General features: G+C 49.6%; 6 protein-coding genes across 15 annotated transcripts in view; 3 read left to right on the forward strand and 3 right to left on the reverse strand.

Annotated features, from left to right (window-relative positions):
- The window catches only part of CCDC87 (coiled-coil domain containing 87), a 3247-nt gene extending 341 nt beyond the window's left edge, over positions 1 to 2906 (reverse strand). Inside the window, exon 1 of the mRNA XM_059069322.2 lies at positions 1 to 2906. This exon is cut by the window's left edge and continues 341 nt beyond it. Within this exon, the coding sequence (XP_058925305.1) occupies positions 303 to 2885 (2583 nt within the window). The 5' untranslated portion in view covers positions 2886 to 2906 and the 3' untranslated portion in view covers positions 1 to 302.
- Positions 2907 to 3138: 232 nt separating this feature from the next.
- Positions 3139 to 14918, forward strand: CCS (copper chaperone for superoxide dismutase). The gene is made up of 8 exons (XM_059069408.2): positions 3139 to 3177; positions 3497 to 3569; positions 9769 to 9906; positions 10113 to 10290; positions 10881 to 10941; positions 14277 to 14354; positions 14426 to 14529; positions 14611 to 14918. Exons 1-8 carry the CDS (start codon positions 3139 to 3141, stop codon positions 14762 to 14764), a joined length of 825 nt encoding a protein of 274 aa, XP_058925391.1. The 3' UTR covers positions 14765 to 14918.
- An 11246-nt stretch (positions 14919 to 26164) lies between these two features.
- RBM14 (RNA binding motif protein 14) lies at positions 26165 to 41843 on the forward strand. Of its 2 annotated transcripts, XM_059069334.2 has the most exons (3): positions 26165 to 26622; positions 31954 to 33418; positions 34195 to 35078. In XM_059069334.2, exons 1-3 carry the CDS (start codon positions 26286 to 26288, stop codon positions 34400 to 34402), a joined length of 2010 nt encoding a protein of 669 aa, XP_058925317.1. In that variant the 5' UTR covers positions 26165 to 26285; the 3' UTR covers positions 34403 to 35078. The 2 variants fall into 2 exon arrangements, with proteins under 2 accessions (XP_058925317.1, XP_058925318.1); XM_059069335.2 differs by lacking the exons at positions 31954 to 33418; positions 34195 to 35078 and adding an exon at positions 41754 to 41843 and having other exon boundaries at positions 26183 to 26622.
- A 28-nt stretch (positions 41844 to 41871) lies between these two features.
- Positions 41872 to 49415, forward strand: RBM4 (RNA binding motif protein 4). 6 transcript variants are annotated; one of them, XR_009336557.2, is made up of 5 exons: positions 41872 to 41956; positions 43062 to 43485; positions 46633 to 47320; positions 47683 to 47747; positions 49003 to 49415. XR_009336557.2 is itself a non-coding variant. In XM_059069384.2 (4 exons), the coding sequence occupies exons 2-3, from the start codon at positions 43074 to 43076 to the stop codon at positions 47310 to 47312; spliced, it is 1092 nt and encodes a 363-aa protein (XP_058925367.1). In that variant the 5' UTR covers positions 41872 to 41956; positions 43062 to 43073; the 3' UTR covers positions 47313 to 47320; positions 49003 to 49415. The 6 variants fall into 6 exon arrangements, 4 of the variants coding, with proteins under 4 accessions (XP_058925367.1, XP_058925370.1, XP_066893740.1 ...); XR_010841308.1 differs by having other exon boundaries at positions 41896 to 42101; XM_059069384.2 differs by lacking the exon at positions 47683 to 47747.
- Positions 49416 to 68032: 18617 nt separating this feature from the next.
- LOC131759853 (RNA-binding protein 4B) lies at positions 68033 to 78136 on the reverse strand. Of its 2 annotated transcripts, none has more exons than XM_059069381.2 (4): positions 77920 to 78136; positions 76830 to 77253; positions 71188 to 71864; positions 68033 to 68640 (listed from the first exon to the last, which is right to left on the reverse strand). In XM_059069381.2, exons 2-3 carry the CDS (start codon positions 77239 to 77241, stop codon positions 71197 to 71199), a joined length of 1080 nt encoding a protein of 359 aa, XP_058925364.1. In that variant the 5' UTR covers positions 77242 to 77253; positions 77920 to 78136; the 3' UTR covers positions 68033 to 68640; positions 71188 to 71196. The 2 variants fall into 2 exon arrangements, with proteins under 2 accessions (XP_058925364.1, XP_066893739.1); XM_067037638.1 differs by lacking the exon at positions 77920 to 78136 and adding an exon at positions 77625 to 77739.
- A 5100-nt stretch (positions 78137 to 83236) lies between these two features.
- SPTBN2 (spectrin beta, non-erythrocytic 2) lies at positions 83237 to 121476 on the reverse strand. Of its 3 annotated transcripts, none has more exons than XM_059069273.2 (37): positions 121214 to 121476; positions 114096 to 114274; positions 109407 to 109558; positions 108801 to 108974; positions 107896 to 107987; positions 107659 to 107739; positions 107251 to 107366; positions 105358 to 105470; positions 105048 to 105235; positions 103696 to 103813; positions 102973 to 103131; positions 102333 to 102635; positions 101035 to 101188; positions 99934 to 100804; positions 97687 to 97824; positions 96590 to 97346; positions 95919 to 96121; positions 95485 to 95575; positions 95096 to 95242; positions 92775 to 93038; positions 91325 to 91549; positions 90944 to 91033; positions 90327 to 90587; positions 90116 to 90246; positions 89682 to 89886; positions 88720 to 89094; positions 87701 to 87945; positions 87467 to 87605; positions 87097 to 87181; positions 86622 to 86818; positions 86146 to 86288; positions 85979 to 86054; positions 85845 to 85895; positions 85407 to 85627; positions 84961 to 85134; positions 84423 to 84465; positions 83237 to 84092 (listed from the first exon to the last, which is right to left on the reverse strand). In XM_059069273.2, the coding sequence occupies exons 2-37, from the start codon at positions 114250 to 114252 to the stop codon at positions 83859 to 83861; spliced, it is 7173 nt and encodes a 2390-aa protein (XP_058925256.1). In that variant the 5' UTR covers positions 114253 to 114274; positions 121214 to 121476; the 3' UTR covers positions 83237 to 83858. The 3 variants fall into 3 exon arrangements, with proteins under 3 accessions (XP_058925256.1, XP_066893742.1, XP_058925254.1); XM_067037641.1 differs by lacking the exon at positions 121214 to 121476 and adding an exon at positions 120546 to 120627; XM_059069271.2 differs by lacking the exons at positions 114096 to 114274; positions 121214 to 121476 and adding an exon at positions 111598 to 111803.
- Positions 121477 to 125825: the final 4349 nt, after the last annotated feature.

Consider the following 125825-nt stretch of genomic DNA (forward strand, 5'->3'; position numbering starts at 1 on the left):
TCCATCTGTCTAACATTTCCCATTACAATTAACTCCAAGGGATGGTCTCAGTTCTTTTGATACATGAGCTTTTGGCTGTGCTGTTTGTGGCTTGACAGAAATGGGACTACTGGACTTGTGGATTCTTCTATGAAAACTTCATGGTCAAAATAAAGTGCTAATTTCAGTCCCCTGGTAGTTGGAAGCACAGTTTTCCTGAACCCCGCACTCCCAGATATTTCTTCTTTCAAAGCAGTCAACAGGTCTGGGTGAGCTGCTGGGTGTATGGGGGTGAGGGAGGGATCTGAGGGCACTTGGCCTGGTCAAAGAGTAATGGGCGTATTCCCAGGGGCTATTAAAGGCTGGCTGCTGAGCTTTCTGGACAGGGCTGACTGATGGGAGGCCCCCTTGGCCTGGACCAGATGGCGGACCCGCCGCCGCTGCTGCAGCCAGTAGAGCATCTCCACTTTGTCACGCTTCATCTTGTCCAGGTAGCGCCGCCCCTTGAAGGTCACTGGCTCGCCAAAGACTAACTCGATCTCCTCCAGGAGGGGAACCAAAGGAGCCTCCACTAGACTGAGCCTCTTATGGAGATGGTTGCGGATCTGATTCTCCTCCAGGAAGCGACTCAGGCCCATGTCGGTCTTGTGGAAGAAGCGGTTAGGGTCGGAGGCTTGTCGCTCAAACCACTCCAGTCTCCCCAGCAATATCTCCCGCAGCTGAATGGGCTGCAAGGCCTGCTCCCAGGCGCTCACCAGTGACGGCAGCTGCCTCAGGCGGGCATTGGAGCTGTACTTGATGGCCATGTCCAGCCTGTCTTTGTCAGGGACCTCAAGCATGGACCACAGCCACTCCAGACGCTTCTGCAGGCTCAGGATTTTGTGAGAGTCTTCCAAGAGGCTGTTGTTCTTAGTTCCCAGCCTGTGCTCCAGCACCGTGTCCCAATCCCACTCTCCTGGCACGAAGTCTGGCTCGTTGTCTTCTAGCAAGGGAGGTGCGTGCTGAATCTTTAGGGACTCTCTGACAGGGGCCACAATCTGCACAGGAACCTCCTCTTCATACATTTGGAAGATGACATGGAGGAAATCTGTCACCTGGGTGGTGAGGTACTTGAAGTAGTCACCCACAGACAAAGTCGTTTTCCACCAGTTCAGCCATGAGGCCTTGTTTGACCACTTCTCCCAGCTTTTATTTGCTTGGAGTGATGTGATGGAAGACATCTTATCAGGGTTGGATTGTAAAGTGTTAGCTCTCAGGGAATAAAGTCCAGCCAGCTTGGTGTTGATGATAGGACACTGTTTTTCTTGACGTAGAAAGGCTGAGAATAGGAAGGCCGACCAGTCTTTATTGGCTACAGGCTCAACCAGGGGCCCCTGGTCAAAAGAGAAGTGGTCATTAGAGACACGGCTCATCAGCTCCTTGTAGACCTCCCTGATGCTACTGGCAAAAGTGCGATCAGTATCCATTTCCTCGATAAGTTTGGGTTCCAGTTCACCAGCCAGGTGGTTGTATAGGACTCCGGCCCCCTCAACGTGGAAGGAATCCAAAAAGTTTCTTGCTGAGACCTGTACAGCAGCTGCCTGGACCACCTGATTTCTTAGCTTCAAAGTAACAGTCACTGGCTGTGGTTCAAATGGAGGGGATCTGGGGGACTGGAGTCTCCACTGCTCTGAGGCTTCCTTCTTCTCAAGGCCCTTCAACATTCTCTGCAGCTCTTCCATGTGATGTGTTGCAGTTGGGCGGTAGGGCAGGGCCCCCAAGAGTGGGGGCAGGCCCGAGTCCAGCGGTGAGCAGTGAGACCACCCCAACTGCATGTTCTTCATCCTCTGCTTCAGGTCCTCAGCCACAGTGTACCCTTCCAGCTCTGGTTTGCTCTCTGCAACCAGGACCAGTGGGGTTAAGGGGCGAGGAGAGGATGCAGGAAGGCCCAACTCATCTGCTAGTTTCCAGCCCTCACGCAGAGAGGGCATGGACTGGCCCCTCTGGAGCTGGGAGGAGAGGGGCAAGTGGGAGGTGGGGGGAGCCTGGCTGGGGGGAGCCACAGAGGACCCAGGCAGTGAGGCAATCTGTGAACTGAAGTTGCTTTCTCTCCTCTTTTGCATGGTGGACAGCCAGCAGAGAGGCGGCTTCTTCTTCTTCAGCTGGGGGATGGACTTCAATTCCTTCACTGGATCCGGTTCAGGCTCACTGAAAAACTCTTGCGGGCGGCTGAGTTGGATGAGATAGTTCAGGCTGAGGTTGAAATACGGCACTTGGGCAAAGCCAGTGCTGTGATGACATGGGATAGGGCAGAGCCTGGAAGCCCCAGTGGGGCCGAGGGGGCGCAGTCTGGGCACGCAGACTTGGACCTGCCCTTCCTTCAGCAGGGCGCGGAAGTCAGAGAGCAGACCACGGTAGACCTCGGGGCCGGTGAGGAAGACTGTGCAGTCCCTGGCGAGGCTGGCGGCCAACCGGGTGAGCGTGGCTGATTCGGTGAAGACAGCTGCGGGGGTCGACATGATCTTCTGAAGGTGCAGGTAGCGTACGAAGAGCTGCTCGCTGCTGAGCAGCACGTAGACCAGGAGCCGCTGCCGCAGCCTCTGATTGTTCAAGTGGCTCAGACCAGGTTCGGTGGGGGGCTCCTGCCAGCTGCACTTTAGCTCGTCCAGGATGACCTCGGTGAAACGGAGTCGTACCTTGCGAGGCGCGCGCGCCTCCAGCCCGCTGTTGGCCAGCCGCTCGGCTACCTGGCGGCAGAGCGACGCCACCGTCAGCCGTGAGACCGGTAGGGGCAGCAGCATCAGGACCTCCTGCGGGAGGCGCTTCTGAGACTCTGTGCGCGTCGTCGTGCGGGGGAAGAGCGACAGCGGACGCAGCAACCGGTGGTAAAACCGCTGGAACTCGGGATCGGGCTTATACGGCTCCATCTTAGACCGGGCGACGCAGGCGGCGCTGGCGGTTACTGAGGCAACGAGGGGCCGGATGGCCCAAGTGCGCCTGCGCAGCCCTTGCCCGCCACAGCGTGGACGTGGGTGGGGGGGGATGCAGAGCCACGCGTGCGCTCGCAGCGGGAGGCGGGGCAAGGAGTGGCTTCCGGGGCTCCGCCTCCCCCGATGCGTCTCAGAGTTGGCGCCACAGGACCTAAACAGTTCGTGTCCTCCGGTGGTGACTGCGTCCGGGATGGCGTCGGACTCCGGGGACCGCGGGACTGCCTGCACGGTGAGGGTCGAGGCCTCGTGTGGGAGCCTCGCAGGGCAGAGCCTCGGCCCCTGGGGTGATCGTTAACTTGAGAATGGGGGAAGGAGCAGACACCTGGGTTGGGGCCTGGGGTCCAGGCTGGAATGTGAGAGTAACAGGGCCCTTGGCGTTAATGTTGAGGGCTGTTGCTCCTGGAATGATCGTGAGTGATAATGAAGAAGGCGCTTGAGGAGGGGTCACGTGGAGCGCTACTCCAGGCCTTTGGGGGTGGTCACAGGGGAGGCAGTGAAACAGGGTCACGCAAGAAGGTTCCCCAGCTCTCATCGGCCCGTCCTTGCAGCTGGAGTTCGCGGTACAGATGACCTGTCAGAGCTGCGTGGACGCGGTGCGCACGTCCCTGCAAGGGATAGCAGGTAAGAACCAGATTAACATTTCTGCGCGGTCAGGAGGCCTTTGGGAGGGGTCAGGCAAATCTCTTAGACCAACCCTACTCCCATTTACAGATGCAGAAACTGAGACCTGGAGAGAGGAAGGAATGTTCTCAGAGTAACACAGAGACTCAGAGGCGGAGTCTAGAGTGCAGGTCTCAGGCCTGCCCTGCCAGATTCTTCTACTGGCTCTAACTGCCTGCCCTTCTGGTGTCTTAAACTTCCAGTGCCTGGAGGGTGAGGAGGTAGGCAGAGTGTAGTCCCCCTCTACAGGGGGTTTTCCCTGGAACGCAGGCAGTTCTTGCTTGAGAAACAAAATAATCTTGACAAAGCAAACAGCAGCCCTAGCCATGTTCCATCCTAGGCGGCCCTGATTCTTTGTTTTTGTTTGGCTGCTTTAGGTCTTCATTGCTGCACTTTCTCTAGTTGCGGTGAGCGGGGGAGGTGCGCGGGCTTATTGCCGTGGCTTTTCTTGTTGCGGAGAACGGGCTGTAGGGCACGGGCTTCAGTAGTTGTGGCTCGTGGGCTCAGTAGTTGTGGTGCAGAGGCTTAGTTGCTCCGTGGCGTGTGGGATCTTCCCGGACCAGGGATTGAACCCATATCCCCGGCTTTGGCAGGCAGATTCTTAACTACTGTGCCATCAGGGAAGTCTGGCCCTGATTCTTAAAAGCCATTTAGCTGGTCTGGAGGTGACCATGCACAATCGGAAAGATCTGAGAGCCACCAGCATGGCATGGGAACTGCCTGCCTTTGATTCTGCTAAATGTTTATCCAGTCATTCAGGTATAGACCAGACACTGGGAGGTTCACAAGTGTTTCAGGCACAGCCTCTGCCCTCAGGTAACATGAGCACACAAGCATTGCGCTGGGAAGAGCAGTTCTTGGAGGAGCTGCCATGTGATGGCTTCTGAAACTGGGACATTGGTGGCACTTGGCTCTGTATAAGGCAGCAGTGTGTCTTCGGGGTATGTGCTCTAGAGTCAGACTGTTTGGGTTAAAATCCCCCCTTTTCCACATAATGGCACTAAGACCTCGTGCATGTTACTTTTTGTGTCTGTTTCTTCAGTGTTTAAATGGGCAAGGTAATGAAAGCTACCCCAGAGGTTCATTGTGAAGAGTAAATTAGTTAATACATGTAAAAGCACTTTAGAAAGGTCTTTGGCATGTAGTGAGAGCCCACTAAATCTTAGGAATTATGAGAGACGGGGCTTATAGGTGGTAAGCTGGTTGGGCAGAGTCATGAGGGGACAATCTTTTTTTTTTTTTGGCCGCGCTGTGCAGCATGTGGGATCTTAGTTCCCCCACCAGGTATCGAACCTGTGCCCCCTGCAGTGGAAGCACAGAGTCTTCATCACTGGACCACCAGGGAAGTCCCTGATCTTTTTTAAGTTGTTCAAACTGGCTTATTTAGGGGTTCCATTTTCACTCCTCAATCGATTTTATGTATTTCTCATATGCTTCTTCACCCATTAGTTCATCTAGTTCTGAGGTATTCCTGAACGTCATCTTGATCAGCCAACCATCTTCATAACATTTGTGGACAAGTCCTGGATTTTCTGCAAGAGCTTCATTCATTTCAGTTACTTCTCCTGATAGAGGAGACTAGAGTTCACTAGCAGCTCTCACACTTTCCAAAGCACCAAACTCCTCCTGTTGGTTCAATTTTGTCCCAACTTCAGGGAGACTACAGTAAACAACACCTCCCAAAGCTTCCTGTGCAAAATTGTTGATTCCCGCTGTTCCAGCACCATTTCCTTTTGTTAGCCATTCATGTTTGCCCGTGAGTTTATGCACGGAGAGCAGAGCAGGGCTGGTGCACAGCAGCCGGGCAGCGCCTGCCCTCAGCCCCCAGAGTGCTTGGTGCTGGCTTCCAGTGCCATGTTTGCAGAGGGGGACAGATCCTAAAGCTGGGTTTGCTTTGACTGTGTGTTTGGGAATGAGGGGTGAGTGTCTGAGAAAACTGAGCCATTCCACTGAGAGTGGAGTGTTCTGACCAAAGTTTTCCAAGGCTGTTGGATTCTACCTACTGTAAAACATTCTTACTGGGAGAGCAGAGAGCTGGACTTCTGTTGGACATAGGGCAGTTTTTAGCCCTCAGCAGGTTTCTTAGAGACCAGATAAAGCCTTCTGGTGACTAAGTTTTCTGGTCTGGGGAACTGGAAGCAGCTTGGCTTTCTCATGGGCTGGCTTTCCAGATGCAGAGAGGGAGACAGAAAGAGTGATTGGTTGATTTGTCCTCTCCAGGAGGCCTGGGCTTTGGGGAAGAAGGCTCTGCTCTCCTCCTAGGGGTAAGTGGGAGGACCTTCCAGCCCAAGGCTCACTTCCTTGAACTCTTATCGCCCACCCTAGAGTCCCCTATGGCCTTATCTTTTCTCCCTCTCTGGCCTCTGAGCTAAACAGGTACTACTGGCCTGGCCACACTCCACAGCAGCCAAACAGAACTGCTGCTCAGCTGGGGAGCCAGCCTTCTTGGTTCAGACTCAGGTCAAGAGTTCGGGAAGTGCAGTCACAAGGAGCTTCCCACTGGGGCCCTCCCACTTTCAGTGCAGAGAAGCAGCTCTTCTTAGGAGACCCCAGAGCAGCAACCTACCTGTGCCAAAGCCAGTCCATCAGAAAGTCTTGTCTGCTGTGTCTAAAACTCTTTTTCTGTACTTTGGGCTTCACACCAAACCAGACCACCTCACCTCTCCACGACCCACGTTAGAACCTAATCTTTGGGCTCTCTGTTGCCCTTTCCAATAGCTTCTCCACATAGAAATCAGAGTGATTTTTTCATTTTTTATTTTCAATTATTTTATTTTATTTTATTTTTTGGCTGCACTGCGTGGCTCGTGGGATCTTAGTTCCCCGACCCACTGGTCGAACCTGCATCCTTGGCAGTGAAAGCCTAACCACTGGACCGCCAGGAAATTGCTAAGAATGATTTTTTAAATCATACATCAGATGTTGTCACTGCTCTGCTTAAAATCCTGTAAAAGTCATAATATTTAAGAGCTTCCCATAGACCAGGCACTGTTCTAAGTGCTCTATGTGAGATAACTGGTTTAGGCGTTCAGTAGCCTGCTGAAGTAGGTCGTGTTGTTATCTCCATTTGCAGATGAAGAAACTGAAAAGAGAACAGAAAGGTTGAGTAAGCTAAGGCCACACATCTAGTTGGTGGCAGACTCAGAATTTCAACTCCAGAGCTCACGCCCTCAACCACTGTACTCTGTGACCTCTCCCAATGGCCTCCCCTTGCATTAAAATTAAATTCCAGATTCTTTCCTGTTGCCTGCAGGGCTTTGTTTCATTGGTCTCCACTTACAACTTTGTATCTTATCATTTTCTTTACTCCAGCTCCAGCCACTTGGGCCTTTCTCTTCCTAGAACACATAGATGTCGTTCCTGCCTCAGGGTCTTTGCCCAAACTGTACCCTCTGCTGGAATGCTCTTCCCTGACTACATTCAGGCCTTTGCTTAAAGGCTCAGAGAGACCTTCCTTCACCAGCCTAAGTGGCTCACCGGCCCCCAGTTGTTCCCCAATACCTGTTTCATTGAGTACACTTTGCACTATCTGAATCTCCCTGTGCATGTGTTTGATATCCATATTCCTGTGCTGGAACACATGCTGCTTTATGGGGCAGAGACATCACTTGACTTGTTCACTGCTGCATCCCTACTGCCCGGAACGGGATGCATCATAGGCACTTAGTGTACATTTGTTAAATGAATGAATAGGCAAGTGAATCCCTCACACTGCATGCTTACTTGAGGTCTGGGAGCCTCAGACAGTCAGTCCTTTGGGGCCCAGTCCTACTTCCTGTGGGCCAGGGGGACCAAGCATCAGCTCTGGAGTTGGACAGGCTGCCTTCTGAGCTTTGCAATCTCGAGCCACTTGTGAAGCCCTCCAGCCTCATTTCTTCACTTGCCAGAGGAGGACGGTATCACTGTCCTGATGTGTGTAAAGCTGAGCACACAGCTCTTGGCATTCCCGAGAGGCTCAGAGTTCCCTGCCGTCCTCCCTACCACCTTGGCTTCCAGAGACGCCTCTGGGTGGACCTGGAGCTCCAAGGCTTCACGCTACGTGGCCCAGGATGAGACTTTGTGTTCAGTGACAGGCAGTTGGGTTATTTGGGGGGTTTTCTTCTGGCAGAATTGCGGAATTGCCTGGTACTTGCCAGGCAGGAGATGGGTGTGTCTGTCTGATTTCTGTTTACAAATTTGGCCCCTCCCCCAACAGTGTCACCGATGGGGCAGGGGATCTGTAGAAGCAAGACCGCGGGACCCTTTGTAACCACAGGCCAAACAGTCCTGCCTCTCGGGTGCCACCTCCTCCCAGTACCATCTCCCCGTTTCGCCTCGAGTTGGAAGGAATCTGAACAGCTGAGGTTCCTTGTGTGTGCCTCAGGGATTGTTATTCTCGTCTCTGCCTGGTGGTTAATCCAGGTGTAGTCTTGATTCTCCTGGACTGGTGCTTTCCCTCCAGGCCCAGCACACATTTGTTGAACGAATATAGGGCGGGGGGTGGCGGTGGGTGGGGGAGGCGGTGGGTTGGGGGAACCAAGGATGAAGGGAACGCAGACAGTCAGTGCAGCCTTCAGTTCACACAGCATTGGCTCAGCAGAGGGACATGCCTCGCTTAACCTATGTCTTCTGGGCTGCCCAGGGCTCCCGGCTCCCATGGGCTCTACCCTGCCAGAGCAACAGACACACTTACTAAGAGCAGAGCAGAAAGGTTGTAAGCTCCACAGGTGAGATCGTCCCTCAGAGTTCCCAGCCGTCCCCCGTGCTCTGGCTCTGGATTCAAGATGTCTCTTAAAAGGTTTATGAGCCCTGAACATCCGAATGAAAGAGAAGCCCCTTCTCATCCTTCTTTGAGTTGGCTCGATGGCCGTCAAAACTGAGCATGTGTCAGAGTTGTCCCGCAGATTGTGTATACACCAGGGTGACTTCAGGGATTTGGAGGGCAGTTGAGACCCTCTGACTTTTGAACCTGACCCTTGTGGACCCCACAGAGCTCCTGCCCACAGAGGATTGTAATCGGTGCAGCATGAGTTACATGGGAGAAGTGGGAACTGCCACAAGAGGATAGAGGAGAGGGCGCCAAGCCAGCTTCTCAGGGTGAGCAGTATTCAGGTGAAGTGCTCGGGCTCTGGAGCTAGGCTGCCTGGGATGAGTTCCAGTCCCACCATTCACTACAACGTGACTTGGAGCAAGTTGCTTAACTTCTCTGTGCCTCAGTTTTCTCATCTGTGAAGTGGGGATAATAGTGCCCAACTCACAGGGTTACTGCATTAATACAGGTAAAGTACGAAAAAGCCCACAGTGCATGTTCAGTACACGTTAGCTTTCAGGATAGTGGTGATAGCGCCCTCCTTTTTATGTGTGCCAGCTTTATTGAACTATTCATATATCATAAAATTCATCCGTTAACGTATACAATTCAGTGGGTTTTAGTATATTCACAGAGTTGTGCAACCATTACCACTATCAATTTTCTATTTCATCACCTCATGAAGAAATTGTACCCTTCGGCTATCACCCTCCTACACCCCTACCCACTAATCTACGTTCTGTCTCTATAGATTTACCTATTCTGGGTATTTCATCCAGAATGACATCATCTAATATGTGCTCTTTGTGACTGGCTTTCACTTAGCGTAATGTTTTTAAGGTTCATCCACATTGTAGCATGTATCAGTGCTTCATTCCTTTTTATGGCTGAATAGTTTTCCATTGTATGGGTACACATTTTGTTTATCCACTCATCGTTTGATGGGCTTTTGGGTTGTTTTCACCTTTTGACTATCATGAGTAATGTGGCTATTGATAGCCCACTTTTATACAAACATTTTTTTTATTGTTTGATTTTTAAAAATTGAAGTATAGTTGATTTACAGTGTTGTGCTGAAACATTTTTAAAAGAAATATCTATGTTTCAAAAGTTATAAATAATGCCTGGCATGAAATAAGAATTCACAACACTCCCGGGGGCAAGATGGCGTTATCCCCACTTTATTCATAAAGAAACAAACTCGGAGAGGTTAAGGGCCTTACGCAGCTAGAAGGCAGCTTCAGAGCTTGCCTCCGACCATAGGAAGGTTGATTAAGATGGGGATGAGGAATGGCCCCCGATTCTCTCTTCCCTGCTCCCAGCACAGGGGTGCCAGCCCTCTGCTGCCCTCTGTCCCCTGTCTTCTCCCAGGTGTCCAGAGTGTGGAGGTGCAGTTGGAGAACCAGATGGTCCTGGTACAGACCACCCTGCCCAGCCAGGAGGTGCAGGCCCTTCTCGAAGGCACTGGGAGGCAGGCGGTACTCAAGGGCATGGGCAGTGGCCTGTTCCGTGAGTAACCTTGGCCTTGGCCTCTCTGGGAGGGAGGTGGCCTGGGTGTGGTACAGATCCAACCATGGCCTTTGGGGGCTTTGGGTTGGCATGGCTTTGGGGACCCCGCGAAGTTATAGGGGGCTCTCTCCACGCCCTTTCCAAGTTGATAAATGGGTGGGGCTAGGTGAGGTGGCAAGCTGGCCCTGGTGTCTAATACGTTACAGAGAATCTGGGGGCAGCAGTGGCCATTCTCGGGGGGCCTGGCCCTGTGCAGGGAGTGGTGCACTTCCTACAGCTGACCCCTGAGCGCTGCCTCATCGAGGGGACCATTGACGGCCTGCAGCCTGGGCTGCACGGACTGCACGTCCATGAGTTCGGAGACCTCACAAGGAACTGCAACAGGTGAGCCCTCTGTTACCTCCCTGTAGCATCCTTATTGCCCCAGCTGTGCACCCACTTAAGTGCAGGGGGCTGTGTTCAGCTTTTTACACACTCTTTCACATTTGGTCCTCACAAGTACCGTGGGAGGCATATACACAAAGGCCCAGTCCACAGATGAGAAAACTGAGGCTCAAAAAGGTTAAATGACTTGTCAAAGACCCTAGAGCATGTAAATGGTAGAGTGGGGATTTGAAACAAAATCTGACCTAGACGCTCCTGCTCATAGCCACCTTAACTGCCTCCGAAATGGAAGGTGACTCCTGGACACGGGAGGGTCAGGTCTCCATGTCATGGTGTTTGTCATGCTGTCATGCCATTAGTTGTTTACTCACCTGTGTCTCGCCTGGAAGCTTATTGAGGGCAGGTCCCATGGCTGATTCTTCTTAGTGCCCTCAACCCAGAGCCTGGCACGGAGTGGGTCCGTGTGTTGAATGAGTGGATGAGTGAATAAGTGAATGAATGAATTAATGAAACACATGTAAAGTAAGAGGATGGATCACCTGGCCTGTGAGCTATTGTTTCACTGCCCACCTGCTATCTTTCCTTCTTAGCTGTGGGGACCACTTTAACCCTGATGGAATGTCTCATGGGGGTCCCCAGGACTCTGACCGGGTAAGTGAAAGCCCAGGATCCTAACCACTAGGCCACCAGGGAACTCCCCCACCAGGTCAGTATTCGTTTTGGGCTGAGAGAGAACGCAAGGTCTCAGAGGCAGGGCAGGCAGCTCTTGGGGCCTGAAAGTATGATTCCTTTTTGTTGGAGTCTTTTTCCCTCACTGTTTTGGTTCCATTTAGAAACATTTATTGAAACTTTCTGTGCTGAAGGCCTGCTCCCTAGGACTCACAGTCTGGTGAGGGAGACACTGAGAGCTCCTTGGTTGCCGTGCGGTGAGATGATCCTTGCAGGAGCCCGCAGGAGGCCCTGGGAGCCCAGAGCAAGCTCCTGATCCAGCCCGAGGGGCACATGCAATGGGAGAAAGCTTCCTGGAGAAGTTGATGGTGTGGAGGTTAAAGGTTTTACCTAAACTAAAACGGCCGTCCCAGAACTTCCCTGTGGTCCAGTGGTTAAGACTCCTCACTTCCCCTGCAGAGGACATGGGTTTGATCCCTCATCGGGGAAGTTCCTCATGCCTCGCTGTGTGGCCAAAAAAACAAAAACAAACAAAAGCCTGTCCCTGACGCTGCAGCTCCTGGCCCTGGAGTTTAATTTTACACCAGAGGATTGTTTCCCCATCGGCAGTGAGTCACGTGCTGCCTTAATGATTCTTGCCTTATCTGAGTACTACTTGTTCTGTTAGTTACTCAATGTTTTGATTTAAATTGATTGATTTTTTTTCCCTTAGGTAAATTTAGTTATTTTTAACATTTTAATCTATCACTGAAGGTTTCAAACAAGTTCTAAAGTGGAGAAACTAGAGTCCCGAACCCCCATGTCCCTGTCACCCAGTTACCAACTCATGGCCAGTCCTGCTTCATCTACACCCCTGGCCCTTCTCCACCATTATTTTGAAGAAAGTCAAGACATCATTCATGTAATTGAGGTAGACTTATTTTTAACAAGAAACTTGATATGGCCACAGAAAATAGGAAACCAGTACTTCTAGCCCCAAGAGGAGGATCATTGTGAAAATAAATCAATGCAGACCTAAAAAGTGTCATTAGACTCCTGCTAGGGACTACAGCCTGCTTTATCTTTGTCAGAGTGATTAGTCAATGTCGGAGAGGCGTTAAAGATGTTTTAACACCAAGCTGAAATTTTGTCCTGGATGTCATGCCAGGAGGACGGCCTCCTCTCTCAGTGATGGGATGTTCCCAAATGCCTTGTCCACACACAGCTAATTCCGTCTCCTCCACCTGCGGTGCTATGTGTTCCCCTCTTCAGGGATTCAGAGGGGATCATGCCTCTGAGCCACACACCAGGCCACTTGCTCCTCCGCCCAGTTCTGGAAACGCCTCCCCCTCCTCTATCTTCCTACCGCAAAAGGCCCCAACACCCGGCACAGCAACAAGTGCCAAGTGTAAGCAGCAGATGTCCCAAAGGAAAACAAGATCAAGCAGAAGTGGCTCTTCTCGCCGCTTGCTCATCAGCCCCATCACACAGCCCCACCCACCCGTGTGCAGGGGAGGGCAAACAAATGAAAACATGGTGTGTGTTTCTTGATTCATGTAAGTGATTTTTGTTTTTTTGGACTTTTTTTTTTTTGCGGTACGCGGGCCTCTCACTGCCTTGGCCTCTCCCGTTGCGGAGCACAGGCTCCGGACGCGTAGGCTCAGCGGCCATGGCTCACAGGCCCAGCCGCTCTGTGGCATGTGGGATCTTCCCGGCCCGGGGCACGAACCCGTGTCCCCTGCATCGGCAGGCGGATTCTCAACCACTGCGCCACCAGGGAAGCCCTGTGTTTTTGGCTTTTGACAGCTCTGTCACATTTCTAATGATCAAAGTTTTTACTCCTCTCTTCCTGCCCCCTGGGCAGTGGGGGAAGCCTTTCTGTTGGGTCCATTGCATAGTGTCATACGTGCGTTCTGTGTGTCAGTTATCTATTGCCGAGAGCCAAATTACTCCAAACTTAGGGTTTGGGGGGGTTTTTCTTGGCCAGGCTGCTCGGCTTGTGCGGATATTAGCTCCCCAATCAGGGATCGAACTCACAGCAGTGAAAGCACCAAGTCCTAACCACTGGACCACCAGCGAACTCCCAACAAGCATTTGTCATCTCACAGTTTCTCTGGCCCCAACACCCGGCACAGCAACAAGTTCCAGCTGTAAGCAGCAGATGTCCCAAAGGAAAACAAGATCAAGCAGAAGTGGCTCTTCTTGCCGTTTGCTCATCAGCCCCATCACACAGTGACATGCTTTGTGACCCTGCTTTGCAGCAAGGCCGTGTGTACCAGCCCATGTTGGCTCAGGCTCTTACTTCTGCCCAAGTGTCAGGTTGGGGGCAGTTTATTTGCACACACAGACGTGGGTCTCTGTGACTCATCAGTAGGGCCTTGTCACCAGGAAACACACTAACTGTCGTGCTAACCCTATGTTTTGTAATCACTAGTCTGTTCCATGTCTGTCTCCTCACCATGCTCTGAACCCCTTGAGGGAGGTTGACCACATATACACCATCACCTCCCACCCTGCCTGGCAGAGGGTGTCTGATGTAGGCAGAGCTCAGTAGCTGTGTTAGGACATTTTAAAATATATATATTTATTTATTTGGCTGCACCGGGCCTTAGTTGTGGCGTGTGGGATCTTTTTAGTTGCAGCCTGCAGGATCTTTTTAGTTGTGGCACGCGGGATCTTTAGTTGCGACATACAAGATCTACTTCCCTGACCAGGGATCAAACCCGGGCCTCCTGCATTGGGAGCATAGAGTCTTAGCCACTGGACCAGCAGGGAAGTCCCAGGACATTCTTATTACCTTCAAGGGAGAAGGTGGGCAGGACCAGGTCTTGGAGGCAGGAGACGCCCTTTGCCCCTGTGTTTCTTCTTTTCCTGGAGGCCGGACATCAGGGAAGGGATGCTGGCTGCCTCTGATGGTGAAGAAGTCAAGCTTGGCCCACTTAAGCCCAGGGGAACTGCAGACTACCAGGGGCTCACAGAGTCATCGGGAGGCTGGAGAAGTGGGCTTGGAAAGAAGCAGGAACCAGGCTAGATTCTGAGGCTTGGATGCAGACTGGGCAGCAGCCTTGTAGGAGAAGCAGCCTGGTCTAGTGACATGACTTCCTAGGGAGGGGGTCACTGGCCATTTTCAGCGTGCTGTCATTGAGCGTGCCCAGGATTTTAGTTCCAGGGAGAGAGAGAGTCCAGTTGCCTTCCTCGTGTCCTGGGCCATCCCTTCATCCTACCAGACTGGACCCATAGGAGGACACTGGTACTTTGAGGAAGGGGAACCAGATACTGGGAAGCCAGAAGTTAGCACCCATGTCCCACGTGCACTTTCCCCCCGGGTCTCATTGCAGCACCGCGGAGACCTGGGGAACATCCATGCTGAAGCTGATGGCCGAGCCGTCTTCAGGATAGAGGATGAGAGGCTGAAGGTGAGGTGGAAAAGAAGGCGGGGACCTTTCCTGACAGGTCCACTGTCTGAGGTCGTTGTCTCCCCTCAAAGGTGTGTGATGTGATTGGCCGAAGCCTGGTCGTCGATGAGGGAGAAGACGACCTGGGCCTGGGTGGCCATCCCTTGTCCAAGATCACAGGGAACTCAGGAGAGAGGTGAGTGCTCTGCCAGCAGCGCCCGTGGGGACCGGGCGGGGCCGGGCAGGTGCTCATCTCAACCCCACCGCTTTTCCTCAGGTTGGCCTGTGGCATCATCGCGCGCTCTGCTGGCCTTTTCCAGAACCCCAAGCAGATCTGCTCCTGCGACGGGCTCACCATCTGGGAGGAGCGAGACCGGCCCATCGCTGGCGACGGGCGAAAGCAGCCCGCCAGTCCCCCTGCGCACCTCTGAGCACAGCCTCAGTCTCGGGTGTGTCACCGTCCTCCCTGCTGAGCACTCCAGAGGGAGGCCCTGCTCACCCAGTCGTAGAAGAGCTAGTGTGGGGGGTGAGTAGGAGTTGCTGTGATCTTCCCTTGGCAAATTAAAGTTTTATTTTCATATGGAACTTGGTGTTCTGTCCATGTCCTGTTGTCTCTCAATGGGCTTGGCACCCACAGCCCCTCTGCCTCTGTCCTCCCTGTCGAGGGCCACCTCTTGGCTTTAGAGGCAAAGAAAACTGGATTCAAAGCCACACAGTTCCTGAGGGCCGTATCCTTCTCCTCGGGGTCAGAGCGAAGGACCATAGCAGACATATTTCTGTTTGTGTCCCCTCCCTTCACTATGGCCAGTTGGAACCAAAATGGACCCCTGACCCACACAGGGCCTTGCTTTCCCAGAGAAATCAAAGTGGATCCCTCTTTAGTTTCTCCCTGGGGTTGGATCTGTAACATGGGAATATGGGAACTGTGGGTGGGCCTCTTCTGCCTGCATTATGGACCAAGTATCAGAAAAAGCCCATCTGCTGAGGAGGAAGAATGAGGCAGATGCACAGGGAGAACCTAAGAGTCGCAGGAGAATGCCAGATGCTCCGGAGTCCACACTCTGGCCCTTTCCTGAGGCCAGCGACCTCCTGACCTGGGAGTCAGGAGACCATCCCCCCACCAATGCATTATCACCCACTTGCTAGAAAAAATTAATGTGACTTGAGTTGATTTCCTTACTTGCAAGTAAAAGACTCTTAATTAATCGAGTAAATAAAGTGTTTGGCACGGGGCCTGGCACAGGGTACGTTAAGGGAGCAGTGCCTGTGATTCTGAGGCCAAATGCGGCCCCTGGAGGCAGACCCAGCCAGGCGCCCCTCTCACAGGGATGGCCGATGTCCAAGGACATCGAATTCCTTGGGGAATTGGGGCCGGGAATTCTGGGGCTCCACACTCATCTGTTGTGCCCCCTGCCCCCACTGGACTGTGTCATGCTTGCTCATCCATGACGAAGCTGCTTTTGTGACATGGTAGGCTGGCAGAGTGCACACTTTGCCCCTTACGCTGCCCTCTTGGAACAAGGTGGGTGGTTTTACAGCCAGCTGGCCTTGGCTTAGATGCACCTGGCTCTGCTCCCATTCCCCAAGCCCTGTCTCTTTCCCTCTCAAGACTGCTGGCTCTGCCTCTAGCCCTGCTCTTTCTCTCCAAACCTGTGCTGGTTGCTTTCCAGCTTCCCTTGGTTCCTGGGGAACCAAGCCCTTTTAAGCCTGGGGCCCAGGCTGTGTTTCTCCACCTCAGAATCATTGCAGGAACTCCTCTTGGACTCTGCTCACAGCCAACTCCTGACCTCCTCTCACCTTCATTCTGGAATTCTAGCTGGATTTAACCCATTTATGGCTAAACTGCTCACCATCCCCTGCCACTCTTTTTCTACTCCTAAGGGATCAGTATCCCCATTAACTTTTCTCTCCTCTAAACTCTTAGCCGTGTGGTTTTCAAACTTCGTTTTAAAATCACAGAACACTATTCAAATACCTTGAAACCCTATCTGTAAAGCAGAAGTGGAACTACAGCCAAAGATGCTTAGCTCTGACTAAGCTTACCAAAAGCCCTAGGGCTTCAGGGAGCACAGGTGGAAAATCTTTGCCAAATTCAGGCATTTTCGTGTTATCTCTCAGCTTCTGCCATGTATTCTTTTTTTTTGCGGTACGCGGACCTCTCACTGTTGTGGCCTCTCCCATTGCGGAGCACAGGCTCCGGACACGCAGGCTCAGCAGCCATGGCTCACGGGCACAGCCTCTCCGCGGCATGTGGGATCTTCCCGGACCGGGGCACGAACCCGTGTCCCCTGCATCGGCAGGCGGATTCTCAACCACTGCGCCACCAGGGAAGCCCAGCCATGTATTCTTACAAGAGAAGAAGGCCCAGGAGGTCCCCCCCAACCCCTGACACCATGGGGCATACGGGATCTTAATTACCCAACGAGTGGCGAACCTGTGTCCCCTGCAGTGGAAGCATGGAGTCTTAACCACTGGACCGCCAGGGAAGTCGGGAAAGAAGTTTAATGATGTTGACCTTGGAGACGAGTGACGCGGCCACAAGCCTAGGGATGGCAGCAGCCACCAGCAGCTAGCTGATAGGGACGGTTTCTCTCTTAGAGTCTCTGGAGTGGCTCTTCTTGCTACTTGCTCGTCAGCCCCATCACACAGCCCCACCCACCCGTGTGCAGGGGAGGGCAAACAAATGAAAACATGGTGTGTGTTTCTTGATTCATGTAAGTGATTTTTGTTTCTTTGGACTTTTTTTTTTTTTTTTTTTTTTTTTGCGGTACGTGGGCAAAAGCCCGCACGCGGCAACGAAGACCCAACACAAAAAGAATAAAGTACTTGGAAAATTATTAAATTTTTATTTTATTTTAAAAATTTATTTATTTATTTTTGGCTGCGTTGGGTCTTCGTTGCTGTACGCGGGCTTTCTCTAATTGCAGCAAACCAGGGCTACTCTTTGTTGCAGTGCCCGGGCTTCTCATCGCGGTGGCTTCTCTTGTTGCAGAGCACGGGCTCTAGGTGCGCAGGCTTCAGTAGTTGTGGCATGTGGGCTCAGTAGCTCTGGCTCACGGGCTCTAGAGCACAGACTAAGTAGCTGTGGCGCATGGGTTCAGTTGCTCTGCGACATGTGGGATCTTCCCAGACCAGGGCTTGAACCCGTGACCCCTGCATTGGCAGGTGGATTCTTAACCACTGCGCCACCAGGGAAGTCCTAAATTTTGATTTTTATCTAAATAACATAGGTACACAACTTAAAAAGTCAAATAGTACTACTATGCTTATAATGAAAAACAGCAATTTCTGTCCCATCTCTTCCCAAATCCACTTTCTAGAGGTAACAGATTTCAACTCCTTTAGCCATTTCTTCTGGAATTTACCTCCATGTTTTTAGACAACATGACTGTATTGCTTTTTTTAAAAAAAATTTCATTTATTTATTTTTGGCTGCATTGGGTCTTCGTCGTTGCATGCTAGCTTTCTCTAGTTACGGTAAGCGAGGGCTACTCTTCGTTGCAGTGCGCGGGCTTCTCTTACTGCGGAGCATGGGCTCTAGGTGCGCAGACTTCAGTAGTTGTGGCACGTGGGCTCAGTAATTGTGGCTTGTGGGATCTAGAGCACAGACTCAGTAGTTGTGGCACAAGGGCTTATTTGCTCTGCGGCATGTGGGATCTTCCTGGACCAGGGATCGAACGTGTCCCCTGCATCGGCAGGCGGATTCTTAACCTGCGCTACCAGGGAAGTCCCGACTGTATTGCTTTTTCTTTTTTAAGGTGTGAAACTGGTCTTTTAAAAAATATTTATTTGGTTGTGCTGGGTTTTATTTGCAGCAGGCGGGCTCCTTAGTTGCGGCATGCAAACTCTTAGTTGCAGCCTGCATGTGTGATCTAGTTCCCTGTCGAGGGATTCAACCCGGGCCCCCTGCATTGGGAGCACGGAGTCCCACCCAACCACTATTTTTTTTTTTGGCTGCGTTGGGTCTTCATTGCTGCACGCTGGCTTTCTCTAGTTGTGGTGAGCGGGGGTTACTCTTGGTTGCCATGCTCAGGCTTCACATTGCGGTGGCTTCTCTTGTCGCGGAGCATGGGCTCTTGGTGTGCTGGCTCAGTAGTTGTAGCATGTGGGCTCAGTAGCTGTGGCACACAAGCTTAGTTGCTCCATGGCATGTGGGATCTTCCTGGCAGGGCTTGAGCCCGTGTCCCCTGCCTTGGCAGGCTGATTCTTAACCCTACGCCACCAGGGAAGTTCCCCTGGTCTTCTTTAAAAATATAAATAATTTTTAAAATTTATTTTTATACAGTTTTTAAAGGTTATACTCTGTCGACTGAAAAAATAAAATAAAAACGCACAACCTGAAAGTTGAGAGTTATGTTTTTCCGGTTTTTTTTTTTGGCCACACCACGAGGCTTGTGGGATCATAGCTCCCCGACCAGGGATCAAAACCATGCCCTCAGCAATGAAAGCGTGGAGTCTTAACCACTGGATCGCCAGGAATTCCTGAGAGTTATATTTTATTCGGCAGACATTCTTAGGACTTCAAGCCCATGAGATAGCATCTTAAATAACTCTGAGAGACTGCTCTAAAGAGAAAGGGGGAAGAGCCAGGATATATAGGAGTTTTTGCAATAGAACCAATGTAGTCAGAACCTCAAAAGATTACTTGATAATAAAAGAAAACCAGATATCTCAAGTTAAGGAATTTACCACTTTTCTATGTATGGGAAGATGCAAGAGTCTGGGCTCACTGAAACGGGGGTAATGTGATGGCTGATGGCTGTGAAATCCTTTGTTTACTGATATGGCAGGCCATAATTTAGTTCTCAACTCCATTTAACGTTATTACAAAATATTGGCTATATTCCCTGTGTTATACACTACATCCTTGTAGCCTGTCTTACACCCAATAGTTTGTACCTCCCACTTCCCCAGCCCTGTACTGCCCCTCCCCCCTCCCCCCTCCCCACTCCCCACTCCCCACTCCCCACTGGTAACCACTAGCTTATTCTCTGTATCTGTGAGTCTGCTTCTTTTTTTGTTATATTCACTAGTTTGTTGTATTTTTTATTTTTATTATTTTATTTATTTATTTATTTATTTGTGGTACGCAGGCCTCTCACTGTTGTGGTCTCTCCCGTTGCGGAGCACAGGCTCCGGACGCACAGGCTCAGTGGCCATGGCTCACGGGCCCAGCCACTCTGCGGCATGTGGGATCTTCCCGGACCAGGGCACGAACCCGTGTGCCCTGCATTGGCAGGCGGATTCTCAACCACTGCACTACCAGGGAAGCCCCTGTTGTATTTTTTAGATTCCACATATAAGTGATAGCATACAGTATTCATCTTTCTCTGACTTATTTCTTAGTATAATGCCCTCCAAATCCATCCATGTTGCTGCAAATGGCAAAATTTTGTTCTTTTTTATGGCTGAATAGTATCCCATTGTAAATATATATCATATCTTCTTTATCCATTCATCTGTTGAGGGACATGTAGGTTGCTTCCATATCTTGGCAATAGCAAATAATGCTGCTGTGAACATTGGGGTGCGTGTATCTTTTCCAAGTAGTGTTTTTGTTTTTTTCCAATATATACCCAGGAGTGGAATTGCTAGGTCATGAGGTAGTTCTATTTTTAATTTTTTGAGAAACCTCCATACTGTTCTTTACAGTGGTGGCACCAATTTATATTCCCACCACCCCTCTGGACCGCCAGGGAATTCCCTGTGTTCTTTCTGATGATATCCATTCTGACAGGTGTGAGGTGATAAATCAAGGTGATTTGATTTGCATTTCCCTGATGATTAGCAAATCAATTTATCACTAATCACCAAGGAAATGTATTGCTTTTTCTTTCTTTTTTTGCGGTACGCGGGCCTCTCACCGCTGCGGAGCACAGGCTCCGGAGGCGCAGGCTCAGTGGCCATGGCTCACGGGCCCAGCCGCTCTGTGCATGTGGGATCCTCCCGGACCGGGGCACGAACCCGCGTCCCCTGCATCAGCAGGCGAACCCCCAACCACTGTGCCACCAGGGAAGCCCTGCTTTTTCTTACTTGCAGTTTTGATACTGTCTGTTGAATTCTATATTAGGATGAATTCTGCTGCAAGTAGCAAGAGTCCTAATAGGGGTCAAAGCAATTAAGACATTTAATTATCTCATAAGATAAGCAGTCTGGAGGTTTGAGGATTCAGAGCTGGTCCAGTGGCTTGGTGATGTCAGGACACTGTGTCACCCTGACCTGTACGTTTCTCTTAGCACCCCCCTCCCATTTTGGTTGCAGGGTGACTGCTACCACAGCCCCAAGCCTCCGCTTTTCACACCCTTACATAGGACAGGGTGGAGAGCAGAAAGGAAGGGGGTAGAAAGGGGAAAAGTTCGGAACAAGATAATATGAGTCCGTGCTGTGGAAATATCTTCATTTGTGTTGTTAAAAAAACAATTTAGGGCTTCCCTGGTGGCGCAGTGGTTGGGAGTCCACCTGACGATGCAGGGAACACGGGTTCGTGCCCCGGTCCAGGAGGATCCCACATGCCGCGGAGCGGCTGGGCCCGTGAGCCATGGCCACGGAGCCTGTGCTCCGCAGCAGGAGAGGCCACAGCAGTGAGAGGCCCGCGTACCAAAAAAAACAAAAAAACAATTCAACAACTCTATTCATTTCCCGTAGCTGCTGTAACAAATTACCAAAAACTGGGTGGCTTAAAAGAGATCATTATTCTCTTACAGTTCTGGAAGCCAGAAGTTGAAAATACTACCAGTACTACTGGGCTGAAATCAAGGTGTCAGCAGGGCCACAGTTTCTCTGGAGGCTCTAGGGAAAAATTCTTGCCATTCCTTGCCTTTTCCAGCTTCTGATGACTGCTGGCATTCCTTGGCTTGCGGCCAATCGCTCCGACTTTCAAGACCAGCATCTTTAAAACTCTCCCTGCTCTGTCTTCCCATCACCTTCTCTTTCTGTGTATTTGTGACAAGTCTCCCTCTGTCTCCCTCTTATGAGGATACAGGTACTTGCATTTAGGGCCTAATCAAGTAATCGAGGATAATCTTCCCATCTCAAGATCCTTAAATTCATCACATCTGCAAAGACCCTTTTTCCAAATATGGTAATACTTACAGGTTCTAGGGATTAGGAGCTGATATCTTTGGCCTACTACAGTCACCAACTAAACCAAAAAATTTATGGTTTGTTAATATAATTAACTGAGATGTCCTTGTAGGTGAAAAATGTGTTTATTATTAGAACCTAATTTATTTTATCTATTTATTATTTTATTTATAAACAATGAAGTATTTTTGATGCAGCCTTAATGGATACTCTTGAGTCTCTGATCTTTTTTTTAAAAAATTAATTAATTTATTTATTGGCTGCATTGGGTCTCCGTTGCTGCGTGTGGGCTTTCTCTAGTTGCAGTGAGCAGGGGCTACTCTTTGTTGCAGTGTGCAGGCTTCTCATTGGAGTGGATTCTCTTGTTGCAGAGCACGGTCTCTAGGCGTGCGGGCTTCAGTAGTTGTGGCGCACGGGCTTAGTTGTTCTGCAGCATGTGGGATCTTCCCGGGCCAGGGCTCAAACCCGTGTCCCCTGCATTGGCAGGCGGATTCTTAATCACTGCGCCACAGGGGAAGTCCCTGAGTCTCTGTCTGATCTTTAAAGCGTTTGGGTCAGCCTGGCCTGGCCTGGCTCATCCTGAAGAATCCTCGGCAGCTCTGACACTATTTGTTGATGAATATTTCTGAGCTTGATCTTCCTGCTAATCCTCATTCTTCACACTTGGCTCTGAAAAATATAGGGCTATTTTTAAAAATCACATGTATCCCCAACGTTGAAGTTTTGCTTTTCCAAAGGATGTCTCTGCAGGATCTAAAGGCCATTTCAAGAAGAGGGCTAAACCTGCACTAGCCAAGATGGCAGCCACTGGCCACATATGGCTACATACTGAACACTTGAAATGTGGCCTGTCCAAATTGAGATGTGCTGTAAGTGTACAATACACAATGTATTTCAAAGACTTAGTTGAAGGAAAAGAATGTAAAATATCTTATCAAGAATTTTTTATGTTGATAATATGAAGAAAGAATATTTGTTTAGAAATATTGGGTTAAATAAGATATATTGTTAAAGTTAATTTTACCTGTTTCTTTTTATTTTATTTATTTTTTAATTTTATTTATTTATTTTTTTGCGGTACGCGGGCCTCTCACTGTTGTGGCCTCTCCCGTTGAGGAGCACAGGTTCCGGACGCGCAGGCTCAGCGGCCATGGCTCCCGGGCCCAGCCGCTCCGCGGCATGTGGAATCTTCCCGGACCGGGGCACGAACCCGTGTCCCCTGCATCGGCAGGCGGATTCTCAACCATTGCACCACCAGGGAAGCCCTCTTTTTATTTTTTAAAGTATATACCAGAAAAATTAAAAGCACATATGGGTTTCACATTATATTTCTATTGCAGTGTTCTGACTCTAAACCCAGGATTTTTTGGAACAAACATGGAACTGCCACCATGAATCCTTTTAAAAGACTATGTGCCCTGGGTGTCCAGAGGCCTGCTGATACCCTGCTCTGAGAATAGTGTCAGCAATTTGGATTTGTGAATCTATCAGAGTGGTATAAAAATGGTGCCCCTCTTTTCCTCCTTATGTGTACGTTTTTAAATTATAAAAGAATTAGATGCTCATTGTTGAAAGTCTAATGATACAGAAAAGCATAAAAAAATTAACCCCCATCTCATCCCATTGAGGTAACCGATATTATTTTTCTTTGCTGAAAAAAATGTATGTGTATTATATTGAGGGTTTTTTCACCTACAGTTTAGAAAGATGTAATGTTATATAATTACATTTTTTCCCTCTTAAATTATGGTCATCCTTCCATGTCAATAGATTCTGACCTATTTTTATTTTTAGAGGTTTTTTTTTTTTTTTTTTTTTTTTTTTTTTTGGCCTTGGGGCATGTGGGATCTTAGTTCCCTGACCAGGGATGGAACCTGTGCCCCCTGAAGTGGAAGTGCAGAGTCTTAACCACTGGACCGCCAGGGAAGTCCCCTGACTTATTTTTAATAGCAACATAATATTCCATCATAAGTCAATATTTCCTTATTTATGGACATTCAGGTTGCTTCCACTGCTTGCTACTACAAACAATGCTACAATAAATAAATTTATACCAATATCCTTATTGATGAGTTTTCTGTAGGCTAGATTTCCAAAGCAGGATTACTATGTTAAAGGCTCACTACATTTGTTTATTTATTTATTATTATTTTGGCTGCGTTGGGTCTTCATTGCTGTGCAGGCTTTCTCTAGTTATGGTGAGTGGGGCCTACTCTTTGTTGTGGTGCATGGGCTTCTCATTGTGCTGGCTTCTCTTGCTGTGGAGCATGGGCTCTAGGTGTGTGGGCTTCAGTAGCTGTGGCTCACGGGCTTAGTTGCTCCATGGCATGTGGGATCTTCCCAGACCAGGGATCGAACTCATTTCCCCTGCATTGGCAGGAGGATTCTTAACCACTGCACTACCAGGGAAATCCCAGCTCACTACATTTAAAGTTTTGATATTGGCAGAATACTTACCAAGAAGGATGTAGAGTTCACACTATATATGTAGTTCATAGATACAACCTGTGAGTATAATTTCCTCACACCCTTACCACCAACACATATAAATCTTTTTAATTTTTTGCACATCTGAGGGACGAAAACGTTCTCATTTTCTCAGGAAATTGCATTTCCCTGACTAGCAATGAAGTTTCTTGTTTATTGGCTATTTGTACTTCTTTTCCTATAAAATTACCAGTTAGCATCCTTGGCATATTTATCTCATCTTTTTTTTCTATCAATTTGTAGGATTTCTTTGTACAGTATAGATATTAACTCTTTAGACTCACAAATTTGTATCTTCAGCCCAGACCTCTGCCCTGAACTCCAGACACATATCTAATTGTCCATTGGTATCTCCACTTGATGACTTAGAGGCATCTCAAACTTACTATGTCCAGGGAACTCCCTGGCAGTCCAGTGGTTAGGACTCCATGCTTTCACTTCTGTGGGCCTGGGTTTGATCCCTGGTCGGGGAGCTAAGATCCCACAAGTGGTGATGCATGGCCCAAAACAAAAACAACCAACCAACCAAAAAACCAACTTATTATGTCCTGGTCATCCACAATGTTCCCTGTCTCAATAAATGGCAACTCCATGTTTCCATTTACCTGGCGTCATCTTTGACTTTTCTCACAACTCACATCCGATCCGCACATTCTGTTGGCTCTACTTTCAAACTACTATATCCAAATCTGAGCACTTCCCCTGAATTATACTGCAGCCACCCTGATCCCATGTCACCATCATCTCTTTCCTGGATTTATTTTTGGCCGCGCTGCATAAGGGATCTTAGTTTCCCAACCAGGGATTGAACCCAAGCCTGCTGCAGGGGAAGTGAAGAGTGCTAACCACTGGACCTCCAGCGAAGTCCCTCTCTCCTGGATTTTTGCCATAGTGATAACTGTTCTGAGCCAATGCCTGTTTTCTCTTTGTCTTTACCCATTTCAATAGCAGCCAGAATGATACTTATAAAACTATGAAAGATAAGTCATATCAGATGAACCCCTCTGCTCTCTAGACTTCCGGTCTCACTAAGAGTGTAAGCCAAAATTACTTCAATGGCCCACAAGGTGCTACACCTCCTCCCCATCCCTATGCTCTATTATTCACTCTGTTGCCCCCTCCAGCCATACTAGATTGTGATTCCTTGGACAGACATGCTCCTGCCCCAGGACTTCCTGACATGTACTTCCACGCTGGAATTATTCCCCCCAGAGGATGGCTTGTCTGCTCCCTCAGTTACTTCAAGTCTTTATCACTACCTAGCAGGCTACATGTTTTACTTGTTATTATCTGTCTCTCCCCACCATAATATAAGCTCCAAGGTCGGGATTTTTGTCACTTTTTGTTCACTGCTTTATCCTTGGTCCCGCCCCACAGGATAGGTTCTCAATAAAATTTGTAGAATGAACTTGTAAGCAAACATTTCCCTGAACTTGTCACATGTTCTTGTTTTTGACATCTTCTGCCATGCAAAATCTTTTTATTTACATACGTACAACCATCAGTTTTGAAGTTTTTCCTCTTTTATTTAAAGGCTCAATTTTTACCCTCTCAAGGACTGTTCTTTTGACTTAATTTCCCATTTTATAAACTTTCTATTGTGGAAAATTTCAAACATACACCAGAGATATATATCTCATTCCTCATTTGGAAAGTCCATAAGAGGGAGAGGCGGGCTCTTATTGATTTTTCAACGTCTCCAGCGTCTGTCAGGACCTCAGCAACCTCAGGGAATGTGTTTCCAAAGAATAAATTAATGGCACGAGGGTTTCTCCAGGGCAGATGCCTCTCAGGGTCCCCTCAGACCACAGGCGGCAGTCGTGGGAGTCGTTTGCTGAAGGAAGGCGTTTGTCCTGTTTTCTCCCGCCAGGTTGAGCCTTCCCATGGACACTCGCTGCCACCTCTAGGCATGGGTTTGGCCTAGGTTGCCAAGATGGGAGGGGCTCTGACTTCCGACTGAACAAAGTTTTTTCTTGGGTCCCGCCAATCCCGGCCCCACCCAGGACAGAGGCCGCCTCACTGACTAGGCCTCTCTGCAGCCACTGCACTCCTCGCACGCGGATCCCCCTCTCCAGCCCTTCTTCCCCCTCCCCCCGGCAGTGGCGGTTGGTCGCGCTCAGTAGTCCCTTTCCCACCCCCTCCGCTAACGAGCGGGCTCCAGGCCCTCTGGGATTGGCTGCGCCTGAGTGCATTTTCCCTCAGCCTCTCTGATTGGCTGAAGGGCACGCGGGATCTGGGCTCCGATTGGCTAGGTCAGAGCGCCTGCGCGGCGGGGTTCTCGGTCGCCAGCCATTCCTGGGGAGGACTGCCGGCGGGTCAGACGTTTCCCCTGTCGCTGGAGGAGAGGTCCAGGCTCTCCGGGAAGGCGGCTGCGGCGGCAAAATGAAGATATTCGTGGGAAACGTCGATGGGGCGGATACGACGCCAGAGGAGCTGGCAGCTCTCTTTGCGCCCTACGGCACGGTCATGAGCTGCGCCGTCATGAAACAGTTCGCCTTCGTGCACATGCGCGAGAACGCGGGCGCGCTGCGCGCCATCGAGGCCCTGCATGGCCACGAGCTGCGGCCGGGGCGCGCGCTCGTGGTGGAGATGTCGCGCCCACGGCCTCTTAACACTTGGAAGATATTCGTGGGCAATGTATCGGCTGCGTGTACGAGCCAGGAATTGCGCAGCCTCTTCGAGCGCCGCGGACGCGTCATCGAGTGTGACGTGGTGAAAGGTAATGTGGAGGCGGGCGTGCGGGCGCGCGGGCGCGCTCGGGCCACTCTGCTTGTTAGCCACGCCCCTTTCCCGGGGGTCGGTCACTGCGCGGTTGGCGGTGGGGGCGGGGGGAAGTCCGCGGGAGTGAGGCCGGAGGTGTTGGGGGCGCGTTGGGTAGAGCCACCCTCCTCCCGTGCGGTCCAGGCGCCATTAACCAAATGGGAGGAAGCGGCTCTGGGTGGGTGCGGCGGCCACTGTGAGCCGAGCTACGGGGCCGGGGACGCGCCTGAGAGACTTGGGAGGGTACCGGGGGCGCGCCTTCCACTGGGCTCCTGGGCCTGGCACCGAGCGGAAATTGGGAAGTGACGGGCACAAGCCGGATCATGGAGCGGGGAAGATTTCGCCACTTCCCCACTTCCTCTCCAGAAGTCTGTCAGAGCAAGGGAAAAGGGAAAAGGTGGGGGCTGAACCCCACCCCCCCCAAGGCCACCGTCGTGTTCCCTCTCGATGAATGCTCCCGAGCGGAAGGTAACGGGGCCCTTGGAAGTTTCTTGGGCTGGGATCTTTTAGTATTGTGTGGCGTGGGTCTACTGATGGGTATAGTTACTCGTGGGTACAGGAGGGGCCCCTTCCTAACCACTTTGGCCTTTCAGTATTGTTAGGTGGGTTAGGCGTGGCAATTCTGTGCTTTCCAACTCCCTCAAACTTTTTTTTTCCTTTGGGATCGATTTTACATCTATAAACTGGAAACCCCGACTTTTCGCATGTGGACGAAGGTTTGTTTTATGAAACGGCCTCTTCTGAGCAGCTAACTGGTCAAGCCGGTGCCCTAGGGCGGTATCCTTTTAGAAACTTGGTGATTTCGCAAGGGGGCACACTCTGAGGGGGACCTGGGGACTTAATAGTCATCTTTGCTTGAGTAGTCTAATTGTCAGGGTAGATCCCTAGTTTGCCTTCGAGAAGAATATATCACCATAATTTAGGCCTGACCTTTTTTGGACTTAGTTGATTTTCTTCATAGTCTGGGTTCTTATTCCTAAGCTCTTTCTCTTTTTTGTTGGCAAGATTTGGACAGCCCTTGTGTATGTGGCCAGTTTCTGTTCCACTTTGGAACAGATCAGAGTTAACTTTGCCTTGCTATCTAAAGGGATGCAACCTGGGAGTGAGTATCTGATCCCTTGCTCCTGGTGTTGGATTCATAGCTGCGCATACCCTGTGTGAGAAGTTTTGAGGGTAGTAAATAAATTTGGGAGCAGGTGCTTATTCATTTCTAGCAAGATACAAAATCTTTTGGGTCATTCCTTGTCCTTTCCGTAACTGGGGGAAGTGTGAGGGTTGCAGTCTCTACCACTAGGAGTAATTCCTTCTTCTGCATTAATACTGCATTTTGTTTTCCTCAACTCAGGCTATGCAAATTCATGAGTATCTGGAATCAGGCTTTACTGCTGGGTGCTCTGATGAGGCAGTCTGTATGGTGCATGAATTTTTGCTTTTATTTAGAGTGAAAGAGAGTGGGAAGGGCATCAGATTGGGCCCCTGGCCAGGAAATGTATATGACTCATATGAGAGTTCTGTGTTTGATTGACCTATTACATTTTTTTGTGTGGTTCTCAGACAGGGTGGCTACTAGATTGGGAGTCTAGAAACTTGCATCTGAGGGGACAGTCTCTATGGTACTCATTGGTCAAGAAGCCTTCTTTGGGTTGGTAGAGAAAGCTAAAAATTTGCCTGAATTTGCTTCGGACTGACACCAAGTGACAGTGGGGGGGTGGAGTGAAGTGTGTAACTGCATGTGGTTTTTAGAACTCCTGTTTTCTTGTGAGAGTTAGAATGAAAGTTTTGCGCATTTTGTCCCTTTGCGAACATTTGATTGGCAGAGACGCACCGACTCCCTTAGGGAGTGGTGGTTAGTTGTTATTTGTAGTTATGCTGATATTTAAGAGAGTGCCTGATAATATTTTGATGTAAGGGACTGTGGTAAAGATTTGAGGATCATATTCTCCACTGATGCCTTTCTATTTGGAGTGAAGGAAAATGAAGTTTTTAAGTTGGGAATGTAGTAGAAGAGACTTATCTCTGGCTCTATAAATAGCTTACTTATTTCTTGGTCTGGGAATGGGCACTTGATTGAGTCATCTTGTGTTGGTTGTCAGGTCTTTGCAAAGCACAGAAGCTTGGCATTGCACAGGACAGCCAGTTCCATATTATTTCACAGGGGGAATAACGTAGTTGCTTGGTTCCAGGAGCTTAGATATGATTTGTAGAGTAAAAATTTCCATAGCAACAGCAGATTGTAACCACTCTCCACAGCTACATTCTGTTGGGTGTTCAAGGATGAAGTCTCAGAGTTGCTGACAGCTTTAGGAACCATTTAGATTTCATGAGAAGTCTGAAAGGCAGAATCGGAAACTGTTTCCTCTCCTTTGTTGTGGGTGGCCATTCTTTCCTCCTACATACAGCTCTGTAGTTTCAAATTAGAATTTTTTACTCTTCTGAGAATAGGGAAACTCATTTTTCTGGATTCTCTTAATTAACTTTGGTACTGGAGGAATTGTGATGTCACCACACCATTAGGATAGCTCTGTAAATCATTGCCTGCTAGTCCCTTTAAATGCGATGGATTTCCTTCAGAGGTCACCTTTTCCTTGAACTACCTCTCCAGGCAGGTGGGTCCCTGGAGTTTTCTAGATCTTTGGTTTTTCTTTATTGTCCTAGGAATAGTTAGGTTTCTGGGCATCTTTGGTAGGGCTAGGTCTGGGTTTAGCTTCTCACTGTGATAAGAGTTAGTTAGCGCTCATCTGATGGAGTCAGCTGGACAACCTATTCGCACTTCCCTCCAGTATCGGCTTAGAAACTCTCTGATATAAATTGGATGTAATTGTATCTGATGGCTTTCTTTTTATCAGCTGTATAGCTTATCTGTGTGGTCAATTGAATTGTACACATGAAATCTCAATTTTCAAGTTTCACAAGTTGGTCTCAATAAAACCCAGCTCAGTAGGGAGTATTGCTCTTGTAAACCCATTGAAAGTTTTTGTTGGGTGTTTTCTCCTAGCTTATTCCAGTCCTAGGAATTTGTGGATAGGTTAACCAGGAATATAGTATGGTTCCTTAATATTCCCTCACAGTGCCTGAAAGTTTTTTTAAAATTCCCTTTAATCTGCCTACACTCTTGCTTTCTGCTTGCCATTGCATTCTCCTGGTGGTAGGGTCAGCCCAGCCTTTGCTTTTAAAGAGATCTGGGACCACCAGCATTGATTTTTAGCTAACTGTACTCAAACTGGAGGTGAGAGATGAGAGGACAGTTCTGGTGCCCTGTGGCTAGGCCGAAAGGAACACTTTTTGCAATTGGTGGATGAAGAATCAGGTTCTGGCCATAGGGATGTGAAGACAGAGTTGTGATAGTTCATTTTGTTCCTTTATCGTCTCTGGCTAGTTCCAAATTTGCATTTACAGATGACATTGTATCGTGTTTTATTAGAGATGAAAGATCATATCTGTAGGGAACTAATAAGCCTGTGGTTATTCCTAGGCTTGAATGATTATCATGATTTTTATCATTATATAGCTATTTATACTTTACAAGGCATTTTTATCATCTCATTAGAATCTTCTAACTCTGAGGTGGGTAGGACAGATTGTCAGATGGAGAAATAAATTGTACGTTCCGTAAGAACTTATAGCAAGTCAGTGAACTGGATCTTCAGCTGAGGCATTTTAGCGCCTAGCCCCAGGATTTCTTTTGCTATACTACACTTCAGACTTCTACCTGTTGATTATTTTTATTCTTATTTGTATGAGAGTCACGTTGGTGGCATTGCGTTACATCGAGGAAAATGGCTTGCTTTATAGAAACATCTAGAGAGGGCATCCCAGTATGGAAGTTTCTAGAAATTAGGACACGTGTTTAGAGGCCATTTAAAAGGATTTCTTATCAAGAATGGAACCTTAGTAATTTCATCTAGGTAATTCATTTCCTAAAGTGATGTGAGAGAGATGGGGTCCTGGTGCTTGGACTTTAAAAGTAGCCATAGGTCCAGATGGGGTTAAGTGCATGGCCTTACTTACCCCCAGCATGACCTTTTTCATTGTTCTTCAGATTCTGCTTGCACCATTGTGGTTTGTGAGTTTGGATGTGAACAAGAATTTCTTCCTATTACTTCCTTTCCTAAAGTTTTCTTGTTCTATATGGTAGATGAGTAGGACTTTGAGATCAACATCCTGTCTTAGAGGCTTTCCTACCACAGCTCATTTAGAACTGAATGAGGACCTGAAGGGTAACCTGCTTAGCAGAGCCTGCTAACTGCGGTAATTGCAGCTTCTTGCTGTGAAGCTGAGAAACCAAATCTTTTCTGTGAACAGAAGCCCAAGGGGTAAGGTATACTTCTGTCTCTTGATGAGTAACCTCTGATGTAATGTAGCCTGGGGGTGTGGGGCGTGTGTGTGTGCCTTGGGCCTGAACTCAGCCAGGAGGCTGTTTCCATTCCCACATCTTACTGGCTTACGTGGGGTCCAGCTCCTCCCCTTCTAAGCTTAAATGTCTAGTCTTAATACACAATCCTGCCTTACACATTGACTTCTCAGGGGTAGACTGGTGTAGTGAAGAGGCATGGAGAGCTGGGATTCTGTTCCTGGGTCTGACACATGGTTTTGCAGCAAGCCGTATAAATTCTGAGTGTGTTTGCCCACCTGTAAAATGGGGATAATGATCCTTTGCTCTGCCTGCCTCCTGGGATTGTTGTGAGGCTCAAATGAGGTCCTGTGCATGGAAGTTCTTTGAAAACTGGGAAGTACTGTGGGAAAAGGGGAGATCATACTGGAGGAATTTCATGGACTGTGCATTGCAGTGTAGCTCTCCTGCCTTAATTGGACCCTGGGCTGAGACATGGGTCATTCCGACATAAGTGGTCATTTCCAGTGTTTGAGAGTTAAGCCTCAAAGGTGAACAGTAGTGTTTGGTAATCTTGGGATAGACAATACTGAATGATTGAGTGATCCAGGAATGCTTTCTGCTTTTTGTCTGCTCGTTTATACTTACAGGAGATGTGAAGATTTTTATCCTGTGTTGCTGTTCATCTTTGCTCTTTCTTCTCTCACCAGGAAGTTGGGTGAGGTGGCAGGGGGAACGGGGAGAATGGGAAGAAAGCCATAGACAAAGCTGCCTGCTTGGGACAGTCAGAAGCTTTGTTATATGGGAGCCACATTTTATGACCTACTCCTGGAGAAGAGGGTTTGGAGGCCTGGAGGTAGCTGGCAACAGCTGGGTGCTGTTGGTGTGTCCAGTTTGGGACCCATCAGGTAGCATGCCCTGCCCCCCTAATTGCTAACCCTCTGTCTGCTGCTTTATCAGACTACGCGTTTGTTCACATGGAGAAGGAAGCAGATGCCAAAGCCGCCATCGCGCAGCTCAACGGCAAAGAAGTGAAGGGCAAGCGCATCAACGTGGAACTCTCAACCAAGGGTCAGAAGAAGGGGCCTGGCCTGGCTATCCAGTCTGGGGACAAGACCAAGAAACCAGGGGCTGGGGATACGGCATTCCCCGGAACTGGTGGCTTCTCTGCCACCTTCGACTACCAGCAGGCTTTTGGCAACAGCACTGGTGGCTTTGATGGGCAAGCCCGTCAGCCCACACCACCCTTCTTTGGTCGCGACCGCAGCCCCCTGCGCCGTTCACCTCCCCGAGCCTCGTATGTGGCTCCTCTGACGGCCCAGCCAGCCACCTACCGGGCCCAGCCCTCAGTGTCACTGGGCGCTGCCTACAGGGCCCAGCCTTCTGCCTCTTTGGGTGTCGGTTATCGGACTCAGCCCATGACAGCCCAGGCAGCCTCTTACCGCGCTCAGCCCTCCGTTTCCCTTGGGGCCCCATACAGGGGCCAGCTGGCTAGCCCTAGCTCCCAGTCTGCCGCAGCTTCCTCGCTTGGTCCATATGGTGGAGCCCAGCCCTCGGCCTCGGCCCTCTCCTCCTATGGGGGTCAGCCAGCTGCGGCTTCTTCGCTCAACTCCTATGGGGCTCAGGGCTCCTCCCTTGCTTCCTATGGTAACCAGCCATCCTCTTATGGGGCGCAGGCTGCCTCTTCCTATGGGGTTCGTGCGGCTGCCTCCTCCTACAACACCCAGGGAGCAGCTTCCTCCCTAGGCTCCTATGGGGCCCAGGCAGCCTCCTATGGGGCCCAGTCTGCAGCCTCTTCACTAGCTTATGGGGCCCAGGCAGCTTCTTACAGTGCCCAGCCTTCGGCCTCTTACAATGCCCAGTCTGCCCCATACGCTGCACAACAGGCTGCTTCCTATTCTTCCCAGCCTGCTGCCTATGTGGCACAACCAGCTACAGCTGCTGCTTATGCTAGCCAGCCAGCTGCGTATGCTGCACAAGCCACTACCCCAATGGCTGGCTCCTATGGGGCCCAGCCAGTTGTTCAGACCCAGCTGAATAGTTATGGGGCTCAAGCATCAATGGGCCTGTCAGGCTCATATGGGGCTCAGTCAGCTGCTGCGGCCACTGGCTCCTATGGTGCTGCAGCTGCCTACGGGGCCCAACCTTCTGCCACCCTGGCAGCTCCTTACCGCACTCAGTCGTCGGCCTCATTGGCTGCTTCCTATGCTGCACAGCAGCATCCTCAGGCTGCTGCCTCCTACCGTGGCCAGCCGGGCAATGCCTACGATGGGGCAGGTCAGCCGTCTGCAGCCTACCTGTCCATGTCCCAGGGGGCCGTTGCCAACGCCAACAGCACCCCGCCGCCCTATGAGCGTACGCGCCTCTCCCCACCCCGGGCCAGCTACGACGATCCGTACAAAAAGGCTGTCGCCATGTCGAAAAGGTACTGTATGCCCCCCCGCCTCTGCCCCCAGCTGGGGCTCAGGGCAAGGGGCTGAGGTTGGCATGGGAGGGAAACTGGAGCCATCGGCCCCTCCCTTGGTCTTCTCTACTCCTGTGGGATGTCCAGAAGCCGATGGGAGTGATATCTGTGAACTTTCCTGGTCACCAGGGTTCAGGTGGAGCATAGTGCTCAGACTGGGGTGGTACCAGCTAGTCAGGCTGGGAAAAGTGTCACCTGTGAAGGCTAGCCCAAGTGCTATTGGAGCTACTGCCTGCAAGATTGTGGCCCATAGTCTTTCCCACTGTCTGAAGGATCCTTAAGCCTGTTACGTGGTTGTCCTGGCCTTTGGTGGGGGTGGGTGTGAAAGAGTAGTCCCTTTGGCAGTCACTGGCTGAAGGCAGGGTGTATGTGGTGCGTCCACTCTTTGGGAAGTTGGGGACCTTGCTTTCGTCCGCCGTTCTGTTGGTAAACAACCAAGGTCTTTCTCTGCAGGGCCCAAGGGTGGGGATAGTTTGTCTGTGGTTTGGGAATGCAGACCAGAATCCACCTTGGCCAGTTCAGAAGGGAGGTCTTCAGTGGTGGGCTTGGTTTCCCACTGTGTTGGACCAGGCTTGATTTCTTGCCCTGGATAGGGTGTTGAGCCTTCTGACAAAATCTTGTTTGTTGGAGACCAATCTGATTACACCCTCCCTATCCCCATTGGCATCTCCCCCGTGCCCACCTGGAGCCCTCCCCTCAATTGTCTCATTCACCAACTGTCTTCTTCTCTCGACTAGGTATGGTTCCGACCGGCGTTTAGCCGAGCTCTCTGATTACCGCCGTTTATCAGAGTCGCAGCTTTCGTTCCGCCGCTCGCCGACAAAGTCCTCGCTGGATTACCGTCGCCTGCCCGATGCCCATTCCGATTACGCACGCTATTCGGGCTCCTATAATGATTACCTGCGGGCAGCTCAGATGCACTCTGGCTACCAGCGCCGCATGTAGGGCCGTCCTGGGACAGGGCTCCACAGGGAGGGAAGGAGAGGAGAGGTGGGGTAGGGTGCAGACCCAGGTTATAACCACTGGCCCATACCTCTCCTGTTTGCGGTTTTTCATCCCCTCTACCATGTGGGCCTTCCCCAGGAGATGATCCTTTTGAGTGTTCGGCAGTAACCTACTTTATTCCTTCGCCTCAGCAGCAAATCTTGCTACTGGCTCTAGATCTGCGGTTCCCCTCTCCCCTGCCTCCCATCTCCCCAGGATGGGAGTTTCTTTTATGTTTTTATTTTTTTCCTGGCTCCCTTTTATTTTTGTGCGCGATATTTAAGGTCGTCTGGATGGGGAAGCAACCTGCAGCTGAGGTCGGCGGCGCCTTTTTCTTTTTAGATGTGAGGGAGGCCAGGAAAGGGTTAGCTTAACCATTTCCTATGCGCCAAGCTGTGCCAGTTGTCCAGGGGGCCCTGACTTTGTCCCTCTATAGACTGTGTTGAGACTGAGTTCCTGTTGGGACAGTTGGTTGGTATATGTCCAGATCCCTACTGACCCCTGATGTTCTAGCTGATGCTGTGCGGCACAGTCCACTTCCCCGTCTCCCCAAGTAGGTGGTGTTAGAAAACCTTAATTTTTTTTTCCCTTTTGTATGGACTACAAATAAAACTTGGGGCGATTTGCAGTTTGGAAACCTGGTTGTCATTGTCTTGATTGCACTCAGTTTCAGAGAAGCCAGTTTGACATCCAGGAAGACATGACAACTAAAGGGAGGGTCGCCAGAGAACCCAGGGCAGATGAGGAAAGGGGTCTGAATGTAGGAATTAGAAGGATTTCCTTGCTGCCAGAGGGATTTAAGCGATCGTCGTTCTGCTAGTCTGCCATCTTTAGGACTGGAGAGTCTGGCCTGGCCCAAGTTGCTTGAGCTTGAGTTAATCACACCAAAATGCAGTAAATTTACTGCCCATTTTCCTCGCCTGTGCTTGGCTATTTTCCTTGACTTGTCTCCAGTTCAGGAAAATCCTGGGCTCCAGCAGGGTGGTTCTGGGGTTTGGCTTCTCAGGTGAGAAGTGGGGAATGGGTGGCTTTGGTGCTTATGAGGCTAGTAGGTCCTTCAGGCAGTGGGCTCCAGTGAGCGCTGGGGCTGGGACCTGGGAAGGAGCCAGTAGTTGGGGTGGGGGGTCATGTCACTGTCTGGTAATGCCCGGTGGTTGGGACAGTTGGAGGCCGGTATGGGGGATTCTGGCTATAGACCTGGTATTTCGCATGTCGAACATTAGCTCGGAGTGTCCTTCCTGCGTCCTGCCAGCCCCTGTCATCGTAGTCACCTGAGACTCAAATTCCCTATCTCCGTTTGTTAGGGTTTCCAGATGTTTTCTTGTTGGGTTTATATTTGAAGGTGTTACGATAGACTCCAAAGACGGGGTGAGGTGCCAGCATAACCAAATAGGGATGCTGGGATAGGCTGAGGAATTGATTGTTTATACTTTCATTCTGGGACTAGGGGTTCAGAGGGCCTGGGCACAAAAAGACAATTCGAGCCGTGGACAAGACAGAGGCTTGGGCTTTATGATGGGTGAATGAAAGACTGGTTGGGTAGGGTGGTGACAGGAAACTGACATTCCTTTGGGAAAGGGGGCTTTATAAATTTGATTTGGGAGTCTGTTGGGGCAAGGTGATTTTGGGGGTGTGTGTCAGGCAAATGGAGTTCAGGTGGGTTCTCTTCTGCTTCCTTCACTGGTTTCTTGTGAACTCCCCGTGACAGAGGAGTTTGCCCCAGGTGCTCTCTTCCCTCTGCCCCGTGGGCAGAAGCTTATGGTCTTTGTTTCACTGTGAGCTCCTATTTGTGGATGCAAACTGGTGGTAATCTCAGGGGTACCGAGGCCACAGTGCTCTTCCTTGCTTTTCTTTCTGCTCACTTCTTTGCCTTCAGGTGCTTTGCTGCTCCTTTTCATTTGTTTGCAGGACTGGGAGGAGGGTGAACTTGATAGGTTTTTTTGTCACTTTTCTGCAGTGAGGGTGGGGTAATCTCAGGGCTAAGCTAACAGGCTTAGCTCTGGTTATTTCCCTGGAAAATCAAGGGTTGGGTAATTGTAGTGCTGTGATTGTGGCCTGCGTATTTGTAATTACTTCTTTCTTTGTCAGTGGCTTTCTGTCATCTTTCTCTCCAGTGAGGGTTCTGCCACTGTCCAATCCCATGGTTCCTATGAAAAATAGCCTAATGTGCTCTCGGGGCCAGCGCTGATATTTCTTTTTTTTTTTTTTCTCCTTTTTTGCGGTACGCGGGCCTCTCACTGTTGTGGCCTCTCCCATTGCAGAGCGCAGGCTCCGGACGTGCAGGCTCAGCGGCCATGGCTCACGGGCCCAGCCGCTCCACGGCATGTGGGATCCTCCCGGACCGGGGCACGAACCCGTGTCCCCTGCATCAGCAGGCGGACTCTCAACCACTGCGCCTCCAGGGAAGCCCTGATATTTCTTTATTGCAGCCCAAGTTCTTCAGAGTGACCTGGCCTAGATGATCACTCTGCTTATTATCTTTAGGTCCTGATGCCCTTGTTGCCTCTGCTGCCAGGCTTCTCATTTAAGCTAGAAGGAGCTAAAGCTAAATCATTTGTCATTTTCCTCTTTCTTACAGATTGTTTTAAAATTCCCTCCCTCTGTAAATTACGCCACCTGTGTTAATCCTATAGCCCACTCTTCATACTTTGCCTTTTGTGGATTTCTGATCTCCAGGGTCCTATAACTTGGAGACGGTTGGGTTGAGTGAATGGGAGGATAGACGTTTAATGTGTGTTTTGGGAGAGGCGGGTGGGAATATGCGCTCCCAGTGTCCTTCAGATCTTTGCTCTTCTGATCTGTCACCTCTGTAACTTGACCTTCATTGGAGAAGCTTTAGATGGTTTATTCGTGGAACAAGACTGTAAAGGCTTCTCCCCTCTTCAGCCTCTTCTGCGGTTTGGACCTTGTTTCAGATTCTGTCTGGGGTAGGCCTGGGGCCCCATCCCTTGTACTGGAGGTAACGGGACTGTCACTGAGTGGTCAGCCTCCATGGGTAGGCTGCCTTTCTAGTCATGCCCATCAGTTAAGCTCTGCCAAAGTCTGTGTGCAGACTGTTGCTTCTGCAGTCATTTTGTCCTGTCAAGCCAAGTAAGTTGACTATAATGTGGGATGACTAATGTCATAATGAAAATTTCCTAGATTTATGGACTAGTATGTAATGTAATAGGAGTTTGGGTAATAAAGAAGATAAGATGGATATGGTAGGTGGAAAATTCTTATTCATCTAAATTCTGTAGGAACCTTTAAAAAGATCATAAAGGGTAGAATCTAGTTTTCCAGGAAGAAAAAGTTATTAATAAATGATTTCAAGTCTAGCTGTAAATCATTAGAAATATTGCGTGTCTGTAGTGCTGGAAAGGTAGCTGAGCCCTTGGGCTGACCTTGGGAAATCGATAGTGTTGGGGGGGGGGGCAGGACCTACCTCAATGAACTAGTTACAGTTAATGAGCAATGCTAGGGAAGTGACAGGTAAGGAAGGAGAGGATGGGGCAGCGCCACTAGAGAAAACTGGAGATGGGATTTGTTTGATTTGAAAACTGACTTGGCACAGAGAATTACTGAGGGTGCTGGCTCTAAAATCAGGCTTCCCGAGTTTGAATCCCGGTTCTGCCACTTACCTGAGTGATCTTGGATGTCAGGAATTCTAAGTTTTTTCATCTGTAAGATAGGGAAAATAGTTAACATCTATTGAACACATGCTAAGCATTGTTAAAAGTGCTTTTCATATATTTCATTTTACCTTTGCAACTCAAATGTATTAGGTACTTTTAAACCTATTTTGGAAATTGAGGCTGTAGGTTAAGTAACTTCTGAAGACCACATGGCTAGAAAGTAGTGGATCAAGGAATTGAACCAGCCATTTTGAACCATCTAGGACTGTTGGAGCAAATAACATGTAGCAAATGTAGAGCCTCATATACAGTCACTGCTCATTAAATGCTAGCCATCTCAGAAATAAGGAGTTAGAACATTCTGGGGAGATTGGGATTGCGTAGGGGAGCACACAGCTGAGCAGAGGACTTTGGGTGTAGGTGTGAGTACAGCACGTATGAGTAACAGTGAAGGAGGGGGATTTCTGTAATGCGTGGTACCTAGGTGTGATGTAGGCCACTGGAACATAACCAGTTTGGGCCACCTCCGGTGTCAGACAACACTGTTGTGTCCTGGGGGTCAGATCCTCCTGGGTATTATGGAGAAGAAAGGTGTGGAGTAGGGGCCCTGCACAGACTTTAAGGGGAGGCTTAGAGTGTGTAGCTGCCAGTGGGATTGGAGGTTTAGGGAGCTTGCTGACTGGCCTAGTGGCTCCCTCTGAACATCCCTGGAGATAACTGGTTTTTAATTCGAGCCCTTATTATACCGGTAACTCATTTCTGGATTAGGAGCCAGAGTTATTAGGTATATAAGTTGTATACATTCCTAACAGTGTGAAAGGGTTTGAAACAAATAGATTGCTCATTCACATTTGAGTGGTCTACACTGACAACAGTGTTTCCCCCTGAATTTGGATTTGTTCCTCATTTCCCTTTCAAGAGTCCAGGCTCCAGCCTCTTTCATCTCTTCAAGATGTGGAGCCAGAACATGTTTATGCTTGGCTCTGACAGAAAGGCTAGATGACTTTGGACAAGTTGCTTTATCTTTTAATTTAGAGGCTTGGTAATCTGATCAGAAGAATCACCAAAGTGGCCATTTTCAGGGTTCCAGACAAGGTGCTTTTAAAACATCCGATTCTCTGTAGTTGGTGTGGTAAGGTAGAGTTTTGGACCAGATATCCTTAATTTAAAAACCTTTAATTTTTAAGTATTTTGGTAAAATACAGTTGGGTAAATGAACATCAGTATGGAGACACTGGAGCGACAGATCTCCCTAACTAAAGCTTCATTTTGCAGCATTTGTCAAACGTAATCCTGGTGATCAGAAGCTGTAGCATGTTACCCCTGGCTTTTGGGCTTTTTATGTTTGAGGGAGATGGAAAGTATACTAGGTGATAAGAGCAAAAGCGCTTGTTTTTAGTACTAAGTGTCCATGTTCTTAAGCTGATACTGACTGCAAATCCAAAGTCATTTCTCTCCTCTTGGTTATCAAGAATTTAACTCTTGCGTTATCTATTTGTTAAGTTAGTCAACAAATATTTGAGTGCTTACCGCGTGCCAGGGGCAATTTTAACACAGGGTAATAGTAGACAACAAGAAAAGGTCCTTGCCCCTGTAGAACAAGTATTTGCTGGGGGCAGGGGGTGGGAGGGAGTCAGAAAATGAATGAACAAATAGGATTTCAAGTGGTGGTAAGTATTTGGAAAAACAACATGGAGTCATGGGATAGAGTTCCAAGGTGTAGCGTTGGAGTGGGGGGCTGTGTTTAGATGGGGTGGCCAGCGAAGGACCTGAAGAAAGAACATTTCAGTCTGAATGAGCGTGGGACAAAGGGGCCAGTGTGCTGGAGCATAGTTGGGGTGGGGTGTGTTAGAGATGGGGGTGGGAGAATTGTTACAGAGATTGGGAGATTCTGGCAACAACCAGATTGGGTAGTGTGAATTGAAACTTTTCCAGTTGCCATGGGTTTTAATTTAAAAAGCAGGGGAGTGATTTAATGTGGTTTACTCAGTTGGATGAGCTTGCAAAATGAAACAAATATAACTGGACCTAGAGGGCTTTCAGAAGATAAACCAAGAATATAATTAGATCAGGGCGTGGGTGTGGGTGGTGGTCTGCAAACTGGCCTGAACTGTGATCCCGAGAAGATTTCTATTCCCAGTTTTTCCCCTTTGGACTTGGAGAGATTCCTAGTTTCATGGAGTAAGCTAATCTCATATGCTTTGGTATTTTGGAAGAAAGTTTTATCTCCAAGGCTATTAGGACAAAAATTTTGGAAGATCAAACAAAGGAGCTGAAAGGATTTCTATACCAGATGTGTTTCCGAACCTGCGCACAAGGAGTTGCGACCACCTCCCGACGCAGGGCCCCTCCAGAGGGCACACTTGCAGCTAACATGCAGTTGGTTTTCTTCATCACTGATCCTTTCGGCCTTTATTCAGAGCCGCAGTGTCAGCATCAGGATCCACAATGAAAACGGACCAAGATTAGTGACCACTACATTTGTAAATGTGATTTTGACATTTTAGATTCCTGCCTTTTCCCACCCTAGAATAAATTCTTGACCCCACCGTTTGATTTCTGAGTCACGTCAGGTTTTAAAATCTATTTCCATAACTTTGACTTCACTTTTCTCTTTATGATCCCCACCCCTTTTGGGGGGGCTGCTTTGAACAGTAGTATGTTCTGCTTTTGTCATCTTCACTCCTGATGATCCCTTTCCTCACTGCTTTTATCATGTTTTAAGTTCTTCCATCCCCCTTTTCAAACTCCCTCTTCAAAAGCTGCCTTGCAAAAGGGTCATTGCTTGTTCAGTGAATTATGGTGTTATGTGAAGAAGCCAAAGGATGATAAAAAAAATGTGATGAGGGAAGCCGGACCCTCTGGAGAATGCTGTTTTGATTGTGTTTTGCTTATAGCTGGTTGTGACTTAGGCTCTTCCCTCTAAGGTCGGTTCTAGGAGTTTAAACCTACAGCTCTAGCTGATGGCGCCCAATAAAATAAAACAAAAAACTTTGCTGCTCTAGTTTTTTCTTAGGGCGGGGTGGGGGTGTATGCGCAAATTCCACGGTCACACAGAAAAGCCTTTTCTTCATCTTGGACCTCGGGAGGCTGGTTCCTCGAAGGAACTTGTCTCTTGGGCGCCTCCTGAGTAATGCAGCCCTCAGCCGAGCCGACGTCGGGCCTTTATACGCTAATTGAAGCTGAGCCCATTAACCATTTTCAGAGTTCCTTTCACCACCTTATGAAAGTAGTTTCAATGTGGGGGTAGCTCACAGGGTGAGCTCACAGGGTGCCAGTGCGGATTCTTTGCCAAAGGAGGAGGTTGGTTTCTTCAGGTGGGAAGCTTTGCTATTTTTCTTACCTGGCTTCTGGGTCTGCGTAAGCTACCGCCCGCAGCACCAAGGCTGCGAGGGGGATGGATGGCGTTTGGGAGATTAGAGGGAGAAGTGTGGAGTAGAAAGCAAAAGGGAGCGCACGTGGAGTGGCGAAATGTGGAAGCTTAACAAAGTTGGCGCCATGAAGCTAAAGACCGCCACGCCGGATCCCTAGCTCGCTCCGCCTAATGGCGGGCGGAACCCCGCCAGCGAAGCCCACGGTGGTAGTTCCTCCCTCACGCCGACCTTCCAATCCAATCAGTGACTTCGGTTTGTCGAGAGAGGTGCTCATTGGCTTTCGTATAAACTCTTTGGAGTTACTGACGTTTCCACCTCTTCCAGGCCTCAGGTAATTGGCGTTCGTGGTAACCAATCAGGAAGAGGATCTACGGGAACGCCTGCCTTTCATTTTATTGAGCGGCCAATCCGGTGGTAGGTTCACCTCCCCCTCTCTACCCAGAGTCACTGCTGCAGCCGCCGCCATTTTAGCGTTTTGTCAGAAGCGTCCGCGCCGCGAGGAAGAGCCCCTGCTGCTTTTTGTGCGGGTGAGAGACTCCGAGTCCCTTCACTGTCTTTTTTTTTTTTTTTGCCCTGTTAAATCTCACGACTTGGGCTTTAGGGGGTATCCTAGGGTGGTCCTGGCCTCCGCACCCGTCACTGAGAGCCGACCTCGGTGCTCGGCGTTGCGCGGTAAGCCTCAATCAGCCCTTCCCCCACGACCTCCCCCGAGAATACCTTGCTTTCTCCCCACCTTGCCCTCTACCCGACTTTGCTCGGCTCAACTGCCTCGAGGCTTTTACCGAGATAACTGCGCTTCCGTTAGACTTAGGAATTACAACCCCGTTTCGAGAATTTTTCAAGCCCAGAGACACTGTCGTTTGGCCGTTGAGGCTCAAGGCCCCTTCTCCGGCCATGCATTTCTCCAATTCTTCAGAAGCTCGTAGGACGGCACCCCGAGAGAGGCGTTCCCCGCTCCAGCACTTCCTGTACTCTACGAACGCTTTGCTCTCCAGCTTAAGTCACGGGTTCACCGCTTCCAGAGGAAACCCTAAAACGTACTATTATAAGGTCCTTTTTTCAGGAAATGGCTAATTCTTCGGTCACGAGAGGAAGAGCCAGTTAATAATTTCAGTCAGTCCGGCCAGCCAAGTAGTTAGACCTTTGTTTTCTGACTGTCTTCATGTTTTTGGCGGCGGAGCCGCCGCGTGGCTTGCGGGACCTTAGTTCTCCGACCAGGGATTGAACCTGGGCCCTCAGTGAAAGCGTGGAGTCCTAACCCGACCTCCAGGGAATTTGCCGTCTATTTAGTAGGTAGACAGCCCGGTACCCCCAGGGCTGCATTTATGCCTTGCTTTCATTCGTGTTCCCGTTTGAAACTATTCAGCTCTTATCAAACCCTTTGTGTCTGCTAAGGATCTGTATCACAGACGCTTTTTCCTTTCTGTAGGTTCTATAGCTGGAATTGTAGCGGGCCTCCGTATTCCCACTTCCCTTTGAGTATTATCTGGGGGTGTGCTTGTGGGGCGTCTGGGGGTGGGGAACTGGAAATATTTGCCAGACCCAAAGGAGATGGCAGTATAGATTTTTTTTTTTTTAAACTGATGTGGCCCTGAGGTCTTTTGTTAGAAATTTCATTTTTTTCTCGCCCAGGCTGTGTCCGAGATGGTGAAGCTGTTCATTGGAAACCTGCCCCGGGAGGCCACAGAGCAGGAGATCCGCTCACTCTTCGAGCAGTATGGGAAGGTGCTGGAGTGTGACATCATTAAGAACTACGGCTTTGTGCACATAGAGGACAAGACGGCGGCCGAGGATGCCATACGCAACCTGCACCACTACAAGCTGCACGGGGTGAACATCAACGTGGAAGCCAGCAAGAATAAGAGCAAAACATCCACCAAGTTGCACGTAGGCAACATCAGTCCTACTTGTACCAACAAGGAGCTTCGGGCCAAGTTTGAGGAGTATGGTCCAGTCATCGAATGTGACATCGTGAAAGATTATGCCTTTGTACACATGGAGCGGGCAGAGGATGCAGTGGAGGCCATCAGGGGCCTTGACAACACAGAGTTTCAAGGTGAACCACCCTCTTCGGGAAGAGGGCTGAACACAAGGTTTTGTGTAGAAAATAGGCTGGATAGGAGGGGTCTGGGATAGAGATAGAGATACAGCTGTTGGTTGGCTGATGGTGAGGATTAAGTGTGGGTGATGGGCTTAAATGGAGAATGCATGGGATTTAGAGGCTTTACCTTAGGCAAATCAAGTCTGGGAGAAAAACCACTTGGCGTTAGTTTGGAACCCCTAGGCTTTTTTGCCTATTTGTGCAGAAATCCTTTCCTCTGAAGATTTTTTTCAGTTTTGTATTTTTGGGCGGGGTGGGGGGGGCGGGTAGTAGAGCACCTAACAGTGTTTCACTCTGAAATTTGTTGCCTCAGCACCCTATGTGTTATTTTGTCTGTGGAAGGACCTGGCAAAAGCTGGCTTAAGCCGCACGTTTAGGAGCAAAATATCTGTGAAGCTCCCTCACCTCATCCCAATTCATGGCTTCTCAGTAAATATAATTTGCCGTTAAACAAGTCTTTAGAGAACTAGTGTCTTTAAATTGCTATAGCTCACGCTTGCACCAAGAGGTTTGGTTTGGAGGACGAGGACACTGTAGAACTGAAGGCTAATTTCAGGAGTTTCTGAGGAGAAGGTTTTGGGATTTGGGGGGTGATAATTGCAAAGCCGTTTCACTGGTTTGAGGAGTGAGCTCTAACATTCTTGGTGAAGAGAGCACTTAGATGGGTGTTAACCTTGGAGCCTTGACTAGATTAGTAGTGTGCCTGGAAGGCAGCATGAGTGATGCTGTGGATAGATAGACATTTTATTTTCTCGGTTTAAGATCTAAGCTGTGGCAAAGGTGGCAGTTGTGAAGGGGGTGGTAACCGTGGTGAGTTGCTAACTCTACTCTTGTCCACCCACTTTGGGTTCCCAGTGTCAAAGCCAGAAAAGAGCCTTTCCGCTTCAGTGTAACTACTTCTAAATTATGGAGTATTCTCACAACTCCTTGTTAACATTTTAAATCTATATTCCAACTTTTTTCAGCCCGAACAAGGTAGTGGCTGCTGCTTCTCCTGAGGAGAAGGAGAACTCTTAACTCTTGTTAAGAGTCATTTCGGCTATCTTTGATGTTTACTTAAATTGGACCTTCTTAGACCTGGAAGTCTGATCATCATTTCCCCCAAGTTAATGGTGCCCTGTGTCATGGGTATTGCTGTGCATTATTAAAGAAAAATGTCACAGGTCTCTCAGGTCTGGTTTTCCATTTTTAATTGGTAAGTTGAGAATTATTTTGTGTCAACAACTTAATTGGGAGCAAAGGCTGCTGTGGTGGAGGGTTTATGATATCTAATTTTTGGATACTCTTCTACACTTTAACCAAGTCATAGAAGAGGTGGTGGTGTCTCTTTGTAACAGTTGACACATGTAAGGGAAGGATATTGTGAACTGATACAGGACACATCATACTTAGAGCATAACTCTTGGTATCTGAACTCTAGGCTCTCTTGATGTTTAGTTATTTTTGGTCGGTTTTCCTTATTATTTAAGTCATTCTCCTTAGCACTGTCTAGTACAGTTTTGTGTGGATGTAGAGTAGCAGTATTTATTATGGTGGTCTTTTTCCCTTTCAGTTTCTCAGTGTTGGGGATATTCTTTTTATTGTTTGCCAATTTCAGGAACATCCATTTTAGATATTTTTAAAGACTTAGCTTCTTTTTCTGACTTTGGAATTTTTTCTGGCAAATGTTTAGGTCAGGACATTTATTAATGACCTTTATGTCTTGAAGGGACATGGTTGGTTCATTGGTTGCCCTTATTTTCTCTCTGGTTTTGCTAGGTGCCAAAGTGGCCACTTGGACAAATGAGAGGGACACGGGTTAGCACTTAAAGCACTTAAGTACTCAATTGCACATCTTAGCTTTTAACTGGCAACCTACACTTATCAGATAAAATGTTTAAACCAGGACTTTTTTTTGATATTTTGGTCCTTCCCTTTTCCCTTTTTTAGTCTTCTAGAACCTAACTTTAATTTTGTAGGTGAAATTGTATATTTATCATTTTCTATAATGTTAGCGGAGTAGATGACCTATCTGTTAACTCCCCTGGTTCTAAGTGTTCGCTTCTTCGCCATGTGCATGCTTGGGTGCATGATAGCCATTTGTATTGGAAAGGTTTTGCTGGAGTTTTGCTTACTATTAAAATGGTAGATCATGTTAGGTGGAAACTGCTTGTGTGATAAGGCTTAAAACTTAAACTTTTTCATTTCCAGAATACAAATTGTAATTTTCAGCAAAAACTAGTATGAAGTGCATATTCTTAGGATCTTAGATCTCTAAAGGAGGAAAAGTACTTTAATCTTGCTAACATGAACAGTGTGATACACTAACATAATTGGTCATTCTCCACTTTTTTCATCCCCTTTTCTTCCACATTTTTCATAATACTCTTTCTGAAAATTCAGGCATCTTGTGAACTGCCTGCCCTGTTTAGTTTGACCCCCTGTTATAAGGGGTCACTAAATATTGTAAAGAATCCCTGTTAGAATGAATATCAGAACTAACAATTTAAAGGACCCAGTTTAGGGGGAAGGCGGTCCTTCAACTCGTATTTCGCCCCTATTCCCCCATTCATGAGTGTTTTTCCCAAAAGTCGTGAAACTTGCCTACCGCACTCAGCCATGGATCAAGTCTGGGTTACTATCAGTGGTAACTTTAGAGTCCTACTCTATTCTCTTTGATTTGGGAGCGGTGTGGGGGACTGGCCTTTGCATTCTCCTGCTTACTGAATTCAAGAGTCTTAATAGTGAATATTGGAGGTGTCAGAATGTTGTGGAGCACTATTATTGTGGTTTCTTTTGACATTGGGCCACTGTTCAGAGTAGTTTTTGTCCACAGTTACTTGGCAAAGGATGAAATGCCAATTTTTGAGTGAGAGTACTTTCTTTCTTAAGCGTTAAACTGGTGTTAGAGCTGAAACATTTCTTCATTTAATTGATCTTTGCTTGAAATCAGGTCATTATACTGCATTTATACTGGACCTTTAAAAAAAAAATCTTTAAAATGGCAATGAATCCTGCATTAGAGTTGTCTAGGTAAAGCCATTGCTATGACCAGTGTCTGGGGTAGGGGCTGGGGCTATGACTAAGAGTGATAGCAACCCTTCTTGCGTCTGTTTCTTCAAGGCAAACGAATGCACGTGCAGTTGTCCACCAGCCGGCTTAGGACTGCGCCCGGGATGGGAGACCAGAGCGGCTGCTATCGGTGCGGGAAAGAGGGGCACTGGTCCAAAGAGTGTCCGGTAGATCGTTCGGGCCGAGTGGCAGACTTTACCGAGCAATATAATGAGCAATATGGAGCAGTGCGTACACCTTACGCCATGAGCTATGGGGATTCATTGTATTACAACAACGCGTACGGAGCGCTCGATGCCTACTACAAGCGCTGCCGTGCTGCCCGGTCCTATGAGGCAGTGGCTGCTGCAGCTGCCTCTGCGTATAATTACGCAGAGCAGACCCTGTCCCAGCTGCCACAAGTCCAGAACACAGCCATGGCCAGTCACCTCACCTCCACCTCTCTCGATCCCTACGATAGACACCTGTTGCCGACTTCAGGAGCTGCTGCTGCTACAGCTGCTGCTGCTGCAGCAGCCGCTGCTGCTGTTACTGCAGCTTCCACTTCATATTACGGGCGCGATCGGAGCCCCCTGCGTCGCGGCCCAGTCCCCACTGTTGGAGAGGGCTACGGTTACGGGCATGAGAGTGAGTTGTCCCAAGCTTCGGCGGCCGCGCGGAATTCCCTGTACGACATGGCCCGGTATGAGCGGGAGCAGTATGCGGATCGGGCGCGGTATTCAGCCTTTTAAAGCTTGAGGTGAGAGCGGTGGGGTGTCCCTTGTTCTGGTTTTGCCATCCCTCCTGCAGCCTAAAGGCTCCAGTTAGGCTGCCCTGCTTGCTTGCTTTTGCAGGGTTAGGGTAAGGTTGCTGCTAATGGTTTAGAGGATAGGGAGAAGTCCTAACTACTTTCTGAAATATATAAACATCCTTATCCCTCATGGCTGTTTTTCCAGGGCTCCTAGTCCTGGGAGTCAGTCTGATTCCATTTGTGACTGGAAAAGCACACAGTGGTGTGATGAATCTTGGGTCACACCTGTGTGCTGTAATTGAACCAAACCTGGAAACCAGACATTCAGACCCAGGTGTGCTGTTTCTCAGAGCCTTCGTTGAAATTCCTAGGTGTGTGACATTACTAAGGTCTGCAAGGTTCCTGTTCTGCTTCATGCTGTGTGAAAGGTCTGATGGTAAGTTGGGGCAGAGAGGAGTAGAAAAATGTATCTTTCAACTTATAAAGTTGATTTAAACAAGGAGTCTGGGGCATAGACTGAAGTTCAGCTTCTCTGCTCAGTTCACATTCATTCCGTGAGCTGAATAGAATGCCTACCCCATTGCTTTATCTTTGAATCTGTCCTGTAAGAGCCCGTTTACTTTGTTCAGTTTTGTTTTTAAACTGTCCCCACAGTATTAGATTTGACATCCTTTCCACTTCTTTAAGATATATAATAACATAAATATGTATGCACCCCGTTAATTCTATTCTTCAGTAATGTTGAAATCCAAGGTTGGGAGCTTCGCCTTAAGCACATCACTCCCTTCATCTTCCCACCCGCTACGAGCATTTAACACTCTTGAACCACCAGCTCTACCTTGAGTCCTCTGGCTTTTTCCTGTACATTTTGAGCCTCATGATCCATTTGGCTCTACTTGAGTGTATTCTCTTCTGATGCTTGCCAGCTTTGGGCTCTAGGTGTTTGAGATTGCTGTTGTATTTAAGGGTGTTTTACTACACCCTTTGTCTTGAGTAGCTCCCATTGTGTCCCAGACATTACCATTGATCTGTAATCCTGTAGTAACAGGGTGGGTGATACTGTCATCTTTTCCATTAGGGCAGAAGGTATGTGATTTGCCCAGGGTTATTGGATAGGAAATCACTGATAGGGCTGGAGAAGAAACTTGAGTGACCTGATGTGTAGCTTACACATGCCCTCCAGTACGTTCTTTTCTTCCCTAGGCAGAGTTGGACGCCCTCAGGTCTTACAGCTTGTTCAGTTAATGCCACTTTTTCCTAGACCTTAAATGGTTTTTAACTTGTAACTCCAAGATTAAAACATACTTTTTACTGCGGAGAGCTAAGAGCTAATTGGAACCTTTCCCTTTTTCCTGCCCTCCAATGACAGTTTGTAAATGTGGAATTGCCTTCTCTGAGGAATGCTTATGTGCTAACATCAAGAGAAATGCAATGTCTGTCTACTCTCGTGAAAGAAAATTTGCTATTTAGTTTAGAGAAAGGCCAGTCTGGGATTGCTTGACCCTTCCCAGTTACTGTCTGTCCTTCAAGCTCTTTTCACTTTTAGAGATTATTATGATACTGTGGATGGATACAAGTAAACTTAAAAGGAGTGTCAACTTACCGTACTTTGTAAAGATGTTCTTTGAAGTGTAAGTGGGAAAGCCCTTGTGAGCTTTGCTGTAAAGCCCCTGTATTGTGCTCTCTTTCAGGTGGGATGTGTGTGGGCTGAAATTCCGAGCTGCAGTTGTGCATGAGAATACACACCCTTCGTGGTACCCCATCTCCGGGACGTTCTCAGCTCTGTGCGTTCAGTCCCCCAGGAACCGTGGACCTTAATTTACCTTGTTCATACCACCTCTTCTTTCCTCTCTCCTGCCCATTTCCCTGTTCTTTCTGTCCTTCAATACTTCTGTAGTTTCCCATCATGTTCTGTTCTCCCAGCAGGCCTCATTGTGTGCAGAAACTGGTGGGGGTTGTGCTATATCCCCACCTCCTGCTTCCAGTGGGTGTTGTGAGAGTGTCACTGCTCCTGAGTCTTTTTGACCCAAAGGCTTATGGCAGGTAGACACATAGAGTTGGATCACTTTTTTCTTTCCGGTGAAATAAATGGTTTTTCAACTTAGGGAATGTGTGCTTTGAGAGAGTTCTTACTTGGGCTTGTGTCTGGGTTCTTTATTTGTCCCTGGAAGAGAAGGGGAGGGTATAAAATTTGACATTCAGATCTGGGTGAACATCACTGCAGTTAATTTTCTTTATTGTAGATAGGATTTATAGGTACCAAAAGTAAAAGAGGGCTTATATAGAAGAACCCAGGCAGTCAGGCTTATTCCATTAAAGACTTTGTCTCTGGTACACCTTTGTTAGAAAACTCAACTTACTAGGAGTTTTGAGATGTGGGACTTTTTTTCCCTGCTTGAGAAACAATTGTCACCCACCCCTTATTACCACCATTCCAACCACCCAGTCAGTCAGTACATCTAGTTTGACTTACTTTCCAAGGAAGAGGGCTAGAATACGGGTTTGAGGGAACAGGAGGTCAGCTTTCACTTCATGCTATATGGAAAATTAAGTTGTGGCTCCAACAGCATTCTGCTGTTTTCCTAGGCCAGTAAGCAACACCTTTTGATGCCTTTCACCATCTATTTGTACGGTTCTGTCAAAATCCAAAGAATTCCTTAGTGGCCCCGCTAGTACCTCATTTCCTTTAGAATGATGGGCATGGAAGAAGACCCAGAAGTGAGCTTTAGATTATTTAACAACAAGGATGGGCGGTGAGCCCAAGGAAGAGCCACTGCCTCTTGGTTCCACGCTTTTATCAAAACAGACTGTCCTGCAGACGTTCTTTGTACCTTGCTCCAGTTTTAACATATATAGTGGGGTTGTGTCTGGTTAGGGCATTTCCCAGCATCATTGAACAAATACTCAGCACCTACTGTGTGCTGGGCATTATGCTTTTAGGAAGGGTGGGTTGTGGTAATGGGAGATAAGAACAAGCTGGTTTTTAGTTGGGTAGTCTCAGATTTTCCTGCTTAATGTTTCTAGTTCATAGATGGCTGAGATGGGGATAACAGTACAACTTGTAATTTATTGGATATTTGCTCTCTGAAACCCTGTGAGAGGGGTTTTATGTGTTAATCTCCGAGCCACCATTTTACTGAATATGGAAGTTGTCTTTGGTGAGAGGTCAAGTGGTAAAGACAACAGTTCTGGGAAAACTGTTGGTGGAGTTGGGATTAGGGGTGGGAAGAGTTATTAGCTCCTACAGATAAGAAGTGATCAACAAGATTATGACTGATAGCTAGGCTAGGTCCTTGGATTTGTCGTTATCTTCCCTGGCTGGCTTGGTTTTCTGCCACTGCCACTTAGAGGGTTTTCCTGCTTTGGTTCCTTTTTTCCACCAGAGGTGGACCCATTACTGATCAGCACTGATGAACATATCCCTTGGTCCGATGGGTGGGGTTGGCAAGTTTCAAAAGATGGGGACTAGCATTGTTCACTGATTGAACAAATAAAAATTTTGAGTGATACTCTGCAAGGTACTGTTTAGGTCTAGATCTGGAGCTTATATTCTAAGGGAGACTATATAATGTCAAGTAGAGCATTTAGATGGGAATGGTCAATGAAGGTGGTGACATGTCACAGTGGATTAAATATGGGGGTAATACATTTTTGCATGATAAAGCATTCTTTCTCCCTCTGAGCATGATCTCCCTGTAACAGACAACCTGAGTTTTTCATGACTGCCAGAATCTGGGGTGGTTTAATGCTGTATTCCTACTATATAGTGTTTTTGTTTTTTTAAATTACTGTTGAAAGGAAAAACAGTTAAGAACAGTGGAAAAATAGTTCTAAAACTTTAAAAAGGTGTTTTGGAATGATTGAATTTGCTGATATTTCAACATTACATTTTTTGAAATTATTTTTGTGTGAGTTTCCACTCAAATGTCTCTCTGAAGCCACATAGTCTGCCCTGTGTCATTGACAAAGTTATACTGCTAACACAGCGTCAGGAGTTGTACAGTAGTTTTTTAAGAGTGATGCTTTAATACACTAGCTTTCTGTAGCCTTCGACTTTTTTTTTTTTTTTTTTTTTTTTTTGGCTGTGCTGCATGTCTTGTGGGATCTTAGTTCCACACCAGGGAATTCCCATGTAGCCTTCCACTTTTCATTCTGTTGAGTAAACTGGTTAGCATCCACCTGAGAGCTTGCTTTGCACATTGTGAAGTACTCACTGGTTACCTACTATGTGTACGTACCATGTGGAGAATAAAGATGATTAAGTGCCTGTCCTTACTTTGCCTACACTGGCAGCTTTCTGCGTAGGCAATTTGGGTGTGCAAATAACTGGTATATATGTTAGGTGGAGATAGGAATGGTTACACCATTCTGTTGTGATGGCATCTGGCTAAGCCGGATTCTGGATGAGTCAGAGGACTTAGGAGGGCAGTTTTCAGGATGATACTGATTGGATGCTAGATTAACTTTCACTTAAAAGTCATCCACACACCCTCAAAATTGGGGTTGACTTGGAATACTAAATTAAACCAGGCTTCTTATCCTAGAGCTACATCAGCAATAAGCTAGATGTTAGGAGGATGGAGTAGCGAGAGGTAGACTATTTGCATTGTGGTATTAAATGCTGGTGCAAATTAGTGAAGTAAAGTTTGCTTAGTACTGGAATTCTCCATGTGGCCTCATGCTGAGGCAAATGCAATTCCCAGAAGAGAGGCAATGGGAAGTCCCAGGACTGCTTTTCTACTTTGGCTTGGAGAACAGTACTCTAGGTTGCAGCAAGGGAAAGTTGAGTTCTAGAATGGAATGACTCAAAGACTGATTTTAAAACTTACCATATTTGAGTATCTTGAGGAAATTTTGGTTCATTTGAAGAGTTAGCTCAATTGCTGATAAGAAAATAGAAAATAAATGAAAAAATGTAAATGCTAATTCCAGAGTAAACAAAAACTCATAATTAGGGGCTCTACCGAGTCATAATCATGGCAGCGTGATTTATATATTTAATAAAATAATTGTCACTAAATTGGGAGAATAGGGAAGTGTGGATGGGTAAGTAATGGGGTGAGTAAGAGCAGAACTCAAAGTTTCATAATAGAAATCAATAGATGGGGACTTTCCTGGTTTCCAACGTGGGGGTGTCCTGGGTTTGATCCTTGGTCAGGGAACTAGATCCTGCACGACACAACTAAAAAAAAAAAAAACCGCATGCCACAACGAAGATCCCGTACACAGCAACGAAGATCCCACGTGCCTCAACTGAGACCTGGCGCAGCCAAGTATTACCCCCAAAAAATTAATAGATAATTTCTTAAAGTGGTAAATGAAGAACAATGAGCATCTTACTCAGACACAAAGGTAAGGAACGCTGAAAAGAGCTAAGATCTGTTGCTTCTGGGGAGGATGGGGCAAGAGACTTCTGAAAGCCTTGTTATATATTTGCTTTGCTAAATCATGTTTGTGGATAATTTTGATAAAAATAAGTTTTATGCTAACGGCTTTTTTCTGACTTAAGTCTGAGATGATGGCTTAACTTAGGAAACCTTCCAACTTGTCACCAAATGCAAATTTTCTGACATGAGTAGGGCCTAGTATTATTCACTGGCAGGTAAATAACACCCCTGAGATACAGGATAGGGGTGGTGCTAGCAGTTTGTCAAGGAGATAAGACACCAAAGAAGGAAGGGGCTTAGCTAATGGTAAGTAAATCTTAAAGTCGAATTGAGTATGTTAACTACTGCTCTTGTGTTCTCTAACTTGTCAAGGCCAATAGGGAAACGGAGTACTATGCTCTTAGTCCACTGGGGCAGGTGCTTTTAAGGGCGAAGCCTGCTGGTTCAGTAGAGTACCTCTATTGAACATGCTGAATTGTTTGTACTCAGTTAAGCTATGAGATGGGACCTCTCTCATTTTCACTATGTAAGGAATATTGAAACCAGATTGAGTTTGGAACTTCCTTAGTACCTGGGGTCCCCAACCCCCAGGCCGCGGTCCGGTACTGGTCTGCATTATGAACTGGTCCGCACAGCAGGAGGTGAGTGGCAGGCGAGTGAGTAAGCGAAGCTTCATCTGCCGCTCCCCATCACTCGCATTACCACCTGAGTCCCCTGCCCCCGGTTCGCGGAAAAATTGTCTTCCACGAAACCAATCCCTGGTGCCAAAAAGGTTGGGGCCGGTGGTATAGACCGTCCAACCTGATCTGTTCCATCTAGGCTATTGCAAGGGGGAGAAGGATAGTTTTTACCCACTAGCTCGAGCTGGACTAGGACATTCTGATTTTATTTATAGACTTGAAGTGGTTTGAAGAGCAGACTTTGGGAGTAAATGATGAAAAGTTTTTTCTGGAGAGCCAGAGAAGCAGCCTGGGAGCTAAGATGCCCAAAAAGGTTTCCTGTAGAATTTCAGCATGGCACACACATCTTGTAAAGTTCAGGATGCCCAGCAAAGATAGGGAACCAGATTTTGAATATTTACCTCAATTAAAAAATTATGTAATGAAATTAATGAGGTTATAGGATATATATTCCCTAATTTCCCCCACATTTTTTAATATCAGAAATTTGACTATCTTAATATCCATAGTTTAATTGGCAGTGTTTTGATTTTAGTGGTACATAAAATAATGATGCATCTTAAAATCAGTGATGACCTTAAAATCAGTGGCATTTGGATTAGATGAAATACGGTTACTTTGCATGAGTGCAAGTGTATCTATCTGTAAGTTATATTCCCAGAGATGGAATGGCATTTTACATTTTGCTACATGTCAGATTGTTCTCAGAATTTATTCCTTTTTCAAATGTTTCTTTAAACCCTCATCAATGCGTTTGTTGATCTTTCCCAATCCGATGGGTTAAATGGTATCTTATTATAGTTATACTTAATGTCTATTTTTATAATGAATGAGGTTGATCATCTCCATGTTTTTAAGAGCCATTTGTATTTCTTTTTTGTCTTTTCATATCCTTAGTCCTTACCTTTTTTTAAAAATTGGGTCTTCATGTTAACTAACTTGTGGAAGCAATGTATATGTTTAGGAAATTAGCTCTTTGTGGTAGGAGTTGCTAGTGTTTTTTCCAGTTTGTCATTTTATTCATGATGTTTTTGCCATGTAAGAAAATAAAATATATGGTAGTTGAATTTCCAGCCTTTATTCTTAGGACTTCAGGATTGGCATCATATTTGGGATTTCTGCACTTGAAGAACATAAGAAAATTCTTATTTTTTTCCTGATACTTTAATGGTTTCATTTTTTAACTAAAAATTTAATCTATTTGGAATTTATTTGATACAAAGTATGAGGTAGATACCTGACTTTGCTTTCTAGGTGGCCACTCAGCTGGGGACCAAATTGAAAGAAATCTCAATTTAATTGCAGTAGAACTAAAGGAATGAAAATAATGTTAGAACACTATATTTCCTCTTCTGATTATAAGAAGCAAGAAATTTTAGCACTTTTCATGAAAGACTGGAATGAACGGGGATACAGATGCATCCTACCTACTCTAACAGAATCTGCTTATCCAGGGGGAACCACTGCCTTAGACCCATTATTAAATCACAGTCTGTAGGGGTTGGCCTTGGGGGAGAAGTCAACCCTGGTTGTAAATCTGTGCCTAGAGTGCTTTGAATAATGTATTTAGGCTTTACTTTATAGAGTAGAGATCGGATTTGTTGTGGTTTGGCATGCCTGTCCTCCAGGGATTCAATCTGTAGGAGTCAACCCACAGAACCTACCAAACAACCAGTAGTGCTCCCCAATCCAATTGTGACAATGCCCAGGACTTCTCTAATAGGATTGAACCTACAGGGACCCAATCTGCCTCTATTTGTCAAGATGGATGAGAATGACATTTCTCTCCTCACCTATTCCTTCTCTGTCTTACACTGTTTCCATCTCTGGTGGACAGCATGCAGAACAATTGGGGGTAGATACACAAGTTTTAATCCCTTAACTTTTGAAAATTTTTTTCTTTGTCAAGTTATCCCCCCTTGGCAATCCAAAACAAAGCTTATTTGAGGATTGCTTTTTTATTTTTTTTACTTTTTAATTTTTTTTTATTTTTTTTTTTTTCCTTTTTTTTTTGGCGAGGGGGTACGCGGGCCTCTCACTGTTGTGGCCTCTCCCATTGCGGAGCACAGGCTCTGGACGCGCAGGCCCAGCGGCCATGGCTCACAGGCCCAGCCGCTCCGCGGCATGTGGGATCTTCCCGGACCGGGGTACGAACCCGTGTCCCCTGTATCGACAGGCGGACTCTCAACCACTGCGCCACCAGGGAAGCCCAAGAGGGTTGCTTTTTTAAAAAAAATATTTATTTGGCTGCGCCAGGTCTTCGTTGTGGCACTTGGGATCTTCGTTGCAGCATGCAGGATCTTTTAGTTGTGGCAGGCGGGCTCTTAGTTGTGGCATGGATGTGGGATCTAGTTCCCTATCGCACCCAGCCCCTGTATTGGGAGTGTGGAGTCTTAATCGCTGGACCACCAGGGGAGTCCTTATTTGAGGTTTTTAGAACCACCTCATATTTGGTGAAGGAGCTCTTCTACTTGATCAGCAATAAATCTCTTCCAGTTTCATATAGGTGCATTGCCATATTTGGCCTGTTCTTATGTTTGCTATTTTGGAGTTTACTTATGTCCCATGGCCTTTTTCTTAAATTAGGCTTTAAGACTATTGGTAGCCTTTTACAATATGCAAGTTATCTGGCTGGAAGACATACCTTAGACTTACCAAATTATGGGCCATTATGTTGGCCTAAGCGGAGATCTTATCCCCCAGATTTCCTACGGGGTGGAAGACTTTACCCAACTGGTTTTCTGCAATGGTTGTGTAGGTCAAGCTACAGCTTATTAGCAGATATCTTACTTTCTTGGTGCCCAAAGCCATGGTTTTGTGGGGGTTTTTTATGGTTTTGTGGGGTTTTTTTGCGGTACGTGGGCCTCTCACTGCTGTGGCCTCTCCTGTTGTGGAGCGCAGGCTCAGCGGCCATGGCTCACGGGCCCAGCCGCTCCGCGGCATGTGGGATCCTCCCGGATCGGGGCACGAACCCATATCCCCTGCATCGGCAGGCGAACTCTCAACCACTGCACCACCAGGGAAGCCCAGCCATGGGTTTTTTGTTTTTATTTTCTCCTCTTGGTGTCCTGTTCGGCTACATTCTCGTGCTGCAACAAGAACAGGCTTTTTAATTTTTTTTAACACCCCCCCACACCCCCTGCCGCAATTTCACTAAAGTTTTTGGCTCGGAGTGTATAGACCAGCATTCTTACTGTTTGGTCCAATTTTTCATCAGAGATTAATTTCTTACGTAGTTAATATAACTTTGGATTTAGAAAGAGTCATGTTAGAACCATACTGATTTGCTTTACCAAAGTAAAGAATGAAATAATAAACAGTACCTGGGCATCCTCCAAAGTCAGTCATAAATTAACTTAGTCATTAAGCAATTTCTTTAAACAAATTTCCTTTAGGTTTTGGTGTTGAATGTCTCTCTCTTTTTTTAAAATAAATTTATTTATTTTATTTTTGGCTGTGTTGGGTCTTCGTTGCTGTGCGAGGGCTTTCTCTAGTTGTGGCAAGTGGGGGCTACTCTTCGTTGCAGTGCGTGGGCTTCTCTTTGCGGTGGCTTCTCTTGTTGCGGAGCACAGGCTCTAGGCGCGTGGGCTTCAGTAATTGTGGCCTGGGGGCTCTAGAGCTCAGGCTCAGTAGTTGTGGCGCACAGGCTTAGTTGCTCCGCGGCATGTGGGATCTTCCTGGTCCACGGCTCGAACCCCTTTCCCCTGCATTGACAGGCGGATTCTTAACCACTGCACCACCAGGGAAGCCCTTGAATGTCTTTTAAGATAGCAGATGGATAAGAAACCTGGTTGGCAGTGTTTTTCCCATTCATCAAGGGGGAATGGGTAAATCACCTCAGTGGTGCACCATTCTTAAATGCCAGTTGATGCAGAAGTGTGTTTTGTTTTTTTGGTTTGGAGACAGTCCTTCAAAAATGCCACCCTGGAGGCTTCCCTGGTGGCGCAGTGGTTGAGAGTCCGCCTGCCGATGCAGGCGACACGGGTTCGTGCCCCAGTCTGGGAAGATCCCACATGCCACGGAGCGGCTGGGCCCGTGAGCCATGGCCGCTGAGCCTGTGCTTCTGGAGCCTGTGCTCTGCAACGGGAGAGGCCACAACAGTGAGAGGCCCAAGTACCGCAAAAAAAAAAAAAATTGAAATTTATTTCTTATCTTCAACCCAGCCATCTTCTGTCATTCCAGATTGCTTTCTTTAATATTCCAATCCTTTTGATCCCATTGGAACTTCCAATTCATTGATTTTACTTTTCATTGTCCCTCACCCTCTAATATTATCACCTCCTTATCCAACTTGAAAACCATAGCCAATCACTGTCATTCCTTTGCTACAGCATCATTTTTCTTGCAAACCCAAAGCCTACCCAGTCCCCAGCTTTATCATACTTGGCAAAACCACAACCCAGATTAAATGCAGTTCATCTATTCATTTGTCTGACTGATGAGGCTGAAGGTTGCTGGAGAAAAAACAATCTCAGTGACTGCTCTCACTTTGAATAAATTATTACAAACGTTGTATCTTGTGTGGACCCATAATTCTGCTAGGCAGAATTAGAGAATAGGTCCTTGGTCCATTTGCCCTCCCATTCACTTCCTCTCCTCTCATGCTTATTTACCTAATGAATGACAGTGCTTCCCACCTTGCAGAAGAAACGGAAGCAATCAGAATAGAATTAACATTCTCAGCACACCTATTCACCTTCAAGCATCCCAATTACCTGTGCATTTATCTAAGGCTAGTTGCTCTACTTATGCATTAGGGCCCTTCTTGTTCCTGTAGTTCTTTTCCTCTCATGTCATCCATTTTTCCTTTTTATTAAATCAATCTTGTTAGCATTACAGACATTCTGTCATTCCCATTTTACAAATGTCTTGACTCTGTTTCCCCTGCCAGTTATCACCACTTTATTTCTTCACTTCCTTTTGTACAAAACTCAAAAGTGTTTTATGTGGTTTCTTTCTCTAACGATTGCTTTCCATTTTCTCTTAAACCCTCTTTAGTCAGGGTTTTACCCCTGCCATTCCACAGGAATGTTGCTAATGATTTCATGCTAAATCGTGAAATGATCTTTTCTTAAACGTAAAAAAGGTTAGGGCTTATTTCTTGTTCATGCCACATGTCTATTATGGTTGACATGCTGGTGGTTTCTCCTCTTTGTTAGTCTCACCACCCAAACTAATGGAAGCTCCACCATCTGAAACTTCTACTCCAACCCAAGACAGACAGTGAACATAGTAAATAAGTAGACTGTGTGTTAGGAAATAAGAGCTTTGCGTTAAAAAGGGTAGAGTTGTGTAAGGAGGACTGGGAGAGCTAGAGCAATGTATGTGGGTGTAGATAACTGAGAAATTGAGATTTAAATAGACTTGAATGAGGTGGAAGTTGGCCATACAGCCCTCTAGTATTCCAAGTAGAGAACTGCTTGAGCAAGGGCCTGGAGGTGGGATTGTAGCTGGCCGGTTCTCAAAGTAAGGAGGCCAGAGGCAAGAGTGGAGTGATGGGGTGGGGGGGGAGGTAGAAGAGGTCAGGATCATCTGGGGTACTTTTGGTTTTTACTCTGAATGAAATAGTCTTGCATTGTTTTTAAGCAGAGGAGTATCATGATATGATGCACTCTGGCTGAAAATGATGGTTATACCCACATTCAGTCCTTTAGGAAATCTTATTGGCACTACTTATTAGAATCCCCCTGTTAATACTCTAGTCAGAGCCACCAGCATTTCTCACCTGGATTTCCTAAATTCCTTACTAATTAATGTCCCTGCTTCTACATTGTCTACAACCACAGTGATCCTTTTAAAACGGAAATCAGATAACATCACAAAATGCTCAAACCCCCTCTCCCCCCAGGGGCTTTTAATTTCTTCAGAGTAAGAGTCCATGCCAAGGTCTGTAAAGCCCTACATGATCTGCCCCCTCCTCCTCTTAGCTGACTTTGTCCTACTCTCCTTCGCTCACTTGGCTTCAGCCACACTGTACGCCGGAATTTTTATACATCTTAGTCGATGCCAGGGCCCTTCCTCCCTTAGTATTTGCACCAGCTACTCCTCTAGATAGTCCTTAAAGGCCTGGTTTGTTTGTTTTAAAAACAGATTTGGGATTTCAAGGTGGAAGGGAAGCCGATAAGTTTTCAGGACTGTTGACAATTAGGCTAGGGCCCTTCTATTATCACCAATTTCCTTGGCTTTACCCACCATCTATATTCCAGTCCCAAACTTTCTCCTCTATGCTCAGGCAAGCTGTATGTGTCTACATACGAGGCCATAGAAGCTTGATACTGAATCTATACCCATGGTTTCCTCTAATTTGGATAACCCCCAATCTCTCCAAATAGTTATATGGAGTTTCTCTTTGGGGACAGTGGTCCTTGGTAAATGCTACCGTTTGTCAAGAGGAAGGGATCAGATGAGGAGAGGAAAACTTGATTATATAAGAAGTGACAGTAGGGGAGGACCTCTTGCTGTTGCTGTTACCGACATTGGTTGGGTGTTTTCATGTGCTAGAAACGGGACCTCTGCAGTTTCTGTATGAAATCACCCCACCCCTTCCTTTCAATTCCCTAGGGCCTACAGTCCTAGAAAAATTGAACCAGAGAATTGAACCTTTTAATTCTCCATGCCTACTACCTAAGGCAAATGGTAAGGCTGGAGTTCCCAGCGTTCTCCTGGGCCCTCTTCTCTCTACACGCTCTCTGTCTAGGTCAGTGGTTCTCAACCACTGGTGATTTCCCCTCTTCACTCCTCACCCTTTGCCTAGGACATTTGACAATGTCTGAAGTCCTTCTTAATTGTCAAAGTTGGGAGGATGCTACTGGCATCTAATGTGGGTGAAGGCCAGGTATGCTGCTAAACAGCCTACGATGCACAGGATAGCCTCCTCTCCCACACAAAGAACTACCCAGCCCCAAATATCAGTAGTGCCAAGGTTGAAACCCTGTTCCAAGTGATTTCAGTAGCCGCCTTGGCTTTGTGTACCATCTAAAGTTGTGCTGTCTAGTATAAGAGCCATAGGCACATATGGTGCTGTGAGTATATAATACCCATGGGATTTCAAAAGCTTCGTATGAAAAAGAATGTAAAAATACTCATTTTTTGAAGATCATATGTTGAAATAATATTTTGGATATATTTCACCTATATATATATGTGAAATTCAATATATTATTAAAAATAATACAATTTCACCTGTTTCTTTCTACTTTTAAAAATGTCGCTATTAGTAGTTTTCAATGATTACGCATGTGGCTTTTGCAGCTCACTTTATATTTCTGTTGCATAATGCTGATCTAGATGCTGAGGACTCAGATTTACATCTCTTGTCCCAAATCTCTTCTCTGTGCTCAAAGTTCAGGGATCCAAAGACCTGCTTGAGCATTCTCCTTGGTTGTCTTAACAGAATATCTCAAACTTGATGGGTGTGAAATGGAACTCCTGAGTCTCCCCACTCCAAAATAATTTCTCCTCCAACCTTCCCTATTTCTTTAAATGGTGTTACTGTCCACGTAGCTGCTCCAGCCAGATTCCTGGTAGTCATCCTTGATTCTTCCCTCATTTCTTATCCCCCTTGTCTGTCCCTTAGCATATTTTATATCAAATGTTGCCACTTCTGTCCATGTCTTTGCCACACCACAGTGGAGACCATGCAGCCCCACCGGGGCTATTGCAGCGGCACCTGGTCTCTCTTTTCCTCCTTCCTTTTTTCCCTCTGGTCATCCTTCAACTTAATCTCCATTCAGTAACTTAGATAGAAATTAGATTGTCGCTCCAGAACTCCAGCTTCCTATTGTGTTTAAAATGCCAGTCCTTAGGCCTTGAAATATCTGGCCTCTACCCCGTACTCCAGTGTCATCTCAGGTCCCCCACCCGCCTTTCTCTAACCACACTGGCCCTCCTTTCAGATCCTGTTCACCAAAAACTTTCTTGCCTCAGGGCCTTCTTTCTACCTGGAAGAACTTTCCCCTTGACCACTTTAAGATTAATTTCTTACCTTCAGGTCTCAGCTGCAGGATCAAGCATCCGAGCGCCCTCCTTGACAGCCTCTAAGAGATGCCCCCTTATTTTTTGCTACCACTTTGCCCAGTTTTTGTATTTTGTGGTACTTATCTCAGTTTCTTTGCTTACTCATTTAGTGAATATTTTCCTCACAGAATTGTAAGTTAGGGGGGATAGGAAACTGCCCCAGTGCCTGGCAACAGTGCCTGACGTGTAACAGGCTTTTAATAATAAATCTGTATATATGTAAGCTATCATTTGAATGATGTGCTCCTCCTGGGGACATACTACCCTCTGCCCTTGCCCTCATCCATGCATTGCCCTAGCAGTTACCAGTCACTCAAGGAGCGGAGCGCCAGCGTAGGACCAGACGCGGGGGTAGGACTGGAGGATTCCTGGGTGGCCCTTGTTAGGGTTGGTGTTGTGCCCCATCGCATAAGTCAGCAGTCAAGAAAGGCAGAGGTGGCGGAACTGATAACCTCGGAGGGCCCTTCAGCTTTGCGATTTGGTGAGATCCCTAAGGGCAGGGCTTGAGTGGGTTTGTGTCTAGGTCCCACAGCTGGGAAAGAAAGGAGGGGGAGCTGGAATCTTTGAAGACTGAAGAGGGAGTGATGACAGCTCTCCTCCCGCTGCTAGCTCCCTACATGGATAGGGTGGAACCCTCTCTTTTGTTTGCACATATCACAGTTCATCTGTGATAATGGCCAGTTGAGTGCTTTGCATTTACTCCGAACAACTCTAAGGGGAAGTTTACAACTCTCAAGAGGAAGTTTACGATGAGGAAACAGGCTCTGAAAGGTTACATTGCATGTCTAAGACCACTGAAAGGGCCTGGATTTAAGTTCTGGCTTAATTTAAGTCCAGCTCCGGAGCCTGAATTTCAGCCATTAGTTTAGTGAGTGTCCCGAGACATGTGGCAGTGCGAGCTCCACTCCCAGTCACACTCGGGGTTCTGACTTCCCTGCAGGGTCCGGACCTCCGAGCTTCCTCCAGCCAGACCTGCGCCGGCCCATCTTGAGCTTGGCTCACCTTGTCTGGTCCAGTGCAGTGTGGTTCCGGGTGCGGGGATGGGGGGCGGTGGGCGTGGGGCAGCAGTGGCATGGCCTCTGGAGTGTTGGCCACTTACTCAGCTTAGGTGGTCTTGGCCCAAATACCTCTTTGTGTCCCTATGGAGAGGCGAGGTATGATTCACAAACAAAGCCACTGAAGCGTACTGGCCATGCCCCAACGTGGAGGGAATATAACGGTACTTAGGGTGGGGAGGGCCTTTTCCCTAACCACTCATTTTCCTAATTCTCATAGCCACTGCCCTGCCTCTGAGATACCAGAGCCAAGGGCGGGCCAGGACCACTATCACTGGAAGTCTAGTTCACCTTGCCAAATGCAGAGGCTTACCCCGCCCCCGAGTAGGGTAGATAGAGTCTGGCCTTAGGACTGCTGGGTACCTTTGCCAGCTGTTCGTCTCCATTTCAGTAGCTTCTTTCTTTGGCTTTCTGCTGTGGCGCATAGGCAGTAGGAATCGGGGCTCTTTTTTCCTCACCACTGTGTGTGTGGGGGGAGGGTGGCCAAATTATTTAATCTTTCTAAACTTCAGTTGCTTTAATTACCAGGGGAGCCAAAGGATGCTACCTCATTGGGTTCTTGTGGATTAGTAGAGATAATGGGTGTCATTAAATCCGTAGGGCTGTTGTGCGGTTTAAATTTGGCCTGTATCCTCAGAGGGCCTGCAAACCTAAGACACTGCTGACTGAAATCTTGCCAGACCTTTCCCTCTTCCTTTGTGGGTTCCTGGGACTGAACTGTCATTTCTTGCACTTTGGTTCTCCTTGGCAATAGAGCTTAGCCCTGATCTTAAGAAAGCCTTGAGGTGGGTTCCTCTGACAAAGCTGACAGCTCTTCCTAGAAATGTATTTTTATTTCCTCCTTCCTCCTCCCAGGTATGCCAGAGACACTTCATCTCTTAGGCCCAGATTTGTGAGCCAAGTTCTGACAAGCCACGAGGCCAGTCTTAGGCACGTTGCTTCCCTTTCCTGGGCTACCTTGCAGCCAGCAAACCCTTTCCTGCCCTTTGGACAAGCTCTGTGCAGTGCATTGAGTGCCCTGCGGGCCTCTTGTCTCTCTGTGCCACACTGTCTAACTTTATCGTGTGGCCAGAGATTGGAGGAAAGGGGAGATTGGAGTCCGCCACAGGCCTGAGGCAGGGTTCGGGCTGCAGTGGTCTCAGCGTTTGCCAGGTTGGAGCTGTGGCTCTGTAGCTGTTTGTCTCCCCCCACCGCCCTAAGGAAGGTGTTGAGTAACAGCCAGGAGTTCAGAGACACCCCCTGGGGGAATCTGGATGCTTTTCTCCCAGCTGCAGTGTTTGAATCAGTCTGTGGTTTCTCTTGCCTTGTACCTGAAGTACCTCAGAGTGCTGCTGCTGGGGCTGGGCCTTGCTTGAGTGGTGCCCAGAACCCCACCTCCAATAGCTGACGGCTCAGGAAGAAATTCGTGCAGATGGAAGGCCTCGGGTATCATTCTAGCTTTTTCTTTTCTCCAAACTGGGCCAGGGATGTCCTCTCGGCCTTCATCCCTCACAAACATTTCACCCTCTTTGTGGACTACTGATAAGTATTCTCATTTCAAAGGAGAGAAATATTTAAAAAAGAGTTTTAATCTTAAGGCACCAAGAATAAGCTATAGAGTTTTGGTAGGATTGCACAAATAATTGTCCTCTGAACTCTCACAATGCTTTTATATTTTTTCTTTTTTATATATAAATTTATTTATTTTTGGCTGCGTTGGGTCTTCGTTGCTGCGCGTGGGCTTTCTCTAGTTGCTGTGAGCGGGGGCTACTCTTCATTGCGGTGCGGGGGCTTCTCATTGCGGTGGCTTCTCTTGTTGCGGAGCACGGGATTTGGGCGCGCGGGCTTCAGTCGTTGTGGCTCGCGGGCTCTAGAGCGCAGGCTCAGTAGTTGTGGCGCACGGGCTTAGTTGCTCCGCGGCATGTGGGATCTTCCCTGACCAGGGCTCAAACCCATGTCCCCTGCATTGACAGGCGGATTCTTAACCACTGCACCACCAGGGAAGCCCTACATTTCTTATAGCACTTACTGTTTTGGTCATACTTTCTCATCTCTTAAGATCTCTGAGATCTATCTCATCTCCCTCGCCCTTCAGCATTCAGTGGTGCCTAGTGTAAAACCCTTAGGTAGGGCCTGGCCCGCAACAGGTGCTCAGCAGTGTTAGAGTGGGAGAGGCACAACCCATCCCTGTAAAGGCTTGATCAGTCAGCCTCAGGATTTAAACCCTGCCCCCTTGAATCACATTTCCTCATGCATGCTTGTTTTCCTGTCTTTGAGGTATTTTTTCTTCCTTTGAAACAAAACATCAACTCTATCGGCTTCATGATTAGGGGAGAGACCTCTGTTATATATCAGGTGAATCTCGCTATTCACTTCTTTTAAACTTTAAAAAAGTATTTTAAAAACTGAATTCTTTAAATTCAATAGTGCTTTACAATTTTCAAAAGTTTCACACGATTTCATATAACCCTATAACACTTCCCCCCACCCCTCGCCCCTGTACTGCCCCTCTCCCTTCCCTCTCCCCACTGGTAACCGCAAGTTGGTTTCTCTGTATCACCAAGTCTGCTTCTTGTTTGTTTTATTCACTAGTTGTATTTTTTAGATTCCACATATAAGTGGTATTATACAGTATTTGTCTTTGTCTTATTTCACTTAGCATAACGCCCTCCAAGTCCATCCATGTTGCTGCAAACGGCAAAATTTCATTTTTTATGGCTGAGTGGAATTCTATTATATATATTTATATACCACGTCTTCCTTTATCCATTCATCTGTTGATGGACATTTAGGCTGTTTCCATACCTTGGCAATTGTAAATAATGCAGCTATGCACATTGGAGTGTAATGCTATTCACTTTTGTTCTGTCCAATCACAACGATCTTTCAGGAAAAATGAGTCTGATCCTGTTACCTTCAAACTTAAAACCCTTTAATAGCTTCAAGTCTTATTTATTTATTTTATTTTATTTATTTTTGGCTGTGTTGGGTCTTCGCTGCACACGGGCTTTCTCTAGTTGCAGCGAGCGGGGGCTACTACTGTTTATTGCTGTGCACAGGCATCTCACCGCGGTGGCCTCTCTTCTCAAGGAGCATGGGCTCTAGGCACGCGGGCTCAATTGTGGCTCACGGGCTCTAGAGCGCAGGCTCAGTAGTTGTGGCGCACGGGCTTAGTTGTTCCGCGGCATGTGGGATCTTCCCGGACCAGGGCTTGAACCCGTGTCCCCTACACTGGCGGTGCATTCTTAACCACTGCGCCACCAGGGAAGTCCCCCAGTTAAAGATGAAATTCCTTAACACAGCCCACAAGGCTCTCGTGAACTGTGCTGGAACTTACCTCTTCAGATTTCTGCGACAGATTTCTCCTGCCACAGAGCTCCCCTTCTGGTACCTAATGGGCACCACACTCTTCCTGATCAGGATCTTTCACATGTGCTGTTTCAACCTGGAATAGCAGCTGCCACCCCCCACCTGTCCCCCAAAGTCAGTCACTATTTACATGTTTTCAGGGTACCCTGTTCTTGTCCCTCTGTTGTGCTTATGACAGACGTGGTCGAAGTTTGCTTCTCAACTAGGAATCACATGTCTCATTCATCACCCAAATCTTGGTCCAGAAGCAATTCAAATCACTGAATTCCAGAGCTTTTAGTGTGAGGCCTTGTGGGATTCTAATAAAATGGTCTATAATGAGCAACTTGGTCTTGGTGAATAAAAGGAATTTTGTACTCAAAACATGCAATTTCTAAACTGAGGTTTAGAAATAAACCTATTTGTTCCTATTCAACAGTCCTCTTATGTTGGCTGAAAACTAACCCCTTTCCCAGTGTCATCTGTTTTGGGTAGAGTGAAAGGATTTTCTAAGGGAGAAATATTTTCTATGATTCTTTAAGGCTTGTCTCCTCCTAAGAAACTTACAATACTTTACCATTTATTATTTTCTAAATTATATTTTTGGCCACACCACACAGCATTCGGGATCTTAGTTCCCCAACCAGGGATCAAACCCGTGCCCCCCTGCAGTGGAAGTGCGGAATCTTAACAGCTGTACCACCGGAAGTCCCTACTTTACCATTTAAACTGTGCTGTGCAATAGAGTAACCACTAGCCACATGTGGCTATTAACAATTAAAAACTTCAGTTTCTCAGCTTCACTAGGCACATTTCAAGTACTTAACAGGCACATGTGGCTAGTAGCTACAAACTGGACAGCACAGATCTAGAACACTTCCAACACTGCCAAAGGTTTTACTGGATAGTGATGTAAAACTGTTTTGCAGAATCCAATATTTTTTCTAGCTCGTCCTGCCAGTGATATGGAAATCAAGATATGTTAAATTTCTATGTTAACTTAGCACAGAGGAGGACCAGAGATTTTGGTTGAGTCTAACAAAAGCTGTACATATTTTATTTCTTTGCTCTGCCCGATGCCTTGCAGATCAATCACAAGGAAATCCCAGTATCTTTGCCTTCTTTTTTGTAAAACAAGGACAATCCCGCCTCCTTGGGGAATATTGGAGCTAACATGGGTATTGTATATACATCATCACTAGTTGGAGTGTGTGCATAGAGAGATTAACCTCTCTAGATTGTTGTATCTTACCCCCCAAAATCAAGGAAAAGTTTTGCTTCACCTATGTCAAAAGTATTTTAAGTACAAAATATGTGGGGAAAGTACTGTATAACTGTTAGATAAAGGTTCACAGAATTTATATCACCATGTGATACAGGATATAATAAAGCTTAAGTGGGGTTGAGTCCATCATTAAACTTGTTTTATGAGGATCTAAGCAATGATAAGAAAATATCATGTCCAGAAATCTTTAAAAAAAATTTCTAGAGGACACATTTTATTGCAGAATGTTATCACTGCCAGATATGAATACCCTACACTTGCTTTTCTGCTCACAATACACATTTCCCCATATCATCATAACTATTGTATTCACTTTAACCAAAGTCTAATCGTAGTTTAAACTGTGAATCTAAATGAACATATGCTATGAAGTCAAAGTGAGAATGTGACAGGCCCTTTGTTCTGGCTCAACCTTTTCCTGATGCAGGATTCTCTCTGTGGGGCTTTACTTCTATTACAACTAACCTGGGTTTGCTGGCCTATAAAAGGGAAAAAGCGGCTCTGGTTATTTAGAGAGAAGCAGCTGACTGCCAGGTATAGCATATTTATCAATGTCTCAAGATGCTGGCTCACTTACCTCCACTTATTGCTGCAGCCATATTACTTATCTCACTAAATCCTTCCTTGTACATCTAAATTTCAGATATCTGGGCTTCCCTGGTGGCGCAGTGGTTGAGGGTCCGCCTGCCGATGCGGGGGACGCGGGTTCGTGCCCTGATCCGGGAGGATCCCGCGTGCCGCGGAGCGACTGGGCCCGTGAGCCGTGGCCGCTGGGCCTGCGCGTCCGGAGCCTGTGCTCCGCGGCGGGAGAGGCCACGACGGTGAGAGGCCCATGTACCGCAAAAAAAAAAAAAAAAAAAAAAAAAAGACTAAATTTCAGGTATCTATTCTGTCAATGAAGTTTGTGGTTTGAGCACAAATGAAAGAAGATACTGGTGGTAAATAACAGTCACACAAATACAAAAAGATACTTAAGTGTTAGAAACGTTTATTTGTCAAAATATTTTTAAAAAAAAAGGGGGGGGGGAGAAGTGGAGTAAAACAAGGCTAAATTTCAGCTAATGCTGTACCATGATCACAGGTCAGACAAAAAAACAAAACAAAACAAACAAAACAACAACAACCAAAACCCCAATGGTGCTAGCAATTTCAGAAGGTGAGCTTCAGTGTTAGAGTCCAGAGCTAACAGAGAAGAGTACAAGGCTGCTTGCCACTACATGGCCATTTTAAAGGGGAAGGAGATGTTGCAGGTAGACGGGGAGAAGGGTTCAACTCCTAAGGAAAGCAAGATAAGAGGGACTCCACTGTACAGGAAAAAGGGGATGCCAGCATAATCCTTACCTAGGGCTGCTCAGAGGCTGAGAACATAAGGAATAGAGTGAAAGGCTACCGAGACTAGTATCAGGAGGAAAGAAAAGTCAACTTAGAAGAATTAAATTAAGAAAGAAAACATAGTTGGTCACAAACTCCTTTGTTTACTGAAACATGAAGCAATGGAAACATCCCGGCAAAGGGGACCGCGCGGAGCAAGTTCTCATATATGACCGCAGCCCGAGGGTTCAGTCCGCAATTATCCTACCTGAAAGAGAGCACAACACAAGAGGCTTACACAATGCCTGGAGAGCAGCTTGGCTCCGAGTACAAGGGCCCCGGTCCCGTCCTGTATTCCAGGGGGAAAAAAAAAGAACAGAACAAAACAAAACCAAGTCAGACCGGATCAAACTTACAACTCATATAATTACCTAGGAGTCTACTGTGGCTACATACAGGGGTTTACTTTTAGCTATATATAGAACAAGCAGCAGTCTATGTGCAAGGCTGCTGTGTTGGTGATAAACATATCTTTCTCACTTTCTCACCAATCTTTTAGGCAAGACTACTTCTGTGATACAAGGCTACTGTCGCTGCAACAAAGGGCATACAGATATTACCAAGAACCATAATTTATCCAGAAAAATCAGAAGATGCCAAGGTCTCAAATATGGCCAACTGTACTCTTCTAAATTTGTCTCATTTTTAATCTTTCATAGTGAACAGATTTTCAGAAATGACAATCACAAAAAGGGTATCAAGGAGTGGTCCATTCATCCTCCAACATATCCGCATATCATACTGTCACAGATTTAGAGCCATAATTCCAGTAGTTCCTTTAATTGACCACATCTCCCTTACCAAATCAAAAGAAGAAATCCTAAATTCTCTAATTCTTCCACTGATGATGGGAACTCCAGACACCAATGGCTGGGGGAAAAAAAAAGTTAACTCACACCAAGTTCCTCTACTTATTACAGACAAAGGGCCAAATCTTGGTCTTGATCTGTGCCAATCGACTTCAAAAGTTGTGACGTTCTTGAATCAGTTCTGCTAGGGTGAGACCCGAATTTGGATCCCCAACAGTTCTGGAGTATTTCGTCCTGGCAGCCTCATTAACATCAGGCTCCTGGGACTGCAACCAACTCAAGGTTATTCAGTCCATTTGAGGTTCACACCTGGAAGGTAAGTTTCTTTAAAAGTCATCACTAAAAAGAGGTTAGTTGAACAACCACTGCTTGCAGTCAAAAATCACTTAAAAATACCTTAGCAATATCCTTTAAGGACCACAGTATACACTAATTTAATATTTAACTTTGGAACATATTTGAGAGAAATGTAAGTTATCCGATACAAGATGCCACCTTACTTTAGAGGCACATCCTACTTCATGGCAGATCCAGCAGCAATAAAAGTAAAAATGAACGGCAAACTACACGAGTTGTAAGATTCTCCTCTTCATGCACGTGAACACACACGACACAGCGGTCTCAGGGGATCCGTCTTGTCACGGTCAGATAGGACATAACTTGTCACAGGTTCACATCATATTTGCTCCCCACTACGTAAAAGGGCAAATTCCTGTCACTTGGTTTTCTTCTACACATATACCAAAGGGGTACTCAGGAACCCTGAAAACTCAGTGGTAACCCAGTTTAACTTTGCTACGAGGCCTCCAGTTCTACTGATGCTCAATTTCAGGGTATAAGGAAAACCACGAGAATAGAAAGTTATGATGCAATTTCCACTCAGATGAAGAGATTTATCAATCTCTAGATACTAATTATTCTTGACATTCGAACATCTTTGCTATACATTTTCTGAAGTAGGAAAAACTGCAAGGTTACCACCAATGGGACTTATACACATCAGAAAATTACCTGTTTTATCTAGCTCCTTAAATGTTCCTCTCAAACAAAAAAAACACAAAATTTGCTGGAAGAAATGGGAAGTGTCAGGCCCTAAATGACAGCATCATAAGCCATGCAGAAATACGGCTTAAGTGCCCACACAGAAGAACACAATGCTCTGGATTACTAACAAGGAGGGGACTCCACGGGACAATGGCATCAAAACGTTCTGCTTTCAGGCAAGTATCCTGGAACTAAACACCTAGAATTTAGAGGATTTCATTTGGCTTATGGATATGTTAGAAGAGTTTCCTCTGATGAAGACTCATGACCGAAGTAGTAGTTTTGTTAGCAAACTGGAAGTCTGAAGTTATAGCTTCACTTCTCACTGGTGACTTTCATTATTAACTCCTGAACCTGTACTCTTCAGCGTACACTACAGTGACTTCTGTGGTGGAAAGAGAAAGTGGTTTTGGACTCAGGCACACCTGAGTTTGAATTCTGGCTCTACCTCTCAATTACCAGATGACTTGAGGCAAAGTACTTAACCCCTCTGAGCCTTAGTTCCCTTCTCCATAAAAGAAAATATCTCAAAGGCCAGCTGTATAATTAAATGGTATCATGTACAAAGAGGGCACTCAACAAGTGTTAGTTCTCTTAATTATGTCTCTGTAACCCAGATCTGCTTACACTTGATTAAAGAACAATATTCTCTCTAACAGACTGAGTTGCTGCTGTTCTCTCAGAAGGAACAAGTTGGTTGGTTGTAGTTGTAAACTAAAACCTCGACAGGCCAAATGAACCCCTGGCCTAAGTTAGAGAAATACTTAAGACTAACATGCAATTTATACCTTTTGGATACTGTCCTGACAGCAAACGGGTGGCTTTAGCCTCCTCTATGTGGCACAGGTCTCCCTCCTGGGGAACTAAATGGAATCTCTTAACCACACCCACCCCGCTCTCACCTCCAGTTTTTAAAAGGCTGAATACCGCGCCCGGTCCGCATACTGCTCCCGCTCATACCGGGCCATGTCATACAGAGAATTCCGCGCAGCTGCTGAAGCCTGAGACAGCTCACTCTCTGGCCCATAACCGTAGCCCTCTCCAACTGTGGGGAGCACAGCTGCAGCACGACGCAGGGGGCTCCTGTCCCTTCCATAATAGGAGGAAGTGGTGGCAGCGGCAGCAGCCATAGCAGCTGAGGTGGCAGCAGCGCCTGAGTTTGGCAACAGGTGTCTGTCGTAGGGATCAACAGAAGTGGAGTTGAGGTGACTGGTCACAGCTGTGCTCTGGACTTGCGGCAGATGGGACATGGTCTGCTCTGCGTAGTTGTACGCGGAAGCTGCTGCCGCCGCTGCCACTGCCTCGTAAGAACGGACTCGGTAACGCTTATAGTAGTCGAGCGCTCCATACGCATCGTTGTAATACATGGATTCCCCGTAGCCCATGGCGTAAGGTGTGCGCACTGCTCCATACTGTTCGTTATACTGCTCGGTAAAGTCCGCCACACGACCCGTACGATCTACCGGACACTCTTTGGACCAGTGCCCCTCTTTCCCACACCGATAGCAGCCACTCTGGTCTCCCATCCCAGGGGCAGTCCGAAGCCGGCTGGTAGACAACTGCACGTGCATTCGTTTGCCTTGAGGAAATAGACGTAAGAAGATTTATTATAACTCAGTGACATTCTTTATCCTCCCCCAAATGAAAGTGAACTAGTTGGCAAAAGACACACAAACATATGCACACTCCTGCAACCCTATTTCAGCAATCCCCTCCAAAAGAAGCTGAAGTTTTAACAGATGAGAGCTAGAAAATTTGAGTTCTCAGAAACCAGTCAACACTTTCTACTTACCAGTAGATCGGGATTCCCTCCTACTTCCGTCTCCACAACTTTCTTCTCTAACACAGAAACTGAGAAAGTTTCCACTTTTCACTACTAAGACTATTATTAATTCTAACCATTGAAAACCTGACAGTTTTTCCAAATCAAATATCCAACAAAACCTCAGTTATGCCAGAGGAAAGCATCCTACCTCTCACTGATTTACTCAGGGCCACATAAGGCCTGAGCATTTACTGTAGCTTAAAAACCACAGCAATATGCTGTCCATCTTGTTTCCTCCAGCCATCTTTGCAGGTGTCACCAGAAGGCTATGTTGGGTACACAAATCATACCTGGCTCATCATCTGCTTCAACTCTAGTACCTCTAAGAGTTTGTTATGAGACCCTCCATATTTCAACCCCACCCCCACTTTTTTCAGCAAGGCTGAACCCATGCCTACTGTGGAAAAGAAAACTACTTGACCTAGGCCTGTCAACAGCTAGAATCAGATCTTGAAGCAGTACTGGTTTCTTAGGGACAGTGTGCTTCCATGTAATGGAATGATCGGCATTTCATCCTGCTATGTATTTTACAATTCTTTATAGGGGATTATCTACTTGTTAGAAAAACGGCAGCATTTGCCTAAAGGCTTCTGGGCACCCATACAAACAAGCCACATCCATACTTCCAGAAAATGACCAGAACGAGGAACAGCTAAGGGAAGAAACAATCTTTGCCCTGGCCGTGTGTACCATAAAGCCCAGGGACCCTTACTAATGAAAGCATCCAAGGTCTTTAAAAGCAGTTTGAGAAAAGGCATATTCTTGGCAACATTTAGTGCCAAACTGCCTAAGACTTTGGAGATCAAGTCATTGCTTTACAAATGGTAGCCAAAAGGCAGCCAGTACAGACGTAGAGAACATCACTCTAAAGGGCGGCTCAGAACAAATCCCCCCTCCGCGGTCAGTAAGTTGCTCTCTCTTTAACAGACCTTGTTCTGGGTGCAGCTATGCGATAGGAGGCCTCGTGCTCCACCATCCTGTTGGAAACAGCCCGATTCAGGACGGCAGCCAGAACAGCGCCATGCACTGACCCTGAGAGGGGAGCGGGTTAGTGCAGTAATATCACTTTAGTTAAACTCAGTTCTGCCCAATGTCCAACATTCCTACCACCCCAGTTTCTAGCAGTTGCCGCCTCAAACTTAAAACCCTTTCTTTAGCAGAAACAAAGGTGCTCAGGTTTTTACTTCCAGCTGCTAGCAGAGAGGCAGCATCCACCATCAACACTGATACCGTCAACAGATACCAAATGGCAATAATTCTCTGAAAGCAGCAGTTAGCCATCCCAGTATTTTCAGAGATTTAGATATTCCCATTCTTAGAAGTTATTATGGGCCAAATGCTAACTGTGCTTAGAACGGAAACACATGGATTTTTGCCCCAATTTATATCCCAAATGTAGAATTCCCTATAATTTAGACTAGAGGATTACAAGTTAACTTGGCTTTCAAACATGCATGGTGACATTAATCTGTGTGAAAGACACAAACTGTGCTCCAATTCTGAAGTCAGTGTAACAATGCCAATCTAAAAAGCAGCCAATCCAGAGACCTAGAGGTACATTTTTAAGGAAAATATTTAACTTGCTCCTTTATAGATTATGGGTCCATTTGTTTTGGGAAATAAAACCCAGTTTTTTTTTGCCCCCACCTTGATGTTTCTATTAATACATCCAGTCTTCACCACTGATTTAGAGCGGAACTCATAAGTTTATAAACATCTGTGGCACAATCTACCTCTGTAGTAGCTGTGAAAAGGATTCAGGTAAAAAAATTTTTTACCTAGAACTAAAAGATGTGCAACAGAAGTGACAGGTTTTTTTTTCCACATAATCTTTCCAGAGGTTGTAACTAGGCTTTTAATTTAAATCCTCTAAAGCAGCGGTTCCCAACCTTTTTGGCACCAGGGACCTTTTTTGCGGAAGACAATTTTTCCAAAGACCAGGGTGATGGGGGGTGGGTTTGGATGATTCAAGCGCATTGGGGGCCCCTGCCCTAAAGTTCTTATAATTGAAATATACTGTGCTTCTCTATTACCTTAAGGAACCAGGGCAAAGAAAATCGAAAGAAGATTAAATTCTACCATTCTACTACACTTTGGCTTTGGAGAGGCCAAAAGCGTAAAGATTTTCTGAGATCTCCAAAAAATTACTGAGATGTGTTTACATTTCCCAGAAAACCAGCCCCCGCCAAAGTGTTTTGTTTTGAAACAAAGAGGCGGGCAACTTGGGGTCCTCATTGGTGTGCTCCTATCAAGGGCTATAGCTGATATACACTGTACTCCAATTTAACGCTTGTTTACATATTGAGGGCAAAACGAAACATCTGAACTCTTACATATCATTCCCAATTCAGCTGCCTGAGTTTTTACTTGGGAATAGCTTCTTTAGCACTGTTTGCTAACTCAATAGTGGTTCAGTTCACTGCTGCCGGTGGAGAGGAAACATCGTGAAAGACCCAGGTAAACTCAGATTCTGCTGCTTTCTTTCAGAAGTCATACAATGAGGAAACCTATGGCAGCCATTAACACATAAAGGTTCAAAAGATGCCCAAAGTGGCACTCTTAAGAGGCCCCCTTCATTAGGAGATGACTGAAAAGGCTTTATGGAAAAATGTGACAAATTGGTATTTAGATTGTATTTTATGTAAAACTGCAACTTATTATCCAATGCTAAACTTTCTCTTGTCATCTGGAAAAAAAACAGAGCTGGTTATAAAAATGTCTGTACGTACGTACCCGTACGCCGTTGAGTGCTTTTTCCAGGGGCCCAGGCTAAGAACGTGAAAACCAAATAAAGGATCCTTTTCTTCCAATAAAGACATTAAAAAAAAAATCTCATGGATCATTGCGTCACTCAGATATCCGCTTTCTGAAGTAATTAAACTCACTATATTAAAACAAACATTCCTTTCAAGCCCACTCCCCCCAATTAACTGATTTCCATATACTTATTTTGGCCCCTACCCTTTTAATCAATTGCATATTAAAAAGGCAAGAACATGCAGTATTATACTAGAATACCTCTGCACTCTGTACCTGACTTTAACTGCACTTTTTACATTTTGCTTGTTACTTGTCAAGAGAGAACCCCCATTTCCCCAACACTGTCCATTCACTATCCCCTCCCTCATCAAATGAAAATAATTAAGAATATTTTTAAAGCTGTCTGAAGTGCCACAGCTAATAATGAAAGCCAACTATTACATTTTAAATAAGTTTCTAACCGTAACAGAAACACTCGTTGCAAACACCACTCACCTTTCATCATACAGTGCTTTTACTGTCAAAACACTTGCACATCTTATCACCTCATTCTAGCCTCACTACCATCCTGTGAAGGAGGTACGGCAGGGATCATTAATTCTATTTCTATTTCGTAAGTGGGGAGAATGAAGCATTGAGAGGTTAAAACACTTGTCCAAAGTCATACAGCAAGTTAACGGTAGAAAGTATCTACAACTTTTGCGCTGTGCTTTAAAGAGTAGCTAAAGGCCAAGACAACACTGGCTCAGGCCAGAGATATCTGACGCACCATTTGTAATCTACTATTTGCAAACTTTCTTACCCTTTTCTGGTCAATTTTTCCTCTTCTCCATTTCTTTTCTGTTTTCTAGGTTTAGCAGAGGACCCTTAAGTACTTCTTAACAACCCTTTTAGTGGCACTCAGAGAAAAAATGGTCTTAATTTATGAACCTGAAAAGCGGCTATAAATGTGTGGTCCAAGATGATAGGGTCAACAAAAAACCTGCAGAGCAGCGCTGTACAACAAAACTTTCTGTGACGATGGAAATGTTTCATACCTACACTAACACACTAACCACTAGCCTCATACGACTTCTGAGTGCTTGAAATGTGTGCAGCACAACTGAGAAACTGAATTTTAAAATTTATTTAACTTCAATTTAATAGCCACATGTGGCTTGTGTCTACCATATTAGCACAGTCCTAGAGAGTCTTCTGTCAACCTCTAGTGATATTAATGACAACATATGTACGTTTATTAACGACATAAATAATTCGATACAACACCCTTACTGGAATCGCCTAAGAAGCAGGACCATCATTCCCATTCAACCTAATGTTTTTAGAAATTTCCTTTTTTCCCCTTAGGGTTAAATAATAGTAGGCGGAGCAGAATAGTCCACGGCACGGCTTTTGGCTCTGCTTGTATAGTTCAGACTGAACAAACCTGAGTACTCAAAAGATACTCCCCCAAATCCAGATTCACCACCCAGATTTATAATATAGGGATTCTTCGAGATGTCTTCCTTGTTCTTTCCCACCACAGCCCATCACCCAAGGCAGTAAATCGTATAAACCCTAAACATTTAAACTCTCAAATATAAGGCTTCCTTGTCATAACAGAAGAAGCAGGTAACCCACAGACCTTCATCCTCCCTTCTCCCATGAGATACTCATTTGGCCAGGCAGATTAAACTTCCAACAGCACCCAAATGAATGATGGCCAGCAGGATAAAGTAACCCACCACCTGCGATTCTACAAAGTGGTTGAGGAACATCCCGGCAAATCTGAAAAGGAGAAGTGTTTGCTTCTCCAAGAGTAAGCTGTGCTTAAGCGTGGTAAACATACAATCTTTCTATCATTTCCGGCTAAAACGGAATGGAAGAAAGCACCCTGCCAGCCCTATGGTCCTGTGTTCTTGCCTCTGTCTAGAGCTAGACCCCGCTCAGTTTTGCCACCCAGGCCCCAGAGCAGTTCACCTTGAAACTCTGTGTTGTCGAGGCCCCTGATGGCCTCCACTGCATCCTCTGCCCGCTCCATGTGTACGAAAGCATAATCTTTCACGATGTCACATTCGATGACTGGACCATACTCCTCAAACTTGGCCCGAAGCTCTTGGTTGGTACAAGTAGGACTGATGTTGCCTACATGCAACTTGGTGGATGTTTTGCTCTTATTCTTGCTGGCTTCCACGTTGATGTTCACCCCGTGCAGCTTGTAGTGGTGCAGGTTGCGTATGGCATCCTCGGCCGCCGTCTTGTCCTCTATGTGCACAAAGCCGTAGTTCTTAATGATGTCACACTCCAGCACCTTCCCATACTGCTCGAAGAGTGAGCGGATCTCCTGCTCTGTGGCCTCCCGGGGCAGGTTTCCAATGAACAGCTTCACCATCCTGACAAGAGCCTGGAAAAGAAGAAAGATTTCCAAAAGTTAGGGATGGAGGAAAAAATTTCATTGCACTGCATTTTGGATTAATCCTCCAAAGTTCTTGGTACCATCAAGATCCTCACAGAGACGTTCATTATGTTTTCAGCAGCGGGAGGAAAGGTTTACTCTTAAGGAGTAGTATGAGTTGTGTGTGACACGCGAACAGGTCGGGTGTCAGCAGGCAGTGCACAGCCCATGATCTCCGTTAAATGAGGCGCATTTTAGGTAACAGGGTTAGCTGAAAATACTCTCTTTGAGGGGCAGGTAAGAGAAGAGTCCAAGCAGGGGGTAAGAGGCATATATCTTACTGTCCCTGGTAACAAGGTTTTGGAGGGAAATCTGTGTACCTCTCTTCCGTGCGGCATCACCTTTCAAGATACTCTAAGAATTAAAAGGCCCCCTTTGCCCCAACCTGGGACACCCACGCCCCAGCGGCCCAACTCCAGTTCCTTCGCCCCAACAAAGACTCGACCCGACCTCTGCCCCGCCCCCTCCGGAAACCCGGCCCCGCCTCCTCCCGGTGTCTTCCCCGGACCTCCCGCAGCAAGAGGAGAAACCCTAACCCTGGGCCAACCCCGTCCGCCAGAGGCCCGGCCCGACCCTCTCTCAGGCTCCCCACACACCCACAAGAACCCCTCGCACCTCCGGGTGGCGGCGACGGCGGCGGCGGCTCCCGCGTCAGAGAGAACCCTACAAAATGGCGACGGCCGCTCGAGCCTCAGCGTGACCGGGCCCTATCTCGCGCGCCAGCTCACGCACGCGCGAGTGCGCGCTGCCCCCCCTCACCCTCGCGGGAACCGGACGACCAATCCCGCGGCCGCATACAAATGGCTGCCCTGGGCTCTGCTCCCAGTCGCCCCGATACGGGGGCGGGGCCAGCTGGTGACGGTGCTGCAGAGCGGAGGTCAGCCCGCCCCCTGGCCTGACTAGCCAATCACCACCTTGGAAGGTGGGCGGTCGTCGCTCAAGCGTCAGAAGGGCTCTGGACGCAACCACTGACTTGGTGAAATCAGAAGCCCGGGAGAATCACTAAGCATCACAATGGATCGTGCTATTGGGCCATGTGGGGGAGCGGGGGTGGGGGAGGAAGGCGGCTGCTGATGACAAAGGGTTATCTCACTGGGTCCCCTAAAAGGGGGTTTTCTTAGCGCCTGCCAGCCTCTATGGCAGTTTGGGACAACATTTTAGAAATAGAGGCGCGCCACATTTTAAGCCAACCTAGTCTTTTTTTGGTAGAGCTTTTATACATAATTAAAAAATTTTAAATTGCAAACACGTTATGCATTGGTGAGGAAAAGGAGAACCAAAGATGGCAGAGCTGAGATAGCTCTAAGAGGCATTCTCTCCTAGCTGCACTTAATCAGTCAAGTTTTGTCACATACACATGAAGGCTGGTTCTCTCTCCCTAACTAGAGAATTAAGCTCTAATTGTGTGTCCTTCACAGTTCCTGATCCGTGGTGAGCACACCAAAGGAGGCCCAGAGAGGTTTCTTCTTTTGGGGGTGGGCCAGGTCTCCAAGTCCACACCAAGCTGCTGGAGGACTGGGCAACTGAGTCCCTGAGTAGTTTCCGGCTTTCAAAATTCAGCTGTGGTCCAAGGGCACCTCCTGGTGGCAGAAAGGAAGATATTGCGGTGGGTTACTCTGTCACCTTTGAACAAAGAATAGAAGTTTATGGAGATTGATGGACTGAGCTTATCTCCAAGTAGAGCATGCCAGGGCGGTTGTCAATCACCATTCCTCCTTGGTATGCTTTCTGATACTATCAGGCACAAATTCTGCAGGCTGACCTCTTCCTCTCCAACTACTTTGTTATGTTTCTTTCACTGAATTCTTTGTTTCCCAGCAATTTCAGAAGAGGCACTGTCCTTCCAATTCTGATAACTCTCAATGCTTGTCTCCCACCTAATTCTATTTACCTCTCCCCTTTCCTTCTCCTCTTGGTCGTTTCCACTTTCTCTCTACACTCAGACTTTTAAAACATGTTTAGGGAGCTCCTTGCCCATTTTTGAAATAGCTTTCACTCATCTTCACTGTTATGGTTTTTTAAGTTGGGTTTCTTCCCTGTGTTCCAGGACAGACTTCCACAAATAGAGTCTGAACCTGCTGTTGCCCGCCTTCGTGCATTGTGTTTCGGGTTCTGTCCTCCTCTCCAATGCCCCAAGTTTTCTGAGGTCACCAAAACTAATGTCCTTTTAACAGTTTTCACCCTTCTAAAATTTTCATTCATTCACCATCCTTTTCTCCTGTGTTTTCATTCTGTTCCTCCTCATAGCTCTGACTATACCATTACATCTCCTTCCCCCCATGTATTTCCCTGTTCTTATCTATTCCCTGTTACCTCCCTTCCCCTTCCCTCATAGGCAACCAGTAAATGAGTTTAGTGTGTATTATTTTGTTTGTTTGTGTTCTTGCAAGACATGTCTTTTTTTAAAACTGAAGTATAGTTGATTTACAATGTTGTGTTAGTTTCTGGTATACGGCAAAGTGATTCAGTTTTATATATACGTATATTCTTTTTCATATTCTTTTCCATTATAGGTTATTACAGGATATTGAATATAGTTCCCTGTGCTATACAATAGAACCTTGTTGTTTATCTATTTTATATACAGTAGTTTGTATCTGCTAATCCCAAACTCCTAATTTATCCTTCCCCCACCTTCCGCTTTGGTAACCGTAAGTTTGTTTTCTACGAGACATGTCTTTTTAGTGCACATTTACTTTTTCCCTTTAAAAAAAGTTTTATTGTGGAAAATTTCAAAAAGGCACAAATAGAGAATATTATGCACTCCTGTGGACCCCTTACTTAGCATTGACAGTTATCAGCATTTTGCTGATCTTATTTTGTGTAGCCCCTCTACTTAGTGTGTGGGTGGGTGGGTGGGCTGGAGTTTTTTTAAGGCAAATCCCAGACATAATGTCATTTTGCCTGTAAGGTTTTCACTAACTGCCTCTAAAACATCAGCTCTATGCTATGCTAATTTCATCAAATATTTATATTTAAAATTTTCCTAGATTGTCCCAAGTATCCCTTTTTACATTTGGTTTCTCCTAATATGGATACAGACAAAGCCCGCCCATTGTTCATTTGGGTAAACTAATTTTGCAGATGTTTATGTAAATTGTGTTGTATAGCTCACTGTTTCTTACTCTTTTCACTAAGCACTAAGTTACTGTGTGGTGTCTAACTATTGAGTAATACTCCAAAGTGTGGAACCATCATATTTTGCCTAGCCATCTCCCAGCATAGGACACTCAGGTTGCCTCCCAACTCCTTAGTGTTGTTATAAACAGGGTTGCAGTGGACATCCTTATGTTAATTCTGTGTGCCCTAATGGTTTGGTGTGAGAATTTGAGGGGAGATAAGCCCAGGGGTGGGATTGCTGGGTTGCTGGGTCATAGGGTACACTTGGAACTAACTTGTCCAAGTAGTGTCAGGTTGCCCTCTGGAAACCAGTCTACCCTCCCACCTGAGGGGCCCTGCATCTCAGTGTATCTGCCAATGTTTGCCATTATCCAGTTGTCTAATTTGGGGCAGTATAATAGGTATAAAGTGGTATATCATTGTTGCTTTAATTTGCATTTCTCTGATTACTAATGATTCTAAGCATCTCTTCTTTCTCTGAAGTGTAGGAGATTGACTCTTCTGTAACTTCCCTATTCGTATATTTTCCCCATGTTTCTTGTCAGGTTACAGTCTCCTTTTTGTCTGCAGGATTTTCTTGTATGTTCTAGATATTAATCTCTTATTGGTTTCAAATATCTTCTCTCATAACAATTAACCAAATTGTTAACTTTGTCCATGGAGTCCTTCCTTCACTGAACAGAAATCCTTAATTTTTTTATGTGATCGACTTAATCAATTTTTGTCTTAAAAGTTTGTGCTTTTGAAGTTTTGTATAAAATGTCCTTTTCCATCCCCCTGAGTCACAGATATGTTCTCCTGCATTTTCTTCTATTAACATTAATGTTTTTACCTTTCACATTTAGGTCTGTAGTCCGTTTAGAGCGGTGCTGTCCAAATAGAAATATAATGTGAGCAACATATACAAAATTTTCTGGTAAACACATTTAAGAAATAAAAGGAAACAGTTGAAATTAACTTTAATAGTTTCAAAATCCAATATAGCTAAACTATTTCAACATATAATCAGTATAAAAATTATTGAGATGTTTTAAATTCTTTTTTTTTTTCCTCTTCAGTCTTCAAACTCCAGAAAACATTTTACACTTACAGCACATCTCAATTTGGACTGGCCACATATCAAGTGGCTAGTAGCCGCATATGGCCTGTGGCTACCATACCAGATAGCACAGGTCTAGAGTTCACCCTTGGAGGTGGGGTTAGGTAAGAATGCAAACATTTTTCTCTAAATAATTAATCCGTTTTTATCTGTCCCTATTTCCCCATTGATTTGTGGAACCCGCATTATTGTATTTTCGTGCTCTAATCTGCCTCATAGCCATGACTCCATTCCATTCTGTCATCTTTCCTGGAACTTTCCCTTTCTTCCACTCATTCCCCAAGGTGTCTCCAAAGACTTACTTCCTGACCTTATGCTTATGCTTATCCTCTTCTATGTCCTGTCCTTAAGGATTCATGGACTCAGGTAGCTTCAGCTACCATGTATTCATAAATGCTCAAACCATATTTTTATTACGTCTCCATTCACAATGTCTGACCGCATTCTGCAGGCCTGCTTCACTTGGCTGCCCTATTTACAAGTTAAAATGGTAACTTCTCCATTGGTTCCTCACGCCCATATACATTTCCTTCTAAAATCTCCAGTTAGTGCTTTCTCCTCCAACCCACAGGCCTGCCACCATAGACTACAAATACCCAGATTCCCTGAGCACGCCGCAATGTGTGATTTTCTCTCCCTTCATACGGTGGAGATTTTACAGTTACACCGGAAGTACAAAAGAAGGTATCTGTGTAGTGCTGATGTATTACTCCACTTACTCCCACGAGAGATTATTCCAGTTACATTATCCACATGTTTACTTTGGCATACTGAATCTGCTCTTCTTAAGAGAAAGGGATGATTATTCTGTGTCCTCTCTGGTCTACCACATCTCATGTCTGGAAATGTTCTGGGCCTGCACACACCTGACCCTGTCCTTGTCACGGCTAATGATAGTCAGGGTCTGCTCAGCCAGGGCCCTTGGCCGATTATGCTAAAGATGGGCCTGCTTTCCTGGAAAGATCTCTGAGCCCCGAAAAGAAATGGTTGTTTGTATATGGGAAGCAATGAGAGAACAAAGCCTTTCCTATAGGAGGCCACCAAGGCAAATACTATTGCCCTGAAACCTCCAGTTGCCAAGCCAGAGACAAGAGGGAAAGCCACCTGCTCCTTTTTTTTAATACTTCACTGGATCTAAAATACATTCTCCTGTGTTTTTGTTTACACACTTAGGATGTATCTCGAGGCTTCCCAGGGTGATGTCATTCTACTGGTCAGTGGATTGGGAACCTTACTTACTTATCTGATCCCTGTCTGAACTCCCTTAATCCCCTATTGGGGTCCTCTCTATTGAGAGAGAAGGTGGGGGTCAGTGACCACCACCTACATGCTCCACTCTCTACTGTCAGGCTGAGCAGTGGCTGAGACTGGGCTGTCTTCCATTTTTGAAAGCAGTTGAGAGAATCACGAGTGAAGAAAGCTGTGCACCAGGGAAGCAGTCATTCCCTGCCTCAGTACTGCTTGTTAATATCATGGTGACCGTCTTTGGTCTAAAAAGAGGTTTGACATGGGTCAACCCAGCAAAGAGGAGGTCATTGTCATGGGGAAATGAGATCATGGTAGGGAGACTCACAGAATAATGTGGTTCTTGGCGGGCTTGGATTCCGGGGGCAGAGTGGGAAACCTGACACACAGGAGACCAGGGCCAGAAGGAAGAACAAGGGCATGCGCAGAGAGGCTTGTGCTCAGGAAAGCAAAGACACCCAGAGGCAGTAAGAGAAGCTGAGCTGTTTAATCACCTCCTTGGCCAGACTCAAGGCCACGGTTGCCCCTGAACAACTCACACCCGGAAGCCGTTGAGAGTTGCTGGAGATGGAGGGGCTGCTTGAGTCAGAGGGTGAGGAAGGATGGGAAGGGGAAGCTTCGGCGTCTCTGACCTGTCATCTGGCAATCTTGCCCCCAGGTCCTGCTTCAGCTCTGAGAGGTTCCTGGCTGGTCCCCAGGGGCAAGGACTGGATGGCGCGCCCTAGCTGTGGCGGGAGAATGACCCCGAGGCAGGGGCAGCCATTCCCCACATGGCCTATGGAGAGGGTGCTGCGCTGTCTGCGCTGTGGTGGGGATAGAGGCATAAGGCTAGGGGAGGAGGGCAGAAGGCGGGGGAGTGGAATTGGGGGTTGCCTGGGCCCCACCACCAGTCTGCAATTAAATAGCCGAAGAGAAGGGTTGCCCTTGGGGACACTGACTTGTCTCCAGAGACAGTTCCTGGTGATGGGTTGACCTTGGCAACAGACCCTAGCAGCAGGCAGTTGTCCCGACAAGAGGGTGGCCCCTGTCGACGGTCCCTGGCAGTTTCCCGGACAGAGGGAGGCAGCTGGCCTGGGAGTCTCGCCCCCAACTACTTGTTCTTCTTGAAGAAGCTGAAGCGCTTTTCTCGCTCTCGTTCTCTGCCATCCTTGCTGCGAAGTACGACAGGTCCCTCCGCCCCGACCGGTGATACCGGGGGCATGGTCATGGCCCGGGTCATGCCCCGGGTGGCAGTGGGCACCGCTGGCTCTTCAGGCTCTCCAGAGGCCGAGGACACGGTGGCAATGGCTGCATTCACCACCCTCAACCACGAGCTCATCTCTGCCTGCAGTGGGGCACGGAAAGACAACTGGTCAGCTTGGAGGGTGCTATGCTCGGGTGGCTGGCTCGCCCGCAGTGGGGAAGTAGAAGAGGAGGAGGTGGAGATGACTACCTCATCTCACTGGAGGAAAAGACCCCTTTAAGGTAGGGAACGTGTTTTGGGGTGGCCTTCACAAACATCCAGTTGGCACACTGTGGGTTGTCTGATATCAAAGAATGAGACACTTCAGACAAGGAAAAAGAGAGAGGCAAGGGAAGAAAGAAACGTGCATCTGGAGGTTCTAAGACTGCACAGAGAGAAGGGGGACACGGGAGGAGAGAAGGGACAGCTCACCTCATCCTTGGCCTGGAATAAATATTCTTTTCCATCCTGTAAGCTGTTGGGAGAGAGAGAAACCTCAGGGCAGAGCTGAGACTCTGACTGGCCAGATCGGGGCTGGTGAGAGCTCACTATCACCCAGAGACCAGGCTGGAGAACATGCCCGGGGGACCTCAGAGCCAGATCAGACACGTTCTGCACATTCTTCGGATTCCCAGGACTGTGCCAGAGCAAATCCTTCCTGATTGGCTGCCAGCTCACTTCCAGCCCAGGCCCTGCCTCCTGCTCTGGCTGCCGGCTGGCAGGCAGGGGCAGGCCCCCGGAGGTACCTGGAGACAGGGGAGTGCCAGCATCCTGCCTCAAGATCTCCCAGGCAGGGTAATTTTTCAGCTTGACAGGCCTGCGTCTTGGTGCTCCTGCCCCGCTTAGTGTGGGATGCGGCCAGATCCCCGGCCTCTCCCTCCTTGACCTCCCTGTCCCCTCGCGGCTCCCCTGTGCCTTGTATCACTGTGACCTTCCCTCCCATCCCGAGGGCACGTCGTTCCATTCCTACCCCAGCTTGAAGACATGCTTGCGCTTTCGATAATCAAAGGCAACGCTGCCCTGGGCCCTGGCCAGGCTGACAGGCACTTCTCCGTGGTACGGCACTCCTGCACTGGCTGCCTTAGCATCCTTGTAAAAGCCAAGGCTCCCACGCCGCAGGACACAGTACACGTTCTGCCATGACCTGGGAGGGACATGGTGCAGGTGACGAGGAGGGGACGCAGGTGACCGACTGGCCTTTGAGGGGCCAGTCATCCCGGGAACAGCTTGGTTGCCCGAGGACTCCAGTGCCACTCCTGTCATTAGGCGCTCCCGGCCCTCACCTGAGGCCCCACCTGCTCCTGAGTCCTTCCCCGCACCCCCCCCCCACCCCAGTCTAGGAAGAGGTTCTGGGCAAGCCTCTCCAGAAGGCAGGAGCCGCAGAGGCCGCAGGCACCACATGACCAGACCCAGTACCTGTTGGCAGCCTTCTTGCCAAAGGCCTCCATCTCCTGTTTGCGGCACAGCAGCCCCTCCATCTGTTCTTGGGCAGAGAGCTCCGGGCCGCGGGCGGGCAAGGTGGCAACCCGGGCGGACTCGGATGACCTGCTCTGGGGCATTGTAGGAGGGGTGGGGCCCCGTGTCCGGGTCTGCTTCTCTCCCCGTGGCCCATTGGCCTCGTTCCCAGCACCAGACCCCTGTGAAGAAAACGGTGTCTGTGTCAAAAGATAAGATGGGAGACACCTAGCCTGCAGGTCACGAAGCTGGATGTCCAAGAGCTGGTCTTGCCACCCTCCACGTTTCCTCTGAGTCTCTGCCCTCTCCTGACCCCGCTGTCCCCACCGCCCAGCTCACACCCCCATTTCGTCCCATATCTCCCAGTTATCAATACCCACACCTCCAGGAGAAACTCACAGGCCCTTGTGGGAAGCTGCCCTGCTCAAGTCTCTGTTGTTCCACCAGGGGCTACAAGGACAAGATGCCGTCAGCAGATGTGCAAGGGGAGGGGCTCAGATTCTGATGGGGGCGCTCGGGGCGGCAGGAGTCACCTGTGGGCCTTCCGCATCTGTGCAGACGCCGTTCACGCTGGCTGGCTGCGAGGGTGCTGGCAGGCGGGGCTGGGCTCTGGAACGGCAGAGGTGACCGAGAACGTGAAGTCTCTGTGTGTTGTTCTGGCTCAGCCTCCTCTTCCTCCCCGAAGTGTCCCGCCTCTCACCTGTCCCAAGGAGCGTCGGGAGCTGTCTGGCTGTCCACCAGGGCCCCTTCGCGCAGACTGGCCGTGGGCTGTGCGGCAGGGGGCTGTTTCCGCCGTTCCTCTTCCTCCCTCTTTCTTTTCCTCTCCTTCTCCTGCTCCTCCAGCTGTCAAAAAATTCTGAGGTCAGAGCATGGAACGTCCCAGGCATTGGGGAAAGCTGAAATGTCTCAGCTCTCGTCTGATGAAACAGGAAGAATGGAGACTATAATTCCAGAAGAAGGCGGGGATTAGGAGTTATGGGGGAGATGGTGCCTCTTAGTACCACCCAGGGAAACGGACGGCTGCTAAAGCGGAGGTGACAACAGGGCCCTCTTGGCTCCCATCTGGGAGATGCTGGGGCGATGGGAAGAGAAGAAATGTCTTCTTCAAGCAGGAGAGCCCGAAAAGTCTGGGGCGGTGGGATGGGGCCGGTGTTCCTGGGGTCCTGTAGCCCTCACCGCCGTGAGCTTCTCCAGTGCGCTGAAACGCTCCTCCCAGGCCACTGCGGACTTCTGGAAGGCTTCGTGCCGCTTGATGAGGCTCTCGACTTCATCGACTGTGCAACCCAGCTCAGCACTTCGCACCAACGGCTCCTGGCTGCACAGCCAGGCCTCCGCCATACCTGCGTCTCTCCCAAACACGAGCACCTCCAAAACTGCAGGGGTTGGGGGTCGCAGGGAGGTGGCAAATCAGGGTGGGCAACGACAGGGTATCACAGCCACAGCAGCTTCAAGCACGGGGACACAGAGAAAGCCGCTGGCCCAGAGCAGGAGCTTAGGGCAGAGTCAGACAGTGCCACGGGTGGGGGCCTTGAATTCCACGCCCCAGATTCCGGGTCTCACCTACTCTGGAAACTACGGGGTGCAAGACCCCCAGCCGCGCCCTCACCACCCAGGTCCTGGAGCCCTCAGTCAGTTTCCTACAGCGGCTCACCAAGCTGCAGCCAGTCCATCTTCTCCTGCCACTTGTCAGCTGTCTCCTGGCGCCGTGCCTGAAGCTGAGACAGCTTCTCTGAGATCTGGGTCGGGGGGCGGTGGGGGAGGGCGGAGATGCGAGTTAGCACCCAGCGGGGTCTTGCCAGGGTCCCTGGGGGGTCTCACATGGGGGTTACCAGTGATTTCTTATTTCAAGAGGCAGACAGTTCTGGGGGAAAGATAAAATGGGGAGATCCCTGAACAGCACTAAGGGGAAGGTGAAAGGTTTCTGCAAAGAAAGAATGAAAGGAAGCAGGAAGACTCAGAGGAGAAATCAGCATTCGGGCCTCCCCCGTGAGGGTGCCCGGCTATGCCCAGCCCTCACCCACCTCCTCAGCCGCGTAGTGGCTCCTGGCGAGCAGCCCCTGTCCCATGTCGATGCAAGAGGAGAAGCGGTCAGCCCTGGCCTCTATCTCCGCCTTGATGCCTTGGTGGTTCTTGATGACCAGGTCTGCGGAGGACACATCCCTGGGGGCACGGAGACCACATCACCTGCTGCCCACAACCCTATCCCAGCCACCAGCCCATAACCCCCAGAGGCCGCCAGGCTCTGTGGGCCTCACCGGGGCCGCTCCTGGGCATCCATCTGCAGGTTCACTCCGTCCATCCACAGCATCAGCTCCCGGACAGCCTTGAAGAAGCGGAACTTGTCCGTGGTGTCCAGCAGCAGCTGGCGGCGGGCAGCAGAGCTTCCCTGGAGCTGCGCCCAGGCCTCAGCCACGGCCTGCATGTGGCGGCCGATCTCCTCGGCCTTGTCTCCGGCGTAGGCCTTCTGGAGCCGGTGGCCGTCATCCTGCACCTGCTGGGCCTGCCGGGGCCCAGGTCGAAGTCAGGCAGAGCTGGGAGACTCTGAGGGGCTGCAACCTCCCTCAGTCCTGACCTCTGCTCAACACCTCCTTGCCCATTCTACCAGCTGGAGAAGCAGGAGGAGGAGTGTGTGTGTGTGTGTATGTGTGTGTGTGTGTGTGTGTGTGTGTGTGTGTGTGTGTGTGTGTGTGTGTGTGTGTGTGTGTGTGTGGAGGGGGGGTTCTGGGAAAGATGAGGGCTGGAGTCCAGAGTAAGCCCTGTCATGCTCTGCCCTGTAGGGTCTTACCAGGGGGCCTGGGCTTAGCCTGGGGATCAACCCTTTAAGAGGGTCACTAGCCAGGTGAGCTTTCAGAGGCCTGTCCAGCTCGTGGGGGACCTCAGAGATTGCTAGAGTGAGATTTTTGGCCTGAAGAAGGGACTTCGGTGGGGGGGCCGACCAGGTTTAAATGGCTGCAGGAAGGATCTATGCTTATGTTCGGTAGGTCTAACACCTGAGTGGGACCAAGAGATGGATTTTAGTACACCGTGAAGAATCTGCTACTCACCAGGACCATCTGAAAATGTCACGGGCCCTCAAAAAGCCTTGTGATTACAGGTGTGGACGGGGTGGCTAGATGTCCCCTGGCCAGAGACGGTTTCCTGGGACCATCCTAACGTCATCCCTACGTGGCCCTGCAGAGGATGCGATCCCTCCAGCCTCCCCATGTTCCCCACGGAGTCTCCTCGAAGCCCCCCCCGTCCCTCCCCCCTGCCTCCACCCACGCTTGAGTCAGACCTGGGCGCTCAGGGCCTGGATGTCGTGCTCAAAGGCACAGTGTCGGCGCTGCAGGGCCTCGGCAGCGTTGAGGTCCCGGCCGGTCCCGTCTGGAAGCTGCTGCTGCTTGTGCTGCACCCGCGCCAGGGCCTGGCGCGCACCGTGCAGGAAGCGCTGCAGCTCGTGGGCAGCTGCCAGCACCTGACCCCGCGTGTCCAGCAGCTCGAGCAGGTCAGCCCAGGCCTCGTTGAGACTGTCCTTCCACTCGGCCACCGTGGCGCGGGCGGCGTGGCCCCCGGCGATGAGCCCGTTGGCCAAGGCGTTGGCGCTGTCCACGCGCTCCTGGCCGATGGTGCTCGTGTCCCGGGAGAACTCTCGGAATTTGTCCCGGAGCATCTGGCAGAGGAAGCGGTTGCACGGACAACACTGTGACGCTGGAGGATGCGGTCCCTGACTCGCGGGGCAAGTCCTTTCACCCCAGACCGAGAACCCACTTCTTTCCCTGGGCCACACGGGCCGCAATAGATTTCTTCAGCAGGGCCAAGTTAGGCAGCAGGAGCAACCGGTTCCCACTGACCCTGGATCTGACTGACACGCCCAGCCTCCAGCCCCCAGCAAAGGGGTACTTGGAACCTTTAGGCTTCAGACAAGGACACCCTAACTACGGTCCATATGTCGGCACCAGTGAGTGTCCAGCCCCCAAACTGTGGAGAGGAATCTCAAGTCCCCAGTGTACTGGTGAGTTCTGTTGGAAAACAGTGAGCAGTCATTTCCTTTTGGTCCACGTCTATGCGCAGCCCCACGTCCTCCTTTCTGCACGATTCTCCCGGTTAAGTATCTCAGAACCCAGAGGACAGCGTCTGCACGAGCTGGTCTTGCACCCCTGCCCCTCGGCGCTCCGCCCAGGATGAAGTGCTAGTCTCGCAGGGGGTCCTCTACCCTTCCCAGGGCCCACGTGTGGCCGCCGTCCTCCCCGCACTCACAGTCACGTGCTCGTAGTCCTGGCCCAGCTCGTGCGAGGCTGCCACCACCTCGCGCTCCTGGATCCACTGCTCCAGGTCGTCCAGCTCCCGGCGGAGCTGGCACAGACGCAGGTGCTCGTGCAGGCGCTCCCGCCGCTCTCCCGCCAGCTCCTTCAGGCTGGCGTACAGCTTGTCCACCTGGGCTTGGCGGATTGATATGCGCGTGCTGCGGGGGAGGGGAGGACACACTGCTCTGACCCCTAGTCTATCTCAGGGAGTCCTGCCCCCCAAGTGCTTGCCAAGTCCCTGCGTCTCCAGCTTTCTAGATGGTCCTGTACACATGCAGTACAGAAGGCTCTGCAATCTCTGGGCCTTTCTGGAACTGGCTCCCCTCTCCCCCAGGGATTGGCCCGGGGGTCCAGGTGCTGGCCTGGGGGTCCAGGTGCTATGCTCACCTCTCTGGGTGCTCGTGGTCAATCATGTCTTGGCTGCTGGCTGACAGCTGGTGGATGGTCTGGGCGTAGTCGGCCAGGGCTTGTTCCAATACCTGATGCTTCTTCACCTCTGCCTGGGCACTCAGCTCATCCTGGGGGAGGGGAGAGTGGCAGCAGAGAGTAGGGGGAGTGGGGAGGAAAGCCGTAGCCTGAGCTCAGGTCTGGCTCTCACCTTGGCCTTCTCCTGACCCATCATGTGTAACTCCTGCTCGCCCATCCAGGCCTCTGCCTCCGCGGCGTCGCGGTAGAACTGCTGGGCCCGCAGGGCCTCCTCCAGTCGCTTCCCTCGAAGCTCCAACTCGTGGCCCAGGCGCTTCCACATTTCCTGTAGCTCAGCCAGCTCCGGGCCTGCTGCCGCCACACCCAGAGCGCGCTGTCGCTCCGTTAGGTCCGCGATCCGCGGCTCATGGCCCTGGATCTCCTTCTGCAGGGTCTGTCCATGGCGACAGAGGAGGAGACGCTGAAAGGCTTGCCGAGGGACCCCCCTCCTCACCCTATGTGGCTCCCTTACGCTTACTCAACAGCAAGCCCCCATTCACACCGTTGTTTCTCATCCTCCCTGCGTCCTCTCACCTCCCCTCTTTTCTGGCCCATGACACCCCTTCCATCCACACGATCTCCCACCAGGGGGACCCACCCTCCCGAGGTGAGGAAAGGCGAACCACTGAAGTCTAGGATTACACCCAGCAACCAGGGGGAGCCAGAGAAACCCCAGCTCTTAAGAAAACACACTTTCAAGGCTGGGGAGGCTCTTGGGACCCTTTCTTCTGCCTTTAGCCTCTGCCTCACCTGGTTTTTCTTCATGAGGAGCTGGACACTGGGCAGGTCCCTGCCATGCTCCATGGAGCTAGCCATGGGGAGCCGCTCCGTCACCCACAACTGGATACGAAAGTGGGGGTTAGTGGGGGTTAGTGGAGGTCCGGAGGGCAAAGTCAGAGCTAGGGGTTGGATAGTGGGGATTCCTGGGGGAAGGTTTTCTAGGGCTCCCGGTTCTGGGGTCAAGGAACCTAGAGGGTGTCCCTAGAGGTTTGACTTTCAATGCCAAAGGGAAGAGGAAACAGCACTGCCAGCATCCCCCCAGCATCCAAGAAGGAGATGAGAGAGCCAAAGACAGGGAGCAATTTACCATGATGGAGAGACTCTACCCCTTCCCAGGTCCCGGAGACTCACAATCTCATCCTCCACGTCCCGGTGGAACTGGTGCTGCTCGCGAGAGGCTTGCAGGCGCCGGCAGCGCTCCTTCATGGGCTGGCACAGGGCCCTGAACTTCTCCTCCACAGCCCTCGAGGTCCTCTCCACCTCGCCTGCACCCTGGTCTTCCTGGGCCAGAGCTTTTGCCTGTGCCTGGATTGCTTCCACCTCCTTCTCTCGCACAGCCATCTCCCTCTCCAGCATCTGCCAACCGGAAGAGGAAGGAGGTGTTATCACCGTGCCTCCACCTTCAAACTCAGCAGAGACACTGGTCTATACCGAGCCAATCATAAATTCTTATCCCTGGGGCTCACCCCAGGGAGAGGATCTCTTCATGGCCTACATCAGTGGATCTCAAACTTTAATATATATGAGAATCCAGGGGGTGTGAGAACTGCGCTAGCTATCAATTTACGGTCTCTCAGTCCCCAATCCATCTCAGTTCCAAGTCCATCTTTGCCCATTTTGAGTCACTGGAACTGGACCCTGTAAATATTTCTCCTTTGCCAGCTGGTGCAACTCCAGGCCTTGTCCGTAGAGGGCGCTGGAGGGACACCACAATGCACAGGCGAGGCAGAGGCTTCTAGCTACGGTTCCAGAGCGCTTTCCTTCTTGCTCCTACGGCACAACTGCCCACGGTGTGCAGGAGACCCGGTGGCCCTCACCCTCCAGCAGGTTTTGCTGGCATCTCAGTGGCAACTTCCTTGGCCTTCCAGCCGTGGCCTGCCAGATTCAGACCTGCTCTGGTCTGTGACACCCCAGCAAATTTCTACACCATCCAGCGGGCCTCTGCCTTCACCAGTGAGGTCTGAAACTCAGCCTTGGGGGTAGGAGGAGGGCATCCCATTCCTTCCTGGGCACCCCCTCCTCAGTCCTACAGGCAATAGCTGCCCCCTACATTTGCTATTCCTGCATATTTTAGACCAGGGGTCAGCACACCCAGCCCCCGGCCGGGTTTTGTAAATCAAGTTTTATTGGCACACAGCCACACCAGTCTTTTACGCATCGACTATGGCTGCTTTTACCCTACGAGGCCAGAGTTGAACGGTGAACAGTTGTGACAGAGACCGTATGACCCTCAAAGCTCAAAATACTATTTGGCCCTTTACAGAAAAATGTTTTCTGATCCCTGCTTTGGAGTTCTCTTTACCCCACTGGTAGGTAAGCCTCTTTCATTAATTAGTAGTTCTTTTCACTAAAGTTTCCTTGTTCAAGTTAGAGTGTGGTTTCTGTCTCCCGACTTTACTCTGACTGACACACACTCCTAGAGATTCTGACCCTGGTGGCCCGTGGAAGTCACCTTGAGAAATACCAGTGAAGGTGCTGTCTGCAAGGCCTGAGGATGGCCTCGTGAATCCCGAGAGCTACTGACGCCCCCCTCCTTTCTTCTGCTGTTCAGCAGTCCCACCGAAGGCCCGCCGCCGTGTACCTGCTGCTTCTTGAGCAGGATGTTGACGCTGGTGAGGTCCTTGCCGTAGTCGTCGGAGTGCAGCTGGGCCTGCAGGCTCTCCAGCCAGCTCTCCAGGGCAGAGCAGCTCTGGGCAAACAGTTCAGCTCGGTTGGCATCGAAGAGGCTGCGGGCTTTGGCCTGGGTGGTGGTCTCCAGCTCGTCCCAGCGCCTGTGCAGGTCGTCTAGCTTCTCCCACACCAGAGCTTTCAGCTCCGGCTTCTCCAGAGTCAGCTCCCGCCCTTCCTGAGTGTGGGACAAGGAAGGGGTCAGTGTCAGCATTAGATACCACTGAACACGAGCCGACAGCAGGACAGGGACCTAAAGGGCAGCAGAGACCTGAAGTGAGGGCAGTCCTACCAAGTTCCTGGGTTGTTCTCCAAGCTATCTAAGCTCCCCTACCCTCACTGCTGAGCAAACCCTACTCCTTCCTCAAGGTCCCATCAAACCCCATCTCAGTGAAGAGGCCACTGTGCTCTGTCCTTGTTTTGAGTTCCCTGATGCTTGTGGTTTTCAGTGTCGTATTGCACGTGCTATTGTGTCCTCGGCCATCATTTTGTGTTTCTCAGCTCACTACCTCTCACCTGAACTATGGCAAGTGACTCTCAACCTGGTTTCCCCACTCCCAGCTCTTCTGCTTGAGGACTCTGGTTTCTGGGGAGGTGAGGGCAGTGTGACTTGATCTGTACGTGAGGTGGCCTGGAAGTGCCAGGGAGTTATTGCCCCCAGAAGCAGCCCTCATCCAGCGACAGCCGGACCGTTGCTGGACAAACACTGGGAGTCCTTGCTTTGGCTGGGATAACTCTGATGCATGTTCCACACCGTCGCCCAGGTGTCCCATGAGGACTGAGTGCCACGTGCCCACTGGAGTAACCGGCATGGCGGTGGACCCTTCACTGACTACCTTCCCTTCTCCGCCTCACCTCCCCACCCCCTACTGGCATTCCTGTGATCACCTCCCGTGGAAGTGGCCTGCACTGGAAGCCTTGCTTCTAGGGGAACACAGACCAAGACACTGCCTTCAGGTCGTTTCACACACGCCGCCAGGGTGAAGAGCACCGCTGGGTAACTTTACCAGCCGTCAGCACAATCCACTCTGATGCACAGTCCTTACGTGGTGGTCGGGGCTTTTCATGACCCGGCCTGGCAGGCTTTTCCCACCTTTCCTTCTATGGCCGGTTCACGCATTCTGGGCTCCAGCCAGAAGGATCTACCCCCTTGCTCCCGCACAGGCGCCCCACTTCCACACCCCTGGTTTCCGGTTTCTCTACCAAGAAACATCTTTCCCTCAACACCTCTGCCTGTCCAAATTCTACTCGTCCTTCATGGACTGCGCCCCTGGCCCCTGCTTCTAGGATTCCCACATCTCCTCTCTCCTTAGCGCCCAGGCTTTATCAGGCTCTCTCATTATATTTGTTATATTCTGCTTTGGATTGACTTTAGCTGTTTGTGTACATGTCTCATATCCTGGCTCCGGTGTCATTCCTCGAGGGTGGAGCCTGCCATGGAATCACCTTTGTTCGCCACTCAGTGCCTAATACAAGGCCTTGCACAGAGTGGCACGAAGTAAGTATTTGCTGAACAAATGGAGAAACTGGATCCACACTGGTCTTTTCCTCTTCCCAACCGTCATGCCCTTGAGGGAAGGAAAGCATCTTTTTATATACCTTGCAGCACCTAGCAGAGTGCTGAGCACACAGGATGTCGTCCAGGAATACTTGCTGAGTAGAAATGAAGTTTTGCCTGTGCTCAGCTCTTGAGCAAGAGCTGGGTGGGAGACCAAATACCAGGAAAGCAAGACTCAAAAACGAGGTTGGCAAACTGTGGGCCGAGGGCCAGATCTGGCCGACCACCTCTTTTTATAAATAAAGTTTTATTGGAACCCAGGTACACTCATTCGTTTATGTATTCCCTGTGGCTGCTTTGGCACCACGCTGGCAGAGTTGAGTAATAACAGCAGAAACCGTGTGGCCTGCAAAGCCTAAGCTATTATCCGCCTGGCCCTTTAGAGAAGTTTGATGACCCCACTGAAAAGTGTCCTCCTGCTCTGGACCAGGAATAGGTATCGTGCTGACCCAGAGCTGCAGTCTGGCTCCGTACTAATTTGCCTTTTCTCAAAGTTCTGGAGTCACTGTCCCATTGACCTGAGACATTTGCTCCCCAGACCATTTCTTTCCACCTTGGAAGTTTGGCACCAAGGGGCTCCATGATCTCTAAGCCAGGACCCTCCCCTGCACTGCGGCTGGGAGGCTGACGGGAGGCCCCAAAGGCTCCCTTCTTGCTGCTCCTGTCCTATTGCTCACCTTGTCCACCTTGTCCAACCAGTCCTTGTTGGCTGCCAGCTCGGCCATGAACGCCTGGTGCTTCTGCCACTTGGTGTGCAGGTTGCGGGCCTCATCATAGGACACGTCCTGGGCTGTCAGCATCTTCTCGTCAATCCAGAGTTTCAGCTGGACCGAGCATGGAGCAGGGATGGAGAAGGGCAGAGTACATTTCAGAGAGAGGGCAGCGGGAAGCGGGAAGGGGGCGAGGGGGAGGCGGGGGAGGCGGTGGATGTGGGGAGAAGCCAGGCAGGGATTCACGTGCTCGGGTGACACTGCAGTGGACTGACTCTCGGCTCAGAGAGTGAGGGCGTTGTGGGAAAGGGTGGCCAGGGAGCGTCAGAGGCGACATGGGGTACTGAGAGCCTCACCTCGTGACAGTCTTGTAAGAAATGCTGCCGCTCTCGGTTGTCCCGAAGACGGCCCAAAAGCTGCTGCACTGCTTCTTGATTCTTCCTGTGTCTGTAATGACAGGCCCCTGTGAAGCCCTTGAACTTGCTAGGGAAGGGTTATGACCCTCTAACTAACCTAGAAGCCCTCAGTCCTCCTCCTCTGGGGACACGACCTTCCGGGAGCGGTACAAGTCAACCCAGGAACCCTGAGGTCCAGTGTCCAGCTACCCTAGGAGACTTTGGGGAGGTGGAACTTCCCCGCCCGTGACTTAGTCCCTCTCCGATCACTTGGTTTTTCCTCCTCTGCTTTTAGGCAGCTCCCCACCCCCATCTGTCGGTCGGAGTGCCATGTTCACCCTGTCTTCACTTGGTTCCCTTTAGGGCCCCTCATTTGCCCACTGTCCTCATCATACCTCCTCTCTATGGAGTCTGCCTTCTCTTGGATCTTCTCGGCATGGATGTTGCCCTCAGACACCAGCTGGCGCCCGGCTTCCAGGAGCCCGCGGATCCGCTCACCGTTGGCATCCATGGTGCTCATGAAGTCTTCTAGTTTTTTAATGGCAGCATCAGCAGCCTGGAGTGTCCCCGGCATCTCCGTGTGAGACAAAACATATTCCTGTGTGGGAAGGGAGATACGGAGCTCATTTCTCAACCACTCAGAAGGAACCTACCAAAGGGCCCATCTGAGACATGGAGGCCAACCAGGTAGGGGCAGGCAGACTCTGGCTCTGAAGACGGAGGGATGGTGCCTGATTATGTGGGAGTCTCAGAAAGTGAGAAGGGAGCTGGGCTGGAGGGCCTTTAACACTCCAAATCCTGTTCCATCTTATTTATAGCTGCTGATTACATTTCTGTTATATGACAAGCCAGGTTTTCTATTTCTTCTCTAGTCAGTTTTGGTAAGTTATGTTTACATCATTTTTTCTTTTACTCCCGTATTTTTTTAACATGTCCTCCCTGCCCATCCTGTTCCCTCATCTACTCCATGTGCTGCGTTTACCTCCTCATCCACCACTCCTTCACATTCCTTTGGTCCCTATTTCCCATTTCTTCCTGCTTGGGACTCCGCCCCCCGGACCCTTACCTGGCTGCTGAGCACGCCCTCGGCCTGGCGAGCATCCCGCAGGAACCCCTGGAAGCCGTGGGCCTGGGCAAGACGGCCTTGTCGGCTCTCCCACATGCGGCCCAGCTCCTCCCAGCCGGTTCCCAGAGCTTCGAGTCGCTGCCGTAGGAAGAGGCACTGGGGATCGGCCTGGTCCCGGGTCACCTCCTCACCCACGGCCCGAAGCTGGCTGTACTCGCTCCGGGCCCGCTCCACCTCTCCCCGCAGGGCTGCATGTTGGGCCAGGAGGGCCTCTGCCTCAGGCAGGGTGGCCGGCCCTTCTTCAGAGGCCACAGAGGTCTGCGTGCGGCCGAGCCAGGCCTGGAAGTCATCCAAGCTGCGCAGGAAGTCCTGCAGCCGCCGCGCCTCGCCCAGAGACTCCTCTCGGCGCCGCATGGTGGCCCTGAGGTCCTCCCAGCCGGCTTGCACCTCTCCAAGCCGGGCGCTGATGGCAGGGGCTTGGGCCGGGTGGCCAGCAGCCAGGGCATTTGCCTCTCGGGTCAGTTCGCCCACCCGGGCGGCGATGGCCTCCAGGTCCCTCTCGGTGCCGGCCAGCTTACGCTGCAGTGCCAGCACCCCAGCCAGGTCATTGCCCAGGCCCTGGGTGGACTCGATGACCTTGGTCTTTTCTCTCATCCAGGCCTGGGTCTCTGTGCACTCTAAGTGGTAGTTCTGGATGCTCAGGGCTGACGTCAGAGCTGCCTTCTTGCCGTCCGCCAGGGACCGAAACTGCTGCCACCTGAGGGCAGGGCGAGTGTCCGCAGTCGTTCAGCTTTCCCGCCCCGTGCAGGTAGGCTGGAAGCTCCTTCCTGCTCTCCCTCCCTGGGTATCTCCTACCACCCGCTTCTGCCCTTTAGAGAGCCTGCTCCCCACTCACCTTCCCGTGACTCCTTCTTGTCTGCTCCCTGTCCAGGCACCAGCCTCTTCAGACGACCTTTACCCCACTTCCAACTCTTTCATCACCACCCCCCTCCGACATAGTTCAGATGGCTTTCCCTCCTCATTTTAGCCTCCCTCCCATGCCCTACAGAACTCTCTTCCAGCTGCCATCCTGTCTGCTGCATCCTTTCTCACCCCACCTGTGGTTGAGCTGCTTCTGGGTGTTGACAATGCTGTCCTTCCCCGGGGGGTTGGCCCTCAGCAACTGCTCTGCGATGTCATTCACAGCAGTAATTCGCGCTGCAAGGGCGTTCATTTCAGGCTCCAGGGTCTCGAACCTGGTGGGGTGGAAGAGCTGGGCATGAGTGGTGGTGGGAAGCAGCGGTGCGCTGGTCCACCTCCCTTAGATGCCCACGAGAACTCCTCTCCGTGAACATGCGGCTTATTGACAGGAGCCTCTGCACCTCTTCCCTACATGGTTCATAGCATCTGTGGATCAAGGGGGAGCCCCCAACTCCCCGCAAACAAGGAGAAAAACTGTCATCTCTAGAGTGGCTCAGAAACAAGGTAAAAATTAAAGGTGAGGACCAGCTGGACAACAAGTCAAACTAGTCCCTGGCACAGGGCTTCACACTTCAGCAGAACCTCCCTTATTCCTGCTGGGACTTACCCCTTAGCTGCCTACCTGGGCCCCACCTTACTAATACGTGTTAAAAACTGAGTTGAGGGCTTCCCTGGTGGCACAGTGGTTGAGAATCCGCCTGCCGATGCAGGGGACATGGGTTCGTGCCCCGGTCTGGGAAGATCCCACGTGCCGCGGAGCGGCTGGGCCCGTGAGCCGTGGCCAATGAGCCTGTGCGTCCGGAGCCTGTGCTCCGCAACGGGAGAGGCCACAGCAGTGAGAGGCCCGCGTACCGCAAAAAAAAAAACAAACAAAAAAAACAAAACTGAGTTGATAACGAAAACAATTTAAGTGAGAAAGATGTGAAGCATAACTTCTCCTGGAACATTTCATATTCCCATAGGGCAGAGTCTGCACATGGGCCACGTAATAAATATTTTAGGTTTTGTGAGCCATTCGGTCTTTATCACGAATATTCAGCTCTGCCGTTTTAGTGCAAAAGCAGACACAGGGATGACATGCAAATGAATGGGCATGGCTATGTTCCAATAAAGCTTTATTTACAAAAACAGGCAGAGGCTGTTATTTGGCATAGGGGTTTCTGACTCCTGTCATGGGATATATTGAAAAAAGCAACGAAACATCTTTAATTACATTTTTTAAACCACCAGGAAGTTTGACTATAGATTGAGTAGTAGGGACTTCCCTGGTGGTCCAGTGGTAAAGCATCCACGCCTCCCAATGCGAGGGACGTGGGTCCCATCTCTGGTCAGGGAACTAAGATCCCACATGCCACAGGGCAGCTAAGCCCGCGTGCCTCAACTATTGAGCCCGTGCGCCACAACCAGAAAGAGAAAACCCGCACGCTAGAACTAGAGAGAAGCCCGCGCGCCACAACGAAAGATGCCGCATGCCGCAACAAAGATCCTGAGTACCGCGACTAAGACCCGACGCAGCCAAAAAAGAAAAATAAATAAATAAACAAACAAACAAATAAAAGGAAAAAGAAGATTGAGTAGTAGGTGATATCAAGGAATTGCTAATTTTGTTTTATGTGATAATGGTATTGTGTGTGGTTCTATAAGAAAAACATCATTTCTAAATTATTTTAGGATTTCTTACTCTGTAAATGAAGCTACTTTATGAGGGGTTAAATCAGTGTCTCTGTCTAAAAGGTTTATAACTTCAAAGCCTGCTATTCTAAGCCTGCACACACAATTAAAAAATAATGTACTCATACCGCAAATTTCTATGATCCTGGAAAATACAACGGTGAAATGTTAATACTGGAGATTTGCTTTTGAAAAGGAAAATTAATCAAACAGAGCAAGATATTGATGATTACTGAATTTGGGTGATGGCTATATAGGAGTTTGCTGCATAATGTTATATAGGAGTTTGCTGCATAATGTTTCTATTTCTGAGTATGTTTCACGTTTTTTTTTGTTTGTTTGTTTGTTTTTGCGGTACGCGGGCCTCTCACTGTTGTGGCCTCTCCCATTGCGGAGCACAGGCTCCGGATGCACAGGCTCAGCGGCCATGGCTCACGGGCCCAGCCGTTCCGCGGCATGTGGGATCTTCCCGGACCGGGGCACGAACCCGTGTCCCCTGCATCGGCAGGCGGACTCGCAACCACTGCGCCACCAGGGAAACCCTCACGTTTTTCATTAAAGCAAAAACCAGACTACTGGCAAGACTCAAAGGGATGTATGTAGCAAGAGCAGGCTGTGTGCGGTGGCAGCCACCATACACATGGAGGCCACCCTATACATTGGCCCCAAACTCACAAGGCCACTTGGGAGGGCGGGGCGTGCACGGGGCCTACCTTTGCTGCATGACCTCCAGGTCCTCCAGGCGCTCGGGCAGGGCGAGCCCGTTGAGCCACTGTTCCTTCTCCTCCACCCAGAGCCCGCAGGCCCCGGCCTCACTGAGCATGGTGTAGAGCGCCAGGGCCGCCTCCAGGGCACGTGCGCGCTCACCCGCGCGGGCCTGCAGCTCCTCGTAGTGCCTCTCCAGGGTGGGCAGCTGGCCCTGCACCTCGGGCGTGCGGCTCAGCACGGGAGGCAGGGCCGCGGCCTGCTCCCTCAGGGTGTCCAGGGTGGGCCGGTGGCCTCGGATCTCTTCCTCCAGGGCCCGATGCTGCCGGGCCAGGGCCTGCGTGGAGAACTCGTCGTGTCCCAGCTCGGGGCTGGACACCAGGCGCAGCGCATCCACCAGCCAGGCCTCCATGTCGTTTGCGTCCGCCTGGAACTGGTAGAGGCTGGCGGCCTGGGCGAGCCGCTGGGCACGCTCCTCCGCCAGGGCCTCCAGCCTCTCCCACTGGGCCTGGAGCTCGGCGGTGCGGGCGGCGGCCTGGCCTGCCCCAGGGTGGCCCTCGGCCACTAACTGGTGGCCCTGCTCCAGGGTGAGCTTCAGGGGCCCCAGCCGGCCGCTCATCTCACCTCGCAGGGCTGCGTGCTTGTTGAGCAGGCGGAGGACGCCGGTCAGGTCCCGGCCGGTTTCTGCCGAGGCCAGCAGGTGCTGCTGCTCCCGCACCCAGGCCTCAGCCTCGCCCACCTCCCAGAGGAAGCGCCAGAGTCGCCGGGACTCCTCCAGCCGGACCCGCCGAGCCGCTGCCAACTTGCACAGCGATTCATAGTTCTGCTCCAGGGCGGCCACCCGCTCCAACACCAGCTGGGGGTCGCACGGTTTGTACTCTGAAACAGTCACACGAGAGGGCCAAGAGCTGTGGCCCAGCCCTCTCCTGCCCCCCGTGCACCCCTAGTTACGAATCCCCCCAGCTCCACTCTCTTAGCTCTGTCGCCCACTGTCCACCCATCATCTTTCCTGTCCCCAGGTTTTTCCAGTCTTGCTGCTTCAGCTCTTAATGTTCTCCTTCCCAGCCCGCGCCCTTTTCCAGTTTCTACCCCCCACCACTGCTTTTCACCTTTTCCTGGGTCGCAGAAGCGCAGCGCAGATGCGCTGATGGCCCGCACCCTCTCAGCCTGTACGGCAATGTCGGCTTCCACCAGCTCGTGCAGCTGCAGCAGGTCCTCCACTCCAGCCAGATGCTTGCCCAGGTCCTGGGACTGCAGCCGGCCCTGTGGGGCACACGCGGCACGTCGATGGCCGTCTGAGAGCTGCCCGGTTCCCTCCCAGTCAGGCCTCTTGCCCCGCCACACACATGCACTAACCTCGCCCCATCTTTCTGGATCAACCACACATCCCGACCTCTTGGGGCGGCTCCAGGTGTTGCACCCAGGTGAGCACACATGCTCCCAGCTGTCAGCCCTCACTCACACACATAGTGACCCCTGAGTGCTCTCCTGGCACCCTGGCCTCTTTGTACTCAACTCCCCTCCTGCCGAACAACTTTCCTACTAAACCCTGCTCCTGGAACCTCCGCTCTGACTCATCATCTCAGCACCAGAATTATCGCCACCCTCCTTTGGTCGTGGCTCAGTCCCCAGCGCCCCAGCAGTCGTCAGCATCTCTGCAGACCTGTCCACATCCCCGTCTCTCGCCTAGATCACCGCAACAGCCTGTGACTGGTCTCTCTGCTCCCACTCTGGCTGCCCACAGCCATTCTTCAAATAGCAGTCAAAGTGACATTTAAAAAAATGTGAAAACGCAGAATCATGTCTCTCCCCCTTTTCAAAACCTTCTAATCACTTTCAGTGCTCCGTGTTACTCTGAGTAAAATCCAAACTCCCTGACCAGGCCTGTAAGCCCTAAGCGAGCAGGCTGCTTCCTCCCTTACCTCATCCCCTGTCCCCTCCCTCTTCTCACAGCAGCCCACCCCCACCCCCAGGCCTCCCTTCTCATCCGGAACATGCCACGCGTGAGCAGGCCAAGGACCTTTCTGTGCCTTCTGCCTGGAAACATTCTCTCCTTAGATCTCCCTGTGCTGGCTCCTTGGGACATTCTGCTCTCAGCTTAAATGGCATTTTTCAGAGGCCTTCCTGGACCACTCCATCCCACGGCCTGTTTCCCTTTCCTCATAGGTTTCACGCCCACCTGCTATGTTGTTTATTGATAGGTCCACGGGTTTTATCATCAGTCTCCTCCCACTGGAACGTGAGCCCCATGAGGACAGGGAGCTGTTTGCTCTGTTCATCTGAACTGGGGACGGGGCCCTGGACTGGTACATACTCTGCAAAGGTTCGGCTGAGCAGATGAGCGAATGTGCCCTTCGTACTCCCACGGTCCCGACCACCTCGACCCCACCTCCACATCCGCTGGTACCTTCATCTCTTCCATCCAGTCCATGAGGTAGAGCAGGTCCTGGAACACCTTCTGCAGCTCCAGGTTGAGGAGGAGCCGCTCCCGCCGGGCGGCCACCATCTGCCGCAAGAAGTCCCAGAGCCGTGCCACGTTGTGTTGCCGCGCGGCGATGCGCTTGATGTCGTGGTAGCGTTCAGCGGCCAGCTCGGCGGCCACGGCGTCCACCGCCTGCACCCGGCCGCTGTAGGCCACGATGTCCGTCTCGATGGCTTCGTGCTTCCGCACTGCTGCCTCCACGGCGGCCAGCTCCAGCCCAAAGTTGTCCTGGGGCGGGGACAGGGGAGGGAAGGCTGGGAGCTCCGGGACTCCGCGCCACTCACCCCCCGCGCCCCCCCCCTGCAGCACTCCTGCTGCGAGGTGCCAACTCCATGGGGTGGCTCTCAGCATCCTCTCTATCCCACCCCATCCTGTCTCACCAGCCCTTCTCCTGTTCAAGGCTCCGGCCCCTGGTTCCCGGGCTCTTGGTCTCCAAGTCTGTGTGATGGAATTCTTGTTTCTTTAGCGCCCCACCTCGCAGGGCTCCTTATCCACCACTCTCCCTCACTCTCCCATGTCTCCAGACCTGCCTGGACAGGCCAAGAGCACCACCCCCGTGTCCTACCTGGGACACAAGGCGCTGGTTCTCGCTAAGCCAGGTCTCCCGCATGGCGGCCTTGCGGTCGAAGCGGGCGGCCAGCTGCTCCAGCTTCTCCTGGCGGATCAGCTCCGTGCGCAGGGCCAGCTCACGCTCGTGCTCAGCTTTCTCCAGCCGCTCCCAGGCCTGCGAGGTGGAGACAGGGTTAGCGCTAAAGGGCCAGGGCTCGGGAAGTGAGGGCGGGGAGGGCTCACCGGGGCTGGGGGTGTGGGGTGGGTCTGGGGGAAGCTCGGTCTAGTGGGTCTGTGGAATGTGGTCTGACGCCTGTGCAGGGAAATATGAGGAACAGGGTGGCGTGAGTGCCGTGGAGCCCCATGAAAACCACGTCTGCTGGTGGACAAAGACGGGAGGGGGACAGGGAACAGTGGAAACCACTGGATTTCTTTGTGGTGGTGGGGCTGTGGGCGAACCCTATTACGTTTGTTAATCTTACGCTGTCTGTGAAAAAAATGAAACAAAAGTAGGGCCAGTGAGTCTAGGATATGCTGAACAAGATAAGGGACTGGGGGATAATTTGCATGCAGAGAGCGAGGGAGGAGGAGGGGGACGTGCAGGACTCGGGAGAGGATGTGGGGGTCACGCCTGCACCCGGGATGGGTGGGGTCTGAGCCAGGCCGAGGGCTCAAGCAGGGACAGTAGGGGCTGGCGCTGAGGGCGGGCCGTCCCCGGGGCGGAGGGGAGGCTGCGGACCTTGTTGATGTCGGAGATGAGCCGGCCCTCGCGGGGCGTGTACACCTTCTGGTTGTTGGCCCGCAGCTTGCTCTGCGTGGTGAAGAGCAGCACTTCCAAGTTCCCTTTCTCAGTGAACCTGAGGCAGGAGGCCGGGCGGGGTCAGAGTCAAAGGCCACGAGGGGCCCGAGGCCTCTTTACACTTCAGAATGCAGTTGTTCTGTGTTGCTTTTCTTCTTGTAAAAGCTTGTGAAAATACTGGCAAGCCACGTTTAAAAAGAACCTAATTCTAAAACAACTGAAAACCACGCAGACATGACCACTGTCACCCTTGGGCATGTACGTACCGCATTTTTGCTTTACACAGATGGGATCGTACCATAACCATGGCTAACATTTGTGGAGGACTCACTCAGGGCTTTGCATGCATTAACTCCTTCTCACTGTTACCTACATTCTCTCATTACCCCCATTTTCCAGATGTGAAAACCGAGGCACAGGCAGGCTAAATAATGCCCAATGCTCACAAGGGTAGGTGGCAGAGCCAGGATTTGAACTCAGGTACTTTGAATCTGGACGCTTAGCCCTTTGCTCTCTGCCGTCCACAGACAACTGTCTTGTAACTCTTATGTTGCATGAATGTCTTTTCAGGTCAATAAATGCATTTCTCCAATATTATTTTCAGTGGCTGTCCCATGACTTTTCTTTTACAAAGGTCACGTTCGCGAACATCCTTGAAGCTACATCTTTGTTCAATGCCCAGAAGAGGACTTTCTGGGTCAAAGGGCACACCTCAAATCATTCCCTGGAATGCACAGGAACAGATGTTTTCTGGCTTAATATTAGTTTTGGAGCTGAAACACATTAACTCCGAAAGAGCTCAAAAACAAAAAACACAGGAGTTTTAGCATGTACAGCCCGGGAACCAGATGTATAGAATCATCTAGTAGTAATTCCATACTTCAACAGTCAGTTGCTAAAATACGTAAATGATAAGAACCTGTGCAATGTGCAAGTGACCAGCCACATGCACGTACTGCCAGCGACAGCCTGCCTGTGGGGTCCAATCCCCTGTCCTTAAGCTGGGATTGGGCTGCCAAGACACCCCGACCAATCTCATCTGAGTAGACTGCACCAGCTCTACATACCACGGCAATCATTTCCACAGCGTGACTTCTTGTAACGGGTGACCATTAAAACTTTTTACTTTGGAAACTGCTTCTGGGGCCCTGAGCTGGGGGAAATGAGCCTCCACTGCATTTATGGGCTGCCGCATCTCCCTCCCCAAAGGCTCCCCTCATTTAGGCTTCCTGCTGTGTGAGCACAGCTTGGGGCGGGCAGGCCGTGGCAGGGTGTGGCTCAGGGACACCTACTTGGGTGGCTTCTCCACAGTGCGGTAGGAATTGAAGGACTGGAGCTGGTTCTGGACACCACTCAGGGAGTTGGCCAGCTGCCGGTCATTGAGAGTCACGATCGTTTGCTCAATCCACTGCAGCAGCTCTGAGGCCAGGGACTCATACTTCTCCACCAGGCGCTCGGCCTCCATGGCGTGGTCCAGCACCTGTGAAACCGTGCTGTGGGTTCCCTGGCCCGGTCCTCCCCCGCTCCTGCTTTACGGGAGTAGGACCCCTAGGCCAGGCCTCCTCTGCTCTTTATGTCTACCACCCCCATGCTGGAGAGTACCTTGCCAATTCTTTTGCCTTCCACGGCCAGGGCCTTCATCTTGGAGAAATAGTGGTAGTAAGTAGCCACGTAGGTAATAATTGATTTCTCATCTGGTTGGTCCACATTCACATCTGAGAAAAAGGTCCACTCAGGTCAGGCCTCCCAGAAGTATGCCCACAACTCGAATCACTTACTCCAATCCTAGGGGCCTCCTAGCCCTCCCGGGTGGATATCTTTCCAGCTCCCTTCAGAGTAAAATGACAAATAAACTATTTGGACTAAAAGGGCATGAAAAGCTAACCTTTCTATTCCCCCTCTTCCTAGAAACAAGCGGAGTTTACAATCCAGAAGCCCAAAGAGGCTTTTACCCAGTGAAAAATTAGTTGTTTGGAGGAAGAGAGACAAGAAAAGAAATAGCATTACCATTGGGGGATGGATCGTGGACTTATGGGCTGGAAAGATGCCCAAGAAGTCATCCAATTCAGGGGCAGCAAGACAGAAGGTATGAACGAGGCCTCCTGAACCCAGGATGTCCGGAGGGATGGGCCCAGGGAGCCCTGGAAGCAGGGACACAGGCCACTTCTCAGGGCCACCTTGGGGCACAGTCATGGCTATTTCTTACCTCAGTCCCAAAGTTCAGCTGTGGGCCCAGGAGGTGAATGTCCTTCAAGCCAAATTAACTCCTACCACGAGGACACCAAGGCTGACTATGACTTGAAATCTCTTAATTGGTTCTCTTAATTGGGCCAGCTTGTATCCTACCTACAGGGAAGACTATTAGACCAGAAGCCCTCCTGACCACCTCTGACCTCCCACAGGCAGGCGAGAGCCACGGAAATCATCTCAGAAATTGATGGGATACGAGGCTTTACTTAAATATTCTTTATCATAGCTGTGCTTCTCAAATGCTCTCCAAGGAACCTTGTACTTGGCCTGCTTCGATCACTAGTTAGCTGATGTTTGTCATTCTGGACTAAGAAGGCACGGGAAAAGGGACTACAGGGGGGAGGGAAGACAGGGAGAAAGTAACCAAGTCTGAAACCTGCCCAAGGAGCTTCAGAAGGAGCATTGTGAACAAGGAAGTCACTCGGCCCTTCCGTCCTTCCCTTTTCTGGCCACACCAAGACTGCTCTCTGCTCTCGCAGGGAGGTGACTGAGGAAACAGGCTCTGGAGCCAGGCTGCCTGAATTTGAATCTCAGCTCCACCAGCCGTATGACCTTGGGGAAGTCACTCAACCTTTATAGGCCCCTGTCTTCTCTTCCATAAATGGAGCATGATATTGATTTCAAAGGGGGTGTTGTGAGGATTAAATTAATTAGAGCACATCAAGCGCAGTGCCAGGTACAAAACAAGAGCTCAGTGGCCATTCCCAGTCTCATCGGCGTTAGATCAGAACCACAGGGGCCAATGAGTAGGGTCAGCTGACCATAAGGCCAGTGCTTTGTGAGACCTCAAGGTCACGGAGCTTAATTTAGAACCCTAGAGTTTTGGAATTAGAAGGACCCTTAGAGACCACGGAGATGAATCTTCTCATTTTAGAGCTGAGGAAACTGAGCCACAGAGAGGCCAAGCGACTGGCTCTATGTCACAGAGCTGCTCCGTGGAGGGGCTGGGATAGAACCATACCCCAGGGCTCTTTCTGCCACGGGGCTGCCTTTCTTCCTATATTGAGATATACTTTTCACACCATAAAATTCACCCTTTTAAAGTATACTACTCCACGGTTTTTAGTACATTCACAAGATTGTGCAACTGTCACCACGATCTAAATCCGGAACGTTTCCGTCACTTCCCAAAGAAACCCCATAGCCATCTGAACCGCCTGCAGTTCCTTCCTGTGCTCGCCACCCTCGGCCCCCGGTACCCACTCGTCTACCTTCTGTCTCTAACCCACAGCCTCTCTGCCCCACCTTCAGGATCCAGCAGCTTCGTAAGTCCGAGCTCCTTCTCAGCCAGATTGAAAGCGTTCTGCAGATTGTAATGTGCATTACACTTCTTCAGGGACTCAAAATCCAGCAGGTCTGGCCTGGGTGGGGAGGGAATATGGAAGGTATCAAGGGCATGTGAGATTCTGAAGAGGAAAAGTAAACCACCCTTATTTTTCTCCCTAAGTCCCCAACCCTCCCCACCCCAGGGCTCCCATCGCAAGCCCTCCATGCAGTAGGCACCCCAACATCCTGGCTCTTCTCCGAATGTTCCTGTCTCGTAACTGCCGTGTAGCTCATCTCATCTCACCACTTTGTCTATGTGTGCCTGGGCCCATGGGTCATCAACCCATCCAGTAACTTGGACAAGCTCTCGAACCCCCGTCTCCTCACCGGTGTTTATGTATGATGGCGTTGAAGGCCAGTCCATCTCTCCAGCTGGTGGTGAAGTTGTGCACATTGACATTGGGGTACCTGTAAACAGAGGCCAGGATGGACAGTGAGGAGGGCCACCCCAGTCTGTGCCTCGAGGACAGACCCCCAGCTTGTGGTTCTGGCCCCCATCCTTCCTTCACTGCACAGCCTCGGCGCACCCAACCCTCCAAGGCCACGCTGCCTGGGCAGCCTCACCCCGCGGTCTTCATCTGGCACCACAGCAGCAGGGCATCCTTGGCTGACTTCTTCTCCTTATTGTCCTCTGTTTCCACACTTATGTCTTGGATCTAAGAAGGAAGGAAGGAAGGACAGACGGAAGGAAGGGAGGAAGGCAGGCCCTCACTCCCTGAACAGGGGCTCCTGGAATTATCAGAGACGCTCAGAGATACATGGCAGGAAACTGCTCCTGGATTAGGGGTCCAAGGACGGAGCCTGGGGACCTTTCCTCCTGGGTCAGGGACCACAAAACTTCAGGTCAAAGGGATTTGAGGCAGCAGAATGGGGTGGGAACTCAGAAGAGTGGAAGTGCCTCGAAGCGAAGAAGAATGCGGTTCCTGCAGGTGGGGGAACTGCAGGTGGCGGAGTGAACATTTCCTGAGAGCTGGGTTTCAAAGGTGAAGCTGCCAGAGCTCTGCTTAGGCTGGAAGGAGCAGGGGAGGTTACAGCCGGGGAGGAGGCAGGGGAATCAGGAGAGCTGTGATGGCATTAGGACACTGGACTGGCTTTGCTCAGAGCATAAGAAGGAGTAGGGTGGCTGTTCTCTTTTGAGGGAGGTGAGCAGAGTTGGAGGCAGCGGAGTGGGCTGGTGACCAGACCCCAAATGTAGCTCTAAAGTTCTCCGTGGCGAAGGACCAGTCTGTAAAACTTCCAGTCCCTTGTGCAGCGACATGTGGTCCTATAGCCCGTGACCAGTACACAGACTAGGCCACAGGGAATCGGCCACAGAAGTGTGACAACACCCACGCTGGCCTCCACCCTGTTTAATGAGGAGCGTCCCCTGATTTGGCGTATGAGGTTCTAGGCCCTCCGTGTGTGCAGTGACCTTTGGGGCTGCAGCACTGGTGTGCGGGGCACCCACCGAGTAACACCATGCGGGGTACCTGGAATCGAAGGATGATGGTCCACACCAGCCCGAGGGTCAGGCGGTGGTTCCCGTCCACAATGTCATGTGAGCCCACATTTTCCAGGTGCACTTTTTGCTCCTTCAGGAACTGCAGCGCCTTGTCCACATTCTCCAGGCAGTGGATCCGCATGCGGCCCTTTGTGGGCTTTGGCTGTCGAGGGACCGGGGACACAAAGCCATGGGACCATGGTCCTCCTCCTCCTTCCCTCCTAGCTTTCCCGGGGCCCTGCTTCCTACACCTTCCCCATGACCTCCCTCAGGAACACAGGGACCGCCCCAGGGAGCTAAAGCTGAGTTGCAGATGAGGCTTGGGGCAGATTAAGATTCCCAAGGGAATTAACGACACCCAGAGTGGGTGGGGAAAAAATGTTTTCAATGGGGCCACTGTTCCTGTCTCCACGAAGCAATGCTCCTGGTTTAATTCACGCAGCAAAGCCTCTCAAAATGAAACCATCCTCTGAGCAGAGGGCGGCCACTGCTTTCTGCTCTGTGGTGTCACTCTTCTCGTTCAGGGCCACTCCCATAGCTTGTCCCCTTGACCACTGTCTCTCAGGCCGCCTCCTCCCTGGTGACCACAGCTCACCAGTGTCTCTCCCGAGAGCACCTCGAGGAGCCTCAGGAGGTTACGTCCATCCCGGAGGTCGCTGTACAGGTCTCCCACCCGGCATGTCACCCGGGCCAGGTGAGAGTTGACCCACTTGGTGAAGGTTTTCTTCTGCACAGCTTCTCGCTCATCTGCAGCAGCAACATGGGGTCATTTCTGCCCTTCAAGTACCGTGCACCTGCTTCTAAACACCAGTTGGTGGGGTTGGGGAAGTGAGGTCTGGGGAGGAAGAAGGGCAGGAAGACGGCCGGGAGGAAAACCCATAGCTTAAAAAGCCGGGAAATACCGAAATTGGAATGAGTTCATAAGCAAGGTGAATAACAAAAATAAGAGATGGAAAACAGGCTTTGAGAAGAAAGGATGAAAGAAATTAGAAGCAGGGGACATGCAGGGAAGGTCTGGGATCAGGGCTCTGTCATGTAACAGTGGTGAAATGCTGTTGCTTCACCCATCAGGGCCTCATTTTCCTCATCTGTAAAATGGGCACATTACTTTCTCTTTCAGCAAGTCACTGTGTTGACTGAGACAACGTGTGTAAGATGCGGCAAGAAGTGGCTCCTCCATGAGTTACTGTTTACAGGCATGATCTAACCCGAAGGAAAGAGTAAGAGTTGCTCAGGTCGGTCCAGCAGGAGGTATGGCTCTTCCCTTTTGGTGGTGGACAAAGGAGAGGGAGTGGACTTAAATTACAACAGCCGCTGTTCCATGTGGTCATTAGAAGGATGTGACATTATAGAGGCTGCAGGCCTCCTGAGTCAGCTTGCTCTCCTGGGATAATTTAAAGAAAAGACAGGCTCCTCTACTTCTGGGTTCATTCAATTGGTTGCAAGGGGATCCTGTCCCAGGACACCAATATTCCAATGCCAAGAGGGAAAACATCATCGTGAAAGTAGGAAACAGGGAAAACAGTGAGCCCAAGAAACACGGGGTGGGGGCAGGAAGAAGCCAGGCAGAGTTTAGCACCAATCTCAAAAAAAGTGAGGAGATGCCTGCTGCCTGGTCCACAGGGGGAGCTGCTGATGAGGGGATGCTGTTACATTTCACAGAAAAATAAGAATTAAAAATATTATAAATGACAACGTGAGGGAGGAGGCTCAGGCCATCGGAAGCTGCTCCGGCCACTAGGATTTCCACCTGTTCTCCCCAGAGGAGCCCAGTGTAAGGACCCAGTCCAAATGGCCAGGGCCGGAAGAGTCACTTGTCCTTCCGTCTCAGCACCAGCATCTCAGAAACCGAAAAGACTCACCCCTTAATCTCACATTCCTATGCACCTCACCCATAAAACACAGCGACACACCCATGTCTATTTCTGTCTTTCTTACCTCCAACCCCGTACCTGGGACAACCTTGGGGTCCTAACAAATGCTCAGATATCCTGATGTTCTGTGGGCCTTCTCTCAGGGTCCACAGGCCCTGCCCGAGCCGGGGACTGCCCAGAACATCAGCCATTACTGGATCCATGGAGTCTGCCCTGATGCCAGGCACACGGGGGTGAGGCCATTTTGGCGCACAGGTAGCATGAAAGGGAAAGATGTGGAAACGGGGGCAGCTAGGAGAAAAATGTGCAAAGCCACGCGCCAGGGACAAAGTGTAAGTTTACAAGGCGTCCACGGACAAACAAGACACAGTGACTCCCAGAGATACACTGGAGTATGGCCGCCAGGGTGAACACAGCCTGCTCAGGCATATACCTGAGCCTGTCTGCACCAGCTCCCTTTGACACACTCCCTGCGTTTCCACACGCACTTAAGACACCCACTCAGAAACCCAGGGCAGCACAAACACGCCCTAGGTCCCTCGCCTACTGGCTCACTCTCCCTGTCTCCTTCCCTGACCACCCCAGCGGGCGTTTCCTCCCGAAGGCCCGAAAGTCTCAGCGAACCACGCTTGCTCCTCGCCTTCGAGGACACACGCCCAGCGGGGCCCCGCCGCCGCCGTCACACCCGCTCTCGCTCTCACCGCCCCTCCAGCGAGTCCAAGCCTTTCCCGATTCTGTCAGCATCCCCGTGTTTTCCGGCCACTTGTAATCATTCCCCCGGCACTTTGTCTCCCAACACAAACGTCTGAGTCACAGAAGATGCTCCCCCGACCCCGGGTTCCTGGCTCCGGCTCCTCTCCCACGCCCCCCGGGCCCCGCGCGGCTCCCCGCCGCTCGCCCCCCGGAGCCCACCTTGAAGCTGCTTGAAGCGTCCCTCCAGCACGCTGGCGTACTGAGCCGGGCTGACGAAGGCAGCCGGCGAGAGCGGGAGGCCCCCGGGGTTCTGAGACTCCTCCACAGCCTCGTAGTAAAACTCGCCGGCGCCGTTCAGGCCGTGCCCGTGCGCCCTGCTCACTCCGTGCCCGTTCATGACGCCGCTGCCTCTCCCTCTCCCGGGGCCCAGAGTCCATGCTCTGCCCGCGCCGGGGCGGCGCGCCGAGGGTCGGCTCCCCCTCGAGCCCGGGGTCGCGCGAGCCTGGGGTCCCCGGGTGGCAGGGGGTGTGCCTCAAGGACGGTGGAAGTTTCGAGGAGTGGGAAAAAGGAGTCACGGGATGTCTGAGCCCGGAGCTCCGGGACCCGTCGTCAGAACACACCTGGCTGCGGCGAGAGGAGACGGAGGCAGCTGCAGACAAACAGGTCGTACAGTGACGGGGGAGGGGTGGGAGGCGGAGCTTAACGGCTGGGGCAGGGCGCGGGCCGCAGGAGGGAATTGCCAGCGCCTTAGAGACCTGCCCGTCTGGCCCCGAGTTGCCTCCGAGTACACAAGACCCGAGGGAGAGGCCCCCGAAGCAAAGTCCTGCTTTCCCAAGGTCTGCAGGTGTGATGAGGATGCTCCCTCTCTGTGACTCTGCCAGGTCCCCCTTCAGGATGTGGGCTTTGATCCCCAGCTCGGGGAGCAGAGAAAGAGAAATCCTTGAAGGGGCAAAGCCAGCTCAGTAGTACTAGCCAGGCACTGTGCTAGGTGTTTGCTTACATTCCTTTGTTTGTGAGATAGGTGTTGCTATCTTCCTCACTTGTCATCCTCACCTCTAGTGCCAGCTCCTTCCCTGCCACGGGGCCCATCAGGCCCTCCTCGGCCAGGCCATCCCAGGCCTCCAGTACACCCACTGCCGGGCACATCTGCCCGATTTCCTTCCTACCTTTCTATGGGCTTCAGCCCTTGTCACTCACAAGCTGCTCTTGCCCTTCTCCCATCTTCCTTCATTCAGTATTTATTTGGCACCTACCGGTGCGAGGCGCAGTGCTAGGCAAAGCCCATACAGCGACACCTCCTCAGGAGAGCCCCTATTCACAGCATGAGGTGGCATATGTCGCATGCACAAACATTGCAACAGTCATGGGTATCACGTGTCGTGTGCACACAGACATCATGACCATTCTAGAGGCTGCTCTTATCCAAAGTCAGGGTACCAGGGAAACTGTCCCCCAGAGAGGTGAGATTCTCCATAACCCATGTCTTCTGCCTTCTCTCATCTATAGAAACAGCAATATGAGTATTTCACAAGCCAGTGTGTAGACCTAACCAGAAGGACAGGGAGGTCCAGCAGAAAATGATAAGGGAATCCCCAGAAGCAAAGGCTACCACATGGGGGTCCTCAAAATGCTGTTGGGCTGGCTGAAAAGAACTACCTGGAGAGCTTAAAACTTCCCATTCCTGGACCGTAGGTCCAAAGATTCTAATTCGGTGTGTCCAGAAAGGGGTTTGAGAACCTATATTTGCGAAAACATCCGTGGGTGATCCTGTAAAAAGTGTGGCCAAGTTTGGGAACCACCCCCCTCAGTGTCTCCCTTCTTATAGGAGGCCACCCCACCCATGCTGGGAGCACCACCTCTCAGGAAGGAGTAGCTGTGACCTCTCCCACTGCATTGGGCTGGGAAGCCAGCAGGTAGGTGGAAAAGACAAGGGTGGCATGGAGGACGGAAACCAAAAGGGTGGGTGGCCTTGGGGTGTGTGGGTGACTCAGCCCCACGACAGCCGCAGCCGGTGGTGTCAGGTGGCAGCCACACTCTTGTTGCCATGACAACTCCTCCCCAGAACGCAGGGAGGCCCGTCGAACGGGTTTGCCTGTGCTCGCAGGGGCTGAAGGAGAGAACCGAGGCCATAGGGGAGGGCAGGGGGTGAGGCAGGCGGGGAGAATGGGCGGCTGCGGAAACCAGAGGCAGGCAGAGGGAACCAGCTTCAGGAAACCAGTAGATGAAATAGAGGGAGGAACAGGCGGCAGGTGGAAGGAACAGGTGGGGAGGGAGAGGAGAGGCTACTGGACTAGGAGGGAGAACAGGTGTGAGAGATGACAGTGGAAGTCAAGGAAGAGACAAGAGGATGAAAGGTAAGGGAGAGGTGGGTGGAAACAGAATAGCAAGACTAAGAGCGCAAAAGAATTAAGGAACGTGTCTCAGGGATAGAGGCCAGGAAGTCAGCTGAGCGCAGAGGGGAACACAGCTGAGTCCCAGGGTCAGCACGGCTTCTCCCTGCTCGTGGGGAAGGAAGCTGGGCATGTTATGGGTTGGGCACAGTTTGTTCTTGAGGCTGGAGTTGGGGACCAGGGGCTTGGTAGGGTGATCTGGATTTCCCGCTCTAGTGCAGCAGCTTAGAAAGAGAATCGGTCTTCCCATGAAGTTGAAGGACTCTTCATGACAAGCTTCCCATCCCAGCATTCTCTGCATCTCCCCCGGCCCTCCCCTGACCTCACCTGCCAGGGCCTTAATTCGAGACCTCTCGAAGAGGCGGGCCGAGCTGCTGTCATTGTCCCAGTCCGAGTCGGGCAGGTCCCAGCGGTTGTTGATGTCACTGTACTGGCCCTGGATCTCCAAGCTGTCAAAGTCTGTGGGTGACAGGGTGCTGCTCATGGTGGTGGATGGCCTCCTGCTCCTGCAAGGGGGAACGTGGCTGGTGAGACGCATCTCAAAGCCACTGAGTCCAACACTCACCGTGTCCTCCTCTCCTCCTGCCCTACATCTGCTCTGCTCTCCTGACGGCCAGAGGTTGTGGTCATTGTTTTCATCAATGGCAATCATCCCCCAGGGGGAGCGAGGAAGCCATGGCAGAGAAGCAGGGAGACAGGAACACGACAGACACACGTGGAGTGAGGCTGGAAGGCAGCAATGTCTCAGAGTGACATAGTGGAGATGAAGGTCTCCAGAGCCTCAGGCCAGAGAGGGACAGTGGGCAGGGGGCCGAAGGTGGCGATGGCCCTCGGCGTGGCTCAGGACAGCAGTGGGTACACCAGGGCAATGCAGGAATCAGGCCTGGGACCCCTTGGGCAATAGTGAGTATAAACCGGAGTTCTTTCATTCCTGGTTCCACAAACTGTTCTGAGTGCCGGTATTGGTCCACGGCCCGATGGGAACCGGGCTGCAGAGCAGGAGGTGAGTGGCAGGTGAGTGAGCGAAGCATCATCTGCAGCTCCCCATCACTCCTCATCGCTGGCATTACCACCATCCCCCCCCCACCCCCATGAAACCAAAAGGTTGGGGACTGCTGCTATAAGCGATTTGAGGTGAAAAGACCCACATCCTGCTCTCAGGCCAAGATGCATCTATGATACACCAGGAAGACTGATGCACTGCTAGTAAGTATGGATGAAGGGCCCAGGAGTTCAAAGGAGGACACAGTATGGCTATCTCCCCTTTTTTCCCTGTTACTTGTGACACAGAATACTTAATAGGTGCTCAATGAACGCCAGCTGTGATACGTGTCCTCGCCATTTACATGCATCACCTCATCACAACCCTCTGTAGGGCAAGGGTCCATCATCATCCCCATTTCATAGATGACGCAGTTGCTCCATGGAAGTTAAATCACGGTTCAGGGTCACTGGGAGGCAGCTGCAAGGCGCAGAGCTGGGTTTTGAAGCGAGATTCCTTTTGACTCTGGAGGACAAGCTCTTAATCATAACATTTACATGTTCTTGAACTTCCTGGAGCCCTTCCGAGCTCCCTTCTAGGGCCCAGGCTGGGGAAACTGGGACCATGTATGCTTGCCAGCACAACTCACAACTCTATTTTACACTAACAAACCCTGTCCTTCTCCAAACTAACAAATGAGTTTCAGATTAGCTTCTAGGGATTTTCTTTTTTTAAACCTCTACTATCCAAAGTTCTCAACTAATTCAGCAGCCATTCAAGAGAATGGAGGGAGCTGACTCTGTAACGGAACCCCAAATTCTGCATTTCTCATTTTCCTAGTGCCTCTCAAATATAAAGACATCTTCATCCTTAGCACCACTTCCTAGGGTTGGGGCGATGACCCAGGCAGTCTCTGGCTCTAGAAAGAAGGTATGGTACCTCTTGTGTGGTGTGGGGGAAGGAAGAGAGAATGGGTGGTGAGTTGTGGGTGGCTAGCGAGATGTGTTCCCATGGGTGCACAGGGCAGAACTTGGCTTCTGTCATTAAGTGGTTTCATCAAGCGGAACCTGCCCCACGTGAAGGCCAGGACTGTCTACCCCTCCCCTCTCTCCCCAAAAGAAAACACACACAAACATTTCCCTGGGAGTTAAGGTCTCAGGTTCCTAGATTTGGGCTTTTCATCCCTTGTAATAGGAAAGAGAGCTTCATTTTTACTAGGCCGAGGACTCCTTTCTCATTTAAAATCCATCATTTTCCCTAATCCCCAGCAGATTCTTTGAATTTGCTCTGTAAATATTTATATAAAAATAAATTCGAGGGCAGAGTCAAGTCATCGTGAGCAAAGAGTGCTGTAGGCAAGGTGTGACCTGAACTAGAGTCCCCGGATACTCTCAGCCACTGGACAGGGAAGCAGCCTAAGCCCTGGGACCAATTCGAATTCCATTTCTCCGGGCCCCTCAGACTAGGGCTTCTTCCACAGCAGCCATGCTCACACTTAGCGCTGGGATTCACATTTCTAGCACTCCCACTCTCCCTGCACAGAGCTCTCCACAAAAAACCCTACATACAATGTCCCGCCTTCTATTCTGTGACCCTTTTTCCTTTTATCAGGAGTCACAAACCTACTAAAGCCAGCCCCCAGGGCTATGGCCAGTGAGCTGTTATAAAAGAACTAATTTGGGATTCTTTTAGGTGGGCTTGCGCTTTCCACTTCTCTACAGGCCCCACCATTCCCTGTTGGCTCCGTCCCAGCCTTGTCACACATTTTTGTTACCTGCTTGGCCCCTGAAGGCCTCTGAGGTTTTCAAACCTTGTTTTATATCTTTGTACTCCACAAAGAGCAGAAACTTAAAGAAGCAGACTGTCAGAGGCCATCTCGAAACTGCCGTGTGTCCCCAGGACCTCTGCAAGCTGTACAAAACCTAAACACGTACCGCTTTGGCTTCTTTTTGGTGATCCAACTTTGTCCTCCTGACGGATCCTATTGGGACCAAGGCATGGGATCCAGACCTCTCAGGGAGGTCTGGGTGTTACAGCCTCTCCTATAACTTGGGGGAGAAAATATGAAGCTGGAACCACCCCTTCTCCCAAATTAAATGGTCCCCTGGCTAAATCCAATTTGAGACATACAAGCTTTTCATCCTGAGTTTCCAAGATGCCTCCCATCATATAGATAAGGAACCAAGATGGCACTGGTGTCCTTAGATCAGTGGTCCCCAACTTTTTTGGCCCCAGGGACCGGTTTCGTGGAAGACAGTTTTTCCACGGACGGTGGTGGTGCGGGGAGGATGGTTCAGGCAGTAATGCGAGCGATGGGGAGTGATGGGGAGCGATGGGGAGCGATGGGGAGCGGCAGATGAAGCTTCACTCACTCACCCACTGCTCACTCCTGCTGTGCGGCCCGGTTCCTAACAGGCCGCAGACCCATACCTGTCCACGGCCCAGGGGTTGGGGACCCTTGCCTTAGGTCACAGGACCCCATGGGGCCACCATGTTGGGACTCCAAGGAGTTTATTCCCATAGTGAGTGATGCTTTCTGGTGTCCTTCAGCACAGTGGTTCTGAGGGCCTCTGAGTTTGGGTTTTCAAGCATTTGGGCTCTGCAGACCCCTGGCCTTTTGGACAATATGCTGTGTTCTGTGTTCGTTCCCTGCTGCCATGTCCAGAGTCCTGTAGTTTTCTGGTTGAGTTTCTCTACATAGATCCCATCCTGGTTTTCTTTTCTCTGATTTATCATTCCTCACTTATGATTTGGGTCTCCATGCTCATTTCCGTAGTCAGCCTGTGCCCCAGCCCCATGACCTCCTAACTCAACTCTACGCTGGGGAATCATGAACCTGATTCTTCTCCATGGATTCCTGGACTCTGGCAATAGGACGGTACAGCAGCTAATCCAGATTACAGTTTCACCAATGCCGTATTCTTAGCCACTGACCTGGAGGCCAGGCCCAAGTAGCTTACATTGTTCATGCTATGATAAAGCCAACTCCCGCCAGCTGCAAGCTTGGGGTCCTGCTAGATTATATGCCCAAGCGCAGCTGGATGCAGACTCTGCTCAGCCTAATGCTGATCCTCAAGGGCAGCTGCCCCCCTTCCCCTTTCCTCCCTTTCGCTGGCCTGTAAAGCTAGAAATCCTATCCCCCCAGGCTAGAGTCTGTCTTGTACCCTAATTCCTTCTCTCACCACATCCTCCTCCTGATTAATTCTTTCCCTCCCTCAGAGACAGTTGATCATTCCCTCCTCTGTGCTCCCACAGCACTTCTGCGTGCAGCTATTATTACACTTATCACATTGTATTACAGTTAGTTGTTTATGTGTCTCTCTGCCTGCTCCACTTTTAACCCATTGAGGACAAGGGCTGCATCTTACTCATGTTGGTGTTTTCCCAGTACAATAGGTATTCAATAAAGAGATATTGAATGAACTAATAAAGACCTATTGTATAGCACAGGGAACTGTACTCAATACTCTGTAATGACCTATACGGGAAAGGACTCTAAAAAAGAGTGGAGATATGTATATGTATAACCGATTCACTTTGCTGTACAGAAGAAACTAACACATTGTAAATCAACTAGGCTCCAATAAAATTTTTTTAAAAGAAAAAAAAGAACGTTTAAAAAAGAGACATTGAATGAATGGGCCATAATTCTTTTTATTCCCCATCAAATTCATGTCTTTTTTAGGTTTAGAGAAAAAAACACAAGGAAAGAATGAAAATGGCATCAGAGAAGACCCTCTGCTTCTCAGCTGGAGTACCGTCAGTGTTGAGCTCTACAGTTCAGGATCAGGAATTCTCAACCTTGCATGACTCGTAATTACCTGGAGGGCTATTAAAACACAGACCACTGGGCCCTGCTCCCCAGAGCTTCTGATTCAGGAGATCTGGGGGTGGGGCCTGGGAATTTGCATTTCTAAACTGTTCCCAGATGATACTAAAGCTACTGGTCTGGAGACCACATCTTGAGGGCCACTGTTGTCCAAAGATGAGGAGCAGTTAGAATTAGTTAGAGAAGCTATGAGGACAGAGAAGACACAAAGTTTCAGGGGTGAGTGTGACCTGAGGTTAGCCCCTGGGTCTGTTTAGGCTCTCTCCCATGCTAAACTCAAATACAACTTCCCCTCAGAAACCCCAAGACCCACAAAGAACCAGAAGCCTCAGGCAATGAGAGAGGAAAATGAAGATGGAGTGGGCTCTAGATCTAACGAGGCAAACAGAGCTGATGGCCGGACACAGGCAAACTGCAGATGTGCGGAAGGACAACGATATGTCTGGAGATGCTGCTGGGAGGTGGAGTTGAACAAATGACAGCGCGATGAATAACAGATGAGAAGGAATGGGGACTTTGGCAAAGGAAAAATCTTATTTGACTCCAAGTATGAGTGGACCAGCAGAGAGATAAAAGGAAAAAGAAATCACAGACAAACTCGGGGCTCCTAGGACAGCAGAAGGAAATGCACGCAGGGCAACCAGAGAACCGAGAGACAAAACCCCAACCATTTCCCTCAAGGCTGTGTTCCTGATAAAGCACCAGGAACTCTCCTCCAAGGAATTTAGGAACTGGGCTGAAGAGTGGGACTATATTTTTGTTTGATCTTCTCCTTTAGAATCCTCCACTCAGGGCAGAATTATTCAGATTGATTTCCACTCCCTTGCTACGCCCCTCCCCCAAGTCTGTAACCAATGGGTTACATCAGTTTCTCTAAGGGACAAATCTAAGGTCCCTATTAGCTTTTTCTCTCTAATCCCTTGCTCTTCTGAATATGCCAAGAGGTTGCCCAGCACCTCTAGCTAAGTCACATATTTGGAATTCACTCTGCCCCCTTCACCTTCAAGGGAAACTAGTTTGTAGACACCGTGCCGGTGCCTGAACCGACCAGCTCTCCAGCGCTGGAATTGTGGCTGCTTTCAGAGGGGAGGAGGGCAGCTGAGAAACAATCCACGGAGACAGCATGTAGCAGGTTAGGACAGGGGCAAGCCTGCAGATCAGACAAGCATGCAATGCCACGAGGTTAAAGGGGTAAAGTCGTTCGGAGCCATAGTGGATGGTAAATGCCGATTGTGGTGCTGGAGTTGGAACTGCTCAGGAGGAGGCCTTGCCCGCTAGTTCTGTGCCCACGGATTCCAAGCCCTCTGCATATCTCGGCCACAGGGACACCTTACGCTGCCTCTTCCCCGCCACCCGCAGAGGCTTCATTCTCCCTTCTTCCTCTGCCAGTGTTCCGGTCACCACAGCCAACCGTGTCCCTCTCTCACACACACTGTGAGGGAGCATAAAAGGAGAGCATGCAGCTAGCTACCAAAGAGGCGAGGAGGAGCCCACCGGCTCCAGAGGGAGCCCCCAGCCAGCTCCCGAGAGGGAGTCGGGCGCTCACAGCCGCGGGGCAGAGACAGCCGAGCGTGTCCGCAGCACTTGGAACCGCGCCGGCCGGCCCGCCTCCGCGATGCGAACAGCTGGCGCTGTCAGACACGCTCAGAGCCCAGCGACCCGATCCCTTAACGCGTTTGTCAGCCCCAACTCTTCCAGACTCTTCTTTGGTCTCCGGAAAGGCCCGCGTCCCGCAAGCCTCGATCCCTGCTGCTCGCACACGGGTACCTGGGTGGCTGGCACTTGACTCTCCATCCTGTCCCCGGGACCCAGCGGGAGCGAGCGCCAGGGGCCGCATCTTCCCACCCTTGCTCCCCTGGCCGGCCCCGACCCCGACCCCGACCCCGACCCCGCCGACCGCACGCGGCCGCACAAAGAGCACGGCCCCGCCGGCCGGGACAAAGCGGGCCCGGGCACCGGCACCTACCTCGGTGCGGAGCGCCGGCCGGACAGCCGGGAGCGCGGCGGGCGGGGGCGCACCGGTCGTCGCCGCGCCCGCAGCCCAGCCGCGAGGGGCGGTTGCGGGCGGCGGCGGGGCGCACGGCAGGCTGCGGGCGGGCGCTGTCACGGGGCGCGAGCGGCGCGGGGAGCGCGCGGGGCCGGCGGTGGCGGGGCGCGGGCGCGAGCGGCGGGACTGCGGCGCCGCGGAAGGAGGACAATAGCCTCCCCCTGCCGCAGGCCGCCGGCTCCCGCGGGAGGCTCGGGACCATCTGGAGCCGGCGGCCCCGCGGGGCTCGGGGCGGGGCCCGAGTCACCCCCTCCCCGCCCGGCGCCATGGCAACCGCGGCCCCTCTTGGGTCTCCGCTCAGCTCCCCGGCCCGGGGTCGCTGACCTTCCCCGGGGCGAACGCGGCGTCGGCCGCTCTGCCGGCTCCCGACCTCCCACCCACCCACCCCCCGCCTACCCTGTGAGTGCCCCCTGAGCCCCGCCTTCCGGTCCTCGCCGGACCTGGTCACCCTTGGGCCGTCCGGGTACCCCCCCACAGCTTGGGGGCTCTGTCTCTGCAGTTTGAGTAGCCCACCTTTGTCTCTACTACGCTTTTCGCCCCAAATCTGTATCCCCGGGACACGCAATGCCTCCTTTAATGGCACTCACCGCCCAGAAGATTTCCCAATATTCAGCCTCTGTTTCCCGTTTCAATTTTTCCTCTTTGGGCACCTCCAGTCAATCCATCTCCCTTTAAGCATTTCTTTCATCCAACCCTTCTCCCTCTGGTCCTCCTTCGGTCAGGTAGGCCGGCTCTCTTTCCCAAAGCATCTCCATGGTACATGTGGAGATTCGTCTCCTCGGAGATCAGATTCTCAGAACAGTCATCACTGCAGCTTCTCTCAGCTCCTTCTCAGCTCCTCTCATTTATCAACCAGAATTCCGGCCTACTCACCGTCTTAAAAGGGAATGGGGGTGGGGACGGACATTTCTCAGCCTGTCACAGCTGGGTTTCTCCTTGGTTTAGTAGCATCGGAGTGGTCTAAGGTCTAGTGGTCTAAGGTCATCGAATAGTGAATTGCTATCTCCTTAAGAGAGGAAAGAATTATGCCCAAATCATAAAGTTATAGAGTGCCAGGTAGGTGCTAAAAGTGCGTTATCTCATGTGACACCCCCCTCCCCAACTCCAGCTCTAAGAGGTAGGTACAGTTCTTTCAGACTAGGAGACTAAGCTAAGAGATGAACTAGTAATAATAGACTGAGTTTTGTACAGAGCAGTCTGAATTGAACCATTAGATTTTACTGCCCCTGAAGATGTGGGCCTGTTTTTACCTGAGAAATGCTTGAAATGGCCAAGTAAGGGCAATGTGAAGAATGGGCTTTGCCTGAATTATTGGTTTAAGGTTTTGTTTATTTATGAGTAATGGCATTTTAGGATTTGGCTCTTTTCTGAAAAGGTATACATAATGAAACAAATATGTAAGTATTTGAAGTACTTTCCAGATATGATTTTGGTATGGTGAAATCGTTTGTGTTAAACCCACTTGAAAACATTTTCAAGGTTAAAAAAAAAAAAAGCCCTGCTACCAATCCAAATTAGTTGTGTCATCTCACCTACCTGGCCTCAGTTCTCCTAGTCTATAAAATGGGTTGGGAGAGGGGTTGTTGTGTTAGTTGCACTAAAAGAAGAACTTGAAGTTCTCTCCCAGCTCTGATAGTCAGATTCCACCATTAAACTGGAACCAGGATTCTACCACTAAACTGGAACTTGGCCTTCCAGAGTGCACTTCACTGTTAGCTGTAATTCAGTCTACATATTTTTTAACAGTCACTCCTCAGGTAACAAAATCAAAGAAGTGAGGGCATAAGCTGCAGCTGTTCCCAAAGGTAGTAGTGAGTGCATTCGGGAGGAAGAGAGTACTGAGGTGTGCTTTTGGTCATCAAGGAGACTTGGTCAGGGGTGTTAAAGCTGATGGGATGAGAATCAGCCAACCTGCTGCTGCTGTACTGGTTATGGGAACCGAGGGTCTCCACGATAGCCTATTAGATTGTGACCCAACTAGAAGACAAGGATATTAGATTTTATGATAAACATGACAATAATATCTTGTATATACAGTGATTTCCCCTTTTCAACATTGCATAACCCTTTTAAAAGCCTCATAAAGTAAACGTTCTCATTCTCATTTTACTGATGAGCAAACTGATTGATGCTCAGACACCTAAGCAAATGCCCGAGCACATACAGTTAGTTCGTAATAGAGATACCAGCTCTTCTGATTCCTCATATGTTCTTTCCCCTCTGCTAGAGAGGGAGTAGAGAAGAGTGGTTAAAAGCATCAATTTTGGGGAGCCATGGATTGGGAGTTTAGGATTAGCAGATGCAAAATATTATATATAGAATGGATAAACAACAAGGTCCTACTGTATAGCATAAGGAACTGTATTCAGTATCCTGTAATAAACCATAATGAAAAGGACTATGAGAAGGAATATATATATGTACAACAATCACTTTGCTGTACAGCAGAAATTAACACAACTTTGAAAATCAACTATACTTCAATAAAATAAAAAATTTTTTTTAAATATCAATTTTAGAGTCAGACTCCTGGGTTTATTTTATTGTATTTTTTTATTATTTTTTTTTATGGCTGCGTTGGGTCTTAGTTGTGTCACTCGGGATCTTCATTGACGCATGAGGGACCTTTTGTTGTGACGCGCAGGCTTCTCTCTAGTTGTAGCATGCGGGTTCTCTCTCTAGTTCTAGCACGCAGGCTCTGTGGTTTGCTGCACGTGGGCTTTCTCGTTGAGGCGACCAGACTCAGCAGTCGTGGCGCCCGGCATTAGTGGCCCCGTGGCATGTGGGATCTTACTTCCCCGACCAGGGATCAAAACCGTGTTCCCTGCTTTGGAAGGCGGATCCTTTACCACTGGACCACCAGGGAAGTCCTGACTCCTGGGTTTAAAACCTAGTTTTGCCACCTCCACCTGTTGTCCTTGGGCAAGTTACTTAACCTCCCTGGAATTCAGCTTCCTCATCTTAATATGTATCGTAATGTGCAGATCAAATGAGTTATTGCAGATAAATTACCAGAACAGTGCCCCATACATAGTAAGCACTCAACTAGTGCCAGCTATTATTTTACCATACTATCATTTTACCATACTGTTTCCCAATTTGGGGAGGAAGCATGTTCAATAAAGAGAACACTGAGATCGCCTGTCTCAGCTCTGTAACTGAATTGCTTTGGAAACTTGTTATTTTGCTCTGTAGTGCGTCAGTACAGTCAATGATGAAGAAAATATCTGCTTTCTTTTTACATGAGTGGCAAAAGTGAATGGAGTGATGTCCACCAAATATGCTGAGCTTCTTGGAGAAGTCCAGGTTTGCTGCTTACGTTACCAGGATTCATGGAAAGGTCTTGGTAGGACTTCCTGCCACCAAACCTACAGGCACAGCTGAATTCTCAGCTTTCATTCCTATACCATGGAAGAGGTGTCCCTCCTTCTGTCTGATTCTTCCTGCTCCTGCCCTAAGTCCCATCCCCTCACGCAGCCCCATGGCTCTCATCCCTTCTGGTGAGTTCCCTCTCCTCTTGCTCCTTCCCATCAGCATTTAAACATGCTCAGGTATCTGCCAGCTTAAAAATGTAGTGAGAAAAGTGGATCCTTCTCCATGTCTTGCCCTTAATCTTTATGATGACAGTCTTCTAGAGTCATTTGAACTCATTGGCTCCACTTCTTTGCCTCCTTTTCAATCAAACATTCATCCAAAACCTACCTGTTTTATATGCCAGACACCGTGCTGAGATCTGGGGATCTAATAATGAGTAAAATGGACACTGTCTCTGTCCTCTTGGAGCTTACAGGCTGGTAGCGTTGATGGATATTAATAAAATAAGCCCTTGGGTATATAATCACAAAGTACTGTAGAATGAATGAAAAGTTCAGGACGCTATGTGAGAATTTAACAGAGTCATAACCTGGTTAGGGAGTTTGCGGTGTGGTGGGCAGGTGGGAGCGCGAGGGAGGCGTCCCGCAGATAATTTGAGCTGAGATCTGAAATATGAGAAGCATTAACCAGGCAGGGAATGGGGAATAATATCAGCAGTTGCTAACATTAATTGGGGACTATATTTTTATACTTTATTTATGTATTTATTTATTTATTTGGCTGTGCCTCATGGTTTGCTTGCGGGATTTTTGTTCCTTGATCAGGGATTGGACCCAGGCCCCCGCAGGGAAAGCGCCGAGTCCTAACCGCTGGACTGCTGGGGAATTCCCTGTTTCTATACTTTACACATAACATTTCATTTCCTTCTTGTAACAACTCTAAGAGGTAAGTTTTAACCCCAGTCTACAGAAGAGGAAACAGAGGCATTGAGACATTAAGTGACATGCCCAAGGTCATCGAACCTGGAAGGGGTAGAACTAGGATTTTACCTCAGACAGTCTGACATTTGAACCATGTTCTTGGCTACAGGGACACAGAGTGTTGTGAAACTGCAGGAGGCATGGTGTGAGAAACAGAGAGAGGGACACTGAGAGGGAAGACAGAGGAATTGTGTGGTGAATTCTGGCTAGGAAGATAGGCAAGGGCTAGATCATGCAGGGCTTACTAGGCCATTTAAAGAATTATGGTTTCTACCTTTAGAGTCCTGGCAGCTATTGAATGATTTGAAACAAGGAAGTGAAGTGATCAACTTTGTAGTTTTCAAAGATTACTCCAGCTGCTGTGTGGGGAACAGGTTAGAGGGGTATGTAATTTGATGTGAGAAACCAGTTAGAAGGCTACCATCGTGGTTCAGGTGAGAGAGAAGATGGTAGCTTGAACTTGGATGCTGGCAGTGGAGATGGAGGCACACGTAGGTAGAGAGGATTGATAAGATGTGGTGATGGGTTAGATATAGGGAGGGGTGGTCGTGAGGAAAAAGGGTTTTTCATGGAGAGGCTGTGCCACTGGAGGAAGGGAGGTACCATTTGCTGAGATGAGGTTTGGGTGGAGAGAGTGCTGGTCTTGGAGATATTGAGTCATCTATTGCATCTGGGTGTGGAGCTCAAAGAGGAGGTCTAGGGAATTCCCTTGCGGTCCAGTGGTTAAGGCTCTGAGCTTCCACTGCAGCAGGCACGGGTTTGATCCCTGGTTGGGGAACTAAGATCCCGCATGCCGCTGGCGCGGCCAAAAAAAAAAAAGAGGAGGTCTGGACTAAGATATGCATTTGGGAGATATCAGTGTAGAGACAGACAGTAAGCAAAGGGGATAGATAGGCTTTGATGC

The sequence above is a fragment of the Kogia breviceps genome, chromosome 7, assembly GCF_026419965.1.
Source record: "Kogia breviceps isolate mKogBre1 chromosome 7, mKogBre1 haplotype 1, whole genome shotgun sequence".
NCBI lineage: Eukaryota > Metazoa > Chordata > Mammalia > Artiodactyla > Physeteridae > Kogia > Kogia breviceps.

Coding starts and splice junctions, on each gene's coding strand:
- CCS (XM_059069408.2), top strand. CDS start 3,139: ATGGCGTCGGACTCCGGGGACCGCGGGACTGCCTGCACG. Junction 3,570..9,768: donor GTCCCTGCAAGGGATAGCAG/GTAAGAACCAGA, acceptor GTCTTCTCCCAG/GTGTCCAGAGTGTGGAGGTG. Junction 10,942..14,276: donor GTCCCCAGGACTCTGACCGG/GTAAGTGAAAGC, acceptor GTCTCATTGCAG/CACCGCGGAGACCTGGGGAA.
- RBM14 (XM_059069334.2), top strand. CDS start 26,286: ATGAAGATATTCGTGGGAAACGTCGATGGGGCGGATACGACGCCAGAG. Junction 26,623..31,953: donor CGAGTGTGACGTGGTGAAAG/GTAATGTGGAGG, acceptor CTGCTTTATCAG/ACTACGCGTTTGTTCACATG. Junction 33,419..34,194: donor GCTGTCGCCATGTCGAAAAG/GTACTGTATGCC, acceptor TCTCTCGACTAG/GTATGGTTCCGACCGGCGTT.
- RBM4 (XM_059069384.2), top strand. CDS start 43,074: ATGGTGAAGCTGTTCATTGGAAACCTGCCCCGGGAGGCCACAGAGCAG. Junction 43,486..46,632: donor TGACAACACAGAGTTTCAAG/GTGAACCACCCT, acceptor TGTTTCTTCAAG/GCAAACGAATGCACGTGCAG.
- LOC131759853 (XM_067037638.1), bottom strand. Junction 71,865..76,829: donor CGACAACACAGAGTTTCAAG/GTGAACTGCTCT, acceptor TATTTCCTCAAG/GCAAACGAATGCACGTGCAG.
- SPTBN2 (XM_059069271.2), bottom strand. CDS start 111,775: ATGAACGGGCACGGAGTGAGCAGGGCGCACGGGCACGGCCTGAACGGC. Junction 102,636..102,972: donor ACCAGCGCCTTGTGTCCCAG/GTAGGACACGGG, acceptor TCCCCGCCCCAG/GACAACTTTGGGCTGGAGCT. Junction 90,247..90,326: donor TGGGTCAGGAGAAGGCCAAG/GTGAGAGCCAGA, acceptor CCCCTCCCCCAG/GATGAGCTGAGTGCCCAGGC.